This window comes from Lipophrys pholis (assembly GCF_963383615.2).
Source record: "Lipophrys pholis genome assembly, chromosome: 7".
Lineage (NCBI taxonomy): Eukaryota > Metazoa > Chordata > Actinopteri > Blenniiformes > Blenniidae > Lipophrys > Lipophrys pholis.
The window spans coordinates 7,482,137-7,625,122 of NC_137638.1; the positions used below are offsets into that span (position 1 = coordinate 7,482,137).

The following is a 142,986-nucleotide window of genomic DNA, read 5'->3' on the forward strand; positions in this document are numbered from 1 at the left end:
ATGATTACCCCTGCATATTTTGTGCTCATTTGGAGTATTGATCATGCAATTAATGCTATGTTTTGACACGTTGCAATTAACACCAAAAAACAGATCAGATTAGCATACGAGGTGAACGTGCGAGTTTTCCAAAAGTTTTAGTAACATACAGGCAGTTCGCAATTTGTCTTTTAAAATTGATATATAATCATCTCACGATGCGAAAGGAATGTATTATGGTGTCTCTCTGTATGAAGCTTGTAATGACCTGGGGAAGCCTGCAGGCTGTGTACCACCTCTCGTCCAGATAACACAATATGGATGACAAAGGAATCTAAGGCATCGTTTACACGCCAACATTTCAAGTGAAAACACACAGTTTTTGCGTTTCCGTTTCAGAAAAGTCTTTCAATTTATGCAGCAAGGTTTTGAAAACCCTCCTGTCCGTGGCGCTTGTGCAGAAACAGCAGAAACAATGAAAGTGATGTGGTGCTCGCGTTGGGCCACTAGTGGGTGCTGCTGTTTGTTTTTGTAATGAAACCACACATGCGTTGAGAGGACAAGACGCTATAAACAGAAGAGGAAGTTGGATTGCTTCGCCCCGAAGTTGTGTTTTCAGTATCTCCAAGCACCGCTGTCGTTAAACCGCACACCGAAAACACAGAGAAAGTTTTGCATTTTCACCTGAAAACGTTTATGTAATTGAGGCCTAAGTCAAAGGTATTCTAACCTTTATCACCAAAAGAGCCGTTTTTGTCACTTTCAACCCCAATGAAATTTGTCTGAAGATGCAAAACATGTTTAAACTTCTCATATCTCATGCCTCCTATCGACCACAGCACTTGCTCACTTCTCCAATTAGAATAATATTGATCATTTTCAGAGTAACAAGATGTGGGAAATGTCACTAATGGCATACGATTGGTGTCAGCGAGGCACCAGCTGCAGCGAGCTCTCCTGTGGCTTCATGGTCTTGATTGCCATTATTTTGAGGTGTGAAGTGTCTTAACTTTCTGTTTTGAGCAGCTCACTCATGCACTCGCAGTGCACAGCATTTTGATGTGAGTGACGTAAACAGCAATGGTGTGTCGCACTGAAATCATTTTGCAGCCACCTGCCAATATCTAAATTACACTAAATAGTAAGTGTGTCAAGATTTGTGTGTGTGTGTGTGTGTGTGTGTGTGTGTGTGTGTGTGTGTGTGTGTGTGTGTGTGTGTGTGTGTGTGTGTGTGTGTGTGTGTGTGTGTGTGTGTGTGTGTGTGTGTGTGTGTGTGTGTGTGTGTGTGTGTGTGTGTGAGAAAGAGAAAAAAGAACGGTTGGGAAAACAGATACAGAAATACAGAACAAGTCCTGAGCAAATACTAAACACGACTGAAGAAAGTGACAGTTTCCAAAGGCCGATAAATGGAGAGGTGGAGAGAGAAAGTAGAGCAGGATGAAAATGGAGAAAAAAAAGGTTAGGTGGGGAGAGAAAATATAAGATCAGGAAGGACAGGGACTGAAAAACGAAAAGGAAGTCGTGGAAAGAGAGAGAGAGAGAGAGAGAGAGAGAGAGAGAGAGAGAGAGAGAGAGAGAGAGAGAGAGAGAGAGAGAGAGAGAAAATGGATGGATGGAGTGAGAGAAATGAGAGACACAGGCAGCTGAGGTGGTGAACCGTTCATGTGGAACTCATCTCTCTCCATTGTTGACACTCTGTGACCTGAAACACACGCACACACACACACACACACACACACACACACACACACACACACACACACACACACACACACACACACACACACACACACACACACACACACACACACACTGTGCCTGGCGAACAGGTTGGCACCTACGTACAAATATTCAGCCAAAAATTGGAGACAGAACAGAAAAATAACCTCAACAACATTCAGTCCAACAATCGAAACAAAAGTCTGGTTTCAATAGTTTTTTCATGTTTTTTTTGTTTTTTTTTAAACAACAGGGTTGTACAATGTGGCTTTCCCATATTGAAACATGTAATTGACGCTTATGTCTGCTTTATTTTTCTGTCCATAAACAAGAACAGTGTCTTCGAATATACAGACACAGAGTAATTACAGTGATACTACACATTAAGGTGGGTCTATATCAAGCATTGATCTGTTTATTCTATTGATCTGTTTGCACTGGAAAGATAAATCATGCTCCTGAAAATAAATGCGTTTGTGATGTCTGGAGCTGTTTTCTATATTCTGAGCTTGGTCGCAATCTTTTTTTTTTTTAGGAGAATTTCACTTTATTGTCTGTATTGTCTGTAACATGTATTCTGAGTCGTGTTGTAGATGCAACGCTAAAGTGAAATATCAGTGAAGTTAGGGGCGGTCAGGAGTTACAGCTTTGAGTTCATACCACTACATTTAAATGTGTTTTTGACCACCATTCACCAGATTTCTAATGATTTCAGAACACAATGTGTGTAGATGTGCTTGTCGGCTTAAATCGGTGATACGACTGTCAAGGAAGTGAAAACTAAGACTTTACTGTAACACGAACCTTCTCTGCTTATGCAACTCACAGTTGAAGTTCACAGGGACATGGTTGTTGGGGAGTTCACTGATCATTTTTGCTCTGCATGCTCAGCAACTTTACGGAGTTTACAGTATCTCACAGTCCTTGTCACCAACATCTGACTTCCATCATGAGGGAGCACCATAGTTTGAGAAGTCAAACTCATATTAGGTCTTGTTTACGCACATGTTTGGTGTCACACGTTGACACCATTTCTGCTGACGTTAACATTTATTTTATTTTTTTTTTCAAAATGCTGCCTGGAAAACGTTAAACTTCTCTGAAATGAAAATGCATAAAAATGAAAACGATGTGTTTTCACTTGAAGTGTCTTCACATACAATGTCTCTCTTTTTTTTAAGACATCTCCTGATCTCATAGTCTCTCCTGATTCTCGCACTTTCTGATTTTCTGTTCACCTTTGTTTTGAGCATTGTTTCCATTCTGACTCTCATTTAAACACAAATAGCCCCAACTGGAAAAAAAACAAAAAACAGCAGTTATTTTGATTGAAAAGGTAATTTCTTGGGAATTTTTACACTTTAAGCATGTTTACATCACTATCAGTTACCGAAAGTAGTAGTATCATTGTTCTTTTTTTTTTACTATGTAACAGGAAATGCATAATTTCATCTTGATTAACTATTATTTGAAATGATGCAGTGAAAAAAAGAATATCTACTACTTAAATGGTGACGTAAAATGCATCTTCAAATGTAACTTGTGTTTGTGTGATTTCTCGTCATGTTGTTTGGTTTAAAATGGCATCTTAGTGGAAGTTAGACTCTCTCTCTCTCTCTCTTACACACACACACACACACACACACACACACACACACACACACACACACACACACACACACACACACACTTAGGTAAATCTCACACAGACAAGGCTTTTAAAGGTTCAAGAGTGTAGCAGCACTTATACAGATTACCTCTATCTCTGCACTATAAAAGATCTCTCTCTCTCTCTCTCTCTCTCTCTCTCTCTCTCTCTCTCTCTCTCTCTCTCTCTCTCTCTCTCACACACACACACACACACACACACACACACACACACACACACACACACACACACACAGTCTCTCTAACATTCAATTACCTCTATCTATTCACTATACAAGCCCACCCCCCCAAATACACACACACACACACACACACACACACACACACACACACACACACACACACACACACACACACACACACCCACACACACACAAACATTCATTCAATTACACTAAACTTGCTCTATCGATTTTCATTCAAAGTGGCATGCACACTCAGTTCAGTGTGTGTGTGTGTGTGTGTGTGTGTGTGTGCTGCAGATGTGGTTTGGAAGATGAATAGGCTGAAGGTGTGTGTCCTGTATTTCTAGCTCTGTAAGGACTTGTTTGGGTTTAACACCTTGTGAGTGCGCACATGTTCTCTGATCTTGGGTTTCTTAAAGGGCCAGAGGTCAGATTAAATGTAAAAACGATGGTTATTTTTAAAATGTCTCAATAGCACATCCATCCATCTATCCATCCATTTTCTTTCTTGGATGGAAGGATGGATACTTGGCACACACTCTCCGGTCCCTCTTCTTGAAAATGGGGTCCACCACCCTGGTCGGCCAATCGAAAGGTACTGTACCCGAGGTCCATGCGATACTCTAGAGGCGTGTCAACCAGAACAGCCCCACAATATCCAGGGCCTTCAGCAGTTCCGTATCTCATCCACTCCTGGGGCCTTGCCACCAAGGAGTTTTCTTACTACCCACTGACCTCCACCAGGGAAATGGACGAGGACAACCCAGAAGCCTCAGGCGTTACCTCCTGTAAGGGAAGCATGTCCCCCGTGTTGAGGAGCTTCTCAAAGTGTTCCCTTCCACCGCCGGAGGATATCCTCATTCGATGTTCACGTGCCATGAATTTGTGTGTATTGTAGTAATGTGTCCTGCTATCTTTGTGTTGTTGAAGTGTGTTATCCCCTTCAAAGATTCAAACAGCTCTCTGTAGAAACATTGTGGATGTCCATGACTAAACCCATCTTTAAAGCATTCTGAAAAAAAGTAACCTCATTGGGGCAAAAATATTGTACGTAAGTTCAGTTCATGTCAAAAAAAAGGCCGATCCATTCAAAACTGACCATGTCAGCACATTTACTTCAAGACTGAGGCATTTGATAAAAAAAAAAAAAAAAAACCTAAACACAGTAAGATTTTATCCCATTATTGTGATTGTCCATCTAATCGTGCATGTGCCGAAGAAATATTCACTACAGCGGTGGTGCGCACGGAGACGGAGTCGTAAAATTTTCGAAAAGTTTTTAGTGACTCCAACCACATTTGTCGTGTAAATGGACATCCAATACGCAAATAAATTGTTGGACTCAGTTTGAGTTTGTTTTATACTCTGGACCTTCAGGTGGGTTGATATCTGTTTGTATTTGTGTGGCCTTGAAGGCACAATGTAACTGAAAACTATATATTGGGAAAAATGCTTGTTTATTTCAGTTCCATCAAACACACACACACACACACACACACACACACACACACACACACACACACACACACACACACACACACACAGACTGCACTCAGGAAAGCGAAAAGCAATCAAGAAGTGATTCACACCTACACGTACACAAACATTCACACACGTCCACCCACGCATGCACACACTCCCGTACACACACATAATACATATATGAAATAATTAGACTGAGAAGCACACACAACAATAAATAATCAAAGAGTCATTCAAGCCCACGTATCCACACCCCCAAGCTGTACAATTATTTGGCTTATTTTTACAAACACACACACACACACACACACACACACACACACACACACACACACACACACACACACAAACACACACACACACACACGGCTATTGTAGCTTTCCATTAGGCCCTTCTGTCATGGAACCTTGTGGCACTATAGTGGCCCATCCTAATAGAAGCGAGTAAGTGGCAATGTGTCTTGGAGGGCTATTACAATTGTGTGTGTGTGTGTGTGTGTGTGTGTGTGTGTGTGTGTGTGTGTGTGTGTGTGTGTGTGTGTGTGTGTGTGTGTGTGTGGGTGTGTGTGTGTGTGTGTGTGTGTCACGGCTCTCTCATCGGGTCCTATTCAGCACCGTTTTGATTTCCCCACTGAAATCACCAGCTGTACCTGCTCTCACACACACACACACACACACACACACACACACACACACACACACACACACACACGCACACACACACAGTGTTTAATTGTAATGGTTGTTTTTGTGAGTCACATAACACAAGCTGTCTATTCCTCCATCACAGCTGAAACGAGGGGGAAAATATCCGTTGTCCGTGTGTGTGTGGGGGGTGGGGGGGGTAAAACAGTAACCTGCAATAGATTTTCATTTCTCTCTGTTGCCTCTATTTTCTTGCTGGTCATTTATTTCTGACTGTTCCAGCTCAACTTTTTCTTTTTTTCCTTGTCATTCTTTTGGTGATACTGTGTGTGTGTGTGTGTGTGTGTGTGTGTGTGTGTGTGTGTGTGTGTGTGTGTGTGTGTGTGTGTGTGTGTGTGTGTGTGTGTGTGTGTGTGTGTGTGTGTGTTTCACTTTCATTTTGTAACACTTCTTTGTAGGAATGAAATGATGGATCCCACAATGTTCTACACTTACTTTCAAATGGCCGTGATGTGTTTTTTTAGAGCTGAGGCTACAATCCAGCCAAGGTTGGGCTGCAAGTGAGGAAATTTGTACCGATGGGCTTTGGGAAAGCGCCAGGTCAATATGAGATTCCCACTGGTACTGCGGTAAAAAGTGCCACTGAAGAATAATACGTCATGGAAACTGGAACTCTGTTGCTTTTGAAACTCAGAGGACAAACAAGGATTTTGTTCGAAGCATGTCAAAATGTCAACTCGTATTTTACAGTTCTTCTGGTAATCAAGATGCAGTAAACTGAATGACACTTTCTTCTCTCAATGATTTAGTCATTTATGTTGCTTTAAGCGGGCAAAATCAGAGTAACATTTTTCACTGATTAACCACTGGAGTGGGACGGAAGCGTCATCACTAGTGACTGAAAGCAAAGTTGTCTCTCTCATTTGGACGGATATTTACACTGCATTTGTTTCAAGTCTGTTTACAGGCTATTTATAGCTAAAAAACTTTAGAAGTGTTAAAAGGAGATCCATTGACAAGACTGGGAGCCACTGTATGCCAACTTCTGTTAACATCAACGCTAAAGTGGTTTATTTGCTATTTAGCATATGTTATGTTTGTTGCTTGTTAAATGGTGGTGATTTAAACATGTTTGTTCAAGTCAGAACAATCCAACATCGACTAATATCAGAGCAGCATAGAGCTGTGAGCTCCAAGCTTGATGACCACAAGAACCATTTTCCCTTTTTACCAAGCTTCTCCTATTTAATCTTCATAATTTACATTTTTTTTTAAAAACCAACTAACTTTGAATCTGCATAATGTCGTTTTGCCATGTAAGCACAAACTGGGATTCATGTTGCATTCATAAAGTAAAAATAACAGTTTTATTTTCTTCTCCAGAAGAGTGGCTCTGGGGCTGCATGATGCAGACCCCTGGACCAGCAAAGACTAGTATCAGAGAAACATAGATCATGAGAACACTATGATTAATGCTGCTCAATGCAGGTTTTATTCAAAAAGAAAATGCTCGATTTTATTACCAGCAACCCCTGCCAGCAACACTTATCTCCATTTTATCACCATCCTGGCTTCATTCTCCTTTATTGCCTAAATGTGGAAGTTCTTTATAAGTTTTCCGCTCTGTTTACACAGCAACATTTCAAGTTTTTTGCCTTTTCGTTTCGGAAAAGTTTTGCGTTTACACGGCAACATTTTGAAAACAATGTCCATACGTGGAAATGGCAGAAATGCTGACGGGTGGAGAAGCTCATGGGAAAGGAGTCGGCAGCCGAGAGGCAGAAGAGCTGGCCCGTCGCTGTAGAAGGGGAGGGAGCCCTGACTGCTGGAAGAGCTGCTGTCCCAGTGGGGAGATACGCTGGGGCACCGTCCCATCCCCACGGTTGCTGATCCGGTGGCAAAGAGGCGAGCTGCAAGCTTGTGGTGGCCAATCCCGGCTCCTCTGAGGCAGGAGAGGACTGAGGCGGCCCCCGCCCACATCACCGGCCCTGTACTTCCTCCTCCTCGGGATCAGGAGCGACGGACGGCACGGCTCCGAGCACCATTGTCGTGTAAACAGACACCTGGAATGCAATGAAAGTTTTCTGTTTTCAATTAAAATACGTTGTCACGTAAACAGGCCTTAGTTGCTCAATCAGTTGTTTTTGAAAACTCCTACCTTGGGAGCCATTTTCAAATTGTTGTGTTTCCAGTGGTTTAGAACACCACTGTCGTGTAAACAGACATGAATCTCCCAAATTACAAAATGTAACCAAGCTTACACATTCCAAAGGGTCGACGTGTAAGAATTCAAAACACTGTTATGAAAAGTACTTTTTCAACCATATTGCTCTGAACTCCATTATTTCACATCCCCTGTCGGCCAGCACGACATCAGGAAATGATTTTTGACTTTTTTATTAGTGTTCGGTTTTTGAAAGGCTTACTTTATGTTGGGAAAACTTTTCTGAATCTAATGCCTGCATGCAGATTTTAATAAAACTTATGCCGGCTGATTTTGAAAGGACAACTGTGAGAAGTTGTGGAAATAGTAGAAAATTGTGAGAGTTGTGGGATGTTGCCCCCTACAAATCAGGTGGTGAGAATTTTCTGTGGTTTTTTTTATTAAATTTTTTTTAAAGAGAGTAATTGCTATAGCCTCACTTCAAGCAGGAAAAAAAAATGCTTGCTGTGCTTTTTAAAAGCAGTAATTTTTCAACTCTGGCTGATAAAATGGATCAATTTCCAGTCGAGCTAAGTGATGGCGAAATCCTGCTGTAAATCTGGTCAAAGTTAAAAAAAAAAACAACCCAAAAAAACTGTGGCCTGATCAAAAAAGAACACTCTGAATGAATGACCGGCAACATTTTCCGACATTCTGCACGACTCAGTATTGGAAACGACTTCATGTGGCCTTCGTTTAAAAAAACAAACAAAAAAAAAAACACTCTGTGCAGGAAAAGTTGAGCAGAAAAATTCTAACAACATCCATAAAAATACGACTAAAACAATCACTTCTAACTTCATTGGTTGCTCGCATAATGTGGTGCTCAGATACCTTTCGGTGTTCCCTTCAGGTGTTGATAAGAGGAGGAAAAGGCCAAACAAGCCCTTTAGTTTGTTTATTATGATCTGTGTTGAGTAAAACCTGACGGTGAGGTAGTCGGGCATTACACCTGGATCCTGTTTAATCCCCCGCAGTGTGTTCCTCCCCGAGTCATCATGTTGTTCTTCAGCTTTTGCCGTTATTACTTGACTTCCCAACAGATGGATCCAAAATGCAACAGGGGAGCCGAGGGAGACGGGGAGGCCGGGACGGGGCGGGGGGGGGGGGGGGGGGGGGGGGCACTGCAAAGGATTAAAGAGGGAAACGCTGAAGGGACCCAAGAGGAGAGGGAAGGACAGCAGAGCGTGGCTGCAGGAAACAGAGGCAGCAAGGCGACAAAAGGGCTCAGCTTTGTTTATAACACCCTCCAACTATTGTTAGTCCAGAGCTTCAGCCGCCTCCGGTGTGATTTGGCATGCAGCGGGGAGTCGCAGTGCAACCTGTGTGTGTGCGCGTATGCACGCACTCTGAGGTACATATAACTCCAGGCCAAGAGGAGCCAACGTGCTTTGTGCAATTTCCTTGTTTGTGTTTGTTGATGCAAATTGTGAATGCTGTGAGGTCTTGTGACTGAGGCTGTTTTTTGATTGGTTGAGGCGCGTAGTTCCTCTGGGATCAGTGAGGTCATTAAAAGTGAAGAAGGAAAATGTTTTTGGGACACACCGGCTTGAGCCTATCCAAGCCAACACTGGAAGAGAGACATTCGATGGAACACCAGGAAGCCTGGGTGAATGCGGTGTTGCAGTGAGTGCTCGGTGGTGGTCGGAGGGGCCGATGGCGCAGTTTGGCAGCCTCGCCTCCGTCAGCAGCTGTGGCTACCACCACCAAGCATGGAGTGAATGAAAAAGTGCTATATTGGACCCATGCATTATTCTTATTATATATATGATTACATGATGAAAGATTGGTGATGTATTCAATGAAAAGTATAATTATGTTTGAATATTGAAATTTCTCAATAAGTAACCTGCTTATCATTATTCATTGATTTTTCAGTTATTTTCTCTATTTATGTTTCTGTTTACAAAACCCATATTTAAACATCAGCTTCACTTAAGCAGTAATTATAAATCACGGAGCAGCAAAAACAGGCTATAAATACAACGTAACACCTCCTGAAGTTGATATGAAAGCTTTGTTGGCAAACATTTGGTTTGTTGCAACGTTAAATTATGGTGCCCTTTAATTTGCACATCCAGATCTGGACAGCAACAAACTGCAGCCCTGAGTAACAGTGTTACTTCACAGCTATTATGAGCTAATCTCTGTATAAAGCCACTGACAGATACTAACTCCTAAAGGAGCTGTAAGACAGGAAATTAAGAATTTCTTTTAAACTGGGAAGGACCGAAAATAAAAGATTGATTGCCTTTTTTTTCCCCCTTTGGACTGAAAACTCCACCCACATACACACACACACACACACACACACACACACACCCTGACCCCCTATTCACTTTGAATGCAGCCTGCTTTAAATCTAAAGGTGAAAATCAAGAGTGTGATGTTCCCTGAGAACTAAGAGATATGTGCTGTCACGAAGCACCTTCATTGACAATCACAGCGAGGGCAGAACACTTATGCGTGTGTGCGAGTGTGTGTGTGCGTGCGTGCGTGCGTGCACGCGTGTGTGTGTGTGTGTATGTGTGTGTGACCTTGTTGCACCTCACTGAGAATCATCAAAGTGACAGAAGGAAATTGAAAAAAAAACATACAAAAAGTAAATTCAAAAGACAGAAAATACAAAAAATTGTTTGTCTCCAATTGCAACATCACAGATTTATGATGACGATCACAAAATATGTAACCGAGGACGTTAAATTACACAAGGCTGAAAGGTAAAGTAATAATAGTTTTCCATTAGCATTTATTTCTTTGGACGCCACACTTTTACATCTATTTAAGGTTATAGACAGTGGAATAAGGGGAAGACAGTGCAGGATGCAGGGACAATCGCTTCATACACTGTAGATACATTAGAGAGACAGAAACAGCGTCAAACTATTACGGCGGCGTGGAGATTAGTGTTGTAGTCAAGACCACCAAACCCGACACCGAGTCAAGACAGGTCCAATAGAAACAAAACCAGTGTAGATTGGAATAAACAAGCTACGCGGTTTTCCATTCATCGGATGCAGATGCAGTTGATAGTTTCTCCACATGGTGTTCTGTACTTACTTCTGCGTGTCGATGTATCATCCGCCCGGGGCGCTGCCTCCCAAGAGGTTAGAGAAGTGGGATTTCAATTAGAGCTTCACAGGTTTGAGTCCCACAGCCTACAGGTTACCACTGATCCTGATATGATGGGTTAAATGCAGAGAGGATTCCCTAAGGTGATCAATAAAGTTTCAGGGTTTTGTTTGGGGGTTATTTTATACATCCAGTTGAGGATCATTTAACTGCAATCATTAGACAAAACCAAGGAAAACTCCGGGCTGTCTGGCACCGGAACCAATACCAGCCGACTGTCGATGAAAGACAGGGGACATCCCGAACAGATCACGAGTCTTTCATTGAGAAAATAAAAGAGAGAAACAGACGCTTCCATTGACCGCTGTAAATGTGTTGATTAGTGTAGAAGTGATATTACTGTGGTCACAGGGAAATGACGAAGCTCAGAAATTGTTCTGATGGAGTCTATAAATTGATTTTGGACCCAAAGAGAACAAAAATGGACGAGAAAAAGAAAAAGTCCTACTTTCGTAGCTTCGTGCCGCATGTTTGAGCTTCCTGGCTCACGGCTCCTGTCATGTTGTGTTTCTGCTTCACTGTGTGATTAAAAAGCAGCTCCCCTCCATTCTGTCCTCGGCGCACGTCTCAGATTTTAAACTAATGAACATCACCTTTGAATCGCAGTATTTTCACCCCCCATCGTTCTCTTCTTCTCTCAGAGCTTCTTCTGCTCCCGCGAATATCTTTTGCCCCTTCTCCTGTTCCTTTCATTCACGAGGTGGTTCAGAAGCAGCATAAACAAAGCTTTGATCACCACATAAAATCAGGAACAATCTGGGTTGTACTTTCTGTATTGCACTGCTGTTTTCAAACATTGTTTCCAATGTCTCTTTACCAACTATTTTCCATTGTCTGCCGTCGCTCCTTTCCTGATTGTTTGCTGGCCTTCATGTTTCTAACTTTTGTTTTCTTCTTGCTTACCTGCTTTGACCCAACCTTGGTTCGATCGCCCTGCGCGCTGGCAGACGTCAGAAGAGCCGGAGCTGACAGCTCTAAAATCGATGGGCCACCTCTCCGTGACAAAGATTTGGCATTGTCACTGTTTTGTTTCTGAACTGTCATACAACAAAGAGCAGGAGGCGCCAGGCGGGGTGGGTTGTACACACAGCAACCGGAGCAAGGAGAAATCCATGCAAAGGGAGGCAGTGATCAGCCAGAAGGAATATTTCTTCCTGTCATTGACACAACTGTGTGAATATAAACAATACCACAGCTATTGAACCTCTTTACATATATTCTCTGCTTTCAGCAGACTTGCAGTCATAATATATATTTAAATTTTTTTTGCTGTATTTTATTAATTTTAGCAGGATAAGAGCCACACGGTCGTAGACCTCAAGTATTGTTTTGATGTTAAGCCAGTTAACAGTTTAGGGATATTATAATCGTTAACCCTTTAAATGGCACTCACTAAAATCTGCACAAGTTAAAAACTTTATCCCAAAGTCAGGCTATCGGCCATAAAACTGTCTTGCAAGGGGCTCCAGTCCAGTCCGTCAAACCACCAAGGACATTGTAAACACTGATGTTTTTTTTTTTTCTTTTACCAAATTCCTGTGACGCTGCCATAAATTCTAGCTGCCTCTTTGTGGAAAATTCAAACTAGCATTAGTCTCAAAGCCAGGACTTTGTAAAAACATGCATAATGCAATGGCTATAAGAAAAGTTTTTATGACATTTCACTGTAATTTGCACCAGAAGGTTTCATCAAAATTGGCTTTATGTTGAGATTGTACTCATTTTCTGTAGTTATTGTCTGTTGTCTGGGAAAATATAGATCCTTTCATCAGAAAACATGCACACAGAAAGGAACTGGGTCGAACCCTCAACATTATAAATGAAGAACATTGTTTCCTAATTTCAGTGTTATGAGAGCCATGGCTCAATTTAGTTTGGTAAAAAAAACTTGTCAATTTCTTTTAGAGATATCATGAAGATTTTTGAACCATAATGAACCATATTTTATTCCATAATTCTGTCTCTATTCATTGTGTCAGGGCCGTACTTATTTCAGTTAAAAGAGACAAAGTGAAAGGTGTAAGAATTTGTAGTTTTCCGAAACTGATGGAAAAACTAGCAGGTATATTGTGTTAAAGTTAAAATGTAAATGTTCTCCTTATCTGAGTCACTCAGTGTGCAAATTCAACTAAACAACCATGTGATAATATTCTTCATAGTTATCATGACAATAAAGTTATAAAAATAAATACCCATGAACCTATAAGCGAATATAAATGAACCTAATGAGACCCAACAATAAAACATTCTTTTGTTGACCTTAGTTTATTGCCAGTTTATTGATTGATTTAATTTATGGAGTTAACATGATGAAAAAACTCATTTAAAATGATCCACAATCATAATTTTAAAGGCGAACCAGTTATATATTTGCACTATAATTAATTATGTGCAGCCAGTAACAAACAAATGAAAGCAACAGCAGTGTAATTGCTAATTATCATTATTGAGTGAGACCAAATTTACAAGCTACAATCCAGTAAATGTTTTTGTTATTGTTGTTGGGTTGTTTTTTTTTTTATTGTGGCAGAGCCTCTTTATTTTTCAGTCGCCATCACCGCCTTGCACTAATCTCCCGGCTCCAGTCTCTTACTTCTTACTTCTTACCACCCACACTCATGTCACAGCTTTTTCTCTCCGAACCCTTTTTTCTCACTCAGGAAGCAACTTCCTGTGTAGCTCACGCACACGTAGAGGCACGTGAACAACATGCCGGCAAACCCAACAGACTTCATGTGACTGACACTCAGCTTGGTGCTGTGAGAATTACTAACTAATCAGCTCAACACACACACACACACACACACACACACACACACACACACACACACACACACACACACACACACACACACACACACACACACACACACACACACATGCACACACATCACAATGTAATTGGTGATTGCATTTGGATACCTGCCCATCCTTCCACTGATTAGACACAAATAGCCGTTGACTACCACGTTTCCTAAAGTACCAAAAACACCAACACAGTCAAGAATCTCATTGCTTACCCACATACTGTTTCTACCTTGATGTGAAATCCCCTTCTTCTCTGTCTGCTAAAGGTCGGATTAAAGCGATGTTAATTCTCTGTAAGAGGAAAAAATATGTCTTGCAGTTCGCCTCCTCACAATTTTCCCTCAAACTTACTTGTTGTTGTTGTTTTCCACGGTGAGTGACTGCCACAGAGCCTCTGTAGTACATTCAAAGTGCTTCCTGATCCCGAGATCACCACAAACCATTGATAGATCGCGACAGAAAAAATGAAGAAAGAAAAAATAAAAAAAAAAATTTGTCAAAGGTGTGCTTGGGAGGAAAACAACTTTTTTATTGTTCTTGTTTTGGTAATTTTTTTTCCCAGACACAGGGTTTACACCGGGCGCTGCACAAGTCTGCCTAGTGCTTTTTGGCCTTTGGTGTAAAAAGATATGATTATGCTGATAATACAATAATGTAATAAAACAGTTATCATCCCAACAAGAGCAAGAAACAAACTGAGATAAAGAGCGATGTGGAGCAAAAGGGAGTGATGTCTCCTCCATTAAAATGCAAAGAGCTACCCGTTCCTTCGAGGGCACAAACAAGTGGGAGAGGCGAGGAGGAGGAGGAGGAGGAGGAGAAGGAGGAGGAGGAGGAGGAGGGAAATAAACGAAGAAAGGAGAAAATGAGAATGAGAGGAGAAGATGGGCTGGTCGCGTTGATCAAAGTGCGAATATTCACAGCACTCTCCTCTCCGAGATTAAATACTAATTACTCTCAACAGCTGCTCAGTGAGCTCGCTAAGACTCATTATCACAATGTACTACATGTGTACCACTTTAGAAATGCAGGGCTTCACTGCTAAACAAGGCGTCCGCCAAGGGGACAGCACTTTGCTGGATGTGAATATTCCTGCAGGAAAATTCTCAGTTATTACAATTACTTGGTAAAAGCCTTCATGAAAAACACAGGGTTTCATTACCAATACAATATAAGTTTTTCACCAGGGAGGTGACTATTTTGCAGTTATGAATGAGATTTAGATCAGTTTAGTGAAGGTACAGATCACACTGTTTGAGTTAGAATTCATCATAACACATTGTCAGATTTTTCTTATTTCTGTACTTAGTTAAGTATTCATTCTTTTGAAAAAAAAAAGATTACTTTTACACTTTATTTGAACTGAAATGTCAAGTTTTTTTTTATTATTATCATGATATTAATACAATTTATCAGCCAGTTTCAAGACATCCAAGTAAACGGGGAAAAGAAAAAAAATGGTTGAAAGCAATGGCAAATATTAAATAAGAACAATTAAAAATGTGCATTAACTCTAAGAATGTGTGTTTATTTGAGAGCCAGTTGTCGATGTTGTGAATGTCAGGCGAGAGATGAATCCAGAGGTGCGGAGCAACATGGGCTCCATGTTGGTTATATAGGGTGGAGGGACATTGGGGCTGATGGAGGAAGAGAGTCTGACTTAGTTTGCGGCTCGGAAGACAAAACCTAAGAAAGTGACAGAAGTCCAAGCAGAAGGTGACAAGAGAACGATGAACAAAGTAGTTATTTACATAAATGATAGTATGCTGACCGTGTGATGATATTGATGTGGATTTGGAATGAAGGAGTGATAACGACAAAGACACCGAGACTCTTAACCTGAACAGAGTCAGATTTATCAATTATCGATTATCGATTTTTATCGATTTAGTCAGAATTATCAATGAGAACGTTGCTGACGGGACCCTACGAATGATGAGAAGCTCAATTTCATCAATGTTCAGTCTGAGATATTTGGAGGAAAATCGGGAGTTCATTTACCCCTCGTAGTAACAGAAGTTGGGGTTGATTTCAGTGGAAACACAAAGCTTCAGAGAGCTTTCATATTGAGCACATGATACACATTGTACAGGTCACAAGTCCATCACAGGAAAAACAGAGAGAGAGAGAGAGAGAGAGAGAGAGAGAGAGAGAGAGAGAGAGCGAGACAACCATACACACTCATATTCACACCGAGGGGCAATTTAGGGTCACCAATTAACCTCACATGCATGTTTCTGGACTGTCGGAGGAAAACAGAGTATCCAGAGGAAACACACACACACACACACAAACACAAACACACACGGGGAGAACATGCAAACTTCACACAGAAAGGTCCGGCCAGTATTTGATCCCTGACCTTCGAAAAGGGGGGACAAGATGGTCAAAAAAAGTAGGGAGCTTCAATTGAATGATAAGATGCAAACAAAATCAGGGTATTCAATGTAAACCAATGACTGATAGTGTCTAGAGGAGGAGGGAGTGGGAAATGGTTTCAAAAGCTGCACTCAGGTTGAGGAGGATGAGTATGAAGAGGACTCCACACTCCGCTGCCATTAATGGGTATTTGGCTACGTTATGGGTTGTTTCTGTAATGGAGACAGAAGCCAGACTGAAGCTGAGTGAAGAGGGAGGTATTTGAGAGGTGACAATGAACCCGAGACGCCGCAGGTTTGGTTTTTTTTTTAAAGATTTTTGACAAAAAAAATAGTGTAGCTAATGATACGCCTGTCACTTCCACTTCCACTTTTATCGACTACACCATACACCGCACTATAGTTGATGGCTACGCTTAGTCCATAAAATTTATATTGTTCCATTTCTGGTGACAGTTCTGTGTATGACTTCATATTTTGTTCAGATCTCTCAGCATTAAGCAGACCAGTATAATCCCACCACTCGCTGTGACCTCCGCGCTACATCATATAATTTAATTAACAAGTGCATGGCAGGTAACAAAAACGTATTACAGTTGACATAAAAGGTGTCATTTTTTTGGCAGGACAGTTGGATTGGACGGGCGAACGCTGTAATGAATTCTGAATTATAAAAAATATGATCAGAACTTCAATTGCAAAGGAAAGTCGGAAAACAAATCTATTAGGAGTTGGATTGAGCAATGGTCATAACAACTTTGTGAGGTTAGACCATGTGTAATTGGGCGTAGCTGTGCGTGTGTCGCAAGAGGGGTGTGGTGATTCCTTAGTAAACTGGGAAGTGAATGATGAAATCCAGTCATTGTTGGCAATCATCAACAAACACCCACAGCCTTTCGGTGTGGTCGTTTTGTGCTTTGTGTGGCAACACAAATTGTACTTATGGCAAAAGGCCATTCGAATAACTTCCCTTTACCAGAAGTCGTCACTGTGTCCTAATGTTGCAGAATCCACATAATAACATATAAATAACACTAAAAAGGAGTGCGGCAGAAGTAGGAACTAGTCTTACAACTGGGTCAGCATATCAGCGATTGGACCACACTGCACACTTTTCACACAGGCTGGATCAGACACTGTGCAGATTAAATGGATGACTGCAGCTGAACTTGCACATTCAATGCTACAACAAAAGTAGGGGGGAAAGAACATATTGGAAAAAGCTCAGGAAGTTCCTCAGAAATTTTGTCCTTGTGTAGCGGAGACAGGGTGTTTATCTAAAACATGTTTCCTGACTCTTTCAGTTATTTATCCAAGTGAATTAGCTGCAGTTTATGTGCTGTTGTGGCCGTGACTGTGACAAGTATCCTGAGTGCATAATGGAAAAACAGCAAACAGTGTGTGTGTGTGTGTGTGTGTGTGTGTTTGTTGTCTGCGTGACTGGCAGTCGGGCAGCATGAGAGTTGACGGTTAATCAGTGCGTCACTTCCTAATGGGCTGAAATGTACACACAAATGTATGCACGCACACACACATAGAAGCACACACCCATGCACAGCAAGGAGCATAATTGCCTGTGATTGCATTTGGATACCCATCCACACTCACGCTGATTAGCAATGTGACGTTAACAGAAAGTAACTGCAGAGCGTACACGGGAGGGTGAGATGGGGAAAAGAAGCGAAGAAGACTTATTAGTTGGCACAGTTGTCTGTATATTGCTATTAATGAGAAATTTGGGGCAATTAAAGTGATTCTGAATCCTCTAAAGAACCAAGATATCTGTTCATGGTGAATCACCATGCTCCCTATCTGTGTTACAGCTTAAAGTAACAACCCTACTGCAATTTTGAAAAGCGGAATTTGCTTCTGGACACGTATGTCTACGGACAACTGAAAGGAAATCTGTCATTTCTGCTTAAATCTTTTATGACAAACTCTGGTACAAGCACTTGGGTCTGATAAAAGGGCCATGACATCTCTGAGGAGGGTGAGAATCAGGTAAGTGTATCTTGTTAGCTATGATGATCTGTCCACTTCTTTTATCAAAGTATTGAATCAATCTCATCTTGAAACGAAACAATGTTGAATAAATATAAAAATCAATCGAACCCATAAAAAAGAAACAGTTTGCTGACACAAGAGAATGGCCAAGGATCAAATATGTCTTTGAACCAATTCTGTCGAACCCAATAACTACAGAAACAGAAAATGAAGGGACAACTCACTGAGGATAGGATAGGCCTTGATATTGGAATTGCCATTGGTATTGGTATTTGTATTGAAAATTGATATTGATATTGATATTGATATTGATATTGATATTGATATTGATATTGATATTGATATTGATATATTTATTGGCATTGGTTTTAGTATTGGTATTTGTATTGAAAATTTATATTGGTATTGGTATTTGTTTTGATATTGGTATTGGAATTGCTATTGCTATTGGTATTGGTATCAGTCCCTCTGTTGCCAGGTGGAACTCAAAATCATTGTACACTCATCATTACCAGAGTATCAAGCCTGATGATGCTAGATGGTCTAATAGCATCCTACAGGTGCTCACAGTTTTGTCCATAATGGATTCACAGTCAGCTCACAGCTACATCATGCCAATGCGTCTGTGTCTAAACTGATTGAGCATCTCGCTTAGCTTATAATTCAGCCAATAAATCTAAGACAACGTAAACTTGGATCTCACATTCAGTAAACTAGGAACAGATGTCCTCTGAGTTAAAAAAAAAAAAAAAAACTTGTCTGGCAGACGTCAGCACACAACCACAGATTCATGAAATGGTAAAATGATCATAGAACAGTAATTTTATTTAGTTATTCTTGAGCGGGGTTACTGATCGTACATTGTACAGAAGGCCAAATCATTGCATTATTAAGAGAATTGATGGATAGCTCGCAACACTGGTTGGTGGTACTGAGCGTACTTATGCTGATATTATATATAGAAGTCAGTAGAACATTTATTTTTATCATTTCAATACAACAAGATCTCAGTGCTTGCTGTTTGAGTGTATCCATCTCAAAGTCACAGAGGGTTGCGGCATCTCTGCCACACATCACAGACCACAAGGAGACCACAAGCTGGATGCTAAATAATGTACAACATTTTAAAATTCAGTTCATTCAAAGGCAGAAGTCTGTAGTTTGGAAATGTTGTAGGATAAGCCCCCTCTCTGCAGAGAAAATTTAACCTTTCTCTGCCTTTGAGTAAATTGCCCCAACATGAGAGTGTGCCACCTTTGCAACGTGTACCACCAAGTGATACAAAGCTGTAGTTGCCTTCATATTGTCTGTGCTGAAAGTCTGAGTTGTTTTCCTTGACTCCTGCACTTTCAGCTTTTTCCCCAAATTTTTGTAATCTTCTTTGCAAATAGTTCAGTGTGGGCATCAATACCACTCGACGATAGATCAAGATCACTTATAAGGCTTTTCCTCCGATTAACGGCCCCTAAAGTGCTTTACACTGTCATATTGACACACACTCACACACCAGTGTGGCACTCAGGCCGTCTATCGGGAGCATTTTGGAGTTCAGTGTCTTGCTCAAGGATATTTCATATGCATCATATGGACAGATGGGAGATTGAACGCGCAACCTTGAGAGACGACCCACTCTGCCGACTGAGTCATGGCCGCCCAGGATTGTTAGAGCAACAACACATCATCAGTAGGTTAAAACTAAACTATCTCATGATGGTCTAAAGTCAGATCACGTTCCACAATTGTGGGTGAATAATCTACCTCTTGGTGAATTCTGCTTCACAGTCATAGGAAAAACCGAACGATGAAAAGCAACATTGCTATGAACACTTGGCCGCCACATGCCAGTTATCCCTGTGGTAACCTTTCTGACATCGACTGCTTCCCACCTACCTGAAAACTGAAAGAGTCGGGGGGATCGTTATGTCCTGCTTTGAGAGTCTGTATTCATATTGAAAATCAAGATCAATGAAAGGTTTTCCCTTCTTCTATGGCAGAATGAAAATCCAGTCATTGTCATGATTCAAATGTAGTCCTTTGCGTCAACTCAGTTATTTCTCTTGTTTTGAACACATAAATATTCTTTGCATAATCAAAACCATACCTGATGTATAGTCAGATGATTTTTGACATTTTCTTCTGGTTTGTGGGGGGGGGTTGTTTTTTTCTGAAGTTGTCTGGCAACCCCCAGGGAAGGCAAGTCCCACACGCTGAAAGCCACTGGCCCTCAAAAAACAAGTTTTACATTTTGAAGACCTGCAAAAGTTGCAAATCACTCTGAAATATGTAAAAAGTTGATTCATTTTCTTTTGAATTTGAATCGCTTTTGCTGCAGTCAATGTTCAGTAAGCGAGAACTTTTACTCACTTGTAGGACACAGCTGGCTAATATATCAGAACTTTCTCTCGATTTAACATCACCACACAAGCTGTCCACCTGCAGCTCCAGGTCAAAGCTTTGCACTGTTGAGCAGCATCACTGTGCCAATGTGAAACTCTCTTTGGACAATTGGGATTTCATTTTTACACCACGGACCCTCAACATAATGTTGACGACTGCACCAACAAAAGATCTTGCAGGCAATCGAGGTTCCATATTCACCAGAATTAAAATGCCAAGCAGGCCCTTGGAGGTTTATACTTCAATGCGAGAGGCATATTGCAATGCATCACGGCTGATTTACAGCAAATGATGATTAATAAGCAGATCCTGCAGATAGTATCTCCATGAAAAGATAAACAGGGTTTGTTTGTTTTTTTCTCCAGCACGGCCCTCCTCACTCGATCCCATGAAAAGACTGAGAGACGTCTCATTCTTCCCGTGTATGCAGATGGGAAAAGAGCGAGAGATTGAATGGATGAGAGGGAGGGATGGAGGGCAGGGAGGAAATAGAGGAACCGTGAGGCAGAGAGATGAGAGCGGGGAGGAGGGGAGGAAGGGGCAGGGTGGAGACGGGAGAAGAGGGAGAGAGAGAGCAGCAATAAAGAAGCGAGGAGAGGGAATGACAGCCTTAATGTGTCTGCCTGAGTGACAGCCATGCACGGGTATTGACAGTGTGATTAGGGAGCAGAGAAGATGGTGGTTAAATGGCTTGTTAACCGGAGCTCTAAATACTGGGAGCACGATGGAAGGGAACGTGGAAAAGGAAATGGAGAAGGAAAGGGAGGCTCCAAAATACTGACGGAAAGAGAGTTGAAGGTGTAAGAGCGAGAAAGTGAGTGAGAGGCTGCAAGATAAGTGAACGTAAAGGGGAAGGAAAAAAAGAAAAGCTTGATCTTTTATTGGCTGACACAGCAAGACAGGGCGAGAGCAGCAGAGCGAGAAAATCAGGGAAAGAAGCCGAAATGACAGACAGATATTCAGGTAAAAGAAACTCAAGAGGCTGGAGCAAATCAGGATACATCCAACCCAAATCCAAGTGGTGTCCAGCTCCAGTGTTTTCTCTGTGAAAAACTTGCATGTCATCCCTGTGCATGTTTCTCAGGGGCTTTGGAGAACACCTGTATTCGAAGTGAATTCATGACTCTCAAGCCAACATTTCAAGTTAAAACGCACCATTTTTACGTTTTCGTTTCTGAAAGGTTTTGTGTTTGCACACCAATGTTACGAAAATGATATTCGTTTACACAGAAACCACAGAAAAGATGAAAAAAAAGTTTCCATGTAAGGCCACTAGCGGGTGCCATTGATTGTGTTTCTGATGAAACCACACAGAGCAATACACTTTAAACACTAACAATGGTGAGTACACAAACACTCGTATAGACAGACGACTACGTTGGATCGCTATTACAGGTGACCCTCAAACTACCAAGTCCTAGGAGAATATCGACTGTGAGTCATACCACTCTGTTGTCCGCCATATTGTCAATCTTGTTACAGTTCATGTTTTGTCTCATGTTTTTTGTGAGATTCTGACTCTGTCTCTCGTTTCAGTCTCCTTGACTTCCCCGCCTTGTGTTTGATTGCTGTTCCCCGCCCTGACGTCTTTCACTAGTGTCTGAGCGTGTGATCGTCGTCAACTGGTGGCTTTGGTATATAATGGGATTTTTTTGTCTATTCCGGTTGTCGTTGAGCGTTTGTGTGGTTGTTTAGTTTTGCCCTCTCCGGCACCCGGCAACCCTAAGTTGGATAAAGTTAGAAAGAAGATGGATGACTGGTACTCACAGACATGGAAAAAAATAAAAATAAACTTTTCCTGGCTGCATTCACCATGACATCAACTTCCATTTGAGTCCCCTGACAATCACCACTTCACCAGCAGTAAATTAATACTCTATAGCAAAAGGTTTTTGAGTAACAGTAACTCAGTCAATCATTCTGTTCATATTCTACAGCAGTTTTGTCCACGCTGGCATCAAGGAGAGTTGGAGCCAATTGCAGCTAAAAGCTTTACTGCACTGGGCTTCTCTTCTCTCCTTTCTCGCTCTCTATACACTCCTGTTCATATGTCACCATCACCCTCTCTGTGCTTCCCTGCAGGATCTCTGACAGTTCATGATCTCCGCCTCCTGAACCCATCAAGTCCACAGCGACTGGATTATCTGGCTGTCTGACGATAATCTGTGGCTTTTTGCTCTCCGTCTCTGTGCTCTCAATCCCGTTCTTTCCATTACCTAACAACCTATTGAAACAGTGGGACGTTTCCACCTTTGAGTTTGGTTCTGCAAACGTTTCTGCCTGTTGAAAGGAAGTTTTCTCCCATGCCTGCCCGTGTGGACTAGTTGGTATTTTCTCTGTAAAACTGACTTGACATGGCCACAGACTGCATGCCCTGAGTAGCTCATTAGTTTAGCTGTATGCCGGTTCCACAAATGGTGAGAGACGAAAAAAGCAAAGCCTTATTACTTCTCTCATATTTACCTTTCATTTGATTTCTGGATCGTTGTGTTTTTTGTTGTTGTTGGTGCTTTCACATTTCAGTTTCACAGATATTCTATTCATCATCAAATAGAAGGCAGAAGGTTCACTTACCACACAACACCATCTTCAATCTTGAGCCAAGATAATGGATAATGTGAACCGATTAATTGAATAAATCAAAGCAACACCACACGTATGATCCTGTAATTTGTTTGACGAATCATTAAGAAAATCTGCACTTTGGCCAAGTGACTAATTCTCACTAATTCTCATTGATTGTTGGCCAACATTGAAGGAAAAACACTTCTGGAATAATTTTCGCAAGATTGGCGCAAGCTTTGCCGATGACATTTATAATTTTTCCTTCTATTTTTCATTGTTCACAGCATTTTGGACGAGACGTTGGCAGTCTACAGAGCTCGTTTTTATTCATTTTTGCAGCATTTCAAACTTGTTTTTGGCAAAGTGGAGTTTTTCTCGACCGGTTTCTGGCAGCGTGCTCGCTGTGATTGGGCAGTGTTGGACCAATGCTAATCGAAAGTGGCGGCGTGCCCGTTTTGGCAGCGCGTCACGTATCGACAGAGCAGCGGACACTTTCTCAACTCCAAATTCTTGCTGCAGGACATTTTCTGGCAGGGAGCATTAACTGTCTGAGCCAGACAGGCGCACACACACACACACACACACACACACACACACACACACACACACACACACACACACACACACACACACACACACAGAGTTGTGCATACACTTATAAATACAGACTAGTGTGAGAAGAGAGGACAAATGAGACGCAGGCATAGCAGGGGTGGGTGGTTTAGGTGTGAACATGTAAATGACAGGCGTATGGGCAATAATAACACAGCCAGCATGTCCTTCTGTTTTGCTCACACTTATGAATAAAAGATGGGCAAGGCTACTTTTTATGCCTGATGCAGATTGATTGAGTCAAATTACATGAGGGCTGATGTGCCTAATTTAGACCTTTTAATTCCTTCAGTCAGTCAGAGTGATAAACTTTCAGCAGCTCCTTCCATCCATTCTAACTACTGTTTCACTCACTGCTTCATTTGATTCTTTTTGATTGTGAGTGGTGAAAGTAACAAAGTAGTAGTTTTGGATAATTGCGTTTTTATAAGCATTTGTATCAAGTATAGATATGAACAGAATACAATTATTTTCAAAACCCCTTAAACTTGAAAAGTTGAAACTGAGAACTTCAACCATTTCATGGAAAATATAAGAATTTTGGAAATGTATGGGAGCAACACTCCCCAAAGCATTAATGTGACAGACATGTCAGTCACTCTGCACAAAATTGGGCCCCGTTTACACCACAACATTTTCAACTTGAAATACATAACTTTCGACTTCTATTCAATATGATAACAAAGCTCGGAGCCACTGAAAATGCGACTGTTTGAGAACAGCTCTCATGGTGGAACTTTTGGAAAAACGCTCTGCCTCCGTGAAAATGAGAGAAAGTAACTTTTTGCAAACGCTTCATACATACATACATACAGTACATACATACAGTACATACATACATACATACATACATACATACATACATACATACATACATACATACATACATACATACATACATACATACATACATACAAACCAATAAATAAATACACGCAGAGAAAAACACAACCTTACCCCAACTTTCGTTGGCGAAGGTAAAAAGCCACAACACACATACAAAAACCACAACAGAGAAACATCAAAGCCACAACACAAACACAAAAGTTGCAACACAAACACAACACAACAACCACAGCAGGAATACAAAAGCCAAAACACTAATACGAAAAAAGCCAGAGCAGAATTGATTGAGCAGCTTAAGTGAGCCTCGCCAGCCAAATCAGCAAAGTCGGGAAAGGAGCAGAGGAGAATAAAACCCTCTAACCATCACTCCTGATCATCTGATCGTAACTTTAACTGCAGCCTGATCCCTAAAGCCACATTTTAAATCTGTAAAGATTTTTAGTTTGTAGCTGGCTTCTGCATTTTGACCTCACTAGTCTGTGTGCTTCCGCCTATTGGGCCCCTTTTAGAGAGCAATGCAGGAACACACACACACCCACCCACCCACACACACACACACACACACACACACACACACACACACACACACACACACACACACACACACACACACACACACACACACACACACCACCCCCCTGCCAGGAATTCCATCTTTCTCACAGACCACTGTTGTGTGCAGAATCTCCTAAATCATTTTTTGCGCTTTGTTTCATTTAAAGCTAATGAAGTGGCTTAAACATGATCTTTCACGCCGAGGTGCTTCCTCTCGGAGGCACAGGCCAGACAAAACACGAAGATCTTTTCCAGATGACAAATCCATTTCGCAAGTATCTCTCTTTTCTTTCTGTGAGATTGTTTGCCGGTGTGCTGAGTTTTACAGGGGGAAACAGCAGAGTCTGTTGCCTGCGAAGAGTTTTTCCATGCAGCTTTCACAACATGTCTTTTACATGAAAAGCATCGTAAATGACTTTAACCATTCAGAGCAGTCTGTAACTGGACATTAAAAAATGTAAACGCTCGGGTGCAACAGAAGGTACCTTTAAGACATATTTCACCACTTTCTACAAACAGCAAAAGAAGCGCCTTTATTTCCCAGTTTTTGTTAATAAAATCTTTTAGTAAGTGTAAAACTGCTTTCATCATTAAACCGAATTCCCCTACAAGACAGTTATGTGGGCTATATAACACAGACCAAATGGCCACCAGCTCAAATTTCTGATCTGACAGATTTGAAATGTGACATGTATGTTACATCAGGTGTTAAATCTAAATGTATTCCTGATTTGAAAACTCTTGAGTCTGCTTTTCACGTGTTTGTCCCAGCTATCGTAACATCCCTCAACTTCACTGGATGATTCTTGTTGCATCCTAAACATCGAAACTATTCTTCTCACTCATGTAACAATCAAATTCATCAAACTATCAAATCACACGGAAAATCGATCAACCAAATTTTCATGGTTTGTTTGTTTTATATGCTGAAATTCAAAGATTGTTTCGTAAAACATTGTTATGATAATTTAATTATCCAAATTTTTTTTTTAATGTTTGTATTTGATGAAATGTGACTTGAATCACATTTGATGTTCAAAACATTTGACTCAGGTAAAGCGTTTTTCTCAGATGTCAGTGAGGTTCAAATCATATGTATTGTGTCAGTTCTTGTGCGTTGAAGGTATTTTTCCATTCATCCTCTAAACCTTCGAATACCAACTATAATGCAACATAATAAACAAAGATTAAGTGACTTACTCAATTCATAGGCTTAGTGTAAGAAAGATGCCATCACTTGACGCAAACGATTCAATATAATATTGGTATTTTCCTTTGCGTCCATGTTTTTAAACCTAAAGCATCAGTCAGGTTCTGATGGTTAAGTTTCCAAATGTGTTCATTTGCCTGATAAAGGGTTACCCAAGAGTAGATTTAATAGTCTGTACGGTCCTCTCTTGGGCTAATCCACATCCTAAATATCAGAACGAGTGAGAATAGAAGATTCCATCAGTAATGCAAACTGCTGCAAAAAGCTGACAGCTATCTGAACTGATTGTAATCCAAAGTCGTATAAATTATATTTGTTTGCATTTTCGCATCTCCAAATGCTGTGGAAAGTTTATCCTTGCCGAGTTTGTTTTGTGTTCCTACCCCATCTAGTTTTAAGCACACCAACATCAAACTTTAATCATTTTTCTGTCTGTGTATATGGTGCTTGACCAAATACTCCACTGAACAGATGGCGGAAGCTACCGCTGTGGTGAACATGTTCAACTTTGGGACAGATCTCCATCATTTTGAGAGTTTTACGGCATTTTGTGTGAAATTAAGCATCTGGTCAAATAGAATTCCAGCATTCAGAGCCCTGCAAAAAGGGGCCCTCAGCCTTTATAAATGCTTCTGACCAACTGTGGAACGGCTAATTAAATGAAATTATGATTCATGCAGCTTCATAATGTATTTCGAGTGTCTGGAAAAACATGCACAAGTGTTTACTTGACTGCAGAAGTCTGAACTGGATTTAACTGGAGCCACAGTCATGGATTTGCATTTAAATGTATCCACATTAGTCTATTTAAGTCACTGAACAGACTAAAAAGTTTCCCATTCTGTTGAATTAAGTGCATTTTTGACATCATATACATTCCTGTTATACTTATACTACAAACTCACCGCCTCAAAAGCTTAAGCCCACAGGTATGTAACTCTCCATAATGATCCTTTTTTTCTCATTTGTCTTCTTGGCCTTAAATGTGGGTTGGAACAAATTTTAAGGTGAAGTCTGGTCATTATACAACTTCATTGTTTAAATTTTTATTTCCTAAATTGAGAAAAGTACCAATCGTTCCAATCAAGGTTCTTTAAGAAGCTCTGATGGCCACACATTTGTGGTAATAGAAAACTTTCATTGGGTCTTGGGTGTCCACTTACTCAACAATGGTGCTCAGAGCCACTGAAAAAGCAACTTTTTGAAAATGGCTGCCAAGATGGAAACAGAAGAAAACGCAACTTTTCTGAAATGCTGCTTCTATACATGCACACTACAGTTGTGGTAAATAGGTCCTCTGCGCATTGAGTAGATGGACAATAACAACTATGGCGGCCTCCAGAGTTTCGTAACTCCCAGTCCATATTTTCCTGGGACCTGGTAGTTGTATAGTTAAAAGTCACCCGGAATCCATCAGAATGTCCTTGTATTCGCCGTTGTTAATGTTCATAACATATTGTTCTCTGTGCATGTGTACGTGGTTTCATTACAAAAATAAACAACAGCACTCACTCGTGGCCCAACATGAAAACTACGTCATTTTCAGCATTTCTTCTGTTTCCATCGAAACAGACAAAGTTTTCAAAACGCTGCTGTGTAAACACAAACATTTTTGGAAAAGAAAATGCAAAAAAAAACAACAACATGGATTTTGACTTGTTTCAAGTGTTGGCATGTAAATGGGACCTAAATGACCTATAATGGTGTTGCAGTTGAATGCCATTTCTGGAGCTTACAAAAAACAGAGAACGGAGAAAGTTGATGAAAAGTTTGTTTGAGTTTTCCCGGAGCACAACCTCCCTTTGTTTCTTACTGACAATGGTATATTGTGGCTAAGTGGCTTCATCCTTTTGTCCAGGTTAGTTTCTGTAGCTGCCACTCTTATTTTTAATTATACTTGAACTGAATTACAGACTCTACCTCTGGGATTTCATTTAATTCTGTGACACCTCTGGTTAGCTCAGTGACAGCAGGAGGCTGTGGCTTTAAACAGTGTATTCAATTTAGACTCGATATAAAATTTTGCGCAATAGGATGTTGCTGGAAAATCCAGACTGGCCTTAGCCTGGTTCACCAAACAAATAGCCTTTTCTCTCAATAAAGAAAGTTATATTTGTGTTTGGAAACCTGTCAAATGATGGATGGAGCTTCCCCAAAGATAAACGTTCACCTGCAAGGCCATTACACCTGATGTTCTCACATTGTGAGGGGCCAGATTTCTCAGAGTTACGAGTACCAGAGGATTTTACTGCTGATGCTTGTTCTCCTGGTATTTTAGGATCATACCAGCTGGTGGGGCAAATGCATGAATGTAGAAAAGACGATATTAAATGCACCCATTCATGTTCCCATGGCTTGATTATACTGTAGTTGTCAGGGACACAAACTGATCATTTGAAACAGGGGTGTCAAACTCACAGCTGCCACATGCCGCCAAATATCATCTTGAGTTGGCCGGACTGGTAAAATAGTGCCATAATAACTTTAAATTTAAACCCTTGAATTTAAAAAGTTTTTCTCGACTGCGGCGTTGAGTAGAAAGTTTTAAAGAAGTGTATGTTTTTGCAAAATGTTTTCCAATTAGTACCATAAAATGACTCCAACCTCCACATAAAGTCAATTTTACTGAAACCTTGCTGGTGCAAAATCCAGTGAAATGTCCAAAGAAAAAAATTGATAAATAGAACTCCCATAACTGCTGCATTTTGCATGTTTTTACAAACTCGCCTTGACAGCATGACTTTTGAATCTGCTTGCAACGAGGTAGCCAGCTTTAGTCTCGGTTTTGTGTTACGTCTGCTACTCTGAAAACCTGGACACTCACTGTGAGGTGGCAGAAGGAACCACTGCACCACCACTCCACTCAATACACAGCAAGGTTTTGGAGTATTTTCCTTTTTACTAATGGGTTATACAGTTTATTGGTAGAAGCAACTTGTCCTCCTTCTTCTTCATAAAGAAAGTCACATCAGATGATAATTTCAAATTTTAACTGCAAATGGGATTACATACATATATGAAATAATCCTTTACAATCGCCATGCTTGAAAATGTACATGAATGGGAGGCTTAGCTACAAAGGAACAAATGTAAATAAAATAAGTATTACGGAAGTAATGTCAGTGTCCTCAGAGGGAGCCACAGTGCGAGAGGCAAAAAGAAATTGTGTATATTTAGTATGACTCACACGACTTTTATATGCGCCTCCATAGTGTAGGATTGTGTAGGATAGGATCAGTTAAGATATGACGTTTCTAAAGTGAAACCCAAAATGCAGTACAAATTTGGGAGCCGTTTCCCAGAGACGAAGGAGGAGAGGCGGGGGGGGGGTAGACAGAGGAAAGCAGATGAAAGGGGAGATGAGGGGATGGTAGCGAGATGGAAAGAGGTTCAGGTAAAGCGTGGAGGGGAAAAAAAGATACTGGAGTTAGGAAATGAAAAAGACAAACAGTCAGAGGAGGAAAAAAAAAAAGTTAGAAAAGTGCTTTAAGGAGCTTATCGCTCATATGATAATCATCATTCAATTTGATTGGTTGGCAGATAGAAGGTCAAGAAGGCAGCTACTCATAATTGTGCCTCCCAGCTCGGCCGGGCTGAGTCGTTTCAGGTATCCGGTATCGTGTGCATCTACGTGTGATTGTGTGGTCCAGTGCTTCTGTCTTTGTGAGGACCAATTTGCTTTGTAGATCTTGAGACTGAGGATGTCGTTAGACACTAAGCACTTTCTGGAGTGTTGGTAAGATACAGGTTTTTTTTTTAGAAAACAGTAGTCGTAGTTTCAGGTGGAGATGTAAAAGGTTCAGGTAGGTTAGATCCTGCGTGCGTGCGTAATAAGAAGTCATTTACAAATTCTCGCGTAGCTTTAATTGACTTTATTCTGGATCAAATGTGGTACAAGTGTGTACAATGTGCCAATACAGTGCAAGGGATTTTGATTGAAGTCTTATTACTATTATTATTCCCACTTTTCCTGTACAAGAATATCTTTTTTATAAGAATTTTAGAGATGATCTTTGATTGAACACTACCGTTTTTCAAATCAGAAGTATACAATAAAGGTCTTTCTCTTACAGGTGTTTTAACACTAGGTTAAGGTAAAGACCGGTTACACCAGCGGTGTAGTTTTGTCAATGCTATCTGAGTGAGTTTAAAATTCTGTTTTAAAAGAAGTTGGATGCGAGAAATGAAAATTCAGTCTTGGTTTTATTGTTCAACATTTATTCACCACCTGAAAGAGAAATACAAGCAAAGAATCCCAGGAGTGTAAAACCTCATTTTCCATACTTGCTGGTTGTTTTTATTTTCAATTTGACTGGTTGCTTAATAACAGAATTTTATTTTAATTAACGGTGTCTTTTTTTGACATTTTCCTCCAGTAAGTCTGGAAAAACTGACTTTCTTTAAAGTAGTCAATTACCTCTAGTCACAATTAAAACTCTAAACTCCCAGTGCTCGTAATTTCAGTCTTTAATCCCGTTTGTGCTATGCACACTGTTAAGAAGCCAAAGAGAGAAAATCTTGTGATGAAAATCCAGAGAGAATGAAAGTCTCGGAGTGCTGTGGAAAAACTCAACCTCCACTTCAACAACTTCAACAACTGAACACAGAAGGGAAAGAGCAAAGTTGGTATTTTGTGTGTTTGTGTATGTTTGTGTAATTAGAAGCACACAATCTGACAAGAATGTAGAGACTGAACACCGATTCTCATCTTCTGCCAGGTTTGGATGGGTTTATTTTTATGTGTGAAAAGCTTTTTGACTGTTGCAAAAGCTTCGACTCTGTTCTCAAGTCTCCAACGACTCCAACGATTTATTTAAAGGACTTGGAGGAGAAAAATGTGTGTGTGTGTGTGTGTGTGTGTGTGTGTGTGTGTGTGTGTGTGTGTGTGTGTGTGTGTGTGTGTGTGTGTGTGTGTGTGTGTGTGTGTGTGTGTGTGTGTGTGTGTGTGTGTGTGTGTGTGTGAGAGAGGCGCAGGTGGTGGGTTACAGGCATGGGAAGCCTTCGGAGGTTTCAAATCACCCGAGAGCGAGAGAAGAACGTTTTTATCTCTGTTCTTTCTATTTATTTTTTTATTTTTTATTTTTATGTTGGAGCTGATTTTTCCCTCATACTTCATTTTCCATGTATGTTGTCTTTGTTTCTATTTTACATTTTCCATACATCTAAATGCCTCTCAGCTTCTCTCTGCACAACTTGTGTTCCTCTATCACCATCTAGTGGAGAGATCAAAAAGATGTTTTTGTTGGTTAAAAAGAGTAAGTTATTATTATTATTATTATTGTTTAATTTTTTTTTGCATTCTGGAATATTTTTATCTGTAAAACACCTTTAAACAAACATTTCATCCAAAAAAAAAAAGCTTGTGCAATAGTATTTCTAGTGAAATGTTGCATAATTAGCCTTCTAATGTTGGAAACGATGCTATTTACTTTGTTGCTGAAAATGAAATGAGACAGTCAATATCGCTATCATGCCTGTGCAGACACTGATTATCTGGACAATCTGTCAAAGTCCAGAGCAGCTGTCTGACCTGCTGGCCTAAATACTGATCACTGCAAGGAATAACAAGTATTTCCACACATATTCTGCTTTTGTGGACCGGCACACGAAAATGTTCAGACAACAGCTTTTACTTCCAGCACTTTCCACCTAAACTAATCAGTTATGTAGTTAATCTATTATTTGTCTGAATGGATTAGTTTCGCTGCATGCTGGTGTATATGTAAACAGACTGGTCTTGTGAAAGTGCAGGAATCATAACCCAGTTTGTTGGAGTGACATGTGGAGAAAAGCGGGTGGTCATGTGCAGTGTTGTGCAAGCAACAGCGGATTGGTACATTATGACAGTTTTTCCCTGAAAAGCAGTGGAGTTCTTTTGATAGCTACTGAAAAAAATAACTCCCTCCCATAAATCTGTCTCCTGGCCGTAATATTGTGGATTTAGTTGCATTACTATGGTGTTGCAGTGACAAATTGGGTGAGCTGTTGTCACTGCGTGCCTGGCTGATTCAATCATTTAGTTAAAGAAATCTGATGCTGTATAATCTGGATGTTGCGAGAAATCTACGATCAGCCAATGTCACATAATCATTCGTGACATGTTCGTCACGGTTTCATCAAGCATTGCGGTAGTATTTTATTCTCAGGTCGTGTCGTGTTTAGTTCTACATTTTTGTGGTTTTGAACTAGTCTCTCGTTTCTTTTCATGTGTTTCATTACTTCCTGATTGTGTCCAGCTTTACCTTGTTGAGCTCTCGCATGTATTAAAGCCTCGTCTCTGCCAGTTCGTCTCATCTAATTGTCACGCACGCTCGTTTTTCTCCGTCATTGCGTCTCATTCCAGCCTCATGTGTCTCTCGTGACACAGCTTGTTAGGAATTTGTGGTTTCAGCCATTGCTGTAGTTTTCTCATTAAGTCTTCATCCGATCCCTTTTGTACCCCTGCTCTCTGGATGGACGTTGAATTTTCAAAAATATCTCTCAAGCCTGTCTCATGAGTCGTGGATTTCAATTCCAAAGTGGCATCATGTCAGATGCTAGCAGGTCTTCAAAGAAACTGATTTATGAACCAATGACAACAAGGCCAGACCAATGAATAACTTAATTTTAGGTGTAATAGAAATTCATTTCAATCAGAAAACATGCTTAAAAACATTAATACAACAGTTGCTGAAAACCAGAGGAAGCCCACATATTTCAAATTAGGATTTATGGATTCCAACAGTCCCGAATGTTATTATCTTATAATGAGGTTAGGAAATCTGGCGTCCCACAACCCACCTCTCGCTTGGCATGGAGGTGCATTGTGGTTTAACTTCAGTAAGGACGAGTCTCATCCTACTACACTTTGAAAACGTCTGCTTTAGAATATCTCTAGTACGAAAAACATTCCTTCACCAGACAGAAAATAGTGTTTTCCTCTGGGTGAAATGCTTTTTCCAGCCCTGCAGGTATGACACAGATATAAAGCCATGAGGTTTTGGTCCTTCCAGCAGTAGTGATAAATATTTACATATAGACTTTAATGTATAGATAGCAATAGTACTTATTATTGAAAAAAAAAAAAGGGGGGGGGGGGGATTTTAGAAAACAACAATAACAATAACAAAAACGGGGCTCAACTAAATATTTAGTCTAACTAAACCATGGCACCTCCAACCAGCAAAGTTGCATTTACCAATAATGTATGTCCACAATTTTTTAATGTAAGATCTCAAGAATGATTAAAAATATAGATTTGAAATAATAGGCCAAGTTGAGAGGGGTCAAAGGTGAGGAAAGTCCTCCAAGACGACATCAGGCGATCAGTGACCACAAATGTTTGCCATGTGTGCCAACTTTAACTTGACTTTCATCAAGCCCTCTGATTCATACTGTGTGAACCCATTTTTTTATATATATAGAAGGACAGCCAGGAAAACATATTTGGAACACAGCTGTTCTGATAGTGGAGCCAACAAACAAGGCAAAACAGCAAAAGGAGACGGGAGCAATGCAACAAAACTGAAGCCCATTTAAAAAATGGAAGAAGTTAAAAAAAATGGTATATCAAAGTGATAAACAGATAAATGGCTCATCAACAGTCCACAGCTTGTATTTAACAACTTAAAAGATGTTTAAAAGTAAAATCATCAAATGTATAGCTATAATTATTATTTCTGCAAATATATAAGGTATAAGGTATCCATAAGAGGCTATACAATACTTAAGTAGGTGGTACTAGTCGAAGTAACATCCACCTCAATCAGCGGTGTCCAAAACGGTGCTGAACACGGCCAATTTTCACCAAAACCTCAGGCTTTGAACTGAAACAGCAAAGTTTTGTAGTGTTCACACGATACTAATGACGCCTGAAATTTTCCATCAGTAGCTCAAAAATCGCAGACGATCTTCTCGCATGTTGATATTCCAATTTTCCAACATTTTAAACAACAAAAACACTGTTAAAACGATATAAAATATAGCACCCACATGAAGTTGGTGCCTCACTATATTGTAGACTTGGGTCTCAACTCGAGGTGGAGTTTTAACACAGAAGCATTTTTCTAACTAAACCACCCCAATCGCGTTACGGCTTGTGACGAGGTGATTAAAGTTTGAAAAGCAAAGACGAATGTCTAAAGCACCTCTGTTTTCTCTTCGTCTCTCTCTCTCAGTTCCACCACTCGTCCCCCCTTCCTCCTCTGTACTCCTCCCATGCTTTCGTTTCCTCCTTCCTGCAGCGTCCCGCCTTGTTATTTGCCTGTCATTTTCCTCCGGACACCTCCTCTTCCAGCCGCAGGCAAACTACTTCCTCGGGGGTTAAGAGAGCAAAGACACCTGATTGCCCCCCAGGCCAGGACCTCCACTGCCTCTTTAGTCCAATCAAGTGTGTGTGCGTTTGTTTGTGGTCCAGGTGTTGCGGGTGTGTGCGTGCATGCATGTTTGTATATCAGGTACATGCTCAAAAGTTTGACCAAGCATCTTATAAACGCGTACCTTGCAGGACTGTAAAGTGGCATGTCTGTGTCTGTAAATCAGTCCATCTCTTCCCTCACGCAACAGCATCTTGCTTTTAAAATCAGAATGCAGAGAAAAACTGAGAACGTTTAGGCTCAACTACATCTATATATCTACTTAACTTCTTTGGTGCAAATAAAAGCAGAAGGAAAAATTGACAATCCTTATTTGATAAGTACAGATTTAAGAGTGTGATTTCTCTGGTGGGATTGGAGGGATATACTCATCGCCTATACACACACACCCCTCCCCCCTTCGGCGTCTTTATTTGTACCACTGGGGGAGTTGAATGTATTTCCCCTGCGGAGCGAGCAAAGCTCCACTGAACAAAAATACAAATGCACTACTTTTGTCTTTTGCTCCCACTTTTCATGAGCTGTAGTCAAAGACTTTTTCAAAAAGGCCCATTTCTCTCAAGTATTGTTCACAAATTAGTCTAAGCACTCCTTTGCAGAGATAATCCCTCCACCTCACAGTGCAACACATCTGCTTCACATAGAGTTGGTCAGCCTGTGGCCTGTGGAATGTTGGTCCGCTCCTCTTCCAATTTGCACAGTTTCAAACTTCCATTCGCCAGTTTTTTCAACACAAAAGATAAATTTAGCTCTAATTTTGTCCGATGCGTCTATAAAACCACAATCTATGGAACTCACTGTTTTGATCATTCATTCGGCTCTTCAGCTTGATGCACCGCTGTTTTTCGCCCGCTGCTCACTTTGCGAGTTTACCTTTGTGCGTATTGCTGACACTTTTAAGTATTTTGATTTATTTATGTATTTATTTATTTTTAAATACATAATACACTTCTAATGTAAATGCTTAAACCTAGTAATTTTGTGACATAAATGATTTGAATCCTTACTCACCTTTGTTTAAAACATAAATACAATTTAATACCCCTCAAAATCAATAACCCCCTGAATCTTTGCCCCCGCTGGTTTAGGGGACGTCCGCTTGGGATAATCTCTCCCTTATAAACTTTCTGCACAATTTTCATGGTCTCTAGTCCCAGTCACTTCACTTGACTTCAAGAAAACCATCAATACCAGTCTTTCCTCTGGGAAAACCTGTCACCTCATCAGAGCTGCTGATCTGCACATCAAGTGTTTCATACTTAATTACAAACGAATTCCATTGCATCACAGGTTTCCTTCTTAACTGCAGCTACTATTTATGACCTGCGACTGATTCTGAGTGTCCCTTGCCGAAAAACGATAATATTGGTTTGTCGTAAAATATCTCAACAACTATCGCACAGCTTACCCTATTTAGGCCCAGAGGACAAATTCATTGTCCACACTTTTTACAGTTCCTACTATCCTACTAACATTTGTGATTCTCAGACTTATCCTTAGTGCTGCCTTGAGCTTGACCTTTGGATATTTTAGTGAAATGTCTTAGTAGAGGGGTCTGCATTCTGCAACCTCCATGACAAAACTGTTTTTGTGACTTTCCACAAAATCTAATCTAATTGGAGCCACAAGAAAAACACATTTAACCTTTAAAACGAGGCTAATGCAGCTTATAAAGTTCCGTACATACAGTATATAGTTTTGATACAGCTGTATCTTATGTTGAATTTTTTGAAGTTTCAATTACAATTCAGGAAAGTAAACAATTCATTACATTTTCAGCTGTTTTGTACATGATTTTAGTGGTTTCAGTCTTCTTTATCAGCATTTTTCTTTCTCTTTTCTTTTTTTTTCTTTTTCACAATTTTGACCTTCATCCAATTCTGACCTTAATTGTTTCTAACTTTAATGTCATTATCCAGATATAAAATATTTAGCCCTTCATAGGGGACTGATTTGAGGGCATGAAAATTAAAATATCTCACTCTGAGGTGTTATTTAAAGATTGAAACAAGCATAAAAAGATATAATAATGATAAAAACACATTTTTTTTAAATAGATCCATACAATCTCAATTTGTTGGAGTGTGCAAAACTCACTGAAATCGAAACATTTTTCAATCGGTTATAAGATAGAAAAATATTTCTAATTGGGATTAATTTCTCACTGAATTTCACATCCTCACTGTTACTTAGTGCTACTGTCCTACAATAATTTATTATGAGTTAGAAAAAGTGCCCGAGCACATATTACCACATACTTTAAAATAATAATAATATCAAGCTCATAGAGAGGAAGTATTAAACATTAGAGGAAAAACGGCACACATAAACAACTTGTGACCCTCAGTAAGGATCTGTAACCCCCGGCTGTGAACCAGTGTTCAAGACAATAGTGTGCTTTCAACTTTGTGCCAACACTTAAACAATATGTGAAGGGTCATTTCCTCTCTCAACAAAACAATGTTACTGTGCAAAAGATAAGGCCAATAAGGTAATGGCTTTCCCATTTGTGCGGAGGATGGAAATATTTGTGTGTGGGACATGCCTGCAAGCAGAACTCATTTAGTCACACTTTTTCTCTATCTTTATCTGTCCATCCATCCATCTTTCCATCCATAAATATGTTCATTATATTTAGATAAAAGAGCAAAATGAGCAGGGACGGGAAGCACGGTGAAGTGGAGGGTTGTAGTAAATGAAAATTATGGCAGCAAAGCACAAGAGAAGAAGAACCTGGTGGCCTTTGAAGAAGTAGCCGCAGGGAAGTGTATGCATGTTTTCGAATAAAATGTTTAAAACATAAGCTGTGTAATCATCTCTGTGCCTGGAGAACCCCAGAGGAGGGTCTCCTGTTACATTATCAAATAAACAGTAACTCTTCTCTTCCAATTACAAGTCTTAGTTTCACAATGGAGTGGTTAGTTCACAATAAAAATCAAGCTCTCCAAGTACTGCCATTATGGCTGACCATAACATACAGTAATGGAGGCTTACCCCATTAGCTATGGACTTATTATGTACATATTACTTATACACTTATTTTGAATTTGAATTTCACTTTTTATGTTTTTTCCTTTGAAGTTATCTTCTATTTTGATAATTTTCTATATTTTCAAATACATTTGATGTAAAAGAAAATGTATTACTTGCTTCCACGTACCACCAGATGGAAATATAATAGTTGTTATATTTCAGACTGTCCATGAACGCAGCACGGCATGCTGGTAATAGTGGAGATGTTTCCGAGTGTCCCTGAACGCAGCACGGTGCAGTGGGAGAGGCTCCGTGTTGACTCACTGTTTCGGTTCACTGTGGCCGCCGCTCTCAAAGTAGATCGCAGATTGTTAAAGCTGATCCATTTGACAAAGAAGTGTCAATAATGTAGCTCTCCTGGTAGCCGCGTGTTCACGTCCAGGAAAGAAAGCCCGTGCGGCTCTCTCACGGCGTGTTTTTTTTATTATTATTTTTTTAGTTTTAAAGATTGAGCAGATAAACAGAGCTGAAGTTCCTCCGCGGCGCCGCGATGGGCAACGTCCAGCTGACCAGACGCAGCTCCTGCAGCCAGTGAGCCAGCTCGTCAGCTGACTGAGCGCTAGAATAATGAATATTCGTCGAGGCTTTTCCAACAAATCGCTTGTGTTTGCGCTTGAGAAGTGACGGAGCGAAGCGGCGAGCCGCGAGCCCGCAGCTCGTCCCCCCCACCCCGGCTGCAGCGCTGGCCTAGGCGGCTAGCGGGGAGCTAGCTAGCGGCACGGCTGGCTCGTCCGCCAAAGTAAGTATTTACACTCACCGCTATAACTCTTGACAGCTTTATTTAAGTGGATTATAAAGTGGGCACCAGTAAACTCTCACTTTGCATGCTTGCGGAAATGCTTTTTGCGCACTTTATGTACGAGGCACGTAGCGTGAAGTTGTGTGCGTGCGTGTGTTTGGGTGGGTGTGTGCGGCTGCTGGCGTGAAGTTAATCTACTGCCGCTAACAGCGACAGATCACGGCCTTGATGGGTTTGTGTTGCAGCAGAGGGTGAGGGTATTTGACAAGATGTCAGCCTGACAGCCTCGCTCTGCATGTGGGAGATCGCCACCGTGCAGATCGCGTTATAAATTAAAATGTTGCGTTTCTGTACTTACCTGTGACATAAAACAGTCCTGGAAGTGTGAAGTAGTTTGTTTTTTTTTTAAATCAAACATACCTGGCAACATAAACACAAACAAAGAAGAACCCAAATATGCGATCAAAAGCTCTCAATGGCAAATGCCAACATACTGTAGCGTGGTGATACATATGCACCATATCTTCTAGCACTTTATAGTTAATTAAATTAGAATAAAATGAATTATCTGTGTCTATTGCGTTTCCCGATTACATGAAAAAACGATTTAGTGTTTTCTTGTTTACATGGAAACGTATGAAAACAATGTGTCGACAACCATGTAGTTTTCATGTTGGGCCACAAGTTAGTGCTATTGGATGTTTTTGTAAGGAAACCACACACACACACATGAAAGCAGAGAAAAATACACCATAAACTTTAATGGCGCTTACACAAAGAATATGGACTCGGAGTGATGACACTGGAGGTAAACGTTGTTGTTATTGTCCATCTATTCACGCATGTGCAGAAGAACTTTTTACCAAAGCCCTGGTGTTTATGTGCAGTAGCAGCATTTCCCCTGTTTTCATGGAGACGGGATCGGAACATTTTTGAAAAGTACCACCTTGGGAGCTGTTTTAAGAAAAAGTGCATATACCAGAGGTTTCAAACATGCAGCCTGCCAGATTTTATAACTTTGCAAAGCTTAAAAAAATACAGAGAGGAATTTAAAGGTAATTTTCTGCAAAAGCAACTTTATCATTAATGATGCACTAAATGTTCCCGGTTTCTTCTTTGCACCAAAACAAAGGTAAAAATGTGGATTTGCTGTTACTTTATAGTTGTTGTTTTTTTAACAGCATTATTCTAATGACCCAACTCAATTGGGATCCAATGCTGCTGTAGGTGTCGGTCTTTCTGTAACGCTCAGCTCAACTAAAATATGTGAATAATGAGCACCACGGTGGAGTAAACATGTGGCCGACTGACTTAGAAAAAACACCAAACCCTAAGAACATATTTTGATGATCTAGTAAAAGGAACTTCTTGTTCAAAAAGTGCTGATCTGTCACTGTCTTCACTTCCTCATATTGGAGCAGGTGCTTCTCACTGTTTGTGTTGATCTGACTATTTTCACTGTCGCAGTTTAAACAAACTGCAGAAATCAGCAAAAAGGTCTCGTAGTCAACAGACTGTAGCATCGATGCATTGACAAACGTGACCACATTCACCTTTGTGTCCCAGAATTTCGATTGAAGGCGGGTGACACAAATCGTCCTGATTAAAAGAAATGAGCTACTCGTGTTGCTTTTACAGCACATTTTTTTTTGTCATTTGATGTCATAGAAGTAAAATGGTGTCGTGAGTATGATTGTAAACACTTTGGAAGTGTTTTTGAAAAGTTGTGATTACACTCAGATTTGGGTAGTAATATCCTAAAGATCAGGAAAGTAGTTCAAATCCCACTGCCAACAGATCACCGCTGCGGGTTATCAAGCACGGCCCTTAACCCTAAATCGTGACGGTTGCGTCAGAAAGGACATCCGTCCACATCTGGCCCGATTCCATCTTGAGTGGGCCGGACCGGTAAAATAGTCATAATAACCTGGAAATTTCACTACTCTTGAGAAATAAAAAAAAAATAAAAAAATCAATGTTTTCTCTGAAATGTTTACAATCTGTTTGGTGTTTTGATGGGCTGGATGCAACCTGTTTTGGCCCACGGGCTTTACATTTGACACCCCTGCTTTAATATCTAATCGGAGTCCCCTGGTTGAGAGTCAGTGCTCTCGATCAGGTGTTCTGAACCTTTTTAACCGATTTAAATACAGTATTAGCACTTTCATTTCAACTGATCTGAGTCTTGGTTTGATTTGTATTCAATAACTAAATCAAGTCCAACCTGGATTAACAGCTAAAAGCTTCTAAAATAAATGATACGATGCACTGTGATGATCTCAAAAACATTTCTTTATTTCATGTATGTAAACATGCACATACAACACTGAACAGGAGAGCAGTTATAACATCTCAACTTGCTACAAGAACAAATATAAAGGCTCAAGTAAATACCCCCCCCCCCCCCCCCCCCCCCACCACCAATTTTTTGGGGGAAATTGAAATACGGAAATATTTTTCATTCAAATACTGAAGAGAAAGTCGGATAAATAAAATGCTCTTAGTCCCGGGCGTTGGACATTAGTTACTTTGACTACTTGTCACTACCTTCCCTGGTTCACATTAACCCTGTACTGACTGCAGGGGTCTAGGATTAGTAGGTTGCATGTAGTGGGTCCGCGTGAAAACGGCTTTATGGTCACGGAGCCCTGGAGCTGATCCATGGGTGAAAGCAGGATGCGACCAGGACATCAGGACAAATGCAGAGAAGACGCTGGCATCCATATCTAAGAGCAGTTTTCTTCATGGCATTAACTGGATTTTTAAATGAATCTCATAAACTCTCCTCAATAAAGATTCAGAGGCTAATAACCTTTGTCCCCAGCTTAATTTAAAAAATAAAGAAATAAGTAATAATATGTCCACATTCTCTGGCAGCAGCTGAAACCTGAATAATCACAATATCACCTGCTGTTAAAAAACAAAAATCCCTTCACTGGGGAAGGAGGTGGCTGGTATGGAAACGAAGGCTTTTGCTAGAGGAGAACGCAGTCGCTCCTGCTTCGTATTTTCCCTCCACCAGTTGAGTGGACAGCTGTTAAGGGGGAAATGGATTTTTTGTACCATTGCTGTCACTCTCTTGCAATATTTGCAGATTGTCCATTATTTTTTAATTCGTGTCTCGCTTGCAAGGTGAATCCCTTGTATATACTGAAAGGACCCAAAATCTTGTTTTCAGGGTGCCAGTTTATAAATGGGAGATTCTGGTTAATTTACTTTTGTGCCATTAAAAGAAAGTTGGAGATGTGAAAATATTAGAATTAATATTTTCTACTCGTTGGTCATTCGAACTGAACTAATTTTGTCAACTTGTGTGCCTTTGCATTTATTAAAGCCGGGAAAAACTGTATGTTTTGAATGTCTGACACTCCGTTTAATATTTTTTCCCTTTGGGAACGTGTGAGTATGTGACAGGTGACACAGTCAGAAATCACTCATAGTGAGTTATTGTACTCTGGCAACTTGATTTTGAGATGGATGTAACTCTGCCCTTGAAGCAAAGCGAAGGGAACGGGAGGCTGACTGAATAGCAGCTAATTGAAAGAGAGGATTTAATTATACTGCTTAACTTCCGTCTCAGTGCAGTCTGGATATATGTTTGGAACGATGACGCTTTCAGTCTTCACTATTTCAACTTGAGTAAATAATGAGAGAAGAATATTTGATGTACAGTTGGGATTGAAAGAAAAATAGCAAAAAAAGAATCGTCTCATGTATGGGTTTGCATTGAAGTGGATGACTCTCACCAAGAGCTGCCCATTTCTGAATTGGATTTACAGAGTTTATAACCTTTCTTCCAGACAGTGCGTCCTCTGTGTGCAGCTTTATGTAATGGTCTTGATAACCGTTTATGCAACAGATCATACCATGTCTCCTCATCAGATTTTTACATTTATCACACTTTGCTGAGAAAGGGGACAAAGACAAGCCTCCCTTGTACTTCCTGCTGACGTTGTGCTTTGAACCGATTTAAAGGTGCGTGCTGTTGATGGCCTCCCTGCCAGCCATGGATGCTGTGACTGACACATGCCCTGCGGTCCACCAAAACGGGACCGCCCACCGGGAATCTCCGGACCCGAGGCAGATGGCAGCCGTGCTGAGGCTCCACTTTTACAACAGCAGCCAGGGAGCGGGCGACTGTGGCGGCCCGCTCAGCTACCCTCCTGGGGACTATGTGACGGAGGAGCTGTGCATAGATGCAGCCAAGGCTTGCAGTGAGTACCCAAGTCCCAGAAGTCTACACACACACACACACACACACACACACACACACACACACACACACACACACACACACACACACACACACACACACACACACACACACACACACACACACACACACACACACACACACACACACACACACACACACACACACTATCAAAAGGCCAAATTGAAGTCAGAACACCTGAAAGGAAACGTTTGCTTTTCAATCGTCTCCTTGCTTTGTTTCCAGTCTGTCTCACTTTCTTCATGACGTTTAAGGATGAGCAAAAATGTAGCTGTAATAACGAGATGAGACGAGAATAGACTTCACCGGCATGACTCTGATGACAAACCAAACACTCCAAGCCTTTGATTCTCTTGACCTTTTTTCATCTGTGTTGTTACTGGAAACAAATAGTCTGCATCCTGTCTGTGACAATATACATTCCTGAAAGCTCTAAATACTGAGGTCAAGCTCACCAATGTGTTTTTTTTTCTTTCTTTTTCTTTTTCTCCTCGCTGTAGGTATATCGCCTCTCTACGGCAGCCTCTTCGGCCTCTTCAGAGAGCGGGACCACTTGTGGTTTTCGCCCAACCACATCTTCCAGCTCGACGACTCGGCTTCTGAAGATCTGTTTTTCAGAATAAGGTAGCCTATGTCCATTTTCTTCACCATTTCTAACATCTGAAATAGCCACTGAATTTGCTTTCATCACTTTTTTATTTTTTTTAACCACAGATACTACTTTCCTGGCTGGTACAGTGGGGGAGCATCCAGGGCGTATAGATACGGGGTCACCAAGGGCTCAGAAAGTCCCGTACTTGATGACATTGTAATGTCATACCTGTTCTTTCAGGTAAGCGTGCCCTCCTCATCAACTCTGACAGTGCGACATAAAGTGTCCTTCATATGTGGGTGGTTTATATAATATTGAGGAACATGATATGACGCCATGCAGCGCAGCTCCTACAACAAGCGCTCTATTATCTGTTGGGTGGAGAATGTGTCGCTTTAAATGAAGGTTTTCCTGAAAGAAAAATGCATAAGTGACAAACTGTGCTGCTCCTGATTTTAATTTTTTCTCTGAAATGGCATCACATGCAAGCAAAAAGCAACAGCGACCCAGCTGGAGCGGATTGTCTTGAGGTTTTAAATGTAAACTTTAATGGGAATGTTTTCTTGAATAAATTCATCTGTTTGAGAGTTTGGGGCTGGTTCAAAACTGAGGGTGTAATTCAGCCTGCAGGACCACTTAACAATAATATGGGTAGTATTGGCATTCAACAGAAGTTAATTTTCCAGTCAAATTAGCTGTATATTACTGGACATAACATTATATTGTCGTTCCAGCCAAAATATCAGTGAAGCAGCATTGAAAGTCAATTACCTACAAGGTCCTGCTGAGTAGCATTAACATAAAGGCCGTACTGTTAGGATGGACTTGTGAAAATGGAAAACCCCAGTCTGGTCATTCGTTGCATTTTTGGATGCTAAACCCCATAAAATATGGGTGACAATTGTAGCATGTGATTTGTTTTATTTTTTATTATTATTTGATTTTGATATTTCACTGTTATTGTGCATCGTTGAATATAGGAAATATATTTAATTTAATGTATGATTGGGGTACATTCTTGCTTTAAAGATAAGAAAAACATCAGAAGTTGTTGGTAGTTAAAGGTTTTTAGGCTTTCACTTTTTTAATCCGGCACACTTCATTAAATTGTTTGTGGTCCCTGAACTAAAATGAGTTTGAAAACGCTAAGCATCAATACTGTCAATACTGAGGCCCTAATCACAATGACAAAGGAGCTCAGGGAAGTTTATATAAATACATTTGCACGCCATCACATTATAAATGTATGAAATATGTATTAAGCTAGAAGTTCAGTTTAGGTTTAAATCCATAATTGGTTCCAAAAATAAGGGAATCGGCTCAAAAAGTGTGCTTTTTTTTTTTCTTTTTTTAAGTTTTAAGGTAAACTTGTTCTGTACGATGGTTGAATTTATCAACTGATGAGTTCTACTCCAAAAAACAATGATGAGGGTTGATATTTCAAATTTTCGAGGAACTGGATTACAGATGCGGAGATTACAGAATTACCTAAAACAAAGTCACTGCAAATTAAAATGGTAGATTAAAAATGCTTGACCCAAACTAAAAATCCTTCATTTTTTTAGTTTCAGCCTGGTGTTGGGATTAATGCACTATTTCTGTTTAGTTTAGGTCATGCAAATAGTTGTGCTGTATTGTTTGTTTTTTTTCTTTTTGGTGATTTCATTAATATAGGAGTAATTCCGAGGAGTCTGCTAGTGATAGAAAAACATTTCCTGTGTTGGACATATTGTTTTCATTTGAGCAAATTATAATTCTGGTGGGAATAATACCCACCAAGAAGCCGGAAACCACAAAGATAGAAACCTTTTAAAGCAGAGACATGATGCATAAAGGGAACACACGCTGACTCATTCAGAACTTTAAAATCTACTAAAAGCTCATATACTTGAAGTTCAGATTAAAGTTGCTCTACCAGAATCCACACCGGAGAAATGAACATTTTTGACCCAGTTTTCGTTGTTGATGTACATCAGTACGTTGTCAATACCTTTCTGAAGGCACTTGGTCTTTACACTCATACAAACATGTATTGCCAGCGTTCAAATTTGTCGGAACAACCTCTGGTTTGTTGACGTCGTGGCGGTTGCGGAAACCCTCGCACATTGCCATGGCATTGTGTGCACAAGATCCCGTTTGTACACTGGAGCTCGCGAGATTTCAATTTGCAACTGGAAAAATGATCTACAATCTGGAAATTTGTGGAACTGAGTGGTAATGGTCTTATTTTCATGTATTATTCCCTGTGCAGAAGTGAGACCTTTTATGGGAAGTATGTTTTAAATATTTTTACTGGTAGAGTAACTTTAATAGAAAAAAAAAATGTATATCATGCTGCACGACTTGTTTGACCCCATGGACATCATGCTGACTCCCAATACCACCACTCTGATATTTCCCCCTCAGTGATCAATGCAATTAAGAGATTTCAGGGATTCAGAACTTTCAGTTTCCTATATTTGTTCTGTCAGGACAGTCAAATAACCGCAGTATAATATAAGAGAAATAAGTCACTCTCTGTGTAAACCTTGTAAAGTTACAAAAACACAGGTCTCAGGTGAGTTTACATTAATGAAACAAATTGTTTTCCATTGGTCTGATAGATTAGTTTTGATACAGTTTACGTCAGCAAATTGTTATGTTGTGTATTATATGTTAAGTTGTTGTCAAAGTGAAGCTAGACCGTGTACTGAACGACTATCCAGTCTTTTTGACTCTTTGGCGCCTCAGCGGGAAGCCCGCGGTGGCATGTAGGTCCTCCCAGGCAGCCCAGCCCAGTAATATGACTGCGGTTGAGTCCTGCCTCGACTGAAGGATAATCTGGTATTATGTCGGTGGAAATCTGCCTCGGTGTCCCGGAACGTGCCTAAAAGGGAGAAGGGTTGCCACGCCGCGGGGGGTCATTTGAGCACATTCTGAGTATGGAGCCTTTAAGCCATCACTCATGCTTGCTCGCATTCATTGTGATAAGATGTTGTTTTCAGCCGGTGAATTATACATTAAATTCCTTGCAGTCTAATTGGGAGTTGAGGCTGTTGTGTTGGAGAGTACACTGCTGCATGTAGAGATAAGATGCGGTGATCAAAGCATTTGGCCTGTGGTTGCTCCAGCTTCTGTGTTCTCCTCCTTTCTGCAGTGGAGGTATGACTTTGTGACCGGCTTGGTGAAGATCCCCAACTCCCATGAGACCCAGGAGGAGTGCCTTGGTATGGCTGTGCTCGACATGACGAGAACAGCCAAGGAGAGACAGATGTCGCCTCTGGACATCTACCACACTATAAGGTACTTGAGGAATTCATGGAAGTGAATCTGAGTGAGTAGGGGAATTGAATGTGTCTGGGTATTTCCCATCATCAGTATACGTAATAACCTTCTAGGGGTTTCCCTTTTTTGTAAAAGGCGTAAACCAATGTCTTTCGCACAAATGTTGAGTCAGCAGTCCTTTGATTGCAAGTTGTGTTCATGAGAAAATGAATTATTCAAAGTTGACGTGACATGGTTTCCTTTTCAAATTGCAAATTCAAACTAAAAACAAAGGACCCCCGAACGTGTTTTATGTTGAATCTAAAAAGTTCACTCTTCCAGTCTTCCGAAATATTGTTGTTGTTTTTTTTCATCTACTGACAATTCTGTGGTTTTCATTGTTTCAAATAAAACGGTTTAATCACTTGAACTATAATTTCAAAGCATTTGTTCTAAAAGTGTCCTTTTTGATGTAGCTACAAGTCCTTCCTGCCGAAGGACATAAGAGCTCAGATCCAAGACTGCAATTTCCTGACGCGCAAGCGGATCCGCTTCCGCTTCAAGCGCTTCATCGAGCAGTTCAGCCAGTGCCGGACCACGGTGCGCGACCTCAAGCTCAAGTACCTCATCAGCATGGAGTCTCTGGAGAAAGCCTTCTACACGGAGACATTCCTGGTCAAGGAGCCGTCCAGTGGGCAGCTCATCATCCTGGTGGCTGCGGACACCGGCATACAGTGGTGTCGGGAGAAGCGGAAAGACTCGGACCAGGTTGGTTCCGGTGACAACTGGCATTGCTGGCATTTGCAAAATTTAGCCTTCAAAAACGGACAGATTCAACAGATGGTTAGGTTTTTCATATTTTAATAACAGAAGTGTATAGACCTAAAAGGTTAATTGCAGAGACAGACACACCTCTGTGCTATTCAGAGTCCGTTTAGACGACGAGGATCTCAATTGAAAATGCAATAGTTCGGGGGCTTGTTAATACACAACGGTGCATGGACCCGCTGACTACGCAACTTTTTGAAAACTCTCCAGCTCCGTCGCTGTGTAGACGGGCACTTTCTGAAAACGCTCAGACGTCTTCGAGTTGACGGCAGAAACGTTGCTACTGTGCAGGCGTAGAACCCCTAACCCTAAACCGGCGCTTTGAGAACAACTATCATGGCCATGACGACATTGATGAAAAGGAGTTTGACACCCTTCGAGGCAATTTAGTTTGTGGACAGCGGGACTAAAAGCCCACCCTAGCGCAGGGAAATTGTGCAAACTCCATGCAGAAAGGCTCCCGATACAAGAAATTGACCTGGGGAGTTTCTCGCTATGAAGCAAGAGCGCTAACCACTACAAATGTCAGTTCCTCTGCCGGTCGTCAATAAAGAAAGTCGCTGACAGTCAGTTACTCTATTGAGCTGGATCCAATGAATGACTGGTTCATCCTGGATTGACCCCAGTCTCAACACTCCAGCTTTTCCCAAATTAGTATACAAAGAACTAATAGACACCACTGTCAAGTCAATTGAGTCCGTGTCCTGTTACCAAGGCAGCACACGGGCTAAAATAAGCGGTTGAAGGCATGGTTGATGGAGATAACACAAAAAACAAGAGAAATACAACCCTAAAGCATGTGCTGTGTTTCTTGCTTGTTAATTGCTACGAATGACTACTTCACCACACGTGTAACATCTCCTGGCAGCTATGGTCTGTTTCCGAGAGCCTTTATCAGCTCTGATCAGTGTTCACACAGATCTTCTGTTTTAGGGAATTGTTGTTACATAAAACCAAGAAGAAGAAAAATTAGACGAGTATACTTTTTCTTTTTTTGGTAATCTTTCGTTGTATTACCAGGAACTTCAGACTTTGTGCGACTTTCCCGACGTCACCGACATCAGCATCAAACAGGCCAGCAAGGAGGGCGCCGCAGAGAGCCGGGTGGTCACCATCAACAAGCAGGATGGCAAAACTCTGGTAATTTCACTCCGTGAAATAGTTTGCTTTCCCATCAAGCTTTTTGATGCGGGAATAAATCATGATAAACATGTAGTTTCCTGTTCATAGCGTCATGTCTCAATGAACCGTTTTGGATGTCTTTTGTTCTTTTTAATGTTTCAGGAGCTGGAGTTCCCCGACCTGAGCGAAGCCCTCTCATTTGTTTCGCTGATCGACGGCTACTACCGGCTAACCACAGACGCACACCACTACCTTTGTAAAGAAGTGGCCCCTCTTCGACTCGTCGAGTCCATATCCTGTCACTGCCACGGCCCCATCTCGTGAGTATTAGTGAAAAATCTGATTGGAATGATTTAATCAGACTTATTTTTAAAGCCTCTACAACTTTCAAGGTTTGGATGGAAGTTTATTCAAAAGTGGTGTAAATTTGTGCGTGTGATGGGGTTTTGGAATTGTGTGAACAGATCAAGCCTTGATTCTGAAGTTAATGTCGAGGTAATTAGTCCCTTTGCATTTGGGAAGTTGGAGGAATTTGCAGACAAAATTTAAATACTTCACTCACAGATTAACGATCAAACAACTGATGAATAGCTAGAGCACATCATATCAGGAGGATCACTGGGCTCGTCTGTGGTTCAAAAGAGTTGTGATTGTCATTTGTGTGTGTTTGTGCACTGAAGCCCAGTAGTATCCATTTAGTTCTGCTTCGAACACACATTTTGACATAACCAAACACTGTCAAAAGTTCCGTCATGCCCATGAATATTCAGACACAAATCTAAATACACATAAATCTCTTTGCTGCTGCAGATAACTTGAGGAACGTTGCCCTCATACTAGGAACCACCTGGAGAACATTGTGTTTTTAATGCTGGACCCAGCTTGTCAATTTAGTTTGGGGGGAATTTTTGCATCTCGGGTTAAAACAAAAAGTCCCTGGTGGAGGGTTTAGTAATAACCATTTTAGAGTTTGGTCTGAAGAGCTGAACATTTCTAATATATTTTTTCTTCATTCATTGTTTTTTGTGCTTTAATCAGAGGAGTTGAGCATTTTCTGCTCGAGCTTCTTTCCTTTCCAGCTTTGGCTCAGTTAATTTACAAAACACACAAGTTGGACCTCCTCCATGTTTACAGTCCATCAAGGATGTTGGTGTCGCTCACCTTTTTTTTGCCATTCCAGTAAAGTTACCAAACCTAGGAAGAAATTGTCTGATTGCATGTGCAGGATGCACAAGCTTCTTTTCTATTACCGCACTGCTTACCAGTTGTTTCTTGTGTATGGTGAATGTATTTGGTACATAAATGCCACACTAGTTTATTACAATCTGTGACAAAGAAAAATGAAATACAAATCCGACTTTGGACTGACGTATTTTAGCCTCCCTGAGCTTCTTTTCCTTCCTTCTCTAAGTTGCACAGCACTAGTTGTACATATTGCACTGTACGAGAAGAAAGTCCTAGATCACTTTGTAATATTTAAAAAATCCAGAAATGTTTCTCTGCTGCTTGCAGTTTGCATCGCGACATTGTATTTTGTTTTTCTCACTACTCTGCATGTTGTTGTTTGTTTTTTTTACTATTGCAGAATGGAGTTTGCCGTCTGCCAGCTCCAGAAGTGCGGGAACAAACGTGGGCTGTATATCCTGCGATGCAGCCCCAAAGACTTCAACAAGTATTTCCTGACGTTCCCTGTTGAGGTGTGTGTCACTCACCACTGGTGGTTTTGTTAAGCCAAAGTATTGGTTCAGCTTAGAATCAAAATGTTGAATTTTCTCTATGTTGGTCACATCTGATATAGGTGCATATACAGTGGATTATATCTTGTGTTCTCTGATTTGTCTTTGCCTCCGTGATGTTTTGCTTTTGATTCATGATGAAAATTATTATTTTTTATTTTTTTACCCCACTCACATTAAATGTGAGATTATATAACCATGCAATCAAATTTAAGAGGTTTTCATTTGATTTCTCGTCATTGATGCCATGAGAAAGAAAACAAGAGACTCTTATTTGGAGGGTTAGTTACCAACCTCAGCATTAGTGAGGCCGAACAGTGGAGGAAACATTGACTGTCACAAGAAAAAAAATTAAATTTTCTGGTGTTCATTGCCCTGTACAAATTAAATTTTGACACAGAAGGGAAATTTTTACTGTGAGGCCAGGTACCTCAGTTGAGACTGACAGGTTTAGTTTATCACAGGGGTGTCAAATTCCTTTTAGTTCAGAGGCCACAAACAGCCCAATTCAACCCAGTTTCACTACAGATTGTGTAATAACCACATTTGTCCTCAACCCAAAAACTGCTACTTCACCAAATTGCACAGAATGATTCTGAAAATGTGACATGGGTACGTTGTATCTGCCTATACTTTTCAGCCGGCAAGCTTTAGGTCACATGACTGCCGGGTTACTCCCGACATGAAGACCAAACACGGCGGATATCCATTCTATTTTCGGTGGAAGTTGCTATGTTTTGATAGCTTTTCTGTGTGACAAATGTACACTTTATTTTCATAGTATCTGTTCACTTTATGTATAGGATCTGAAAAGCAATCAAAGCGCCACAAGCCACAAGCTCTCTTAAAATATAGTAATTTCCACGTAAAATAAAAGGAATGTCCATGATGTTTTTGTCTTCATGCCACATTGTGTTCATGTCCACTACCCCTAGTTTAGCACACACTTCATTAGTATTCAAATAAATGCAAAGCAGAGGACTCTAAAAAAAAATTGTCTTTGTGTCCATTTTCGCAATCCCACATCAGAGAGAAATAAACTTGTTTTCTCCTTTTGCCTGAAGAGTTTCTCAAGTTTTCTATTTCATCCTTTGATTTTGAACATGCATAGCAAGATAAAAAGCCGAACAGCAGCTTGTGTTATCATTTTTCTTTTCTTGTATCTCTTTACTTTTTTTGATCATGCGTTGCTATTGTCACTAAAGCGACCTCTGGGCATTTTGTATTTGTCGTGCTCAATAGAACAGGCACCATTGATTGATGTCGAGATGGGAAACATAAACGGGATTTTTGTGTTTTGTTCTCTGCTAGGTGTATGACACGGTGGAATACAAGCACTGCCAGGTAACCCGGTCTGCCTGTGGAGAGTTCAACCTCAGTGGAACCAAAAGGAACTTCAGTAGCCTCCAGGAGCTACTCAGCTGCTACCAAAAGGAAACTGTGCGCTCAGACAGCATCATTTTCCAATTCAGCAAGTGCTGCCCTCCTAAATCCAAAGGTACGCCGAAAGCTGTGTGCGCTGCTGCACGATGTAAACCAGTTCTGTTGACATTCCTAACACTGGAAAATCTATTTATTGCCAATTCAGCAACGCGTTCGTCAGTTGTCTTGGATAATTCGAATTCAAATCAGATCAAAGCTCAAGAGTTAATAACAATTTAGACCAGTGGGTGTCAAACATAAGGCCTGTGGGCCAAACCACCGAACAAATTGTAAACATTTTAAGGAAATTTGTTGAGTAGTGGACACAACCCAACACTGAGACGTCAGGGATGCTGCATATGAAAGCAAGCAACCTTGCTGCTATAAAGCCACGCCGTGTTTGTGGAAATATGTGTAATGCAACAGCTATAGGATACGTTTTTTTATATATATATATTTCACTGTATTTTACATCAGAATCTTTCATTACAATTGTCTTTATATTGAGATTGTAATAATTTTTAGTACTAATTGTTTTAGCTTTTGTTAAAATAGACCTTTTTTATCACATCTACCCTGCGCCACAACAAAGAAAAAGTTTCATTTTAAAGGTTATTTTGGCACAATTTTACGAGTCCGGCTTCTCAAGAGGAAATTAGGCTGTATGTGGCCCCTGAACTAAAATGTGTTTGACACCCCTGCTGTAAACAATCATGTTTTTCGGTAATTGGAACACAATCACAATAAACAGTATAGCCAATGTGTTTTTCTAACATCAAGAGGCGAAGTATTAAACCATCAGGCATCAGCTGAGGAAGAGTTTAACATTTTTAGACTGGAGTTGTTTGTTTACTCAAAGTTTAAAGAGCCAAGTCACATATAAATTCAGACTGTTTAATTTGTCCCCTTCCTCACATATAAATGTACCTCTGTTTGAGAGTTGGTCATGATGTTTCCTCACTTTATGTTCTTTGGGTCGGAAATAACAAATGGGCTGTGTTAGAATCGAAAGTAGTAGTTCTCTGTGTTGTTTTGTTTGTACACTCTGAGCATTAACGGCACTTTTAAGAAATGTCTGCGTCACGTCAAGTTGAGGACTTGGCAGAAGTGGTGTTATGCGCATGCAAGTGTTTCTCAAATACAAAATGCACATTAAGCATTTGCAGTTCAGAGCAGGCAAAAAGAAATCTAAATGTGTTGAGCGATTTTTGGCTTTTTCTTCACATGGTTTTAGCTGCCCTGTCTGTAATTGAATTGGCTGGACCGATAACAAATCAAGAAACATTCTAATATAGAAAATCCTGAAATTACACATCAAAGTTTTCGTTTTGGCTGCATGACTCGCTATATAATTTGATTAAAGAATGCTATGAATGTGTTCTGTTGATCCCACTTACAAAAGCGTGATCATGGGAAAAGCAGGTCAATACTTTTGCAATAGCATCACTCGGCCCCTGACGTGCATTCATAACTCTGGGAAAGAAATTTTGAGGGGGGGGGGGGGGGGGGCACTTTGAATGGAAGAATTGATTGATGATCTGTCGTGTTTACTTTTGGTGTGTCTTTGAGTCATATTTCATAACACAGTAAAGAATTGACCCGAAGAACCAGTCAGAGCTGGACAATACAGAGTTTTATTTTTGGGGGTTTTTTTGTTTGTTTTTTCCCTCCATCACCCAAAACTCCAAACGACTACAAACTCGTCCATATAGTTATTATACCAGCAACAGAAAATCATTGGGATGTTGATCATTTGTGTGAGGCCTCTTCAATCTCCATTTAAGTTGACACTCACTTTTGTTTTTTGTTTTTTTTTTCCACATGGCTGATCGCGTTGTGATTTACATGGGACTTTTAAACAATAGCTGACCACTAATGGCCGCCATTCGCAGGCGAACTACATAACACCGTTAATGGTTGCTACATGTGTCAATCGCGTTTATGACTTGAGCTTCAATCAGAGATGACAAAACCATCAGAGAAATTAGAAAGACAAGAAACAAATAATGAGCAATGACTCTACAGGAGGAATGTGTTGATGTGGAGTTTCGTTCATTGTTTGAGATCTTTTCTGTGTCCCCTCCTCTTCCTGGTGCTGATCGATGACAGAAGTTTTATGAAATACATCACTGCTGTTCATACTGAGGTTACTCCGGAAAAAAACTAAAGCCATGTACCTGTTTTAGGATCACATAGAAAAGTGACCTGGATCCAGATCCTGAAAGATATTTGGGCCGTTTTTGCCTTCAATGTAAACAATTTAAGAAACTTTAAGACTTAAAGACACCATCAACTTTTCCAGTAATCTGTAACACAAAGGTCATGGTGACTCAAAGTTTTCACTTGCTTCTTGTAAATCGCCCCACACCGATTTTCACAAATTCTCTTGAACCACTTGCATCACCTGGTGAGAAATTCAAAAAAACAAAAAAACAACTACTATATGTTTCTTCATCAACAGAAAAGTCCTGCCTCCTGGTATGCAGAAGCAACAAAGGCTCCGGAGTGCCTCTCTCTCCATCCCTGCACCGACACGTTATCAGTCAAATGGTTTTCCACAAGATCCGGAAAGAAGATCTGGAATTTGTAAGTCATCAACCTCTCGTCATGACCGTGACAAGTCTCCATTTCCTTATTTTTTTAATTTCCTCTGTAACGTGTCGGGTCGTTGTTGTTCAGGTTTGCATGTGACGGTCTCTGCTGTATTGATCTTCTTGTCAGATGGAAAGTCTGGGTCAAGGGACATTCACAAAGATCTTCAAAGGGGTCCGCAAGGAGCTGGGAGACTACGGGCTGATGCACCAGACAGAGGTCGTCATGAAGGTGTTGGATCAGGAGCACAGGAACTACTCTGAGGTCAGTGGCTCCGGAGACCAGCGAACCATGAATTCGGGATTGTCTTTTGCCCCAGATTGTGTGTTATGTGGCAAAGTTTGCACACTTGGCTGAATCAATACTGATCTTCCTGCAATTGGCACACAAATTGTCCAAACTCTCACATGACGCTGAGCTGGACTTTCAGATGTCGTGGGAAAGGTCTGATAGATGAACCGGCAAAACCTCTGATTTGAATCCAACTTTTTTTTTATGTAAGATTTGTGCGAGGAACCAGCCTCCCATACTACATACGTGCGTCATTTCCAGTAAACCTTAAGGTGAAATCAAATTTTTACCTGCCAAGGACTCGTTCAACAAAAAAAAATGGAACTGACTGGTCGTGTACGACAAAGAAAGACGGTTTAAAGGACCTTCAATGTTTTTTTCTGCGTTCATGCATGAATGGTTGTATTGTATTCCAGTGTTCTGTATCAGAACATTAGTCAGTTAGTCAGTTATTGTCGTGTAAACGGATTTATGACACACAAATCTGCTACCAGTCGAGCTTTGGAAATACTTTATAGTATTTAGAAATATGAAATGCTGAGTTGGCATTAAAAAAAAATGTGCTGAGATCAAACGCACCAAACTAAGAATCAATGATGTTACTCTTGATCAAGTATAAATCCAAAAGCCCCTCCCTTTGCTTCCGCAACTGTCGATGTTGTATGATCTTAATGATAATTAGTAATAAATAGTAATAATGTCTTGGCATTTCCAAATAGCAGGTTATTTTTGTTTAATTGTTTTGATTTTTCCAATATTTTCCAGATATATCTGATTAATCTCAATGAACTCATTAGTACCATAGCCGTGTTGCCATAGTAACCATGTTTGTATCAGCCCCCCCCCTTACTGCACCGCTGAGACTGTGTTTTAGTTTTCCATTCATTTACTCACAACCCCCCCCCCCCACAAAATGTTTTTCAAAGGTGTGTGTGTGTGTGTGTGTGTGTGTGTGTGTGTGTGTGTGTGTGTGTGTGTGTGTGTGTGTGTGTGTGTGTGTGTGTGTGTGTGTGTGTGTGTGTGTGTGTGTGTGTGTGTGTGTGTGTGTGTGTGTGTGTGTGTGTGTGTGTGTGTGTGTGTGTGTGTGTGTGTGTGTGTGTGTGTGTGTGTGTGTGTGTGTGTGTGTGTGTGAATAAAGGGTTGTTTTTTTTTTTCTTCTTTGCAGTCTTTTTTTGAAGCCGCCAGCATGATGAGCCAGTTGTCCCACAAGCACCTGATCCTCAACTATGGCGTGTGTGTCTGCGGAGAAGAGAGTAAGTCTGCTGCCCTCCACTCTCAGGGACAAGTTATGTCCTCAAGCGCCACCAAACGTCCTAATTGTTTAAGAAGCAAGTGATTTTGATGCAGTGATGGCAAACGCACCTCTGTGTCTCACTGTAATCTTCACTATTAGCTTGCGGCCCAGAGCCGTGATCAAACCATTAGCGTGGTGGCCTATTCTTAGGAGGATTATAATACCCTGGCCCAGAAATGTTGCGTTCACCTTGCAGGACCTCTGCTGCTCTGCGCTGCCCTGTGCGCTTCTGCTCCGGCTGACCTGTATATCAGATGGTAACACGGTTGGCAAAGGACTTTCTGAGCCCATCTGTGCACTAAACTAAACTAATAATACCTTATTAATCCCCTTGGGGAATTTATTTATTTTTTTTAAACTTGTATAAAAATGACACAGCTTTAGTAATGTGCATGATGAGTTTACTGTTACAAAGGTGCTCCTCTTGATCACCTATAAAAGCTTTTTTTTTTTCCCCACATAGACTTGCTGTGTGATAAAACCGTTTGTGTCTTGTTTTGTTTTTTTCAATGTATCAGGGGATATTACAAAATGTATGCTATAACACTGATCATATGAATCTAATTAGAAGTTACAACAAAGGCAACAAACCAAAATGGAAATTGAACTTTACGGGATTAATTCAAATTATACACAGAGCAACAACAAACAAGTCTTTTCACTTTCAAGTGTTCATCCCTTCAGGACACGGCTTGAAAAACAAGCACACAACACAAACTATTTACTCTAGGTTGTTTGTTTTTCAAGCCAATTTATTTCATCCAACTATTTTTGTCAAACAAACGAGCAAATGATAATCTTATCGATTATTATCTTTAACTGCTTCTGGCAGAAAAGCTAGACTTTTGGAGAGCGTCTCGTGTTGCTGCATGCAGCTTTTTATAGAGCTCTTCTTTTAACTTCTCACAAAAAGCCAGAGACCAGAGGTGTCAAACATGAGGCCCGTGGGCCAAAACTGGCCAGCAAGGGGCTCGCACCCGGACTGACAAACCACCAAGACAAAAAATATTTCAAAGAGAACATTGATATTTTTAACAAATGTCTTAAGAGCGGCAACACGACACTGAGACCCGAGCTGCGATATGAAAGCTACCTTGTTGTTATCAAATTAGCGTCAAGGCTGCCAGGGTTTTCAAAGCAAGTTAAAAATAAGTCCTTCAGGCTCAGTCCCTAAAAACTAAATAAATAATGGCCCGACATATCCAAAAAAGAGTATAAAGAAGCAAAGCTTATTTACTCCTACCTCCTAAGTATCATAAAATATTCTGATTCTTACAGGATTTTCTCTGTAGCAGCAACATGCTTGTGTAATATTTCTTTTGATAGATTTATTAACACTCTGATAGAAGTGACGACAACACTGAACACATCTGCAGAAATCTGTGAGCAAGACTGACAGACTTTAAATTTGTGTTGTCGTTTCAGAATTTGAAGTGCTTGGTTTTCATGTACTCTAGTTCAAGCAGAAACACCTCAATGGTTTTCAGATTCAGAAGAAGAAATAATATAGCTTTCTTTGTGGCTCCAAAAAAGTCAGATCTCTGAAAATTAGAGATTTGTCATGTACCTGTCACACCGCTGATGTACAAAAGAGTAACTTAAGAATTGTTTAGGGAGCAGAGATCTATTTAAAGTTTATCTATCATCCATTCATCCAGTCCACTTTAGTAAATGCTTGTTGAGCTATTTGCCATGAGTGTGTGCAGAAGGTTCGAAAGCACCACAAGTTCATAAGGTCAAATGAACATCACAGAAGTTTTGGTTTTGTGCTTCTTATTTGAATTGATAAACGAAACTTTCTGGCCAAAAGAAATCAAAAAATAAACTATACAAGTTTGTTCCACCCCATTAAATATGTGGATTTTGTTAAGATCATTACAAAATGAGATTGTGGTGCTCGACGATGATTTAAATGATGATAATGGTTTGAAACAATGTTCTCTCAGTAAGTTTCAATGTGAAACAAATTTTTTTTTTCCCCCGCAGACATCATGGTTCAGGAATTTGTGAAGTTTGGCTCACTGGACACTTACCTGAAGAAGAACAAGAACGCCATAAACATCCTGTGGAAGCTGGAGGTGGCCAAGCAGCTGGCCTGGGCCATGAACTTCCTGGTACAAAATCTACATTAATGTCACATTTGTGATCTTGAACTGGTCCAAAGTGATGCAGATTTCCGTGACCTCAGTATGTTCGTGTGCCTGCAGGAGGAAAAGCATCTCGTTCACGGCAACGTGTGCGCTAAGAATGTTCTTCTGATCAGAGAGGAGGACCGCAGGGCCGGGAACCCCCCGTTTATAAAACTGAGCGACCCTGGGATCAGCATCATTGTCCTGCCTAAAGAAAGTGAGTTAATGTGTTTTGTTGAGTAGTGATAACCCTGTTCTGCCAGCGGGGGGCAGTAGATATCTATTCAATAAGCTTACTCTGAAAGCTTCATTGCTGTGGATTAATTTACTGGGACTAAAAACTTGAAATAAAAATCGTAGAAAGATCCTGATATGCAGAAAATACTTTGTTTATTTTGTGTATTTCTACATGTACAAAAGCAAAGTACTGAAGAAGGTCTTATAGTTCGTTTATTTTTAAAAATGTATTCTCGAGTCAGAAACAAAAGGGCGGGCATGACTTTAAATGGAAAAACTGTGATTTCTATTTAAGACTGTATTTCTGAGGACCTATTATAGATGTAATTTGTTGTATGATCTTTGTTGTCTGATTAGTCCTGATTGAGAGAATCCCTTGGGTCCCTCCCGAATGTATTGAGGACCCTACTAAGCTGACCCAGGCTGGGGACAAGTGGAGCTTTGGCACCACACTGTGGGAAATCTGCAGCGGTGGGGAGAAACCTTTAGCCACGCTGGACAACTCCAAGGTACGACTCAGCGGCGTGACCTGAAACCTATGTTCTAATAAGCATGAGCGAAGATGTCGACATATTTTTGGATTGAAAAGAGTGATCAAAGACATCCTCAGCTCTCTGTTTACCTTTTGGCACAACTGCATAAATCACCCACTTTGTGCCTCCCAGAAAACTCTGTTCTACGAGCATTACCACCAGCTGCCTGCTCCGAAGTGGACCGAGCTGGCCAACCTGATCACCAGCTGCATGGACTACGAGCCCACGTTCAGGCCCACGTTTCGCGCCGTCATCCGAGATCTCCACAGCTTGTTCACACCAGGTTGGTAGCAAAATTACCCTTAGCGCTGTCGTTGCCAGATCGGGAATCTAGGTCACACGGGCATGGAATGTCAAATTGCGTAAGCGTGTGGATCAGGGTGTTTCCACCAAACTGGCAGCGAGCAGCGAGCCCAGCCTTTTTTCTTTTTTATGAAGCGAGGGGTGATGAGTCGAGAAGGGTTAGGGAAGGGATCATGTTAAAGGGATTCCTCTCCATATTGGACCTGTTACATAACTGTAAAAGGTTGAAGGAGAGGGCAGTAAACAACCCCCCAAACAGATGCATATGTGTTAATGTGCTTGGAGATGAGAATAGAAATTACGAGATGTCTTTACCCTGGTTTGTAACCAGTGAAATAGTGTTGAAAAACAGTTTTTTCTCATCTGAAAACATCAAAACAAACTCATTTCATTCAGTCAATGTAGATTCACTTCACACAGTTCAGCTCATTCTGTCCTCTTGTGTTCTGCAGACTACGAGTTGATCGTGGACAGCGACATCCTGCCCAACAGGACGGCGGGCTCTGGCTGGACCACTGGTGGTTTTGAAAATCAGGAGCCAGCTCAGTTTGAGGAAAGACACCTCATATTTTTACAACAGCTGGGCAAGGTATGTGTGAGAGGACAACCAAAGCTTCGGCACTATCTGAAATACTTGGTGTTGTGTAACTTGTTCAGGTATTTATTCGCAGGTTAGCCACATGGGGGGATATACTTGTCATATCTTTTACATAAGAGTTCAAAACTTCTTGGGTTCTGTTGGCCTGGCGGTGAATAGTTGGGTTTGTGACCAAAGAGCCATGGTTCAAATATCACTTCCACCAGGTCATAAAGGATAAAGAGTTGATGTGGGCAGCAACAGCAAAGGCATACATTGAATTATAAGCGGTTTCTTTTCCATCAGGGAAACTTTGGCAGCGTGGAGATGTGTCGCTACGACCCGCTTCAGGACAACACGGGGGAGGTGGTGGCTGTGAAGAAGCTGCAGCACAGCACGGCCGAGCACATCCGCGACTTTGAGCGCGAGATCGAGATCCTGAAATCTCTCCAGCACGAGAACATCGTCAAGTACAAGGGCGTTTGCTACAGCGCAGGTACTTCACTCAAGCGTGCCACACGATTCTAAAGCCTCAAGTCTCAATGACTGCAACCTTTATTTAGTGAGTAAAATAATGGCACCTTTCAAGACACACTCCGATGATTAAAAAAAAACATAGCAGCTGTCCAGCATATAGACACTATTAAAAAAAGGAACCTGGCCTGCGACTGTTCTTGGCAGCTTTCCACACAATTCATGTCATAAAACTGAATACGTATTTATAAATGGACGCCTCATTGACTGGTTGTAGCGGCATGGCCGCCATATTGGATGAGGACCCACTTCTCCAGTACAAGAAGGTTTTTACGTGGTTAAATTATCATACCAGTGAATTTTCAAGCTCTGTCGTTCGTTACAAACAACAGACATGTAGATATGATCCAGGATTCTTTCATTTGTTAAGAAAAATGTTTTCCATACCTAAAATACTTGAATATAATGGTAACAGTGCTAGTGATGTTAGCTATTCACCGTCTATTCCTCATCCCCAGACTGTGTGTTTGAAAATTCAGGAAGTTATGATTAACTGCGGGTTTGTTTTGGGGTTTTTTTAGGGGGGGGGGGGTTGTACAATCATTGACAGAGAACTTTAAAACTCAATAACAGATCTATTTTGGTTGAAGTTAGTTATTAGTCTTAAAATAGTTAATAAGCTGAAACAATTAATCCGCTAATAAAAATGCAGCATCACGATTCTTCCTGCCGCCATATTCAGCAGAGCTGTTTGTTTCAGGTCGACGAAACCTGCGTCTCATCATGGAATATCTCCCGTTCGGGAGCCTGCGGGATTACCTCATGAAAAATAAGGAGCGGATCGACCACAAGAAGCTGGTGCACTACACCTCTCAGATCTGCAAGGTACCGCTCCCTCGCCTGTTTTAGTGGGATTTTAGATGCTGCATTTCAGGCTCAGTGATGGAAATATTGTATTTTGTCTTGCTCAGGGCATGGAGTACCTGTCCAGTAAGCGGTACATCCACAGAGACCTGGCCACACGGAACATCTTGGTCGAGAGCGAGCTGAGGGTGAAGATCGGAGACTTCGGCCTCACTAAAGTCCTGCCTCAGGACAAAGAGTACTACATGGTCAAGGAGCCCGGAGAAAGCCCCATTTTCTGGTATAAAATATACATGCTGCAATATTGAGCACAAATTTCCGCTTTCATTTGCAGAAGCAAAAAACAAAAAGTGGGATACAACAATGATTTTTTTCAAAATGCCAACTAACTTACCTTTAACCTTTTGAGGTTTGCATGCATAGTAACAAAAACGAAAGCCTGGAACAGGTGCTGAATTAGCAGAAAATCTTTCAGAGTAGTCACATAATTGAAATAATGCGGACGACTGAAGATTTGTGTCGTCCTCCAGTGAACCTGTAACCTCAAAAACAAACATAGTCTCTCATTATTTAGACTTTTTGGAATTCCAAGTGTCACTCCAGCCCTTTCTGTTGAGTCTGATGTGCGTTTCCAGCCCCTCTTGGCAGAAGCAGAGCAGACAGGCTCCCGGGTAACGAGCCATTTTTGTTTTGTTTTACAGGTATGCCCCTGAGTCACTGACGGAGAGCAAGTTCTCAGTGGCGTCCGACATCTGGAGCTTTGGAGTGGTGCTTTATGAGCTCTTCACACACAGTGATAAGAACTGCAGCCCTCCTGCAGTAAGTACAAAGACATGCTCGCGTGCAGCAGCTCATCTTGCATGGTAACTCATCAGTAAACGGACGAGAACGAGTAAAAGTCAATCGTCACCGCAAACCCTTGTTTGTTTCCATGATCGCCTCACACTCGATGAAAACCTGTTCTCGCAGTCATGACTGTCTGATCTTATCCACACCCAGGACTGGGTCACCGCTCTTATTTTGACGTTTTTTCCCTGAACACATGATCGTGACGTTTTGCGACTTTACATTCGGAGTCATGTTGATTACCTGCACGGTTTCCGCCCCGGGTGTTGCGGCGAACCCTCGTCATTCACTCTCCTCTTGTTCACCAGGTGTTTATGTCGATGATGGGGAACGATAAGCAGGGTCAGCTGATCGTCTATCACCTCATCGAGCTCCTCCGATCAGGCAGCAGGCTGCCTCTGCCTCTGGGCTGTCCCACTGAGGTACCCCACTCAACACTGCTGCTTTATTTCTGTTTCATCAACGAGTGGAGCCACGCGTTGGCCAAAAGAGAAGTTATTGGTTCCACAGGTGATGGCTATAGTAAAGTCCATCTAACGACACTTAAACCAGATATGACTTGTTCTGTTCTAAAATGCACTTTATTGAGAAATGGTCAATTTAGTTGATGAAATAAGGAATTCAGTTATTTTCATTAATTAATAGGAAAAAGAAAATTGTAACTTCGACAATAATTAATTCAAATAATGACTGTGGTCCTCACAATAATCAAGCAAGACAAGGTTCCTCATGTCGTAATAATTTCAATGAGATTCTGAACAAAACCCCCTTCAATAAATTCCACATTTATTTTGAGATGTTTTTTTTTTTTTGAACAATGTCTTTTTATTTTCAAATACAACCAATAAACAATATAATCGCAGAACTTTTACATCAATTTCTCAATAACCCCACCCCACCCACCCACAGTTACTGGACCATCTGCAAGCTTACTAAGCACATTTGTAAACATATTGACAACAAAAAGGAAAATTAAAAATAACAGGTACATAGTCACTTGGGTTATGTTTCAATATTGGCAGCTGCCATGTTTTCCACAAAAGAGATAAATGGCTGCCAGGTAATATAGAATTTTCTGGTGGACCCCCTAATGGTATATCTAATTTTTTCTAAATGAATATGGCGCATGACTTCCCTTATCCATTGGCCATATGTAGGAGGCCGGGCATCCTTCCATTTAAATAGAATAAGTCTCCTGGCGAGCAGGGTGCAAAAGGCCATCATATTTCTGAAGTGCCCAGGGAGAGGAGTGGCCCCCGGGGCCACACCAAACAGTGAGATCATTGGAGAGGGATCTACTGTTGTTCCACATATTATAGAGAGTGTCTCAAAAATAGACCGCCAAAAACTGTACATCTTTGGGCATAGCCAGAACATGTGTAGTAATGTGGCTGAAGCTTGTTTGCAACGGTCACATGTAGGATCAATATCTTTATTAAACCTAGTTAGTCTTTCTTTGGTCCAGTGAAGACGGTGGACTATTTTAAATTGAACCACAGCATGTCTAAGGCATATTGAGGAGGAGTAAATTCTTTGTATTATTTGTTGCCACTTTGCTTCTGGAATTTTTTCATTTAAATCTTTTTCCCATCTGTGTTGGAGAGAGTCCAGATTATCCACATTAGATGTATTTAGTAATATGTACATTCTACTTATTATTTGTTTTGTGTTGACTTTACATTTGAGAATTGCTTCCAGTAGAGTTTCAGGTGGACGTAATGGAAATTGAGCAAAGTTAGAGGCCACAAAATCTCTGGTTTGTAGGTACCTGAAGAAATGGGACTTGGGGAGATTAAATTTCTGTGATAGTTGTTCAAATGAAGCAAACCTGTTCTCAACGTAGAGGTTAGATAATGCTCTTATTCCTCTTCTTGACCAAATATCAAATGCCTCATCCATCATTGATGGGGCAAACAAATGGTTTCTTAATATTGGTGCTGAACATGAAAGGTCGATAAGGTCAAAAGACCGCCGAAACTGATACCAGATTTTGAGTGATTTTGAGATGTTTTGACGTTAAAACCTGGTGTCCAGACACTATGAATTGGTGGGACAAACAGATTAACAAACACCCTTTCTTTCTGCACAGAAATTAATACCTTTATTTCTTGCATGTTTTTTTTTTGTTTTTTTCTCCTCCTGGTAAACTTATAACCATCGTCCACTACGAGCTCAGATAGTTTAAGGTCTTTGCATCGTGGTCAGAACTGAACTTTTAATTTTAAAATACAGTTTCTGCCTACTGATGGGCAGTCAAGATGTCATTCACTGTTAAATTAAGGTATTTAAACTGAAAACTGTGGTCTGCCATGTTAAAAAAAAAAAAAAAAAAAAAAAAAAGGATGATCCACAACAAAATCATCATTGTTTGCACATTTTGGTGATCTGGTCTTTATAGAAGGTTTAAAAGTAATTTTATTTACTTTGCTTCTCTTTGAACCAGTGATTGTTATCATCAGAAATCGTTTTGGGAGAAATAAACCTTATACCAGAGATATAAATGGCTGTGTGAGAAAACTAATATTGCTGATACTTTAGAGGTGCAGCAATACTGAAATACATGAAAACTTGACTTTGTCATGATGCTCTCATGTCTTTGCTTTGGCTGCTCCTCTAACGCTGCACTGTTCCCCTCAGATACACGAGATCATGGAGGAGTGCTGGGACAAAGACCCCTGCCTGCGTCCCTCCTTCAAGGAGTTGGCGCTGCGCATCGACTTGTTCAGGGACAGCAAAGAGTTTTAGAATCACCCCAAGTGCCGCGCTGCTCCTCAGCCGAGACGCGCTCGGTGTGGCAAAAGGGACAGAGGCCAAAGAAAAGCTCCTCCTCCTTCTCCAGGGATCGACTGGGAGAGCAGATTATCTCCTCGCCATCTACTGCCAAGGTGCCTTTTAAGCAAGGCACCGACAACCCCTCCCATCAGACGGAAGCGGCGCAGGATGGGGCGATCGGACTGTTTTGAAGAAACCAGTGAATGTGCTGACTCAGCATTTTAAAGGAGGAGTTTGTAGTTACTGTGAGTAGACTGTTGCCAGGCCTGAAGCTACAGGTGTGTGTCTGTGTGTGTGTGTGTCTGTGTGTGTGTGTCTGTCTGTGTGTGTGTGCGTGTGTGTGTTGTGGTCCTACAAAGTGCTAGCGGGGCTAGCTCTTACGCCATCACCCAAAGAGAAATAGGCCGGGAGATCTGAGTGTTTTCTATTTGTGTATATACCTACGGTGTATTTGTGTACATATGTCCAGATTTTGTTTTTTATATATATATATATATATAATTTTATAAAAATGAAAATATAGTGAGCGCTACATTTCCGCCGCCAGCAGGATGCCGTTGTAAATGAAGTACATACAAAAGTGATTTTAGAAATGTTTTCTGTTTTCAATGTGAGAGGTGGTGTGAAGATTAAAGAACACTTTAATTCAGGATCTGCTGGACCCGTCTTTCTTTATTCACAGAATAAACTGCAAGCTAGGAAATGCAGGTCAAAACCGCTCTGAGGCACGCCGGCTGCCAGGAGCAAGAGTTGTACCAACAAGATCCGATTATGTAACTGCGGTAACAAGAGAGGAGTGTACGTGTCACATGATGGGCTTGGTAGTAACAGTCAGGACATGACTTTTTCAGTGGAGCCAAAACGGTAAACCGATCAACAGAGTAGTCCTAATATTCAATACGGGATCAGTGTTGTAAAGTATTCAAAGTCGCAGCTGAGATTCCTTTTATATTTACTGAACATTCCCAGAAAAAAATTATATATATTTTTAGATAAACTACACAATTTGTACTCAAATCAAATGACTTGCTCTCTTTGGTTTAAACTGACCTTCAAATAAAATCTCCAAGTAGGCTTTAATGAGAAGGATTACTTTGATCTCTTCACAGAGGAACATTTGGAATTGTACTTCTCCTAATGCACCAACATGCCAGACGTCAATAGAAGTGACACTTTATCTCATTCATTCTTCCTTTAATCCTCCAGATTATTTTCTTTCATCGTCCGCGACTTCAAATCTGAGCAATTAGTTGATCTTTTCTGACACTGGAATTTTCTCATCGACTCAAGCGAAGCACGAGTTTTCTGCATATGTGCGATAAATGTTGGGTCCACAAGGTTCATGCTAATAAATATTACATTATTGTTGTCAGTATTGTTTTAGTAACTAATTCCTGTTCTGAATCCATTACTGCTTACTGTCAGCATTTGCCTTAGCCAGAGCAGTTTTTACATGTTGTGTAGTTACTATTTCACCAAACTCCTGTTTACCGGGAAAAGAAGCACCTCAATAACACAGAACTCAGTTCACTAACATCAGTCTAAACTCGTGTCTGCAGCAGCAGCAGGTGATGCAGGTTTAGTTAAGTTTATACATTTATTTCATTCATGACCTGATAACATCCAGATTAGAGCAATCTAAATCTAAAGCCCACCTCGCACCAAGTGATAATGTTTTTCTCAATCTACGGCAGATTTTAGTTCAGGGGTCACATTCAGCCCAATTTAATCTTGTGAGTGGTCTGGGCATTTTAAACAAAAATTTTATTTTTAAATTTTTTCTTTATTGCGTATGCATGATGGAAATGTCTATATTCTCACACAACCAAACAATTACTACTGAAAATGGCAACGTAAAGACAATTGTATTGAAATCTTCTGGTACAAAATACAGTCAAATGTCCAAAAATATAAGGTAGCTATCTTTTATGCACAAAGCTCAGCTCAGTCTGAGAGTTGTATTTTCCGTAATCCCAGCTCACAAAACTCAATAATATTCTCATCTCACTATACTAATACTAATGTTAATACCCATTGCATATCCACCAGAAAAAGTGCAGCTTTACAGACAATTTTCAAGCCAAAATAGTTTCAAATGCAATTAAAATGACTTTGTTCTCATAAATACTAATGTATTCCCTTCTTTTAATTGGCAGCTGTCTGATCTGTAACGTTCATTAGTCAACATTCAGAACTTTATTAGCATAATAAAGTGAGATTTAATACGGAAGTGAACAGAAGTAACATTTTGTTTTTACCATTATAGTGACACGACATAATTAATTGTGTTAATGCTAAGATAAAGAGTTGTTTTGTTCTTTAATAGCTGATTTAGAATAAAAACTACAAACCCTGAGTGTGACGTGACGTAGAGAGTTTCCTGCTCCGTGGCGCTGCTGATTGGCTGGTTGTGTAGAGACGCTCCTCACGCGCAGCTTCCAGCTTTAAATATCAGCATCCCTGCCAGGAGTCGCTCACAGTTTCGGTTCCGTGTCGCTGCAGCGGTGGACACCGACAGTTCACCCACAGCCGGAGGACTCTTCTCCGGTGACGGTGCACGTCCTCCCGCCGCTTCTCTTCCCGACCGGAGGCCGCTCGGGGAGTCCGAGCGGCGGCTCCAGGACTCCGGGATCCGGGGCAGAAATGTGGAGGACACCGGGAACGGGACGTGAATAACGTGAGAAATTCAACTCTGGAATCTATTCAGTTGTTTATTCAAATGCATGCCTTGTGCGCTGCGGAGAGTTTTTCATGTATTTTTCGCTTTAAAATATTATTATCATTGTTGTTGGAGTTAGTGTTAAAATCACCGAATCCCACTCAAATGAACACCATTAAATATGTTAAGAAGTTACACACCTTCAAAGAGTGTTTTCATCCACTCAGTTCTGTGATAAAAACGGTCTTGTTGCTGTTTCTGTTTATTAAAAAGTCACAAACAGGAAGCAGGAGCGCCTCGAGAGAACTGGGGGCCCGGCTTTGGAGGGGGCCCCATCCCCTCTATTATTATAGAAAATAATAGAATTAAACTATGTAGCACATCTATTTCTACTACTTGACATAGAACTACAGTTTCACAATATAAATACATCTTAAAATCAGACTGTTGCTTATCTATATCATAAAATCTTGCAGCTTACATTGCTCCTTTAATTTTAAGTTAATAAGATTACAGTATAGACATATGCATATAGTGATTACAATGAGACAACAGGATTATGAAAGAAAAAGATTTGTTGACTATAAATCAAATTTGATTACATATATGACTAAACATAAACGAAATACACATACATCCAAAAAACCCAAATCTATTTCCGATAGTATGAATTATACCACATATATACGTGTGTGCTTTTGTGTGTGTGTGTGTACATCTACATATAAAGTGCACAGTCGTGTACATACGTAGACACACTTATATCTAGTTTAACATGTCTGAAAAGGGGGTATGAAGGAGTGAAACTTATTTAATCCTGCCCCTTCTCCAATATTTAACATTTACATTTTATAATCATCCTGATTCTTATGTTAAAAAAAAATATATCGATATAGTAAAATTTTGTAGTGTTTGTTTTTTTTTGTTTTTTTAAATGACTGACTCTAAAAAGTTCCATAAATGTAGAATAGGTCCATCAACATAACATTTCATTGTTTCACTGGTACATATGGCGCCACTAGAAAGCATTGTAATAATATAACATGATATATTTTCATTCACATTTTATTCTTCCTCCTATTTTTACCTCTCACTTTCAACTTCTTCGTTAAGCTTGCTAGTAAACATTGGAATTTCCAGTAGATCAGGGGTGTCAAACACATTTTCGTTCAGGGGTCCACAGACAGCTCAGTTTCATCTTGAGTGGGACGGACCAGTAAAATAGAGCCATAATAACCTTTAATTTTACTCTTTAAGGTTTTTCTTTTTTGTGGCGCAAAAGCATACATGAGGAAAATATCTATATTATCACAAAACCAAACAAGTACTACAGAAAATGACTCCAATCGCAACATAAAGCCAATTTTAAAGAAACTTTCTTATGTAAACTACAATGAAACGTCCAGAAAGCCTCTCCTGTAGCTGTTGCATTATGCATGTTTTTACAAACTCACCCTGGCAGCATGGCTTTGAGACTAGTGCTTGTTCACTACCAATAATCTCAGGATTGCTGTTCATTGTTGTGTCTTCTCCTCTTAATAAATTTGTTTAAAAAAAAAATAATCGCTGTTTTTGTTTAACCATTTGCTTGGTGGTTTGGACGCATTCGAGCCTCCTGCAGGCTGGTTCTGGCCCACAAGCCGACACTTGATTCTCATCATTATTGCTAATATTAGTTCATTAAATGTAAACAAACATCAGTTCCTACATTTGGAACAAATGACGTCACTCCACGCAGGTTAATCCTGACGGACACTGTGTTTTTGCTCCTCGCCCTGCTTGAGTGGCATGTTTGTGCCTTTGACGTCATGACGTCGGCGCCCTCTGTGGAAGTTAAACACGCCGATTCCTCGCGTGCTGGTTTAATTCAACTGGGGGATGTGATTGACGTGGGGCCCCCACCGCGTTGACAGCGGCGCTGATTAGCGTGACATGAATCATACATCACCGCGCGGTCCCGTGTGCCCTGCGGTGGAATGCAGAGGTCAAAATATTAAACAGAGAAGCCGTGCTGACGATATCATGGATTGCTCAATTTACTGGGTGAAAATCATCGGCTCGCTACAAAAAAGCTGCATTTTTTATAAAGTTTAGTTGATACTCCCACATTACCAGCTCAAGGTGGGAATTTCCCACTTGGTATCTCCGATGTGTACACTGTGTGATAGGTCTGACAGCTGCCCTGCACGTGTGTATTTCGCATGTTTTATGATCTCCACTGAACATTGGTAATTACTTGTAGGCGGAGAAAGTCCAGAGAGCGAGTGGCCCCTCTTCTCCGGGGACCTGACAGCCATGACGTCCAGGAAATCCCGCCCCCCCGATGGGGGCTACGGCTGGGTGGTGGTCATGTCGGCATTCATCATCATGGGCCTCACCACCGCCGTCCTCAAGAACTTTGGCCTCTTCTTCCTGGAGATCCAGAGCCACTTCGGGGTCCTCACCAGCACCACCTCCTGGGTCACTTCCACCACCATCGCCGTATTTCACCTCTTAGGTCAGGACCTTGAAGCACCAGATTTTATTTTATTATATTTTTTTTAACTCTGGGAAGGTTTTCATGTTGACGTTTCCTCGTCTCTGCAGCTCCAGCTGCCAGCGCGCTCACGCTGCGGTTCTCTCAGAGAGTGGTCATTATCATTGGGGGTCTGTTGACCTTCTTCGGCATGTTGCTGGCCTCTCTGGACCTCAGCCTCCCCTGGCTCTACTTCAGCCTGGGCATCCTGCAAGGTAGCGTTCATACTATGTATATTTTACGCTGCATCGTGGAAAGCTGCTCTTTTTTTACCCTCTATTCAGCTGCAACACCAAAAATAAACCTGCAGTTGTTCCATCTAAGTCATAGACAAACTCAGTGTTTTTGCCCCGTGTGTATGTCTGCGGTTCATCATCGGCAGTGAGCTCTGCCCCCGCTTTTATGTAAACATGCCCAGAAGTAGACTGGAAGAGCCTGGGTAAAGTTACTGAGTTGATAACCAGCATAGTAACACCTCCTATATGGATTGCAGATGTCTTAGTTAAGTGGATCTAACATCACAAGGGTAAAACACAACTTAAGAAGCATGCTTAGATTTAGTCCTGACACGTTAACCCGACAGGATGATGGGAAATAAGCTGATTCACAGTGGGGAAAAAAGAAGAGAATCGCTCCACTGGGGAGATTTCAACCTCCTTCCTATCAGATTGCCGTGTAATATTATATTTGTCGTCCCTCTTCAACACCCGATAGGGTAATAACTTTAAATACTTTACTGTATTACAGAGATTGAAAAACCAGAGCTCGACTGTTTCACTGTTGGTTTAAGTCTTCCACTACGCAGGGTCATAAAATATTTTTATTTTAAAATACTACAACCTATAATACCACACTGACTGGTTTGTTATCCTCTCACTGATAATAAAAACTGTCCAGGTGCTTAGAGAAAATGTTGCCTGTGTCATTCTCAGTGGTAAAAAAAAAAAAAAAGAGGAATCTGAAATATGAAATAATAATAATGGACACATTAGGAGTAGCAGTTTTTTGTTTTTTTTATTAAAAGTAAAGTTTTTAGGCCAAATTGTACAGTATTTTGACCAGTTTGTCCCTGACTTGAGGTATTTGCTGAGTAATGATTTAAAAGTGTCAGAGTTTTTTAGTGTCACACTTCTTTTTTAGAAGAGGGCAATCGAAATAAATATTTGATGGTTTGAAACGTTTGTCTTCCAGGAATGGGCTTCGCCTTCTCGTGGCTGCCGGCCAACAGCATGGTGAGCCACTACTTCATCCGATGGCGTCCCATCGCCATCAGCGTGGCCAGCGCCGGGGAGAGCGTCTTCGCCTTCTCGTTCAGCCCTTTCTTCCAGTGGCTCATCGAGACGTACGGCTGGCAGGGCGCCTTGCTCATCATCGCGGGCCTTCAGCTCAACATCTGCGTGTGCGGCGCGCTCATGAGACCCCTGCACACGCAGGAGACCAAAGACGGGCCTCTTGAAGGCGGCGCCGCCGCCGTGCCTTCACCAAGGAGGAAGACTATTTTCCAGTGCGCTCTCCTGAGAAAACCTGAACTCTGCCTCTACTTTGTGTTCGCCATCTTGTCGGCCGCGGGGATTTTCATCCCGCCGCTCTTCATAGTGCCGTTCTCCAACAGTCTGGGGATAGAGAAGTACTGGTCCGCCTCCATCCTGTCCGTCCTGGCGCTGGCCGACCTGGTGGGCCGGCTGACGTGCGGTTGGCTGGCCAACATGCAGCTGATGAGGAACCTGCAGCTGCTCACCATGGTGACCACCCTGTTCGGGGTGGTCCTCCTGCTGCTGCCCATCAGCCACAACTACTGGGTCATCGTGGTGTTCACCTCGCTCTACGGCTTCCTGTTCGGCTGCACCGTGGCCATTCACATCACCGCCATCGTGGACATCGTGACTCTGGAGGGGTTTGACAACGGACTGGGCCTCTTTATGTTGTTCAGGAGCGTCGGCGGCTTCGTGGGTCCACCTGCCGCAGGTGAGGAGGCCGCGTTTTCAATTCAATTCAATTTTATTTCTATGGCGCCAAATACAATGCAGTCATTTCAAGGCACCTTTACGGAGGAAATACCAACAATTCCACATGAGCAAGGAAAGGAGAAAAACTCACTTTAACAGGAAGAAGCCTGCAGAATATATAACCTAAGTAAACCTATAGCAGCTTCACTAGAAAATGGTCCAGGGTGAGACAGTTCCAGCCGCCAGACAGACGATGAAGGTTGAACAAATAAATGAGCGTTCAGGATTCCAAACACCAATACTAATTAAATTTTTTGTCACAGTCATGACTTTGACCTTCATAAGTCATAAAGCAATGAGCTACTATTTATAACCAATTCAGGAAAATTGTAGCAGCGTTACAATTTTAGCAACTCCTAATATAATAAATGTTCAAACTGTAATAATCAGCTGGTTGGGTTCTAAAATCACGAGGCGAGTTTGTTTATCCCTCTTCTAACATACAGAAACGATTCACAGTGCTTTACAAGGAAAAGAACAGAAATGTATTACGACAAAGCAAATAAGAAATCTATTTAAGAGGAGAATAAATCAAATAAAAGTGGTAAAGAAAAATCTATTTCCTTCTAGGAAAGCTATTAATGTAAGAAAGTCACTTGCTATTAAACAAACCTTAATAATTGTACTAATGCTCTGAAACTGTGTTTTTTCTTAATTCATATCGTTACAAAAATTATCACCCACAACCTTTTCCACACGTTTCCACAGAATGTTATTACATGATTAGGAACTAATGATGCTGATAATAATAATATGAGTTGAGTATGACTACATTCTGCACTAAGCACTTGTTACGTGCTCGTGAGTTTATTCCAGTTTTAACATCACTTCTATCACAATGACGTTATTGCACAATTTGCTATAAACACTACTGGATCTTTATTTTGTTGCATCGAAAACATAAATAAATAAAATAAAATACCGCAGAACTTTCATCTCTTTCCTCATTGAGCTGACTTGTAGTTTTCACGTTAGCCAAAGCACTTTCTTTTTTCTTATTTTTTCTACTATTCCACTGAACTTCTCGGGCCTCATTAATCCGTTTGATGACAACGTGCCAGAATTCAGCATTAATATAAAGCAGTGATGTGTTAGATTAAACATTAGCTTCCCTTCATATGAGGCTTCCTGCAGGTTTCACCTATTTGCCGCTGATTTCTTCAACTTGATTTTTCTCGCCATTATTGGCTTCATGACATCTAAAATGGTCCCATCTTCCCACGTTATTGGCCATCAGTTTTATAGAGGATCTTCCTCCAGTTCAGTGATAGAACTCCTAGTGAGTGAACCATTTTGTGCTCAGCAGAATAAAATGTTAATGTTCTGATGTGTTTGCGTTTCCCTCTGCAGGCTGGTTGGTGGACCACACCACCGACTACGGTTCTGCCTTCTACCTGTCAGGCCTCTGCCTGGTGTTTTCTGCCTTCTTCGTCGTGCTGGTCGACCGCCTCGTCCAGAGGAGAAAAGCCGCCGAGGCTCTGACCGAGCAGGCGGTCGACCAGGAAGAGCTCACGGGGGAAAAAATAACTGTTACATGACAACTTTACCAGACCTCCAGACATTAAGACGACTCTGGGTTATGGAAATATATATATATATATATATATATATATATATATTTAAATCTGATTTTAGAGAAGTGATCAGGAAAAGACGGCGCGTCTTTTTATTGAAAGGGACACTATGTTATAGTGGAGTCGTGCCTTAGTTAAACATTGTTGTTGTGGTATTACAAGGCTGTATAGTTCAGGGCAAGTTGGATCACCATGTGATTTAAGTAAATGTACAGGAAGCACTTCACAAAGCCATCTTTGAGATGTTTTCTGTCTCATTCAGCCTTAGATATAAGGTTATATTGATCAAAATTCAACTAAAATGTGACGTAACCTCAGCTTGGAGTAAATATAAAGAGTGGGCTATTTGGGTCATGTTTACAACATTCCACTTCACTCGTATTCTTTTCATTTTAAAGTATTGGTGGTAATAAAAGTAATAGACTTGCAGATTTGAATACGTTTTGAACAAACAAACTCTTCATCCACCTGTTTCCCACACCCTCTTCGTCCAAGGCGTAGTTCTCAGCCGCTGGAACAAATGGCACAGTAGATGCTGATGGGTGAATGTAAAAACCTGTAAAGACCAAATATGGTCAGACACGAGGTTCCTGGAAAGGACTCCCACTTCAGGCTCTTTTGGGAAACGGTGAGAAATGATTCATGGACAAGAGTACGTTCAGGAAGGAACCAGTTTAATCATCTTATCAGTGATTGCATTATCCTCCTCAGCGTCTGTCATCATCTGAATGAGTTGGGAAAGCTCCACCACATATGGCAGTTTGTGCTGAGAGAGCGAGCGCTAAGGAAGAATACTTTTTACAGGTTTACTTTTACATAAGGAAGTTCACTGACGTCATTATTTTTAAAGCGCCATGTAAAATATAGGTGTCACGGGATTTCATAGTATTATTAACGCTGCATTAAACACATTGACTATGAGGAAGCAGGCGTTACCGTTACATTACAACATATAACGCGGTTAAAGCTTCATTGCTTTCACCATTATCAGCAGGATGTGAGAATTAGTTTAAACTTTGGAAGATCTCCAACAGGGATGTCAAACTTAAAGCCTGTGGGCAAAAATTCGCCCCGTAAGAAGCTCCAGCTCGCCAAAACCACCGAGCAAACTGTGAAACGTTCAAACTAAACATTGGGTGTGTTTGTTTTCTTAATCTTTTTTTTATTTTTTTTTTAGGGTATAGGGTTAGGGTTAGGGTTAGTGGTTACAGCACAACACTGAGCCCTGACAAAGCTCACCGTCAGGGTGAGTTTGTAAAAAAAACAAAAAAAACAACATACTGCAACAGGCATAGGAGAAGTTTTTTGGACATTTCACTGTATTTTACACCAGAAGGTTCCATTAAAATTGACTTTATGTTGAGGTTGTAGTCATTTTAGTATAGTAATTGTGGGATTTTGTGAAAATATAGACATTTTCCATCACATACTCTGTGCCACGGCAAATAAAAACTTGAAATTGAAATGTTATTACGGCACTATTTTACCACTCGAGATGAGATTAGTCTGTGTGTGGGCCCTGAACTAAAACGTGTTTGGCTCCCCGGGTTTAGACGATCGACAGCATTTTACTTCCTCTCTTTGTTTGCAGCAGCAGGACCGTCCATTATGTAGGTCAGACTGCTCAAGTTGTGACCTTCTAGTATTCGTGGCTCCGTCAAGCATTCGTCACGTTCAGTCAAATCTGTTGAGCTTTTCCACACGTTTTCTAATCGACACACAGTCATAAGAAATGTTTGTTATAAAAGGTTTGAATAATAAACTGTTGCCTTGATGTTTTTTTTTTTGTTTTTTTTTTAAGTCTGGCTTGTCGTTTCCGTCATTTACATCTGCTGAAATTGGGCGTGTCTCTGGCTGAAACCGAGTCCACGTCTGAAGCCACTGACCCCGTGTTGTGGATATTTGTGCTACGAGCGCCACACATCGCTCAGATGTTTGGAGTGCAGTTACATAACCGACTCCTCCAACCAGCGCTGACTGGTTCCACGCAGCAGAAGCAGTCACACCCCAATAGTTCACATCTTACCTATCTATTGTGCAATTAAAACAAACAAAAACGTGTTTTTCTTGCTCGAATTTCATCTGAATGATTACATACGCTTTCAAAAGAGACGACTGGTTGGCTTTATATTCAAAACGGTGTCAAATGCTGCAATAACGTTAATAAACGTGACTAAAAAAAATGTATTACAAAAGTATGCAAAAGCATGGGAATTTCCCAGATTCCTGTATCGATTGGTCATGAAACTTAATCGGATTTACATCAAAGTCCCAAGTTTAGACAACCACAACGTGCCAAAAGACAAATAATTATGTTAATAACTAAATATTCTAATAATTAGACATGCACAGTTCAAAAGTGAACTCATGAGCTGATGACGCCATAAAAGGAACCATTAAAGCCACTTTGACAGATGCAAACACTCAAGTAGTATTCACAATTATTATTTAATCATGTGAAACACAACCGTTTTAAAATGTTATACAAATAAAGCTGACTTGACAAGAATCTGCTGGTTTGAACAATGCCTGCAAGCCTGAAATCTGCAAAGACTTTTGATAAAGCTGGAGACGTTCTAAATCAGGATTTCATGAAACAACATGACTGCATGCCAAAGAGCAACATGACAGCCAACAATGCTACTGGGGAAATGTTTTATGGCCTGATAAAACTGAGTTTTGGCGGGGGGGGGACGAACGCTCTAAAAGTGGCACTGAATCCCCGTGTTAAAAAGATCGTATGAGCACGGACCCACTGTATTAAACTAGGGAACTATATTTCAATAAGCTGTCCAGGTTTATGAATATTGTGAAACGTCTCTTAACATGAAAATAAATCTACAACAGAACGGGTTAAAAGCACCTAAAGTTTCCCCTTTTGGAGAAGCGGAGACCCAAGTTAATCAGCGATGCTCTGTGAGGAAGAACAGTCCAAAGTTCCTCCAGCAGCTACTGAAATGGTTAAACCCAAGGGTTCCTGTACTTTCCCCCACCAGCAATGTGCGTGTTTTAATAGAAATGTTTAAAGACATGTCCTCAAAACACCATATAATAATTGAGTAGCTCAATTATGATGTAATGTCTTTATGATTTATTACAACTTCCACTATCCAAAAAACATGCATACGAGGTAAATTGGCGATCTTGAATTTCTTCTTGGTTTGAAGGAGAGTCTGTGGGGTCATCTCCGTGTTTCGTAATGGGAGACCTGTCAAGGTGTGTTCTGATCTCACCCATAGTTAGCTGGGCTTGGCTCCAGCACCCCGCGGTATAGAAGATGGACGGAACAACAAGTTGGGCAAGAAAGTGCCGATGCAAAAATGACTTTATCAACACAGTCTTATCCAATCACATTAACACCTATGGTCAAATTGAAGTTAAGTAAAAAATACCCAGAGGAAACCCACACATGCAAAGGAACAACATGCAAACCCCACAGAGAAATAGTAGCTGGTTTTCTTGTGCAGTGAAATTATGTGACTTACAAAAATGCGATAAATTCAACTTTAAGCAAATGTGATGCACGTTTTCACCATTTTATGAATCATTTAAAAATTGACAAATCAAAATTGGAAATACTAGCGTTCAATCACTGAGGATAGTTTTTACCGACTCAATTGGCGGTTAATCATTAGATTATGTATTTTTACAGTAAAGGTGAATATAGACAAAAAAATTGGAATAAGTGATCTTCTGAATGTAAAACTAAACGTGTCCACTAGATGGCAGTGTTGTACATCTGTTGGGATGATTCCTATAGCGAACGTGAACAAAGTGAAAGACATGAACAAAGTTTAATACACAAGTGGAAAGTTAAGATTAGAAAATCCATTTAAAATTACCACCATCTTTATCTACTTGGTCAATGAAACATCACAACATCTTTAAACATTGAATACATAAAAAGAAAAAAACCAAACAAAAAACACTATACCAACTAGAACTTCTATAGTTTGTCATGATTTTGGAATGAAAAAAAGGGAAAGTCAACGAAACTATTTCACACATCAAAACAGAGGCACTGAGGTCTTGTTTTTCCTCTTTTTTTAAATCAGTAGTAGGAGTAAAGAAATTAATCGAGCTCAGCTCAACGTCCAGTTTCTCCAGAGGTGTTACAGTGTGACGCCTGTGGCGACGGGTGCGCTTGTTAACGTGGAAAGGTAGAAAAAAAAAAAAATAGGGGAAAAAAAGTCGCACCTTTGGTCCATTGGAAAAAGTTTGAGTTCATCCACTCCGATGAGGAGGGCACAGTGAGGCGAAGCCCCGTCCCAATGTCCACCTGGCAGACTTCTACTGGTCGGTGACGGCTCAGGAGTCTCCATCCTGCCCCCGTTAACACGACCTGACCCCCCCCACCAAGCAGCGGGAGTCTGAAGTGTGAGCAGAGTAGACACCGGGACCGAGCCGCACGGCGCGTCTACGACGACGCCCTGTTCTCCTCGTACGGGGACTCGTACACCTCCATGGGCGGGCAGGTGCACACCAGGTTCTGGTCGCCGTAGATGTCGTCGATCCTGGAGATGCTCGGCCAGAATTTGGTCTCGGGCTTTATGAACGGCTGTCAGAAGGAAAAAAAGAAAACGTGAGAAACAAAACACCTCATGTCAAAAAGAAAAACACCTAAATCAGCATTGAGAAGTCAATTTTGTCGACTTTATCAATATTAGTTTAGTTTTAGCAGTTTCTTTGTCTATAGGCTGTTGAGGACAGCAGTACATGTAATGACCCATAGACATTACTTTATGACTACAGAAAATGTTATATTTCTGTAGTCATAAAGTAATAACTTTTAGTCTACCACTCCATAAGGGAGATTTGAACATCTTGAACTGATTTCTCTTTTTGTAATTATGAGTAAATGTGTCATTAAAAGTACATTATGTCAAATACTGTCAAAGTACTTTGTAGTTAATCAAACTCTACTCAAAAATCGAGATGTGAACAATTTCTGGGATCCATAGCTATAAAAATCATAAGGCCAATAAAAAGTCGAGCATTCAACCAATAATGACTACTGGTTGTGAGATGCACATCTTGGTTCTGACCACTAGATGTCAGTGAAGTCTGTAAGATTAATGAAGTCCACGCTCACCAGGGGGAAAGCTGCATGCTCCCTGGAATAGGGTCTGTCCCAGGTGGAGGAGGTGATGCATGCCAGCGAGTGAGGAGCCATCTGCACACAAACACACGTGAGGACCTCGGGGGGTGCACGAGAAGTCTAAAGTCTTAAAGTAAAGCTGGGGGGGCATACCTTCAGCGGGTTGATGCGGGAGTCCATCCTGCCCTCTTCGATGTCTGCGATCTCCTGCCGGATGCCCAGCAGGGCGTCGCAGAAGCGGTCCATCTCGGCCTTGTCCTCCGACTCGGTGGGCTCGATCATGAGAGTGCCGGCCACGGGCCAGGACATGGTGGGAGCGTGGAAACCTGAGGGTCAAGAAACAAGAAAAAAAAAAAAAAAAAAAAAAAAAAAACTCACATCAGCCACAGCTTCCACTGGAAGCCAAACAAGAGGTTTGATTCAGCCCACCGTAATCCTGCAGCCTCTTGGCCACGTCGACCGCCTCGATGTTTGCCGTCTTCTTGAACGGCCGCACGTCCAGAATGAATTCGTGGGCAACGAAACCTGTTCAGAAGTAAAAGACAGTCACATCTTTTCGAAGGGGTTTCCGTCTTTATCGTTAACCACAGTGGGCGACTTTACCTTTCCTGCCTCTGAAGAGGATTTTATAGTGACCCTCCAGCCTCTTGGCCATGTAATTGGCGTTGAGGATGGCCACCTCTGTAGCGTGGAGCAGACCCTTCGAACCCATCATCTGCAATGTACAGGTCAGGCATCAGCAGGGATCCCCACGATATGGAGCGTTTTTACTAAAACCATTGAAGTTGGATCAATAAGGAGGGCCGAGCTGTATGCCGACCTCATGAATACATAAACCCATGCGATCGTTAGCCAGTAAAACAAACACTGAAGCCAGTACAATGGTGTGCAGGATGAACACAGTACAAAAACTGCTTCATTAGATTCTGAATTTCTCTGCAGGCTCACGTGGGTCAGTCAGTATTTCACCTACAAAGCAGCACGTTGCACAGGCCTACTCTGAACTTTGTTATCAAAAACTCTTATCCTCAAATGAAAGTTCAGTCTTTCCTCCCCGTTCCCTTCAGTAAACGATGATATTCGCTTTTAGAAAACCTGCACACGGCGTCCACTCAGCGCACACCCTCCTGATAAACCACAGACAAAAGACGAGCGTGACACTGATTAACCACTCGGAGTGACTGTGACCTTCCTCCTCAGCCAGTTTATCACAAATCCGCACTTCGGTGCACTCGAGTCTCGCATGAACTTCACATGACGAGCACGTGACCGACGTACAGAGTGTGACATGTGGAGCAGAGGAAGGCTTTGAGGCGCGATCAGAGCTGCAGTGAGTGTGACTGGGGGTCCACACAGACCTTGATGTAAGCCCAGGAGATGGGCAGGATGGCGCTGGAGCCCCAGGGAGCAGCGCTGATGGTGCCCAGGGAGCTGCTGGTGTTCACAGACTGCATGGACACCACCGGGTGGCTCGGCAGGAAGGGGGCGAGGTGGGCCTTCCTGTGGAGGATACAAGAGAGAACCTGCTGTCAAGTTCACATGAAAGCCAAACGACGAGTTCTAGACTAAAAGCGTCACATTCACGTTAATAGTTCCAGGATCAGGGGTTTGTTAAAAACTATCCCCAATAGTTTGATTAAACTGTTAAATCATTGAAATATGGACACAAAAAGTATTTTATTCCCCTAGAACATTAAAAACATTTGAAATCATGTCGACTGTCTCGTGTGGATCAAACTGACACTTCATGAGAGAGAATTAACTAGAAGCAATGCTTCTGGGTGATAAAACAGTTTCAGAGAGCTGTGGAACGGGTGAATTTAGTGTTGCCATTTTCCCCAATATGTGTTTTTTCACAGAGTATGATAAAATAATCAGAGAAAAAGCTGAAGATATATAGTCAAGCTGCTTTAAAGCGTTTTGGACCTTAGAAAACCAGGTTGTAGAATTCCAACAGCACCACTTCAAATGCACCGAGCTGTATGGACCAATCATTTCACAGTTTTTCCAGGTTTTCTATACTTTCTAACATCGAAACAATTATGGCATGACATTTGTGCTTTTTTAACTTTTGAACAATGCAAAATTCCAAGCACAAAAAGGAAAATTAGATTTGAGTACAACGAAATGGAACCAGTGTTGAGTAAACGTGAATCCCGATTGTCATCCTGGAAACCAGAATCCGTTCACCTCTGCGGGTTTTTGATGCAACCAGCTGCTGGATTGCTGATTAAATTGATGAATAATTGACACACACATCATAGATTCTCAGTTAAAATGAGTACATTGTGGAACGTTTCATAAAATCGTGAATTTTGAATGAAGTTTAAAAAGTCTGAGCTTTCCAACATTCAACAGCGAGTCAAACATTTCCTTTAATTTTTTCCAACTCTGAAAAGGAAAAGCTATTTTTGTATATCCTGGAAATGTTTTCTTGAGCAATGAAAATGACTAATATTAAGTTCCGAGTCATTCGAGAGTTAACTGTCCAACTGAACCGTGCAGGTGTACTCCCACACATACACAAGTAAAGTTAAACGTTGTTCCACTCAAAAGCCATCAAGACCCTTTTGAAACGCGCAGACACAGACACACACACACACACTGGGACTTACACTCCAATGGGGCCCATGCCGGGTCCTCCTCCGCCGTGAGGGATGCAGAAGGTTTTGTGCAGGTTCAGGTGAGACACGTCGGAGCCGTAGTCTCCAGGACGACACAAACCGACCTGCAGGATCCAGCAGTTCAGTCAGTTTGCATTTAGATTTATGGGGAGGGAAATTTCTGAAGCTTACTGGAACACCACAATGCCCAAAATCACCCTCCGGTGTCCATTTTCCCTTTTACTCATGAAACATAAGATATGACATGATAATTACTACAACTGTCATTAGGTCAAACTCCCTCTTTCACTTTGAGGCGACAGGGTCTGCGGGTCCATCAGGAAACAGGACAAGCTATCATCTGCATACCGCAGAGACCAAAGTTTCCCCATTTATAGCATGATAACACACCAATAAACCGTTATCTTATTAGCCTTCAGTTTTCCACATGCGCTTTCTGAGAGAAAACTCCAGATTCTTCTTTTTCTGCTGCCTCCTCTAATCTCACCTGCGCGTTCATGTTGGCCCCGTCCAGGTAAACCTGACCGCCGTTCTGGTGGATGAGGTCGCAGATATCCCCGACGTGCTCCTCGAACACGCCGAACGTGGAGGGGTAGGTGATCATCATGGCGGCCAGGCTGGCCTTGTGTTTGTCAACCTGCAAGGAGATCGGGGGGGGGGGGACATATCACAAGGAAATCCCACAAAGCTTTTAATGCAAAGTCGACTTTCAGTGTTTAACCCCACCAGAGCTTTGAGGTGTGGCAGATCGATGTTTCCGTCTTTGTCCACCTCCACCACCTGGACCTTCATGCCCGCCATCTGAGCACTGGCTGGGTTGGTGCCGTGCGCCGATTTGGGGATCAGACAAACCTGGAATGAACAAGGGAAACAAAAATCATCAGGTTGTGGCTGGAAGCAAAAGAGCAATACAAATATGTCAAATCTGCAGATAATACTTTGTCTCACTCAAAGTTCATTTAAAAAAAAAAAATAACGTTTTTTTTTAAAACACACACCTCTGACAGGAATGTGTAACTTGCACTCAGGCCACTAATTGATTTTATCCCTTATTAGGGATCGTCACACAAGACAAACTGAGGCTAACCTTGACATCAGACTGCCTGTAAAAACACCACCCCATGTTGTCCCATTTCACAACGTCTTAAAAGCCTCCAAATATGGCATCTTGAAAGCCGGCAGCCTATAGTGGGATGACAAATTTTTCAGCCCCTTTGTTTGCACAAACGGCAGTTTGGACCTTGACTGTTTCCAGGCCGCAGGCCACCAAGATGTTAAAACACAAGTTCCACACATAGGAGGGGAGAAAAATAATAATCTTGAGTCAGCTGGCCTTTAATCTGATCTTGTCAATCGGCACAGTGAAACGCCACTGCCAGCAGAGGAACCTGACCAGATGTCAGAGTGACATGTTGTAACCTGTGAACAATAAACCTGGCTGGCAGGACCCGACACTGATAGGGAGGAGACATTGTGTGGCCTGCACTCTGTTAACCTCTGCAGACAAATCATCCTCACATATAAGCAGGTAATACTGGCTCTGATGACTTTTTTTCTATACGAACTGCATTCATCTCAATGTCACACATCAAGTTTCGGTCACTTTAGCCTCTCCAGTTCATGTAGGTGAGAAAGAAATATACCCCAAGTGACGTTGATGCGGTTAAAGAAATAAAGTGTGTTTAGCTCAGTTAATAGAGAAAACCAATAATCGGAGCAGAGTCATTTCAATCTGTGGCAGCAGCTCAAATGGAGGGAAAACATCTCCCCCGTCTTCGCCACACTCTTTATACATTTCAGCTCGTTTCTGGAAGATTCCATCTTCTTCAACGATCATAAGTGACTGAAACCAACGCCAGCTTCAGTGTCAAGCATACAGTTTTGCGTCATAGCTGATGCCATTTGCATCATTTTACCTTATTAGTGCAAATCAGATTAATATTTCCTTCCATTCAGAAAACAACTTGACCAAAACAATGAAATAGAAATGCTGTTTCAACAGCTCGTTTTGCCATCATGCTGCATTCTCACGTCAGTTGGCTTAGAATTGTGGCACATTTTAACCCAAAGTGTCTATTACAAGGTTTAGCTTGCCATAGCGTCAAGCTTAGCAAAGCCAAAACACTCAGAAGATGGCGTGACTCTTATGTCACAGAATAGGCAGCTGCTTTAATTTCCCCTGAACTGCAACACTGCATATCAAGCATATACCGATTCAATCATTCAAATATGCGTTTAAGATCAAATCTCCTCATGACTTTTCTTCCCAGTACGGGGATACACTTACACTTCGTGAGCTCTCGCCCTTTGAGTTCAGGTAGGCTTTTATGGCAGCCAGACCGGCATATTCTCCCTGAGCACCACTGCAAAAAAAAAAAGAAAGAAAAAAAAGACAAACACCACGGTCATATATCACACACACACACACACACACCTTTATTTCACAGTCCGAAGTCCAACCTGCAGACACTACCAAAAGAGGAGGGAAGGATGGGATGAAAAGCCGAGCTGCACGATAACTCAGCGTAGCGTGATGTGTTACACCGCTGCTGATAAGAGGTGAAACTTAAAATCGAGTCTGTACCTTTGACTATTGAATACTGGCCGAGTCCAGAGTTCATCTCGTTTCTACTTTTGAACTCTGAGACAAAAGGCCCCTGCCTCTGAACGGCCTGCGGTAATTATCTCGAGCGCATTTCCTATGAATAAAAGCAATCAGAGGTGGAGTACTGATCAGGTCAGTGTGTCTTTTCACACCGATCTGGACATTTCAAGATGTTCCAAGGATTGTCATTGAAACGATTTAAAAGACATACGTTTTTCCTCGTCTATGAGAGTTTAATTGACCCTAGAATTGCATGTAGTTGTAATATGTGTGTTTGAGTGTCTCTGTGATGAACCCTAGTTGAGTTTGAAAATCCACTCGATCAACGTAACCAAAAGCTCCGGTGCTGTACAAGATACTTCTTCACTAGTCTGTGTGGATAAAATGCCATTCGTTACACGTGAAAGTACCAATATAGCAGTATTATTGTCCGCTGAACCCTAATGAGTGAGAACTGACAGCACAGCTGGAGGTAAATCAGTTTGTTGGACGAAGACGCTCTATAATCTGGATGTTGGTGCTTTTTAATCATACATTTTTTATTAGAACAAAAACCTTTACGATATTGTTTTTATATTTCTGTACCCCAGCCTCACTCCAGGACTATTGACCCACCACCAAAAACTGACATTAGCACTTTTGTTTTGTCCACACTGATGTTCTCGTCTCCTGCGTTATTAATCCTTACTGATGATAACTCCATGTACGAGACATCCTAAAAGTTCCTCATCCAAAGAGTTTTTGAGATATCATGGTGAGATTTCGACTGCTGGACTACAATCTTTGAAAGAAACCAATTTATGAACCAACGATTGGAGAGAACGACGACAGAATTGCAGAGATAATTGTATGATTGTCCCGTCAACATGTAGACGGGACAATCATGTAAGATGCCAATTTATCAAACACCGAATACAGGCTCATGTCAAGGTAACATTGGACATTTTTCCTAATGATGCACTCCAGTTAACAGGAGTTTGTGAAATGGTAACAAAGTTGAATGACAGACACTACCAATAAATCCCATATTTTATACCAAAAATGTTAAAATGCGTCGAGTGTCACCTAAGAAATTACGTTTATTGGACACAAGCCGGCGGTTGAGCTTTCTGGCCTCACCTGTTTGGCTGGAAGGAGATCTTATCATAGCCCGTCACCTCGCAGAGGTCCTTCTCCAGCTGCCTGAAGAGCTTCTGGTAACCTTCTGCCTGATCCAGAGGCACGAAGGGGTGGATGTTGGTAAACTCCCTCCAGGTGATGGGCTGGAGGCAGAGAGCACAGCCGTGAGAGGGAGCGAAGCAGCAGAAAAGAGGATTTGACAGGAGACAGCCAATGACCCACGTACTCACCATGAGCTCTGACGAACTGTTAAGCTTCATGGTACACGAGCCCTGTGGAGGAACACAACCAGTTCAATGCTGCACATGACGGGAACTTCAACATGTTGGCAATCTGCTTTGTGAGTCCAGGTGGGACTGACCAGCGGTATCATGCTGTGAACCAGGGAGATGTCCTTGTTCTCCAGGCGCTTCATGTAGCGAACAATGTTGGTCTCCGAGTGGTAACTGAGGGCAAAAAAAAAAAAAAAAAAACAGAAAGCAGTGAAGACCGGTTACTGTAACTCAAACACCAGTTCGTAGAAAGGCTGAGTCAGCACTTTGTTATAAGACAAAGAATAAACAGGGGAGGACTTGGACATTAGAAGCTCTGAGGCAAGATTATTTTATGATGCTAATAAAGATAAAATGTTCTTTTTTTTTTTTTTTGCCATTTTATAACCATGCAGAAGCTGATGCAAATGCAGAAAAATAAAGACGACCAGGATTCAAATATCCAAGGAATTCACAGCAGCATTAGCATGGGACAATTAAACAAATAAGATTTTAAGGGAAAAAAAAACAAATTCAGTTCATAACATGAAACAAAATTATTTAAGCGTTAAAGTTAATTATCTCAACCTTATCAAGATATCATATCTCTATAGAAAGTTTCCCCTCATTCAAACTCAAATCTGCATTATTAGATGAATTACACTTATACTCAGAATGACGACCACATCAAGACGCAAGCTGAAAAATAATCCTCGAGTTCAGTAGATTAATTTGACATCCTGTCACTGTGACATAGCAACAAAAAAATGCCAGTAAAGTAAGAGTTTTGTGTGCAGGCTTCCTCAATGTCCTTCCCATTTTCAGTGGAATTCCTCATGTCCTTTCCCTTTTTCCCCTCCTTTTTCTTTAGGTTAAATTTGTTTATTTGTCTTTGAGGAATCTTTTGGTGCGATGACTCAGCTGATTAAACAATTACAAGTTGTTGAAACTGTCACACTAAGAATCAGTGATGATAATGTGTAAACCATTATAAATTATAAAACCATTTCCCTGCAGAAAAGAATGAAACTCTTCAATCACAATGAAGAAAAAAATTCAAATTTTTTTGTAAATTAAGTCAGTTATTTATTTTTTTACTGGCCAGAAGCAATATCGGGAGAAATAATTGTAAATAAACCAACCTGTTGAACACCTGGTGCGTCAGGTACTTGCTCGTCCTCTTGAAAGGACTTCCCATGATGCCCTTCACCCGCTCGCCCATCTTTTCAGCCGTCAGCTCCTGTAGCCGTTAAAGTGAAGGATGCAGAAGGGCGTTTGTAATGATTTCATTTATAACAAAATGAGTGAAGAAATGAATATAAACGTCAACGTACAGCAGACGATTCACAGCCAAACACCCAGAGCAAGTCGTCCAGGTCCCTCTCAGTCACCATCTCGTCCAGAGAGACCCCCACCTGTTCAAAGAGCAGCAGAAAGGTTTAAACCATTCAGAGCTTACAACAAGCTGTGATTGGTGGGCTAGCAACAGATTTCTGTTGCTTTAAATCTCAAATAAAAGCTCAAACAAAGATTACACTGAACTCAAAATGCCTCCAATACCACGAGATATACGTCAAGATAAACATGGAAGAATGAGGTTTTCACAGCAGCCCGAGCTTCTTGGATTTGCATTAACCGCTCTTTAAACGGGCTCAACCAGCTCATTGAATTTTACAGTTTATGTGAATTCCCATAAGGAAAACGTCAAATTTTACAACCTGTTGATGACTTTCACTGCTAGTGTATACTAGTGGTGAAAAACTGTAGTTCAGATCCACTTCGTGCTGGTGCTGAAGTCCTTCAGATACGAGTTAAATGTGGATAAACAATTTGTCAAGCCCAGTCAATTCCAATTAAACTCAGAAGCTTCAATACAATCAGTTCTTACAATGGTCTGACAGTAGAAGCTAAAAGCAGTCTGGAGAGGGGGTTTAATACTATGCGTAAAAGCAGATTCCGTGGCACACATCCAGAGAAACTTGTAGCTGTTGAATACAGGTTGTACATCTGCCATTTCTACTGTCACATGGCATGTCAAGCTCATGCCATCTGTTCATTCAGTTTTGGTGAGTTACAAATTGTGTCCAACATAACCACAGAAAGAGCGGGTGTGGACTCCGGATTAGTTGCTGCCTTGAAGGCACAGTCAAATTGATCGAGCTAGGAATTGGAGTTCAGAAAGAGGCGACCCATCACAGTATATTGATGATTTTGTGCTTGAGACGAGCAAAATAGATGTTTTCGGATAGTGACACTTCAAATCAAACAATGAAAACATTTGAAATGTGGCCCCTTTAATCTTATTTGGTCTTTATGTATAATCTGCAACCATTTTTACATTCCTGGTTTCACACTAAAGCTTATTTCACAATTTAGTTTAATCTCAGTGACACTTTGGTTGAGAAGGAATAAGTTGAAGATAACATTTTGAAATATTTTTAAAGTCTATATGTACAAATTCAGTGATAAAAACTTAAAAATGTTTTGTTGAAAGGGCAGTGCTGGTGCTCACCACGCCCTCAGTGAAGACTCGCAGGTTGATCTCCCGCTGCTGGGCCCGTTCCAAGATGTCTTTAGCCGCAACGCTGCAGTTGATCTTCAGCGTGTCGAAGAACATGTCGCTGTGCAGCCGGTGTCCAGCTCGCTTCAGACCTGAACCGCAGGGCGAGGGGAGGAGACGAGGGTCAGGTCGGATCAGATTGAGAGGACACACACTGGTTTGAATCTTTGGATAATTTGTCAGTAAGTGGTGCCTTTGAACGCTTTAAGATGACATGACCCACTTTACCTTCAGCGAGGATGAGCGTAGCATTGTGTGTCCTCTCAGCGATGTGTTTGAGCCCCTGGGGTCCGTGATACAGCGTGTACATGGCAGCCATGTTGGCCAGCAGAGCCTAAGTCCAACAAAGAACAAGGCGAACCTTTAGTCTTCCTTCAGACGCTCTTCGGCTTCCTCCTGCACCGTCATCACATGAAACGCGAGCCTCACCTGTGCAGTGCAGATGTTGCTGGTTGCTTTATCCCTCCGGATGTGCTGCTCTCTGGTCTGCAGGGCCAGACGATACACCTCCTTACCAGCAGCATCTCTGAAATGGCCAAACATGCAGCTCTTCAAGAAAATGTGGCGGTTTAGTCGACTTGTGTCAGACGCGGGAAGCGGCGTCGCCCCTCACCGGGTCACTCCCACCATCCTGCCGGGCATCATGCGCACCAGTTTCTCCTTAACGGCGAAAAAGGCGGCGTGGGGACCGCCGTAGCAGAGGGGGACCCCGAACCTCTGGGAGCTGCCCAGCGCGATGTCGGCCCCGAACTCGCCAGGCGGGCGCAGCACGCAGAGGGCGAGCAGGTCGGTGGCACAGCAGGCCAAGGCCTGGGCGAGACGGGAGACAAGAGCAGGATCCATCAGCCGTTTTATCACAGGTGCTGCAGGTTTGTACAGATGAGTCAACGTGCCTGGAAAACCCACTCTGGAGGAAAGAATTGGCTCCGTTTACATTTAACAAATATTTGAGGGTAAACCGGATCAATCAAAAATGTGCAAAACAAAACCTATCCCTCGTAGCACAGGGGTGACGTGATCAAAGGAGCGAGGATGTTGTGGAGATACGTTTATTATAAATGTTAGTGTGCTTCTTGTGTAATTTTTCCTAATAATAGTTCAGCAAAAGAGTGTATAGAATAAACACGGGGTGAGATTAGTAAACAGGCATACTGGTTTGTAGTATCACATTACACCATCGAGAGACTTTACAAGTTATTTTTTGTGACTTGTAACGGAAGCTGCCTTTATAAAAAAGCACACCGAATGGTTATTTCCAGATTTTGTAGAGAAATAATTAATGTTTTCCCCAGGAAGGAAAATTGGACTCAAGACTCATGTACATACTCCTGGTTTTAGGATATTTATTTTGTTTTCAGCAGACACAACATTGTCTGAGAGCAAATGGCATTTAAAAAGACCCAATTCTTCAAAAAATATTCAAGTTTGTGACGCACAGTAAACTGCAGATTTATCGCAGCTTCACACAGGTTTTAAACTCTCACCCCTCCTTTGTGCGCGCGATCTACGAGCGCGGTGAAGTCCTCCACCCTGCCGTCGGTGTCCGGGTACTGAAAGAGTACGCCGCTCACGTCTTTCCCGCTGAAGTCCATCTCGTGAGGCAGCTTCAGCACAGTTTTGACTCCAATATAGCTGCAACACAGAGTTTGATTAATAGTCCGGCGACATTCAAATAATAAGCCCCGAACCTCAACAAACTCGAGCTGCTCGACACCAAATAAACCTATAATACAATCGAGTTTTGTGACATATACAAACACATAAGTATGTGAAGTTGATGTTTTTATGTGCAGTTCCAACCAGCAGTGCTTGATTTTGTGATACTGATAACTGTTGTACAGCATTACTGCAAACCCTTTTTGGTATTGGTACCAACTTGCGTCAAACAAGCAACCTATTTTCATACTCCAACTACAAATATAGTTTTTGGGGAAATTGCTGCATGTGTGGAACAAGAAGCAAAAGTAACAATTTATGTTCATAATCTACATTAATCTGAGGAATGATTTTAAAATAGAGTCTCCATTTATAGAATCCTGCTTATATCTTTCTGCCATTTGGTTAAATGTTGAGCATCAAACTTCCAAATCTGGGCAAAAGCACTGGTTTCTGTCATGTCTTTGGCCTTTGCCGTGAGACCAGTACTGTGAAAATACTGGAAAAACAATGTATGTTGTTGTACTTTATTACCAACTGTCAGATGGTATGAGGACATTCAAAGAGGTAACATGATTCAGCATGTCAATTATTCATCAATGTTATGCAGGCCATGGCATGTAAATAAGCAGTGACTCAAGTGTGGAAAGTGAAAACATGCAATGGTTTCAGAAAGATCAGGTATCATAAAGAAGTTATGAAACTGATTTAGATACTGAAAAGTTTTTAGGTTTTCACATATGTGTATATGATTTTAGGTCTTGAGCCCTCTTTGTTCCCCAAGGAAGTACCAGACTGAAACACTGTCCTGAGGTCAGGTGGGGTTTTTTGTTTTGGCTGATTTGACAAAGAGGAGTTTCATTTCTTAATGACGATGCATAGATTCCACATACTTGGCGCGGGTCTGCACCACAGCGATGGTCTGAGGGTGGCAGCGTGGGTCAATGTAGAAGGTTCTTCTTTTGTTCTGCCTGTGATGGGAAGTAAACAAGACGCGCGACGGAGATCAAGGTCATTCACAAAACACTCTGAGCAAACAGCAAGGGCAAGTCCGGGGTGAGCAGAGTGTGTGAGCACCTGTGGCAGAGCTGCATGGCCTCCGCGGCGGCCGTCCCCTCGTCCAGCAGCGAGGCGTTGGCCACAGGCATGCCGGTGATGTCACAGATCATGGTTTGGTAGTTGAGGAGGGACTCCAGACGACCCTGAGAGACCTCGGGCTGGTAAGGAGTGTACTGAGTCACCCTGTGGACAGAAGAGGATACAATGAACCAACAGAGTCTGGACGGAAGGACAAAAGGCACAAGGTGGTAGGAATGCGTCACTCCGGGTGTTTGGAGGGACAGGGGCAGCCGACTTGGACCAGGGTGAAAGAAAATCTTGTTCAGCAGTCAGTGGGAGAGATGCACATCATCAGTTCTCACACGAGTTTAATTCGAGTCACAAGCCCTCCACGAACAGCACGTTACTCTGCACCACAGCGTTTGAAGGAGACTTGTTTGGTGAAAACTAGAAACAACTCACCAGCCTGCATTCTCCAGCAGATTTCTCTGGATGGGCGGTGGCACGGAACAGTTGTAGTAGCCCATGCCAATGTAGGACCTCCACACTTTGTTCTTTGACGCGATCTTCTGCAGAGACTCCAGAATCTCATTCTCACCTGAAAAAAAAAAAAAAAAAAGAATTTTAAGAATTTACCTGTTGCGCAACATCAGTTGCGATACTGTGATCTTGTAACCACAGCAATAAAATCAAGCTGATGAAATTCACATTGCTGAATCACTCTTACAACAGAATACAACTGTCAAACATTACCCTTCATTACCCAAACAGATAAAACGCTATAAATCTACACATTGTGCACAATCTTAACTAATTTATTCATGTAATCTCAGACTTGAATTAACACCATCATCTGCATTTCTTCTGGGTTGTTGGTCTTTTTTTTCCCTTCTTCTCACAGATGTTTTCAAATACAGTCACCTTCCCAATAAAGGGTTATTTGGAATCATAGATTCAGCCTCGCATCAAGCATTCTCAGTCTTTGTTCAACATGGAGTCATGAAACAAACAAACCAACGATCTGTTGGGGAGCGATGCATCTCTCACGTGAGAGACTGACTGCATAACAGAATCAGGACGTTGAATGTGGAGTGCAGTCAGATGAGGTCAGGCAGGACAAATATAGCTGGAAACTGCACTGATGGTTCAACTTTACTTGATCTAATATTCTAAGGGATTTAATGTTCTAGCAGAAAACCTCGGGACACTACTGTAACTCAGCAGTTCAACTACGACCACAGGTGACATATTTTGGCAATTTAAATTACATGACATACTCGAGGCAGCTTTCTGAAGATTTATTAGTTGTAGCCTTAATTATAAAAAATTCAAACAAACTATTATTTGGGATGTTTTTATTGATTAAGAAGAATTTCCTACCAACTCATTTTGTAAAGGAGAAAAGAACTGCAACACATGTGTCCCTTATTTCTGGCCACGTCACAGTCAGCTCCTTCTTTCTCCAGCAGGAGAAACCCATAAAGTTTACTTCCTGATGTTATTTAGCCTCGTTCCCCACTGCTGTAAGGAGCCCTGCCAATGCGCGACCAGCCTCTGAGATTCCTCTGGCCTTCCTGGCTGCCTAGCAACATGGAGGAATGGACAATACGGCCCGTCTGAAGTGAGCACCCGGACTACTTCTGCTTTTTCTAGAAAAAGAAAGACACCTCCAGCCCTCTGCGTGGAAAAAGGGAATGTGGCCAATGCAGGAGTGGATATTCACAGCTTCCATTTGGGAGAAAAGGCAATAAATGAGATGTATTAAACTGAAAGTAAACCATGAAGCAGTTCATTTTAACAGCCACAAAATCAAAAATATAAATAAATCAGTGGATGATTAGCAGCTTTAAAGCGAGCTGGTGGTGAGAGTGTGAGCTCATTTCAGTGAGGAAGGACAGCTTTCCCATGGTCCCCCGAGTTCTACAGAGCAGCAACAACACACACACAAAAAAAGCCTGATTCAGAAGCATCCAGGAGGTCCATTGTTGAAGAGAGAATCCCTCGCTGGCTTTGCAAACCGAAGCCCTTCAAAGCTGAACAAGCAGAAACAGCGGCACTGCCTCCCGTTTGTTCCTTCAGCATGGCTTGTTGCTTTATGAAAGTGGGCAGAGTCGGAGGAGACGCATTACCCCAGAACAATCGCAAAAGGTCTATTAACGCCGCTATGCTCCTACAGTGAGATTTTGTACAGTATCGCCCACACGGGTCAAACTGTCTTACATGAACGACTCGAGACTATCTGGGCTTCAGATTAGGGAAGAATCGTGTCAGCACACTCTCGGAGGTGTTACGACACACCTCACGAAGAATCAATGGGGCAGCGTGGGTCCAAGATGGGCGGCAACTCTGTGTCAAAGTTTATCTTTTCCCCCAGCAGGATGATACGCCACCAAAGACTCAGTAATTCATCAAGCCACATGAAAACAATCTGCAACCAGTCATTCAAGTAGGAACAACTTGTCTGCAAACATGTCAAGGTTTTGTAACTCGCAACAAAATTGGACCAATAAAGTTATTTGCCTAAACCCATGAACCGGTTTCCTGTTGGGTGCAATGAAAAGGACCAACTAGAGGCTATTAGAAGTTGCCACTAGCGTTGTTCCTGTTCATGACCTCGCTGATCAACTATTGCTCCATTTATAAGTTTCCTTTTGTACAAAGTTAAGAAAAGCAAGTATTTGGATTGCACTAAACTTCAGTTTGCCAATTTGTAACTTGCAATGAGTTTAAGCATAATTCCCATGTTTCACAACAGCATATCAAGCAGTGGCCATCTCTTTGAACATCCCAAGTGAACATTATCACGTAAATATTATTTAGAGAACCTTTATCTTAATGTATATAGAAATATCTTTGAACCCTGAAAAATGCACAAGCACGAGCCTGATGGCAATTAAGCGTCACAGTTGGTTTGTCCAGCAGCATGGTACTGCAAACCAAATTAAAAAAAAATAAAATCATAAAGCAACAACACAGTGTGTAACTCACTGCAACTGATTCATTGGTTGTTTTTCTGCAAACGTGCATGCATCAGCTCCTGGCTTCGCAAAGCTGCAGCTTTTCTTTTATCTTGTAATCACCACCTGAGGTAACCGGGTTTCATTGGAGAAAACATCCATTTTCACCACCTCTTATTTGCAATAGAATGACCCTGCTGAAGATTCGCAAGAAATATAGACTGAAGTGCCCATTCGAATCATATTTCCCAGCATTTCCCTTTTCTTCTCAAATTCGCACATCTGCCTATTCGATACGTGAACATAGTGAGAATTGCAAGCGGGGGCAACTTTATTAGGCCCAATGAAGAAGATTAATGTGATCCAGTCACACATTATGTGGCAATACGCCTTTAAATTCATTATGTATTGGTTGTAGTTTGTCCAAAACATGAGAAACAGATGCAAATCAAGGGATGGTCTTGACCATAATGACCCCCCGACCTCCTCCCCCAAACAAACATGCAGGGAAGCAAGACGATGATCTACACAACACAATTTTGGTGTTATATTGTAGTTTCCCCCTTTAAAAACTACTGGCATCTTTCCTAGCTATGGTGCACACACCATACAACCTCATATGATTGAAATAAAGCATCCGTGGTTATCTGAAGCTGAATATTCTATTATGATCTTTGTGAAAGCACAATGTATTGGGGTCACAATATAGAGGATTCATTTGCATATGAAATAACGTTATTTCAGAGTTCACAAAGAAGCAGTAAAAAAACGCCATTAAACGACACTTTAGGCTCTTTTCTTATGTTAATGTGGCTCGTTTTCCTATTCCAATGTGCGCCTTGTGGGAAATTAAAGAAATAAAACGGGGGAATAAACCAACAGCATCCAGGCAAATGTAATGCAAAACATGCCAAAGTCACCTTATTAGGAAGCCCCTCGGCTGTGATGTAATGTGAACGCTGTAACCAGATTGAACTGGACTTGGGACTGGAGCTTCAAGGCGAAACTTTACACTCCAGTTGCCATCCTATGAGCATCGGCTTCCCAACAGGAGATTGGTGCCGCTCGCCGAGTTTCGCGAAAACAACTCCAAATATGTTCAAAGGAAGACTTAGACCGGGGAGAGCACAATAGAGGGGCAACCTACATTTCAGCCACTCGCTCGGCTTCATTTAACGCCCGCTGGATGAGAGGAAAAGGAAAAGACAGCTCATCGTGCAGAAAATAGCGAGAGATGGGCTCGATAAATGCGTTTATGAGTGATATTTAAGCGTTTTTACGCGCGATGCGCGCAGAGGATGGCGCAGTGTTTGAGCGTTACACGGATGCAGAAATGCTTCAATGTCACGCACATTTATTAATAAATTAAACCAAACTTACACACTGGATCATCCATTTTCATAATGTGCTGCATGCGGATGGAGGATGGAACTGTGCTTTCAATCAACTGGTCGATTGACTGTGCGGGATGGAGAAAAGAAAATGTGGTTTTATAATAAATTAAAGCAAAACTAGTGAGTGGTGTGATTAAACACGAGTGTCAGGGCTTTTACCTCCAGTCCAAGGACGTCCAGCATTTCTCTCTTCTCCCGTTCACCTGGCCCGATGTGCCTCTCTGCGAAATCATCGTGTCTGGGTAATATTCTCTCGATCTGTCTGGAGGAGACGGTCGCAGACGTGCTCAGAGCCCGAGCTGCAGCCGGCCAGCTGTGCGGGGCTCCGCTCCGAAGTTTCCACACCACGCGGCTCTTGTCCCGCAGATGCCCGCACGACGCGCCGCCGGGACTCAGGGACCTGGCAAAGAGGATCCCCCACGACTTGGCACAGCTCTGCATCTTTGAACTTCGGAGAATTGAAAAAAAATTTAATAAATCACACACAACAACCCCACTGAGGAAAGACGGACGAGCCCCTGGTGTGATGAAGCCTCCCCGATCCGCGCAGGAGACACAACTCCTCAAACTGCACCGGACTTTATACGTCCACGCCAATTGCACAACTGCAAGCCAATGAGCGCGCGGACGCACCGTGACGCAGCGACGATCCCCCGGTGAGGGCGGCTCCTCAACTTGTCCAAAAGACACCGACTCCGGAGGAGGTTCAGCAGCCTATCATCACCTCTTTGTTTTCACTTTTCTATTGGTGTTGTGAAGAAAAAAAGAAAGAAAAGATTAAAAAAAACTCCCCCAAAACCGCCTGATGCCGTTTATTATGATATCAAAGAAAAGGGCATCTTATTTGGTACAACTCAATTAAAAAAAGATGTGACAGAGGTTTGATGGATTGATTATCAAGATACATATATATAAAGATTCCATTAGCACACTCATGCCACAAATGTATACAAACAATAATCATTTCTGAAAATGAGTTGGAGGAAGCTGATCTGCGGCTGATCTTGTGCTTTGGACAATGGGGATTTGTTTACTTGAATGAAAGAGACAATCATCAACAGTCACAATTACATTGGTACTCAAACTACCAACATAAAATAGTATGTGATTGAACATCTTAAATTGAGTAGTTACTAACTGTAATGAAGAAAAAAAAATCAATATTGGGATATGTCTTCAGCCTGGTTAAAAACCGTGGCTTGCCAAATGCCTGTGACTCTCATGCACCTGTTTTACCGACGTTCAAACGCAAATCTGTAAATTAAAACCTAAAAAAAACATATAAGAACAGTGTTACACCCATTGTATTTATAGCATCATGCTGACGTCTCTGCTGTGCCAGACCACCTCTATAAATTGGCATTGTTTTACCTTTGTAGCCTGGCCTTGGTAGAAACATCCGAAGTGTGAGAGAACACAAAGAAAAGGCCATTATCAAGTTCAGAAGGCTTGTGAATGTGTATTTGTCACATTTTAGCCCTGTACTTGACTTGGTTGCCTCTTCAACTGAGGCTCAAATAATTCTCAGTAACTATCTGATAGATTGCTGGATTTTTCCAACTTGCTTGGTTGAGTATTTCATGATGAAATGACTTTCTTAATTGTGTGGAATGTAATGATGAATAATCTGTTCTGCACAGGATGCTGTTGTTAGTATTAATATTCTTGTAAGATGCACATTGTACAGTAATGGCAGAATTACCATATTTTGACCACCCCCCCTCACTTTTTTCACATTTTGTTATGTTACTGCTTCCTTTTAAAATAGACTGAATTATTTTTTTTCCCTTAACAATTATTCACACGACAGCAAATAATCTCATGACAAAAAAGCTTTTTGAAATGTTAGATTTTTTTTTAATAGAAAATAGATATTGAATTCATATATATAAGTATTCACAGTTTTTTTGCATGAAGGCTTTTTTACAAGCTTGATTATCATCTCAACATTAGATTGAGGGGTTCTGAAGCTGGGAGAGCTAAAACGTGCAGGACACAGGCTCTCGAGGCAGCAGGTGGTGGCAGCATCATGCTGTGGGTTTAAGCGTCAGAAACTGGGAGACAAGCCATTATAAGTCAAAGAAAAACTTGTCATTACCGGGTATTTTGTGTTGACGTTTGAGCATTTTTAAAATTCATTTTGGAATTAGGTTTATAGTGTGGAAAAAGTGAGGCACTGTGAAAACTTTCTGATGCACTCGATCTATAACCAAAGGTAAATTTAGATAGGCTTCTCAGTGGTGGTGAGGCGAGTGGACGGGGGTGATTGAATATTACAGTAAGAAGCAACGGGAGAGGCGTTCAAGGGCCAAGAGGAGCCAGTTGAGGTGGTTCCTGTTGGCCTTCACAGTCCCCCAGGTCTCTACTTCTTTGCTCTCCATACTGCCACCACGGTCCCGTGAGAAAAAAACATAAAGGAATGGTCAAAAAGAGAGTATAACGATTATATACATATGATGAAAACACTTTTCACAACTTTATGTTTTTGTGAAAATTAATGTAACACAGGGAAACAAAACAGGTGTAAGACCAGGGGTTAGGCATTTTGTGTTTAAACCAGCTGGTAATAGAAGAATTACTGTTGCAACAACACATCATCAGTATCTACAAGTAAGCAGAGACAAACAACCACGAGGTAGTAAATCAAGCTTTTAATATGAAGGCAAATAACACTGTTGATTCATTGCTGTTTGTGAGTTTTCCTCAGTGTCTTGTTTTGGCTCTCATTTTTGAGTGACACCACACTGACACATTAATTTTTTCAGCTCTGGCACAGTATATAATGTTGCAACCACTGTTTTTAACATGAGTGAGCCAGTACAAATGTGGGGGAGGAAGAATCAGCGTTCTTAATTTGTAAACATCAGGCAAGAGGGAAGTGACACGCTGCAGATCACACAGATACATGGGAAGAGCAACATCAGCTTTTTTTCTGTCAAATCATCACTTTCCAAAGTATCTTTTACCGCAAAAAACAACACAATATGAAATATTTGATATTGCGAAAACCGCCACTGTGATAAAGCAACTCACTTATTAACATGAATGCAATAAATGACTGATGTGAACGAGCCAGACCTGCTTACATGTGTCAGTTCCTCTTTATGAAGGCAGCTTCATAACAGGCTGATGATCAGAGTCACCACAGTCCGTACTTAGTTTAGATTAAACGCATTTTAGTGTTCTGTATTTTCACTTTGAGAATGAGGCCACACTGTGGTGTTGTGATTAGCACCATCAGTCATGGCATCCCTGAGTGGCGCTTGCGTGTTCTCCCGAGGAGAGCGTGGTTTTCCAGGACGATCTTGTGTGTATGTGGTTGTCTTGTCTTTCTCGGTTTGGCCTGCAATGGACCACTTGAAAAGTTTGTTTCTTATGGGATACTAATTCACCATACATGAGATTAACAATCCATCCCAGGTCAAACATAGTCAGTGTTTTCATCTATTGATATTGGCCAGCAGTGTCTGTTTAATGACAAATGTGAATTTCAATTAAGAACGAAAGACACTTCGAGTTGCTCCAACCATATCAGTATGGACCAACAAAGTGCTTCCCCCAACACACAGCACTGATAAACGAACACAAAGCAAACTACTGCTATCACTAATCTATAATAGGGTGAGCAGGAGTTTTGACTTTGTTGTTAACCACAGGAGGAACCTAATGTCTGATGGGTTTTTAAAAGGACCACCAGCACCAGATGTCCTCCTCTGTGAGCGCTCTGCTGCCAGGAGGTCAGACATGGCCTCTGTGAGCTATCTGTGGGAGCAACATCAGTTAGTACTGCATGTTTTTCACTTCCATTTGCATTTCTTTTTTATTTTCTTGCCAAGCGAGGGCAGCGATCCATGATGCTCAGGTGCACGTCATTACAACCGGGGTGTGAATGACCTGGACGGTTTTAAAACAAACTTTCTACCACTGTGTAGAAATGTGTGTTTTTATGGTTAAAAGTAATATTTTGTTTAACAAAATAGTATATTATCCAAAAAGTTGTTTGTCTGCCATTAACTTTCTACATTACAGTAATCTGATTACTTTGGCCTCCAATATGTGCACTGTACCTTTAAACTGACCTAACAACTCCCAGGATTCCTCACTTGTGGCAGAAGATATGAAATGAGCACAAAGTCAGTTTGCTTCCATTTCTTTCACATTATGAACAATTAATGAAATGAGGTTGTTTTTATGTTACTTGAACAGCACTAGTGAGAATAACCCAAATAGGAAAATAAGTTACAGACGTATTGATTTGCGTTGGTGTCCTCCCACAGTCCAAAAGCATTTGAGGCTAATTGTCTTTATAAATTGCTCATATGTGTGATCACGATATGTTCGCCTTCTGGCAGTTTGTCGATCAGTACATGGCGTCTGCTGCCCTTAAATATCTTACGCAAATAAAGCTGCCTTGCTTTACAATTTGATGAAAAGTTAAAGCAACTTCTCTTTCCCTGCTTCCAGGACTTGAGTCTTGGTAAAATAGGTTTAGAAGACTGGTGGAGATTAATATGAATAGATGACCAACACAAAGCCCAAAGCTGGTGAACAATTCATTGATCAGGTGCCTGATGAACAACATCGCCCCCTGGTGGTATAAAAATAACACACACTGCAGGTAATGTATGTTCATAAAGAGAGATTATATTACTTTATTTTAGAAACAATGTTTGAATGCATCATTGTTTAAGACAACAACCAAAAAGACGCGTTCAAAGTGTGCATCCAATTATCTGAATTCTTTAAAAAATATAACCCACATGGTATATTTATTCATATAGACTGTTTCTGATTTCTTCTTCATTTTGCAGCAAAACCTCCTTTCTCTTTTTCCACAAATTGCCCGTGACGATGCCTAAAAATAGCAACAGTCCAAGATTCCTGTTTGACACAAATTTCTTCCAGCAGTCGTCCGGTTTGTTGATGTCAAGTGTATAAATCTACAAGAGAGGAAAGAACATATTGTATAATATTACTTAAAGTATCTCTTTTAAATGTATACTTTTGTTTGAAGTGTTTTTGAAAATGAGGGGAAGATACGTGGCTGAAGTTTCAACTTGAGGAAACGCACCGTACATCGTTGGGTGATGTGTGTGTGTGTATGTGTACACAGATATGTCATGCTGTAATGTTTTGAAGTTGGTCAAATGTTACATTCATGTAAGATCTTCCTGTTTTAAAAAAAAAAAAATAATAAAAAAGTATCTAATTTATACCAATTTTCAAAGTGTGTGACTCCAGAAGAGGAGCTCCAGAAGTTTCAGGACAGGCACAGGAACAACTAATACATAAGGGTCACCAGCCTTTACCTGCTTTTTTTTTTTATTTATGTGAAGAATTGATGATTTAAAAAAATAAGTGTAAAACATATGATTTGATTTAAACACATGATTCTAAAACATTTGCGCATATTGAAAATACACTCAATAATTAAAATTATACTGACCAATTCAAATTATGAAGATTTAATGCAAAATTATAAGTGTAACAGGTATGACAGATGCACACGGAATTTAGGCATCTAACTAGCACAAGAGTTGTATTTTTTTTTGTTGCTTATGGAGCTGTAAATAATACACTACATTGCCAAAAGAATTTGCTCTGCTCTCCAAATCATTGAATTCAGGTGTTCCAATCACTTCCATGGCCACAGGCGTGTAAAACCAAGCAGCTCAGCATGCAGACTATTTCAACAAACAATAGTGAAAGAATGCGTCGCTCTCAGGAGCTCAGTAGATTGCAGCATGGCACAGTGATATGATGCCACCTGTGCAATTAGTCCAGATGGGAAGTTTCCTCACAATCAATCATTAGTTGTGCTATAACAAAGTGGAAGCGATTGGGAATAACAGCATCTCTGCCACGAAAAATGACAGCGGGTGCTGTGAGGAGCATAGAGCACAGAAGTCACCAACATTCTGCAGTCTCAACAGACCTCCAAACTTCATGTGATCTTCAGGTTATCTCCAGGACAGTGTGTAGATAAAGAAATGGAGGAGCCAGTTTGGTGTTGAAGAACTTGACGGGCTTAGACAGAGTCCTGATCTCAACCCAACCGAACACCTTTGGGATGAATAAGTGCCGACAACCGCGAGCCAGGCCTTCTCGTCCCACATCAGTGTCTGACCTCACTCAAGTTCATATGCGTGTGAAGGCAGGCGAGCGGATACCTTTGGCAATATTGTGTAGCTCATAATGTGCAAAACATTAGTGAGTACTAAAATCACATCAAATAATTTTACTTGATGCAAGACTATACATTTATTCCTCACCTGCTGCGCCACATGAGCAGCCACGGCGGTCAGGACTGTGTAGTACGGGAGTGTCTGTTCGGCGTTAATGCCCGCTACGACCAGTCCGGACATCATGGCCACAGTGAAACCACTCAGCCAAGGTTTGGTTTGGTCCTGGAGCCTCAGCGCAGTGGATTTGACTCCCACCTTTATGTCGTCCTCCTTATCCTAGTTCCAAATGAAAGAGCAGAGGAAAAAATATTATTTTCTGTTCAGTTCCACCTTCAGATACGCAAACAAAATCTGTGAAACATCGTCTCTACAATCTAACAAACAAAAATAAATTCAAACACTCTTAAGTTGTTTATATTTTAATATGCGTGTGTGTCTGTGTGTCCTCTCATCACATACTGGCTAAAACTGAACAGATCATATAGAATAGCATCGCAAATACAAGGGAAACAGTTTTTAACTATATTTTCATGAAACTGTGAAAATCACATATATTTTAGATGCCATCACTCAAACTTTAATGTTTCCATTTTTCTTAAGTGATATTTTTAGAAAAGAACCTGTGTTTCAGGAAATCCCATTTCACAGGAACTAAACACGGTTATTTCTGGTGTCACCTGATGGGCATATATTGTGTCGTATATCAGCGTCCACATCACGCCTGAGAAATACAGCGGAAGGCACACGGACCAATCGCAGGAGCCCTTAACAGCCGCCCAGCCCAGCAGAGCGCCCCAGTTAAACGTGAGCCCTAAAAGAGAGGGAACAAAAACACTAAAGAACCTTAACGTCACAGATGGTGTGAGACGCTACTTTCATACGGAGGACAGCACAGAATGAGCGGGTCGTACCCAAGACAAACTGCGGCCAGTAGGTGATCCTCTTCATCAGCGGGTAGGTGATGACGAGGGATAAGGAGGCAGCACCCAGAGCGATGCTGCGAGTCCAACAGAAGTGAGAATTACTAACCCAATGCCTTCTTTAAAAAAGGTGTAACATACAAAATGTTTGTCTTCCACTTTGTTTCTAACTGCAATACAATTCAGAAACATTTAATATTTCCTTTTTTGATTATTCTACATTAAGACTTATTTCATTATCATGACAATCAAAACCTTTCTTTGTCAGTTTTGATCATATACCACTGACAGTTTAGAAAAAATACTAAATAATTCTCACAACAAAAGTATACGTGATTATCATTAGTGTCATCAGCCGGCCCATCTGCATAATAGTTGAGAAGATTTAAACTTTGTTAGTGACTTTAAATCTAAGGAAATTCAGATATCAGAACTTGGGTTCACTACAATCTGAAGGAGGGTTGAAAATGTGGTTATAATGGAGGTCGATGGTACTGATGGACCTGTTAAGAGTAACTACAGAGTCATAATACAAAGATTACTAATGAAACATACATATTGAAGAGTGAAAAACACACTTTTTTTGTTTCCATATGAAAACATAAACAAAGATATCTCAATGAATGCACCTCACAACAACAGATATTAAGGGTTAACACTGCACATAAACAAACAGTAAGTGAAGTGACACTGGTCTCAAAAGGGATTAAAAAACAAACAAAAGCATTATAAACCACCTGAAGCTCCACACTTTATTCATTCCCTCACTGATGAATGTATTAATTAGTTGCATCTTGTATTGTTTTCTAGTCAAATTGTTTTGAATTAAAGCTCAAAAAAAGTAATCTACCTGTAATAGTTGAGGCACAAAAGAACTCCAAGAGCGAGAGACAGCTGCCCGCCCAGAAAGACAAGTGCCTGGAATCGAGAGATCTCTCCGGACGCGATGGGTCGGGACGCCGTCCTGGTTACCTGCGAGAAAACATCGTCCGTTTCAGCCAATCAGAGCCGAGAGCAACATCAGAATTCTGTCCTCGTTTTCCTGTCGTACAGTACAAAGCTGAATGTTTCTGACTCAGTGCGGACGAATGGATGCAATTTTGTGGGAGAAATATCGCCACAGTGAGATGAACGTCAGACTCGCAAACCTTTTTGTCAAAGTCTTTGTCCCACATGTCGTTGATAGTGCAGCCAGCCCCCCTCATCAGCAGGGCCCCCGTGCCGAACAGAGTGAGCATGCCCAGATCGGGCAGGCAGCCGGGGTCGCCCGCCAGAGCGATGCTCCACGTACAGGGGAGGTACAGCAGCCATGTTCCTGCAGCACAAGTCAAGGGGTCAAGTCAGAGGATTGCTATTAGGCAGAACACACAGCTGCACAATTCAGGAGAAACTGAGCAGGTTTTTTGTTAGGACACTAACCGTTAGGTAACATAATCCCGATACTTTACCTTTGGCTAATACTTACAGCATCCCTCTACTTCTTTTACAGCTTTTTTTTTTTTTAATCAAATCATTTATTGTGTTCAGTTTTTGTTTTTTGGACATTTTTTTGTAATATTCGGGTTGTGCTAAACTGGTTCAATACTACAGTTGGACTAATGTATTCAAAATATAGAGTGACAATATTCTACAAAAACTTGATCAGCATGAACTTGCATTAGTTTGCATTAGTTTAAAATAAAGACTTAGCAATAGCAAAACAATCCAGCTTCAGCTGTGTAAAGTCTGGATGAATAAGAATATGTGAGAAAAGCAGCTTTTAAATTCACAAGACCAGCCGAAAAACGTCCTGAAACTTCAAAAAAGAATCATTAAAAGGTTCAGCATTCGACTGAATGAAACCTAATCTCAATTTCTTCACTTCTACTTACTACAACTTCAGAGACCAACTGTGAGTAACACTACGGTGTTACTTTACACTTCTAAACCAATTATAATTTGCCTGATGATGAAACCTCAAACTCACATTACCAAGCATGGAATGGACCATTGAGGATTATCCGTGTGAATCAGTTGGCTTTCCTTACAGTCTGAATCAAACGAGTTAACTATGATCTGATTATTCAAAAAATTTGCATTCGTTCATGATACCACTTGGCAAAACAGACCAAGAACAAGTTTAAGTGTTAATAATGTGGGCACGATCCAGTGTGGACTTGTGTGATGGTCCAGTTGTGCAAAATACCTCATCTGTGATCAATGACCACACTGAATTCAGATACAATTGTCTGGAAATGTTTTTCATCTAACATGTTGACGTAACAGAGATATTTAGGAAAACAAATTCTACGTTACAGAGTCTGCCAAACAACTTCTGGTCAAAATGACACTTTTTTTCTTTTTGGGGGCGTCATTGCTGCCTCTTGGCCAGGTCGCCATTGTAAATGAGAACTGGTTCTCAAATGACCGACCTGGTAAAATAAAGGTGAAATAAATAAATGCATACATTTCAATGAATATACAAACCAATGGGTTTATCCAGCCTCATCAATCGGAGGTAAGGTTGGACGTGAACTGGTGCTGAGTTCACAATAGCAGCAGCTGATAAACTGAAAGGTCTTCGCCCACTGTGCACTCTGGCTGATGGCCGGATGCCACCGCGGTGGTGAAAAGTCCTGGCCTCTGAGCAGCCTTTAGTCCTCGTCCATGTCTTTTGAAGGCAGCAGTGTGACAGGCTGGACATGCAGGAGTAACCACCTCCATGATGAATCCTCCTCAAAGCGTCTGCAGTCAGCAGGCTGCTCAGCTTGGCTCGAAGCATTTTGCCTCTCTGAGGTCAGATGGGCACCTTTTTTTTTTTTTAACCATTCAATGAGTAGCTCCTGAACACACACAAAGAAGGAACACACGCTGGTGGACACAATAGCTTTTCCACAGAGGGACAGTGATTTGCTACAACAGCCTTTTTTTTTGTTTGTACACTGTATGAGCTGCACAAATACGGAGCTGAGTTAGAGTCCAACTATTTTAACTGTGTTATCATTAAAACAAATATACATATGTCACTATTCACCACTTGATCGTTCATAATATACCTAATATTAACCATTAATGTAAAATGCTGGCCAATCCTAGCTTCAGTTAGCTGTCTCATGTTGTCCTCATTATAACTGAATAAACCAGAACCAAAACCAACTTACAATGTGGGAAACAGCGACGAAATGTGGGTTTATAGGACGAAAGAAACGACATGCGGCTGTCAGGTCATTTATTTACATTCTTCCGTGTTGTGGTACGTCCTCTATTAACGCACGACGAGAAACATTCATTCCGGAACCAATGATGGACCACTTTGAAAGCCACTCTTTTTATTAATCGAATAATCTATTCAGAATATTCCAAAGATATTGCCATTTCTAGTTTAATTAACAATGAGATTTTAATTCATGTCATATAAAAAGAAGCACACATACATACATACATACATACATACATACATACATACATACACTAAATACATACACTAAATAAACTATATACACTCCTATCTAGTCATCCATCCATCTAATTCAACGTGTTTTTAAAACTGTAAAAATTATATATAATTATATATATATATATATATATATATATATATATATATATATATATATATATATATATATATATATATATATAAAATTACTTTTTAAAAAATTCTTTTTTTTAAAAGGGGAACAAATTACAGTTCAAAAGTTCGGTGTTATTTTAAAAAAGTAAATTGAAAATAATCATACTACTTCCGACTACATTCTCATCTCGACGAGTTAAAAAATAAATAAATAAATACATTTTTTATCTGAAATACAGAATGAAACAGTTTATTGTGAAGGGCCGGGCACTCCGGGTGGAAGTGCAGTGTGACTCTGGAGCGTGGACCCACACACATTTTTTTTTTTTTTGTGCGACCGGGCGGAAGGAGAAGCCGGACAGAGTGGTACTCGCGGGAAAAATGGCGGAAATGTGTGGCTTCTTCACGTTATCAACAACTCCTGGGATGTTTGTCGTGTGAGCCTTCGGGCTGAGTTTATCTGCACGCGTGAGTACACAACCTGCACCCGCGGAGCGTCGACCCGCGTTATATCTGCTCACTTTTTCCTCTTTAGCGTAATATGAGTTAGTTTACCGAGCTGACTGCAGGTCTCCTGTGTCCTGCTCGGAAAGTTCACCACCGAGGCGGAGTGCTCTCCTTTTTCTTTTCTCCGCCGTCTTCTTTCAGAAATTCCCTCGTTTCAAGTTATTTGAGATTTTCTACTAAGTTTGAACTTCTTGGGTAATGTAGTAACGTGTGCTTTTCCGTGATTTAGGTGCTGGACGGCTCTGATTTTTCCATGTAAACCTTGAGAGGAATGCAACATGCAAAACGGTACGTATCAATCATGACGGTCGCTTGCGAGCACACGTGACGTGATCAGATAGTATTTACTGCCATGTTTTACTTGCTCCAGCAGATTCAGTGCAACTTTCCAACTCCGGCCTCGTCAGTCCAAGCAGCAGTCCAGTGTCCCCTGCAAAGCCTTACCAGTGTAGCCACTGTCCCCTCATCCTCAAATCCAAGGTGTACCTTTTCGAGCACCTCAACAAGGTCCACGGCCTTAATGTGGACGCTGCTCTCAAAAATTCTGGTTTGAAATCCTGCAATTCCACCAGTCCTGGAAGTGATTTGAAATGCCAGCGCTGTGATTTTATAGCTGACAGTGCGGATGGTTTCAAGAATCACCTGAGCCAGTGTCGGAAGAGGTCGGAGGTTTCCGGGTTGATCACCTCGAGCGCCAGTGATGCAAAGCCAGACGCCAAAATAACATCAAACGAGCGCAAGGAACATGCAAACAATTCCTCAAAGTTCAAATCCCCGACCGCTTCGTCAAAGCATCTGAAAATATACACGAAGCCGACGCAAACCATCACAAAGTTCTTAGTGCCGACATCTAAATCCACCAGGAAGTCCACAAACGCTGACGACGCCCAAGGAACTCTGATACTGCAAGAGGCTTCCTCTAGCTCGACCCCAAACAGTAGCGGTGTGTGTCAGGTCAGTGCAAAGTCGATCGACATAAACACAGTTTCTCCTCACTGTTCTTTGCGATATGATGCGCTTTGGACTGCGACACTGAACAATCCAAAAACTGAGGAAAAATCCGAAGGAGAACTCCCAAACAGTGTCGGCAAGAGGACCAGTACTGACGGTTCACTATGTGGTGCTGGTAAAAAAGCAAAATTCCACACAGAGGATACAACTCTTCCACAGAAAGAAAATGCAAGTAATATCAAATCATGCAACAACTTTGACTTCGAACTTAGCGAAGATGAAAGTGAAAAGAAAAATCCCGCTAAGGTGGGCTCAATGGTTTATTTTTGTAAGCACTGTGACTACAGTGATTTGGGCGTCAGGGGCATGTCAAACCATTATAAGAGCAACCACCCTTACGTCCGATACAACGCCATCTACATTCAGGACTCCAGTGATGAGAGTGCTACGTTTCGCTGCCTGGAGTGTCCAGTGGATTTTATTAACACAGCCAAACTCAGAAGGCACTACAAGAAAGATCATCCAGATGCCCCAAATGTATTTACAAAGAAATTAAGCGAGCTTAATTTGGCTTTCAAATGTTTTCTCTGCCCGTTTACCACCACTGCTTTGAAGAATCTGAAAGAACATCATGATGAAGTGCACCCAAACCACAAAGTGGGCAATTCTTTGTTTTACTGCCGATATTCTGTGACGGGACGCCCGAAGGAGTCATGTCAGCTGAGTAAACATGAAAGAAAATCAGAAGATTCTTCTCCTGAGAACGGCTGCTTATCACATAAAAAAGTCAAAAGTACCACTTTACCTCAACCCACCTCCAAAGGCGCAGGCGTGACCTTGTTCAAATGCAACAACTGCGCCTTTAGTCACAAGTCAGTGGTCGTTATGCATGTTCACTATCAGAAAAGCCACCCGGAAGAGGCCTTGACTATTGATAAAATCAAACGATTGGCTCGTTTCACGGTGCACGCAACACAGCCGACGATGCCTGAAAAGTCTGCGAACTCCGAGACGGCATTAACAAAGTCTACAGCTTTGAAGAGTCCCTCAGATCCCTCAAAGAAAGGCAAAGCCGAGCCATTACCTCAAAGAGACATCAAGTTGTCTTTCAACACTTGTCAGAGTCGGTCAAAGTCCCCAAATGATGAAGTGGAGAAATCTCTGAAGAAAAAAGACAAGTCAAAGAATCCGTCCATCAAACAAGAAGTAGAAATTCCCCAAGATGAACACAATTATCCTTCCCACTCAACTGCTGACATTTTTTATTGTCGTTTCTGCAATTTTGAAAGTTCCAAATTGAAAAGTGTCGTTTGCCATCAAAATGCCAAACATTTTTTGGCAACAATTGCAAACTCGGACGAGATCTGTAGGTACAGTGCTGAGGTGCAGAAAAAGAAAGCTCTAAGTAAAGCCGAGACGTGCGAAACGATTCCGTCCCGTCGTTCTGAAGCTGATCAACAGGTGAAAACTGAAGGTGAAGCAAATGATGATACAGACGCTTCCCTGACTGGAGATCATGCTTATGCAGATCCTAGAAAACTGTTTTATTGCTCACAGTGCAACTATGCAAATCCTTTAGCAAAAGGAATCCAGTACCATCAAACCAGAGTGCACATGGGCAATTATGCCAACAAGGAAGACGTCATCGAATATACAGATTCTGTAATAAAGGAACTGGAGAGAACAAAATCTCAACCAAAGGAGCTCCCGTTTTCTACTCGTCTACCTCGTCCGCACGTCCACAAACGTGACAGGCATAAGTTCTTCTGCCACTTTTGCAACTACAGACATGGTGGTATTGCCCAAGTCTTGAGGCATTACCGAAAAGTACATCGAGAATACCAAGAGAAACGTACCACCATTGAAATGTACACATCTTTCGTTCTCAAACAGGCAGGGAAATCGCACGTTAAAGCAACAGTACACAAAGAAATCGACAAGAAATCTCTGGAGAAAGTCAAAATGGTGAAAGAAACAAAGCGCCCCAAGATCTCACCAGGTAGACGGAAACTGCTGAGGTCGTTGTTATGTTATAAATGTCCATACAGGACACAGTCTGTCTATCTTTTGAGGAGGCACTTGTCGCAAGTTCACGATAAAAAGCATCTGGCCTCAGAGATCTTGAAATATTGTTTTAAACAAGGCACATTACCGCCAGGCTTTCACTGCGAGTACTGCGTCTTCTCCCACAAAAGTGGAGCGACCGTCTTCAGGCACTACCGGGAGCGACACCCGGAAAAGAAGTTGAGCCTCAACTACGTGTTAACTCAGCTGCGCGTCGGTCCCCCAGCGTCGCCTCCTAAAAATAAGGCGCGAGAAGCGACGAGCACAGACACAAGCGACGGTGATGACGGTTCACCACCCGGACAAAGTGAAGCCAAGACGTATCCCTGCAGCGAATGTTCTTTCAAAGGGAGCTCCTTAGCAAGTGTCATACAACATTTTCGCACAGATCATCCTTGGACTGAAACACACAGCCAGGTTCGAGATGTCAGTGAAGCCCGCCCACCGTTTGATTCTTTTCAAGAGCCACTTGATTTCGAGAAATCAACTGATGAGGAGGATGATGATGATGACGAAGAATCCTCTCGGGAGTTCAAGTGCCCTTTTTGCCCCTCAGTGCTCAGCAGCCACCATGGCCTCAACACCCACTGCGGATTAAAGCACCAGAACGATGTGAACAATGCTGTCGAGTCGACAAAAAAAGTCAAGACACGCATGCGCCTGTACAAATGTCGACACTGTACCTACGTCAACACCGGCCACCAAGGAGCCCAAGCGCACAGCCAGAGGAAGCATCCCGAGCTGAACACCGAGCCAGAGAGTATTCACGTGGATATGAAACATGTGCAAAACTTGGAATGGCTGAAAAGACATCATAGTGGGATGTTGAAATTTAATGCGTACATGTGTACAACCTGCTCTCAACTCTGTAGAACTGTGAACAAACTGAACAGGCATCGAGTGTCCGACCATTCCGCAACCACTGTGGATACTGCACAGAGCAACCTCACAGCAGCCTCTAAGCCACCAATCAAATGTAAGATAATCCTGCCTAAAGTCCATGGTGCTCAGAAATTAAAAATTTCAAAGGCCTTTCTAAGTAAGAAAGGGCCTTCTGTGTTTAAGTGCCTGCACTGCCATCATGTTTGCGCCACCATAGTGAAACTTGGTCAACACGTGCGTCTTCAGCACAACAACAAATATACCATTTCAAAGGGGTCCTTGTACAGATGCATGCTCTGTTCCAAAAGATATTTCACGAGAAAGCATCTTGCTGGTCATTATGTCATGAAACATGGAAAGGACGCCTACTTGGCACACTTTGTTCCAGTCTACATGCAACCGAAGCTGGACGCGACATCTTCTCGCTCCCCATCAAGTCGGAGGCGCTCTGAATCCAGCACATCGGCAGAGGGGAGCAAAATCCAAATCTTCAGGTGTCCATTCTGTTCATATGTGCACACCAGCCCCCATGGAACTCTCACCCACTGCCAAATGAAGCATCCCAATTTCACAGTGAAGACAGATATTCTTCGAATAGACGAAATCCCACTGACTCGTCTCGTCAGTAGTAAGAAAGGAGCCAAAACTAAACAGGGAGGATACGTGTGTAAAACATGTTCACAAGTTTGTACATCAACAGGAAAATATAAAGTCCACTGCCAAAAAGGCTGCAAAAGAACTTCGAAGGATTTGGCCAAACGTGAATATGTGGCTTCTCACAGGTTTCAGAGCTCAACGTCTTTGGGCGGCGATAGAAAAGACGAAATGTCAGAAGTTGAAATTGACGCTGAACGAAATCCCCACTCGGTTGCTCGTGAAACCAACTCATCACAGTCTCCGCTAACGCAGTCAGAGTCAAAAATATACAAGTGCCACATGTGCAACTACAGTGGATTATACCGGAGATATCTGCAAGCTCACTACAAACAATTTCACAAACTGGATTCAGACGTCGTATTGAAGCTGCTGCAGAAGTATAACAAGCGGAAGTCCTTCGAGAGGCTGAAACCGCTTGAATCATCTGAGGAAAAATCTGAGCAAATCTCACACAATAAGTGTATAAAGTGTCCAGACTTGACGTTCGACTCAGAGGATCTGCTCCTTGAACACTACTGTACGTTTCATCGCCCAGAAATACAAATGGACTTTGTTGTGCTATCAACTGGAGAAAAGAAGAAATCAACGGGGCTTTACACGTGCAACCATTGCATTAAACAGTTAAATGGCATTAAAAAGCTCGGCGTTCACATGCATAGACACAGAGAAACGAAGAAAGAGGAGGCAAGGAAGCGGGCATCTCTCCAAGAGTCTACACTGGATCCCAACTCCACTGAGGTATGCTAATTGAGCCGGAACACAAATCTGACTTTCACTTCTTTGTTTTCTTTAAAAAAAAAATATGATAATTTCAACACCATTTCGGTTTAATTTTCAGCCTGACGTGATATATGAACGGCCCGCGTTGGAGTCTTTGGAGGAGTTCACACCAGGAAGCGCGACATCATCGGATTTGACCGGTTTGTCGACCAGTCCCGTCAAGTTTCTTCCCAAACTGGACGACGTGAAGCAGTCGGCGCCAGAGGGAAATGACAACAAACACAGCTGTAAGCAGTGCGGGCGCTCGTTCATGTCCCCGAAAGTTTTGCTCTCGCATGAGCGAAGTCATGCCACCATGGCAGCTATCAAGAACTTTGGCAGCAAGTTCACAACCGAACTAGACAGCAGGTGAGAAGCTTCGGTTTGTAATGCAAATGTTAACACTTGATGTGGAATCCTGCTCTGGAAGATAACCGGGGAGGGGGGAGGGGGGTGTCACCAGGGGTCTTCAACTTGTTAAATGAGGGCTATTTCAACGGGACCAAGGAATATAAAATGTGACTTTTTACCAATTTCCAGAATATATTTAAAACATTTATGGTCCTGTAGGCTTCCAGTGTTGAATTTCTGTGTTTACACTCTGCTCCATTTCACTGTTTTAGTCTTAGGATACAACACTTCTGAAGCCCATTTTATTCAACAACACCAAATACAACATTTCAAGGCACTAAAACAAAATTTGTTTTTGTTTTTAGCTCCTCTCATGCTTTTGATGCTCACCGGCTTCATATGGCATAAAGGACTTCTAGCCTATGCTGTTGTTTTATCATTCTGTTTCTCTCTCCTCTCCTCAGAGTTTCCAAATACATCATGTACAAGTCTGGCGTTACGAGACCATTTCAATGTAGCATCTGTTTATACCGAACAACTGTGCTGGGCCTGTGGTGGAGTCATTTTCAGAAAAAGCATCAAGGTGAGATTCATGGATGAATGTTATATTTCTGGTCATCATTCTACACATGGAAAATACAAATACTGTTCACTTTCACTGACCACGAAAATCATAGGCTGCAGCCAGTGGCTTATTTATTCCTGTCCTGTCACTTCTATGGAATAACCTAGAGTATGTACAACTTACAAACTGTGTAAAGCCTGATATCTGCAGAACTTGGCGTCTTCGGTGTGCTGCGCCTCTTTCACATGAAGTTTTCTTGTGTTTTTCTTCTATCGTCTTTATGCTTCTGAATGCCCAGATGTTGTGGATCTGACTAAAGCCATCCACGATGAGAATGTTGGTGAGGATGGCGTTGAGAGGATGGACATGGAGCCTCCAGATTTACTGAAGCAAACCGACAGCTGGACTGATCCTGGTGACAAACGTGCAGCAGCTGAAAGCAAGTGCTCCGTTCGCTGTAAACGTTCTCTGTTTAAAGACAAGCCACTTAAAACTGACTGACCGTGTCCATTTGACAGATTCGATGGACTCGGAGCCTCCGGACGTGAGGAGGCAGCTCAACCACTACAACTTCATGGCACAGAGGAACGCTGAAGCGCATGAGCAAGTGTGGAGGTTACGCAGGGACAGTCTGCTTCACTGTGAGATGTGCGATTTCAACACTGAACACCTGTCTAGTATCCGGCGGCACTACCTGAACCGCCACGGAAAGAAGATGCACCGGTGTAAACAGTGCCAGTTTTTTACCGAGTCAAGGTACGCTGCAGACATTTTCCCCAGCATGCCGGATTAACATTTGTTGCATCACAGCTTATTTGATAGCTTTTATATGTCCTGTTACAGCTATATCCTCTTATTTATGCCTGAATAATATGTTTCAGAGATTATTTGACTCTATAGAAACATCCCAAAATTCAAAAGCCATCATCCCTGTGTATAGTGAGCAAATATATGTAAAGATATCACATCTTGTGTCGTCGTGATAATGTGTCAATTCTCAGAAACACAATGAGTTTTTAACAACTTGCTGAATACATCCACATACTTCCATATTCTCTACCTTTCAAATATTTGCGAACTAATACTAAAAGCGCATTTGGGTTGGTTTTATGTTTCTCGGGCTTCTTCTCATGTAGAAATGCCTAACAATACTTCCAATACTGTGACTGATTGACCTTTATATTTGATGGACACTGGAGGGGGAAGAAAACTCTTCTCTGTTCCGATTCTACAAAAAAAAGATTTTTCAGTTTTCAACATATAGCCTTTTATATTACTTGCATTTCACAATATAGCAAATTGTTATTTGCGATGTATTTTGCACATGTATACAGCTGTACACAAAGCCTAAGCCTTTGTAGATAAAGGATGTCCAAATTTAGATATGAATAGTCATATTTACAGAGGTCATCTTTCATTTGGGATATTTTGTATATTTGTGGTAACACAGACTATCTCTAGATATTTGTCACAATTGGTATTTTGGTTTCCTCCTTCAGAAAAGTCCTAGAAATGCACATGTTGATGGGCCACTCCGCCTGTCAGTCGGTGCCGACTCATCAGAAGGACCTCTGCTGCCCTTTCTGCCTCTACCAGACCAAGAACAAGAACAACATGATCGATCACATCGACCTGCATCGCGGTACGTTTGTGTTCTCCGCGCTCCTCGTCACCACCATCTGCTGCATCCTGCTCATTCATCCTGCTCTCTCTTCCCGTCTCTTCTTCATTCTTTTTTTTGTTTTAGATAACCGTGTTGTGCCAATAGAGGTCCGCCGCCCGAAACTCTCCCGTTACCTTCGAGGCGTCGTCTTCCGCTGTCACAGGTGCACGTTCATGAGCAGCAGTGCGGAGAACCTGCGCCTGCACATGACCAGGCACGACGATGTCAGACCCTACAAGTGCCGGCTCTGTTTCTTCGACTGCACTCAGCTGAGCGACCTGGAGGCACACCTGAACGATAAGCATCAGGTGAGGATGTGGCTGTAGTCCCTCCAGTGCATCACTGGAATTCCTCCGTCTGAAGAACATTGCACTCGTTCTGTGTGGAATTTGGGCGTCTACCTTGGTTTAATCTGTTGTTTTTAGAGTTGCCGCTTCTTTTCTTTTGAAGATACTGGCCCATTTGAAGATATCACTATAGGAAAACAAATATACCATTCGATGGCATAATGCTGAAATAATTCTTTCATGTTTTGGCTCCGAATGCTGTTGTGGGATATGTGGGAAAGAGGAAGTTGTTGGAATACCAAGTTTGAACCTTTCCAACTTGAAGCACTCCAGAGTTCAGATTGCATTGCTGGCTGCATCAATATTATCTGCATTTCAACTGCAGAAACTTTTTAGGAAGGGAGAGCATTTTTCAATTACAGGATATGAATTCAGTTACAGGTTTGTTTGTTTTTTTACTTCCAAAAATAAAGAAACTATAGGTTTGTGGTCTGCAGTGCGGGCTATATCTGATTGTCCGACATCTCGCTATGTAGTATCTTTACCTAAGAGAATAATGTAGATTTTAACAAATGGAGTACTCGAGTGTTTGTGGTGTTGTGGGCCCCTGTCGCTGCTGGGGATCGTCTCCTTTCCATGTTTATCTCAATGAAACCATTCACAATCCCATAAAGCAAAATCATTATGAACACAAGTTGAACCTCCACATGAACAGACATGCCCCCCCCCCACCCCCCCTAATAGTCATTAGTGTATAAATCATTTATATTACAGGAATTGTGCTTTCAGCCAAACATGTTCAAGGATTCCATGAACAAGGAAATGTATTGATGTTTTACCAAAAGCTATGACGGTGAAGCACCTCTGGAAAGACTGTGCTTACGAGTTACTGACCTTGATGATGTGGCTGATGCACATTCCTGCACATTTGTGATGCAAGATTAAAGAATATCCACCCACGTACATGGAGGGGAATCAATGAAAATATTATCGTCAAATGTCTAACTCTTTGAAATATGAACCTGTAAAAGGAGTTAATTATTTGCCATAAAAAGTATAAAGTTATGATTGAAAAACTGTTGGAACAGAATCAACTTGGTGTATCAAGATATAAATCTCAGGTTTTCTCCCTCAGTGGTTTACTCCCTCTCTCTTTTGGACAGGTCATGAGGAATCATGAACTTGTGGGTCAGGTGCGTCTCGACCAGCTGGGGGTGAGGTCTGGTCAGACCCCCGACGTGGAGGAGGAACCTTTGGCGAACACGGAGCTCTGCAGCTATCGCAGTGAAGACGAGGACATGGAGGAGTTGTTGTTTACAGACTGCAGCGACGTTCAGCAAGCTGGGAACCAGAATCAAGGTCAGGAAGAAAACGGAGAAAGCCCCAACAAGAAGACTTTGTTGAACATTCATACTACTGAGCAAAACAAACATGAGCCAGAGCCACAACCTGGATTGAGGTCGGAAAGCGATGAGCAAGACCAAGCAGAACTCTGGGGCAATGAAGGCGGGGAAACGGAGGGGAGCTCCCCCACGTACTCCAACATCACCGATGAAGGAGAGAACACCGAGTCACAGAGAGCACTGAACATTGAGGCGAGCGTAGAGGACGACATCCTGCGCAACATCCTGGTGCTGGACGGCGGCGTCTGTAGGACCTTGAAGAAGACCGACCCAGATAGAACAGTTAAGACGGAGCCAGATACCTCCCCGAGTGGTGAACGGAGCAGCATCACTCAGGACCAGAGCTTAGCAAAAATCAGTCCGACACATTCAAATGATACCAAGGCTGAAAAGAGTTTCACCAGTGAAATTCAAACCCTCCCGCCCAGTATTTTGCCCAAGCAGCCGAGCTTGAGCCGTGAAGACGGTTCTCCGACTTGCCAGCTGGAACAGGAGCCGAGTGGGAGGAACAGCGACGACGCACCGGATACTTGCAGAGAGATGCCAGTGCTGGAGAATGAATACCTCAAGGGTAAGATGCACCTCCTGGATTCTAGCAAGCAAGAGAAGGACGGCGATCATCTGGTACAGGAAGAAGATGTCAACATGAGCAGTGAAGATGATGCAAAGTCCTGCAAGGAACAGGAGAGTCCCAGTGAGCTCACAGGTAACTATGAATCCCACAATGTTGGCTAACATTCTTTATTTGGCAGCGACAAAATCATCTAAAAACTGAGTCGTATTCCTTAAAACAGTGGTCGTTCGTTTGACCATTTAACCATGCACAAAAACAACTGACAGTCGAGCGCGGTAAAGAAGTACTGGCGGAATGTAGATTAATGGATTTAACTGCACAATTTCATAATAAAGCTTTCGTTGGGGACCTCTGCTTTGAAGCACGGCTGCTTCCGCTCCTCCATACAGTAATTTTCAACGAGGTACATCTGCCCAAACTCCCATCTGCTTATCCTGGAGAGAAAGAGTCGGTCTCCATATTCAGAAATCCCTTTATTGAAGTTATAGCAGCTGTTTGATGAATTTATCACAAAAATGTGTTAAACATCAGTACTTCACACACAAAAAAAAACCTTTTTACTTTGTACTCAATGGGTCTAGTTAGTCATAACTTGAGAAAGTTTGAATCGTTTTATTGTTCCTCTCTTCCCCCAGCGGACAAGAACAGCTACGCTTGTGAGCTCTGCGGGAGGAAGCTGGCGAGCAGCTCTGAACTGAAGCTGCACACCGTGCGTCATGGGATGTAAACGTTTCGGCTCTCGCCTGCGGACCTGCACCCCCAGGAGCTCCGACAGACCGTCCACTGTCTTTCAACTGTTAGCGATTATTGACCAAGTGTTCTTGTTTTTGTATATTTTGAACCTTTTGTAATGAAGTGTTTTTACTGTAGACATCTTGCATTCAGACTTTAAAGTGGTGTCTTTCAGGAAAGCAAGTTGTCACCGTGTGTAACTAAGATATTTCAGTTTGTTTTATTCTGACAGTAATGGATGTTCATGTATAAAGTTTATATGATTTCCCCCCCCCCTCCCCTTGCATTTTGTGACGATGTATTTTATATGAAATCTGTTGCTGTAAAACTATTCGTTACACTTTGACCTGTTTTATATATCTACTTAAACTGTTAAATATAAAGATGTGAACCAACCTCAACACCCATGGGAGTGGAAACAGACTGCTGCTTCAACAACTTGAGTATCATGCCATACCATTTACTTTGGTATTACAGTTCCATAGTGAAGCTTTTGTTATATTTTCAAGCCATGTTTTAAAAAAAAAAATTAATAAATATGATTAAACTAAGTTTTTTTTTTCCCTCTCAAAGCTTGATAAACGTTCATAAAGTGCAAGTCATTAAAACGCTGCATGTAAAACTCGTCTTAATAGCACAAAAATGCATTGGATGTTTACACTAAAAACTGAATCTTATATGCAGTATAGACGATGTATTCTGAATTTGTAGAAAAAATATTTTAAAATGGGGACATCAGTATCTTGAATGATGTTACATGTCCTCTCATAACCAATATTGGTCAATTTAGTCATTCTGGCTATTTCAAATCTCAAATTTAATGTAATAATTTGCACAGAATGTGATGGGATATTTGAGCCATTGTCATAATAGCATTTTGACAATGTAATAGGTTATTAGATTAAGCGGTAACATTTTAAAAAATATTTTAAAAACTAATAATTGCAGATATTGTAGTATTACAAATATGAATTTCATGGGAAAATTAGCCTAATAAGACCTTTAATGCAAACATTACAATACACCTATCATTGGTTTTGAAATATGTTTTATTGCTTGCTACACATAAAAACAAGTTTCATTAAACAGGTACCCTGGTTACATAGACCTGCAGGGTATTTCAATGTAAATGTAAAATTTCCATATGTCAAGGAAATGTGGAGACTGCTTTTATGTAGTTCTTATTTATTTGTAAAGCATTGTGAATTGCCTTGTGTTTGATTGGTGCTCTATAAATAAATTCCACTTGCCTTGCCTTGCCCTCATAATTACACGATGATGTACAGCAAAAATGACATTGAAACCCAGATACTTTTTTTTTTCCTTTTAGATCAAGGGCCACTTACAGCTCAATTCGAGCGTATTGGGGTTTGATCTGTTTAAAATAAATAAATAACCTTGAGAAATAAATGTTCCCTTTTGTTTCCATGTAGATTTTGAACTCTTGACCCTCTTTATATCTTTTTCTTTTTTCTTTTTTTTTTTAAACTAAAACAAGTGGTCCGTTTGAAAGAGAAATAAATACAGTTCAATCATGATGCCCTTACTATGGCGCCTACACACTACACAGCAAAAAGTATAGGAAATGACTTGATTTTGAGTGTTATTTGCTAAACATGCTGAAATACCTGCACTTCAATGTTTCTTATCAGACTAATGTGGGCAAAAGCTTGAGACTTGGCTTTTGATGGTAAAGCATCTTTGATAGTAAAGCCATGATGCAGGTAGTTTTTACCGCTGCGTCGCTGACCACAGTAAGATCTGTCAGCTCATTTCACAGGTCTCATTTTTGGGTCAATTCCAGTACTTTTACTAAAACTAAACTAAAATCCCATAAAGGAGATTGGTGGATTGTGCATTTAACTGCTTTTAATTTTAAATAGAAAATGATCATTTGAAGTAAGAGTGGCAGGGTTTATCAATTAATCTTCTGTCTGCTCCCTTTCATTCAGGATTTTATAAACTTTAGTTCTGTATTGTATTTGATAGGGTTTTTTTTTTTGTTATTTTTACAATGAAACTAACTTGATAAGATAAGATAAGATAATCATCATCATCATCAGAGGTTCATATTAATAGAACCAGGTGAAGTTTGAAAAACACGAGCAGCACCTGAACGCACCGTGGTGTGTTTGCGGTTATTGGTTACCGCACACTGTTGTCATCCAAATGTAAGAGGACACCGCTTCCTGGTGTGTGGACTCACTATAATGGTCAGATGAGGAGGTAGAAACCTTCCATACCTCGATGTGAGAGCAGCTCTCCGGGGAAACAGAGTGAGTACAATCCTTCACCTTGTCTCGGTTCTCGCTGTGTAAAGAGGAGATGCTGCCGGTGTTGTCACCGGGTCAGTGTCCGGTTACACTGACATCCACTCACAGGGAACACGTTGCTTCCTTAATTTGAGTATTTTTATTTGTATTTAATTACAAATAGTTTACTTTAGGAGTAATGCGAAGAGTGTAGGGAGCAGGATGTGTTGCTCTGAGCACCGAGAGGAATTATTTCCTTCTTCCTTGAACGTCGCATTTCTCTGCCTATTTCCTGATGACTTACTGTAAAAGAAGAAGTTAAGAAACACCCTGGCACACTATCATATTCATAAACATTTATCTTTGGAATAAGCAAACTTTTCACTCTAACTTTGAAAATGTGGCAACATCCACAAGTTCAATAGGTTAAAAAAAAAAGAAAAGTAAGTAATGTTGATCACGTTGTATAGCTACTGCCTAATGTGGGCTTGTTGAAAGATTTACAGTTATGAGGAAACACTTTTGAATGTTCACTCAACAATCTGTCAGCAAGATTTTAGCGGATGGCACCCTGCCTCACAGTCAGAGAATTCCTGGTTTGAATCCTGTTTGGGGACCTTCTGTGTGGAGTTTTCACTGTGCATCAGGGTCCAATAGTAATAATAATAATAATAATTATTATTATTATTATTATTATAATAAGTATTATTATAATTATTATTTTTATTAACTGACGACTTTGAATTACCTATCATCCCACAACTTTTGAGATTAATGGTTGACCGATAAACCAAAAAAGTTTGAGGTGTCTCAAAGAGACACACAACCACACACGCTCACATTCACATTTTGGGGCAATTTAGGATTAGGATTGGGATTAGGATTGAAAATGTATTGTCATTACACATGGACCAGTACAGAGTAATGAAAAGTCATTTGGCATCCCATTGTTATATACAGAAACGAGTGATTATATATCTATATTTGTATGTACAGAAAAGTGAACCCAGTCATGTTAATCAACAGCTAGAAGACAATACTACAAATGGCATGGTGAAATATACATATATACATCTTTTATATAGATAAATTTGAGAAGTATATAGACATGCAATCATGAAATGGGTGCGCATGTGTAGAGGTATGGTCAGTGGGAGGAGGAATTCAGATTGAGAACAATGGTGGAGTGGGGTCTGCAGGGGTTAAGGTTTAAAAGGAAGACAGCTCTGGTAAAAAGAAGTCTGCTGCTTTTGGTCCTGGGGCACCTGAAGTGCCTGCCTGAGGGCAAAGGGGTAAACAGCCCATGTGCCAGGTGTGAAGAGTCCTTAAGGATGCTGTGAGCATGAAGCAGACAGCATTATCTCTACTTCAGGGTCACCAATTAACCTCACGTTTTGGGACTGTGAGAGGAAACCAGAGTACAGGGAGGAAACACAGGTAGAACATGCAAACTACACTCAGAAAGGTCCCGGCCAGTACTTTAACCCTGAGGCGAACACTGTGAGGCGAGAGCGCTAACCACTGCCATGTGAGCATATTTATAACTCGTGGGAGACGCTCACCTTTCCCATGTGACTATTTTAAATTCATCAAAGTCAAGGGAGCTGAAGCTCTGCCCACTGTCTTTACTTATCTGACTCCTTCTTTAAATACAGCATCATTAACTGTAGAAACAAACCACACCATGCACAATCTTGTATGTGAATTCAAACCATTTGTTCCCAAACTTTTTGTGATGGAAAAAAAAATCACTTTACATTTTTGCTATGGTTTTATAGAGAAACAATAATGTGCCACAATAAATAACTATTCCATTCGTGCTAGTTAGCAGGGGAATAGAGACACAGTTTAAGTCCAGTTCATCCCAAATGATTAAAAAAACGTGAAGTATGTCAATATTCAATAAATAAGATACAATATGAGCTTCTGACAGTGCAGATCATTCTAGAAAATAATCCATGCTAATGACAGACTGGGATATTCTCTTGAAAAGTCCTGGAAGTGAGGCGACACTTATTCTCATGTTGTATTCGTCCAACAGAAATGGAAGTGTTGCCGAACTCAGGCGGAGGAATGTCAGTGGAAAACAAGCCTGCAGACGATGGAGGCGTCTTCTCATCGAAGGTCATCCGCATCGTGTTCGTCACACTGCTGCTCGACCTGCTGGGATTCACCCTCATTCTACCTCTGCTGCCTTCTATTCTGGACCATTATGCACAAACTGGGGTCAGTTCGGTTCAGTGCTTTGTTGCATTTTTACTTTGTGTCTGTGGACTTCTTGTTCATTTATTGAAAATATCAAGCGGATCTAGGAAAAGGCCTTCTGCTGTTGGATTCATTCAATATTTCACAAGGTGTACAAGCCTTTATTTTATTTTGTTATACATCTATAAAAACTGGATCCTCTTTTACTCACACTCAATAAAAAACTGAATTATATTAGTATTACATACCCTACTAGTGTTTTATCTGGGCACATTTAATCAAAGTGTTTTAAGCCATTATATTTTGAGATATCGTGCCTTTAATACTTCGGTAAGAACATGATTTAATACATAGGAAACATGAGAATTGGAGCAAAAATAGGTTCCTTCTGAAGACAACTAAAAAGAAAGTACAAAAATGTGGTATTTAATCATGCATTTGCCATTTTCCTGGCTGACCTTGAAAAGGTGGTCTTGAATTACATTTCTTTGAGGTGTCGATTGTAATGTGCTCTCACACAGTGAGAGTTTTGTGTAAAATCCTAACCAAGTCACGAGTGATCAGACTAATCGGATGAGGAGTCTGGAGAATCTTCGCTGCCGTGTTAAAGTGGCGCTTGGGTCTCTGCGCTGTGTTGTCCGACAGGATGCCGTGTACGAGTCTCTGCAGAGTGTTGTAGACTGGTTCAGGGAGGCGGTCGGGATTCCTTTGGAGAAGAAGTACAACAGCGTCCTGTTCGGAGGTATGTCGGATTGGTTTCGCCGCCCGTAGAGCTGAGCCAGAGCTGATTCCACGAATGGTTGATGTTCTGTTGCAGGCCTGATCGGGTCGCTGTTCTCCCTGCTCCAGTTCCTGTCATCGCCTGTGACGGGGGCTCTGTCGGACCGTCATGGCCGACGGCCTCTGCTGATTCTCACCACAGTAAGAAAAAAAAAAGCCAGTGTTCCACTTATACGAGATTATGTTTATTAAGGTGGTAATCCTAATCCCTGCTGATCTTTGAGTCACTGACTTTGTCACCATTCATTCCCCACGTCCTCACAGTGCTGATTCATTCAGATAAAAATGGACGCCTTATTTTTCAGTTGGGCCTGATGTCCTCCTACGCAGTCTGGGCTGTTTCCCGGAGCTTCAGCATGTTCCTTTTGTTCCGGGTAATTGGGGGCATTTGTAAGGGCAACGTCAGCCTCTGCACCGCCGTCGTGGCTGACCTGCCTTGCCCGAAGGCACGGAACCGAGGAATGGTAGGTACACGCATCCTGGCTCTCATTATGATCGGGATCAGCGTCACTGGAGCATCAGTAACGACGAGGATCTGATTCTCACAATTGTTTCTCATTCGAGCAGGCGATGATCGGCGTGGCCTTCTCCGTAGGCTTCACAGTCGGACCCCTGCTGGGAGCTTACTTTGCCATCAGCTACAGGACAGCAGGAAACGACTTCTACCACACCCCGGCGATGCTGGCCTTGGCTTTCAGCGCCGCCGATCTCCTCTTCATCTGGCTCGTGCTGCCAGAGACACTAACCAAAGACAGAACGGTTCGTTTGTGGAGGTGGTTGGTGTGAGACAAGCCCAGCTTCTTAGTTTAAATCAGGAGGCAGCAGCTTTTGTCAATTCTTTCAGAAATGAAACCCACACATTTCAGGGTAGAACTATCAAGGTCTTTTTTCTTTTCTTCTTTTACTTCTAATATGAGAATATTAGAATGGAGAAGGATTTAAACTTGGATTCTTATTTATTCTTCTGTTTTAACCTATTTCCACTTATCTGTTACACTGCATTTTAGGCACCTTATTTTATCTATCTATCTATCTATCTATCTATCTATCTATCTATCTATCTATCTATCTATCTCATTATGTGACATTTCTATCCAATCAAATCTGTTGAAGAGTCAAACAACAACCAGAATGACACATTTATAGCTTTAATGCTTCTGAATGGAGAAATAAAACCGACTGTTCTAGAGTACAGATCACACAATGAAAGTGCACTCTTTTTTTTTTAACAATCCACCACATAAACCTACAGCATGAGCAATCATCATGTTTCATCCTAGACTTCGTCTTCAAGCTGCGGGGACTCCCGGGACCTCCTCAGCCCGATATCTTTGTTCCAGTTTTCAGCCGTGACCAGGACCGAGGAGCCTCCTTCTGAAGAACGTAAGTATTGGACGCAATGGGTTGAGGCTTATTCGCAACTTTTGACCCATTTATCAAGCATGATTGAACCTTGGCACGCTAATAGGAATCTGTTTTTTCTCCTGCAGAAATGCAGAGGCTTCGCGTGTTGGGCCTGGTTTATTTCTGCTACCTCTTCCTGTTCTCCGGTCTGGAGTTCACACTAAGTTTTCTGACTCACCAGCGATTCCACTTCACCAGGTGGGAAGTCAAAGATAAAGCTCTGAGCTGGTTATCAGATGTAGTGAGAAAAGAGGAACAAAAACAACCTTTATGTTATTTTATTTTTTTAATCTCTCAACAGTATGCACCAAGGGAAGATGTTTTTCTTCATCGGTGTCATCATGGCTCTGATCCAGGGAGGATATGCTCGCCGGATCAAACCAGGGCACCACATCAGGGCTGTTCGTCTGGTGCGAGCATCACGGTTGGATTTAAGATAATCCCAAGTTATAGATGACTTGACCTCGCTGTAACTTTTCCCTGCTTCTTCCAGGCGATATTAATGTTGATCCCAGCATTCATCCTGATTGGATTGTCCGTGAACGTCACGATGCTTTATGTCGGCTTGGCACTGTACTCCTTTGGTGAGTCGCAATGTCTGGAAAGTAGCAACAATAACGAATCTTAATCAAATAAAATGCACTCCTGGAAATTAAATCAAATGAAAGTGGGGGGAAAAAAAGTTAAATATATATATATATTTTTTAAACATGAATGCAATGATATGCAGAAAGCCTTAGTTCAGAAAATATGATGCAACATAAGAATGTTTTTCAATTTTTTTTTTTTTTTACTTAAACTGAAACAGAAGTAAACGCCTCTTTGAAATAGATTTTACTTTGCAGTATCTGCTTAGACGTGTCAAAACAATTTCTACTGTATCAACAATGCAGCAGTTAAAAAAACCTTTAGAAACCTGAATAATCTGCTTCAGTAAGTGTTTCATGAGCCAGATGGAACAAGTGCTGCTGTCTCACGTCATCGACCCAAGACCAACAAAGTGAGGAGAAACTGTTTATGCTGCCAGTCGAGTTTTTATTGGGCTGAGAAGGTAAAATAAAAGGTCAAATAGTGATATGACAGGAAACAATGCCTGTATGGATAATTACAAATCATCATTTTGAACTCTGGGCAGCATGACTCTGCACAGTGAGGTACTTGCTGACTGGAGTTTGCATGTTCTCCCACTGCCCATTCAGGGCCGCAGTCCTTCACGCTTTGAGGCAGTAAACGCTGAGTGACTCTGGCCTGTCCCAGACAAAACATGAGCAATCGTGAGCATATCACTTGTTGTGGCTTACACTCGGCGTTCTCATCCCGTACAATGGGTTTTGTTCAAAGAAGGCTGTGAGAACCGTGCAGACTGAGATAGTTCTCCGTCTCATCAGCAGCAAGCGCAGCACAACGTAAACACTGCATCAACACAAAGGGGAACCGTCCCAAGCAGGTACAATGATGGACCACATTCACATTCTGCTCTGTTAACCTTTTATTTTGTGGTTGAGCAGGATGAGAGTGCAGTCAAACTTAATGACAAAGCCAAGTATCTACCTGAGTTTATACAATGGCAGTGTAGCAGGTAATGAAATGATGAGATTGCTAACATTTTATTTAAATTAATAAAGACATACAGTGGGTTGCACAAGCATCCAGACCCCTTGATCTTTTCCACAGTTTGTCACATTACAACCAGAAATTTAAATGCGTTTATGTGATAGACAAACACATGCTGCATAAATATGAAGTGGAAGGAAAATGGCGTGCAAACGTATTTATCGCCCTGAACACACCATCCCAGCTTGAGCTATTTTGTGAAGAAATACAGACAGAAATGTCCGTTTTTGCACGCCACACTTTTTGGTTTTGTGTTTGTAAAACCATTTTCCTTCCATTTCACAATTATGCGGCACGTTGCGTTGGTTGAATACATTTACACCTGTGGCTGTAATGTGACGAAAAGTGGAAAAGTCCAAGGGTTGTGGATACTTTTCCAAGCCACAGTAAAACCCTCCCAATCAGCCATTCATGGATGAAACATGGTTGATTTTCATCAGGATATGAGGTGATTTCAACAACATGAAGCATGCCAACACATAAACCTTCTTGTTTCCGCAGCGGCTGCAGTCGTGGTTCCCTGCCTGTCGACGCTCGTCTCTGACCACGGTGAGCCTGCTTTTTCACTCTCGCTGACGGTAGCACTCTTCATTACGACGCAACGCGCTCACTGAAGCGACTGTGGCTGTTCTTCCAGGCTCGGCCAGTCAGAAAGGCACCGTGATGGGGATCCTGCGTAGTTTGGGCGCCCTGGCCAGAGCTCTGGGACCTCTTGTGTCGTCCTCTGGTGAGATATTTCAAGATCATTTGCAGCTTTTTTTAAATTATTTCATTTCCCTCGTGTTTTACTCGTTGTGTTTTCGCTGCAGTTTACTGGATAGCCGGAGCGCAGGCCTGCTTCCTCATCACCGCGGCCTCCTTCATCGTACCCCTGGCTCTGTTGAGCACGGCCAGGCAGCTCAAAGTGGACTGAGCACCACGGAGGCTCACACACACTTTTTTTTTTTTTTTTTAAATGAATGTTTTTAATGTTTACATCTTCTGGGAAAGTTAGCACTGAGTTTTCACTCTGTCTCATTCAATAATAACGGGGGAGGCGTTTACGGTCTGCGCCGTTGGCCAAAAACAAAAATCCCGTGACGCAATAAGACGATCCCATAAATGAATGTTGTTTATGTGCACATGTGGACCGATTAAGACTGTAAACTACATGGGATTGGGACAATCTGAGGAAATGTATGCTGGTGGGTCAAGGATATAACTTGATATCGTCGTATTTTATCAATCACACTGATTTTGTATTTTTTTTAACATAGTATTTTATATTGTCACTCTCTTTGAAACATATTGTTGTATGTAGAGATATTTATCTCATCTAAAGTATTTAATAAATGGGACAAAAATGGCTTCAGTGTAATAGATTCCCTCTGTAGTCTAAGTATTGTGCTTTAGTATTGCTTTATGGTAATCACATCTGGATGGGAATTAAATTAAAAAGTACAAGAGATCCACATCACATATTGTGAAAGTTTTCACACAATATTGTAATAAATTATTTGACATTTTGCATAACTTTTAGAGCGATGACTTAATCAAGTTCATTAACAAGTAACCAACTTAAATTGTCAGGGAACATAGATACCCACCGAGTCTATTTTTAACTTCCTATGTTTGTACATAAATGATCTTAATTTTCCTTCTTGTCTTCTACTAGGCTTGTTCCTTTACTATTAGTGTCGTATCATTTAGCAGTATAAATCTATTATATTCTCCAAACTGAACTGTTTGGAAAAGCAGAAGTGTTATGCTTTTCAGACATTTCTCTAATTCGACAAATCCTATAAAAGTAGCATTTAGATCATAGATCAGCTAAACTTTCATGTATCCTGTCGCTGATATCAATGAACTAGTTAGTGTGAAGAAATGCAAGAATTCCAAATCAGGTAAATTTAACATTGTTTTAAATTGAATCACGTAGGCTCAGGGGTGACCTGTGAATGAATGTCTCCAACTCAGGTCGGCCTTTGGTCAGTTTTTTTTTTTTTTTTTAATACAAGTCCAGTTTTACTTTTCTGCTGTGACAGAGATTCATGCAGGACTCAGATTTCCTTTGCCCTGGATGTAGACTGTCAGGCTGGAGCACTTTTTTTGCTCTTCAGCATCGCCTTTGCTTTACAACATTCACAACACCCTGATCAGAACCGTCATATTACAAGAACCTGATATGACCTGGCTTGACAAAATTGAGCCTGTGCGTCTGAACTGAGGGCAAACAATCCACTCTCGAGATAAAAATCTATTTGTGTTAATCTAGCTTTATAAGAGTTGAAAACATTTCAAAGAAAACTGATTTTTTTTTAAACAAATTTCTTCACAGTTGTGTTGAAAAACCATTTTAAGAGTCGATCTCGAGAATGTAGCAGTACAAAGATTTAAGTTTTTCAGCGCGAGTTAAGCAAACGTAGGCAAACGTGAAAAACGTGAATAAATGAAGCTCTTAATCTGGTTCACACAGGCTCCAAAAACCGTATTTTATCATTCATGCTCTGGAACATTCACACTGAAGAAAGTCTTAAGCATCTTGTTTCAGTCCTGTAACATTCGTTTGAGGCATCAGCGACTTGAAAAAATAAAATAAAACAAACTCAAAAGCTTGTCCAACAAAGCATTTAACGGTTAAAAAAAAAAAAAAAAAGTAATACGTTTACAGGAAGCATGCATGCATTGTTCTGGAACTTTTCAAGAGTGTAACAATTATTTCAAAGAGAAATGAGTAACTGATTGAAAACCTCTGGTTTAGATCAACCAAAGTGTGGGAGGAGCTCGAAACATGAGAAACTGTCAGGAGATCTGTTACTTTAAAATTGTTGAGAGGATTTAGAAAGTCACCAACTCATAGCTGTGCGCTAATGAATTAGAATTTGTGTAAATATATTCACTTCTAATAGTGAGTGTTCTATTGGATATAGCTTTACTCTCCACTTGTGTATTTCTGTTAAAAGAAATCATGCTGGGAAAAGGCTTCTCTTGCAGCTGCTTTTCACTTTAAAAAACAAAACACTAATTTACTCAAAGCAGCTCGTAGTGAAACGACTTGCGTCTGTTCAACAGAACAGCTGTGAACTCTCGCCCTCCGCGGGCTCTCCTGTGTTGTCCATCTCTACGACTGGCGCCCCGGGCAACGCGCCCGTATGCAAGGCTACGTGCCGGGCCAGGCAGGACGCCACGTAGAAGCCCTTCCCGCAGATGACGCACTCGAAGGGCTTTTTGCTGCCGTGCCGCCTCATGTGGACGGACAGGTCGCCGCGGTACCTGTAGTCCTTCCCGCAGATCTTGCAGGAGTACGGCCGCTCGCCGGTGTGGATCCGCGTGTGGTTGTTCAGGCCGCACAGCTCGTAGAAGCTCTTGCCGCAGACGTTGCACTGGTAGGGCTTCTCGCCTGTGTGCCTCTTCATGTGCCGGTTCAGGATGGACGTGTCGGTGAAGCTGTTGCCGCACACTTTGCAGGAGTACGGCTTCTCGCCCGTGTGTGTTCTCTTGTGGACGTTCAGCGCAGATTTCTGACTGAACCTTTTATCGCAGATGTTGCACGAGTACTCCTTGAGGTCCGTGTGGATTCTCAGGTGTCGGAACAATCTGGACTTGAACCTGAAACCTTTCCCGCAAATCGGACATTTGATTGAATTCTGACCCGAGTGATCGCTGGAAGGAACCTGGAACTCTGGGAACGGGCTTCCTCTCTCAGTCGGGGTGTCGGTTACAGCGGAGTCGTTGGGTTGTGGCTGTGTAACAATGTCGTGTGCCAACATTTTCTGGGCCGCGCTTTCATCTGGAGTCGCGGTTTCATCCTCGCTGTGTTCGTCGTATGTGAAAGTCAGCATGAAGCAATCCCTCTCCTTCCTCAACGCAGACTGATCCCCCTGCGGCGAGATGCACAGATCATCCTCTTCCTCTTTAATCTGGGAGTCGTCTTGTTCCACACTGGAACTCCTCTCCTGGTCAGAGAACTGCTGTGGAATCACCCCCTCTTCCTCCTCCTCCTCCTCCCCCTCCTCTTCCTCGTCCTCCTTATAGACAGCTTGCTCTGGTTCATCTAGAGGAAACCATGACAGAGAAGAGGATGAACACAACCACATGTTAGGATGGCCAACTCAAGCGCTATGAAAGCAGAACCGCAGTAACAAACACTGGCGTTTCAGTTAGTGATTTTGCAGAGTATTAATGCACATCGCATGGAAACATATTGTGGTCGTGTGACAGATTGTGTAGCCGAGCTTCTAAGCGCCATCATCCAAATTACAGAGCATCTTCCTCACACCAACCGCCATAACGTCGGCGGTAATTAAAGAGTGAACCAGTCATCAGACTGACCCACACACGGCTCGTCTGAAGTATCACAACACAATTATACAGCTCACGCACAGTATGAAGAGAAGGTCAAACTGAGGGCAATACTTTGCCTTTATCCAGTAATTACTTTTATTTCACAGTTAAGTAACAGTACTACTTTTTCAAGGTACAAAAACTGATTCATACCACATGTATGTAACAGAGATAAAACCCATGTAAAGCCGGTTTTGTTCCATCAAAAAAATCTGACACAGCATCCAACCATCATCAGACATTTATCAAAAAGGCTCCAAAGAGCTTGGAAAGATCAACAGACGACGCCGTTGGTTTATATGAGAGCAGTTATTGTTTGACAGAAACAAACGCAACTCACTGCGCACAACGTTTCTCCATCATCTGATCAGCAGTGATGTTTTCACTCAATGAGCCGACAATAATGACATTAAAACCATCTGTAGTTTTATTTTCCCCTCAGGGAATTCATAACATGACGCGCGCACGCGCACACACACACACACACACACACACACACACACACACACACACACACACACACACACACACACACACACACACACACACACACACACACACACACACACACACACACACACACACACACACACACACACACACACACACACACACACACACACACACACACACACACACACACACACACACACACACACACACACGACCCGTCTGGACGTAACCATTGTCGGGATCCGTATGAATGATCCTACAAGGATCTTATACGTAGAATTCAGCTTCAATAGCCAGACGTTATTTGACATTTCCTTCCTTGTTTTGCAACCAACCGATCATTCTTTGTGAAACTCAAAGACCAGCCGAGGTTATCTTTCCTGAAATGGATGCAGCAAAACGTCCAGGTTTGTAATGAAAACATCAACAAAACTAATTGCGCTTCTCCCTTTTTCTTAATTTGATCAATTACATTTCACTTCAGCCATGCAGCAAACCAGGAGGTGCACAAAGAACAGAAAATACGCTCAAAAGAGCCACAGTTTAGCAGTTTGGAACAAAAGAGGCCTCTGTAGTCAGAACAAGTGGTTTGTACCAGCAGGCTGAGTGAGGTGGAACCAAGTGTTTGAACAAAGGATTAGCTGGGAGCCTTTCTTGATAACCTGTTTATTGAACAGCTTCACCATAGTACACCAGCTCCCTTCATACAAGCTGCTTTTATTATTATTTGAAACATGAAGCTTTGATTTAAAACTTTAAAATGTAAAATCTATTGAACACAGTCTAAAAAAAGGAATTGGAAAATGGGAATAAATATTTGTTGGAAGATTTGTTTGTGTAGAACATTTTTGATAAAATCATATTTAAGAGACACAACATGTTTCATATGTGGAAGATACATCATGTTTTGGTTTCTCAAACATACACTTGTATTTAAAATATGGTACTCAACCACATGACTGATTTATGAACTGCATATTAATCAGTTTTTTCTGTACTTTGAAACTCATCGAGGATAAATGCTCAGAAACAGTTCTGTTTTCTCAGCAGACCACATGATTCTGACATTTTTCATGCATGAATAACCTCCCAAAACAAACTACCACATCAGAAGTGTGTAATTCAATTAAAGCCATGATAAAGTCTTCAGAAAGTCTTGATTTGAGTCGGGGATCAGCCAAACTGAAGTCCACTCATAAACCAGTTATAAAGCCTGTTTCACTTGAGCAGAACACTTCAAACCGTTTGGAGTTTTGCATGAAACGTCTGCTGATATGAACTACGCCTCAGAAAGAAAAAACCAATAACCTCTGAGCTCAGCTACATTTACTCCAAATGTACACAGGAATCAATGGACCAAATTAAGATGTCTTTTCATAACTTCACGATACAAACGGAACAGACACTGTGTTCCTGGAAGGTCACCGCAGACAAAGCTGCTACTTCAGCAGAACCGCAAACCTGAAGAACAAGTAAGCACTACACACTGCTGAATCCACTGGAAACGGAGGAAGGAGGAGGTCAGAGGGCTGCTCAGGCCAGATGTCGAACAACAATCTGATCCGAAACGGTTCTTCCAAGATTCCTACTCAACGTCATGCAGCTTTTGAAAATACTTGGTCAGTATATCCCTGGGACCTGTGTCTTTTCTCTGATATCCTCCCAAAGACATGCTTCTGAGGTGAACTGTGGGTGGATGGATGGATGGATGGATAGATGGATGGATGGATGGACAGACACTTTCTTAGCCATTCTTGCATTATGTCAAGCTTAAAAGGAAGCACTGTTATTCCAATGTGCCTACACAATGATTAAGCACTGCATCCTCAATATACCAGTGTAAATGGGGTGATATTAACTACTTCCGGGCTGTCACGTGAGGGCGCACATCTCGGAAGTGGAACTTTCTTACTTGGAACCTTTCAAAAATTCCCTGCTGCGTGAACGAACCACACTAATAAATCAGCGTTTTTAAAGAATCCGAGGTAAACTGACAGTTTAATAGTTTATATCCAGCATGTATGAGTTTCAGCTGGCGGTTTAAAGAGTAAAGTCTATCCCTTCAGTCCCTCGTTGTACGTCGCGTCTCTATTCGTGCAGGTTTGACCATCAGCGGATCAAACATTAAGACGGAATATGTGTTTTTAGCGTTGTTTTTCTGTGCAGACAGAGTGAGTGTTTGACAGACCTGTCTCTGCTGGAGTTATTAGTGTCTCTGGAGTGTTTATCTGTGCTTTCTGCGCTCCGTGCAGCAGTGTTTGCTGCCGGCTGATCTCCTCTTCGTAGTGGATGACAGTCTCCTCAAACACCCGGAAGATCTCCTCCGCAGCAGCACTCAAACGCTCACTAATAAACTTTCTAAAACCATCAACCGAAGACATATTTGGTTTGAATTCAAGCTTTTATCGGCGTTTTCCTTCCCCCACCACTACGTAAGGCGCCTGCGCTCTGCGCTGTGTGTCACACTTTAATGATCCGACTGAGTACGTGAGCTTGTTTTTGATTCCGTTACAGATCACGTGTCAAAAATTTATCCCCCCCAAAATATCTTCTAATATCCTAATTTTCATGTGTTTTTAATATTTCTCACAGACAGGCTAAATTATTTCAATCTCTTGTTCATAATTCTGACAATTATGGACATTAAAATCAAAAACCTTCAGTGGCTTGGAAAAACTATTGAACTTTTCCACTTTTTGCCACATTACAAGTAAATGTATTCTATTGGGATTTTATAGGACAGACCTTCACAATGTGTCACATAATTGTGAAGTGGAAGGAAAATTATATGTTGTTTTTTTAACAACCGAACAGTGTGGCGTGGAGAATTATTAATTCGCCGAGTCAATCCTTTGTATAGTCACCTTTAGTCACAGCTGCAAGTGGTGTGGGGTATGCCTCGACCAGCTTTGCACATTTCCACTGAAATTTTTGCCCATTCCTATTTGTAAAAGGCTCATTTAGATTGGATTGAGAGCGCCTGTTAACAGCAGTTTTCGAGTCATGCCAGAGATTTTTGATTGAAACGGTTCCACTGTAGCTCTGGCTGTATGTTTAGGGTTGTTGTACTGCTGGAAGGTAAACCTGAATAAAAGTTCAAGGGGTATGAATACTTCTGCAAGTCACTGTTTTTCTTTGAAATATTTCATAAGATTAAAAATAGGATTTATGTACATACAAGTCAAATTTAAACTAGCTCTTTATTGCTTCAGTGTGAATCACTATTGTTTTTACACCCAATGAGGATGTGCTGTTAAAATAAAAATGGAAAGTCAGAAAAACTTAAAGTCATTTTATTTAATAACATATGTACATATACATTTAAACCATCACCGTAATACTCCTGTCATTGATTAAGGTTGTGGTTTTAATCTGAAAGACCAAGACCCAAATAAATTGTCTTTTTGAGAAAAAATTCTTTATGCCATGACCACCTAACATAACACCACACACAAACAGAAAACAAGAAACGGCACATGTCTTTTGGTGTTTCATCAGCATATGACAAAATAATACAATCTCATAAAATCTGGAATTGGGTTGAGCCTCCAATCAGCACTAAGTTAAGACCAAACACAATCATGCACTAGAATCCACTGCAGGGGCTCAGAAACACTTCCATAAACCATTGTCTATGCAAAACAGCTCTTTGTGCAATCCACAAGTAGAGGCCTAAGTCATATGTAAACACAATCTAAGACACTGTCATCTTCACTGAATCAAAGCTCATTTAAGATGGTCTGAAGCCTTTGGTATTCGGATGATTCAATATATGAAATCAGTTTTGGAAAGTATAGACATAATGTCCCCTGGACTAAATATAGAGGGAGCTTGTTCTTAGTGCGAAAGGTTTCACATAATCTGCCTGTGATGGTACGGTGTTGCAGTAGCTCTGTTGAGGCGAGGAGCTGAAACATCTGGAAGGATGACTATCTTATGTGATAGTCATATTATTCGAAACAGATATGAATTGTCCATTGTTCACGTCTCCATGTTTACACGGCATGTTGAATATTCCCACACACACTTTGTAAAAAGTCAGTTCCCCGCGTGTGTCTTCTTGTGATTAGCCAGGCCCGACGCCACGGTGAATGTCTTCCCACAGGTGTCACACTGGTACGGCTTGACGCCGGCGTGGTTTCTCACGTGAGCTAAGAAATTATTATGATACTGAAACATCTGGCCGCAGGCGTCGCACCGGTACGGCGTCTCGCCCGTGTGGCTTCTCATGTGAACTGACAAGTCACCCCGAGACCGGAAGTCCTTTCCACACGTTTCGCAGGAGAACGGCTTCTCACCCGTGTGGATCCTTATGTGGTACTTCCAGTCCGACAGGAAATGGAATCTCTTCCCGCAGGTGGTGCAGGGAAAAGGCTTCTCTTCTGTGTGTGTTCTCATGTGATTGTTCAAAATCGATTTCCGTATAAACCTCTTCTCGCAGGTGGGGCAGGCGTGTGGCCTTTCGTTTGTGTGTACTTTCATGTGCATGACCAAGTTCGCCTCACTTTTGAGACACTTCCCGCATGTGCTGCAGCGGTAGCGTTTCTCATCCGTGTGGCCACTTCGATGACTTTTCAGCGTTGCTGCCTGAGTGAAGCTTTTGCCGCAGATGTCACAGGCGTACGGCCTCTCACCCGTGTGGACTCTCAGGTGTGTGATCAGACGCGACTTAAACCTAAATACCTTCCCGCAGGTTTCACACGAAAAGTTCCTTTGACTTGTGTGAGTTTCACAAGGGATGCCGGGCTTGGTAGAGCTGAAAACAACCTCAATGTCACAATTGCTCCTTTTTCTGCCATCTTGGTTCTCGGTGAAATCAGAGTCGTCAGAGAAGTGCTGCTGATCTGTGTTTCCTTCAGCAACCTCTGACATGTTTATAGAGTCTTCCTCTTCAGGATTCAGGTACAGAGCTTGAGCTTCACAAGAGGCATCTTCATCATAAGTGACAGTTACCATATATGTGTCAGCCTCTTGCTTCAGTGCGAGCGGCCCTCTGTCCTCACTGATACACAGATTCTCCTCTTCCTCTTTGATATTTGGAGCTTCTCTGTCCTCTTGGTCCAAACTGGGGAGAATCTCTTTATTACAGCGCTGCTGCTCTTCGGCAGCCTCTTCTTCCTCCTCTTGACAGGCATGTTCTTCTGGGAGCCCTGCCGGGACAAGTTATACAAGTTGCCAAAGATCAAATTCAGACCATAAACATTACTTCTTAGCATTCAGAGTTGTCAGTTTGTTTGGATGGATGTGTCTGAAATAATGTGTCTGTTGGTATTCATAAGGCCACAATCTGTGCCACCAATACAAAGGACACCATTTCCAAAATGTCACTCAAATGAAGAGATGAAGAAGTTAACGTATCTAGTGATGACACTTAACAATAACAGCTGCCTCTCTGCAGTGATCGCTTCACACTTGGTAGGTATACATCCGACTTGGAGGCAGGGGTGGCTTAGAGTTTAGAGAAGCTCACAAGTTCCATCCTCTGCTGACAGGTAACTGCTGTAGGTCACTGACCAAGACCCTAAACAGATCCCACGGCCCCCAGCACGTGCGGTTAAGGTTTAACTATAAATAGAATGGGATAAATGCAGAGAAGTGATTTCCCCAAGTGGATCCAAAAAGTATGTTTTCCTTCTTTAATCGGAGACGTCAGGGGTTCATTGTGTGCAGCTAAATCAGGGTGAAACCAACTATCTAGGGACTTGTGACATCACTGTTGAGAGCAGCTCCACGCCGCACATTAAACTTTAAAAATATTGAGGAAACAAACATTGTAGTTGTTGTTGCTGGTACACTTTCATATATATATTGAGGCTGATGGTTATTGACTTCTGCCGCACCTGCAGTTTTGAAGACCGTCTTCAGTGGACATGCTTCATCCGTGAGCTGATGAGGTTATGATCGACTTTGTTTTTTTATTTACATTTGACAGAGTGTTTAATAAATATGATCTGCGTGGGACAATCTGACTAAACAGATTCACTTCTGAAGCAGCACGTTTCACATGACAGCTAAAGGAAACGATGTGATCTTCAACACGCAGCTCAGCGATCATTAATGTTGTCCAAACCTGTATCGAGTATCTTCCCTCCAGGTTTACCGTTGCTTTCCAGCAGCCGCCTCACCTCCTCTTCGTACTGGAGCACAGTTTCCTCAAACACTCGGAATATCTCCTCCGCAGCAGAACTCAGTCGCTCGCTAACGAACTCCCGAAAACCCTCCACGGAATTCATCCTTTGTCTATTAAAAGTTGAGCGTCCAGGGTGAAGAACCGTCTTATGTTTTGTTTGTTGAACCATGTGTATGCCGGTTTGTTTACTTCCGGCGGTTGTCACACTGTTGACTTCCGCCGGTAAAATAAAATTGAGTTTATTTTCGTTCCGCTTCCTGTTGTTGATATCCAGCAGCAAACCTTCGTCGCAAAACGAACTATTTGTTCATACGTTAATAAACTAAATCCCCCCGCAAAAATTCCACAGTAATAACACATATAGCAGAAGTTATGTAAGCGGGGTACTTCAGTGTTCAGGACCGACTTCTTTTACCTCCACGTTTAGGGAGATTACCTCTTACACCTGCGTGCTGGCGCCCCCTGCTGTTAGATTGTCGTCTACTGCAATAGAGTCAATTTTCTTCATTTTAGACAAATGACCAAGTCCCCCCCCCCCCCCCCCCCCCCCCCACCCCCCCAAAGCTTGATTATTGTTATTTAAAAGGACCCCGACTCAAGTGACCCTTGACCCTGGGTGGATATAGTGGTATAGAGGCTGTATGCATGGATGGATGAAAATGGGAAGTTTAAAAATAAAAAAATAACTAAGACAAAAACACAAAATTGTTGTTAATTTTATTTTAGCAGATCCTTGGTAGTCAAGCTTATTGTACTCATTCTTTTTTGTTCCTCCATTGTTGTATAGTGAATTCACTTTACACAGTACAACACCTATGATCAAGGATTTACAAAAGAGCGGATTCCAAAAAAATATATCTTTTACAATAATCTCATGACATCCCCACTCTCTCTGTGTCAAATACATTCTTTATCCTCACATGTAATGTTTCACAGTTTGGTCTCAAAGTACCACAGGCGTTGCTGAACCACTTTGTAGTTGAGAAATTGAAGGAATAATGGGACCAAAGGGGAACATGGAGGGGTGGACTTCCTGTACTGAAGAGAAGAAGCTAAAGCAGGACCGGTTTCACTTAGCTTAGTAATAATGAGTGGAAATAAAGGAATGAGTTAGCAAAATTTCAAATAAAAAATAACATGTTTCCATTCACCCCAAGAAAAATACAAAACAAAAGAGATCATTTGAATTTTTTTTTAAATATCAACAATAAATTTTTCATGTCGGCTGAATTATTTATTCTGCTTCCTGTACAAGTTAAGACGTTCGATATTCAAACCACTACTCAACTAATTTCAACAAGACATAAATTAACATCTTCTTATTGTTACTAGACACAATTTGAAATATATGCAGCATAGAAATCCTCAAAGTCACTGGATTATCAATGACACTTTCCTTATTCCTGGGATTTTCTTTCAATTAGATTAGAGCATCTGAGATCTTTCCTAAATTGGTTATATCTTAAATACCAAAAAAAAAAAAACATGATTTAATGTGCGATTGTCTCATCACACCATCAATTCTTCTGTTTTGCTATGACGTTTTTATTATTATTATCTTTTAATCCAAAAGAAAACAGTACATTTAGCAGCATTTTCTCAATAATTTGTTTCTCCAGTTTAAATAGGATCGATCATAATTATTTCTGTGGGCAACGCAGACAAAAACACGCAAGACCGTTAGTAGTGCAATTATGACTCCTCAGAGTGAGGATCTTTAATTTCCTAATCAAGTAATGAGATTAAACTCCAGTTCAGTTTAGTTCAGATGAATTTGAGATTTCGCTTTAGCTTCAGATGCAGCTGTTAAGTGAGGCTGGTGTCAAATTACAGGCATTAAGATGCTGTGTGTCGTCCCATTCAGGGCTTCTGAAAGAGTGGCTTTCCCAGAAGTGGTTTTGAAGGTATAGTGAACTAAATAGATGTGTCGTATTCAAGAAAAATATCTGAGCTTTATGTTTAACACTCTAGTTAAAGTATTTAAGAAAGTGAGAACTCAAATACATCAAAGAGACTAATAATGTGACAAATCTGTGACCCGAATCGCCCTTTGTGAAGCGGGTAAATATATAAAACATTTCTAACTAAACTATGTCCACATGATTCTTTTACTAGATAGTAGACAGGAAAAGGAAATGTGCTTTTTGTGTTATTTCAGAACATTATAATAATTGCAAATTGTATATTGAAAGAGTAATCTAATTACTGTGGACATCAAATATATTACATGAATTTAAGGTAAATTTCTTATGTGGACTTGGCTGCTTTTACAGCCAAAACAACGTTTTTGTTTTTTTTAAATAATATCAATTATGTTTTCATATTTACAAACTTTAAATTTCATGTGCAATTTCTCTCCAACAAACTGCTTTGAAAGGGTGACGCGGAGCTGGAGTGGTGATCAGTAAATGCAGTAAAAGGCCTTTACATGTAGTTAACTGCGTTTGTTTCCAGCATCGTTGGAAAAAGGTTTTTTTTTTTTAGGTAGATTTTTTTGGGGGATTAACGTCACAGCGAGACTCCAGTTCTGATAGACTGATGGTAAACGAGTCTTTTTAATTACAAAATTTTTTTATATAATGTAAACTGAAGCATGTTCGTAGAAGCAGAAAGACTGAGTGTCTACTGCTCAATGACTACTGGTGTGACTGCTTGAATATTTATGTACATTCACTGCTACACTTTTGCATCCTCGCAATATTGATCATCCGTCAATATCGTCTTTAATTACCTGCTTATTCATTTGGTCTTTCGGGTGTTAAAAATATATCAATCATGGTTGTTTGTTTTAAGCCTGAAATGTCAAAAGATCTTGGAGATACTGAGAAATTAATTTAATCAAAAATGCTTACATCCTTTTAAGTGAGTGTTCAAGTCCCACAGATTGACTTAAGAAATCAATGATCCAATGCAAATGATAGAAACATGATTAAAAATCTGATAACATTCTGGGTGGTTCGAGCACGAGCAGCAGCCTCACACAGCTCGTCTCTCTGAAAGCAGTCCATTCCTCTTTATTCTATGCTGGTGATCAATCAGCACAAAATGGCTCGTTTTATATGTATATATATATATATTTTTTTTGTTTGTTTGTTTTGTTTTTTTAGGCACAGAAGGCTTCTCCCCTGTCAACTCCTCTCGCCCTCGTCGCTGTTCTCAGTACATTCACTGTTCAAGTGCAGGGAGCTCAGCTGCTCCTCAAAGTTCAGAAACGCATGGTTGCAGCTCTTCTCCAACATTTTCTTCCAAACTTTTACTGAGAAAGAAACAACATGATTAAAAGAGCAAGAAAGACAAACGACTCGACTCTTCAACAGCACGCTGAGTCGACTGGAAAAGACGGACTTTAGGTTATTCAGTGGTGTTCCACCGCAGCGGGACAGTAACTCACTATATTCTGGTTCCTCTGGCAGTGTGCAGTCGTGATCAGGCTTCAGTTCTTCCGTGTTGATCCGCTGCTCATCGGCGTCAGCTTCCTGCTCCGCCTCTGCCTCCGCCTCCAGGCTCGACACCATCAGCTCGTAGGCTGTCCTGGCCTCGGATGACAGCTCGATCATCTTGTGATAGAAGTCCTGCCAGAAATACACTGAAATTAACGTAAATCCTCGTCTGTAATGCTGAATATGAAGCAGGCTATTCACTTTAGGCCTGTGTTGTTTGAAACAAGAAAAGAATAGATATTAAAACTGCATTTTGCAGAAATATCCTTCATTGAAGAGGAAGTTGTTCTCACACTATTGTCTTTAGTTCGATCCCCATTTAATCTTCTCAGCGTCGCCCGTGTTCGCCACCTACATCCACGCGTGTGTGAATGTGACCGACCACGTGAAGCACAACAACAACAACAACAAGGTGCTTGAAGGAGTGAGGTCTCTCTTACCTGAGCGCCATCGTAGTTGAAGATGCCCACCAGGCTGACGGGGACGGCCTTGTTGACGCAGCGGCCCAGAGCTTTCCTGGACAGAGCGAAGACGAAGGGCACGTCCTGCTCGCGACACGTGTCGATGATGGTGTGCAGAGCTTCATCCAGGCCGCCTGCCAGGGAGCAGAGCACACCGTCCAAACAAACGCAGGGTCGAGCGTTAGGGGTTATATTCATCATGACGCAAAATGATGCGTTATGACAAGAAATGCATCCGACATAAAATAGATAAATACAATCAACATTCTACCGGAATTTCTGTCTCATTATTTAAACAAACAGATGAAATGTTATGATGGGAAAGTGAAGGAGGTACGGATCACAGATATTGCAGATTGCTGTGTTCTTTTTGAATTCCACAATCTAATTTCATTATGGATTTTGTACATTGTAATTTTTTTTTTATAATGCTGCTATATTCATATTACAGTGGTAGTGTTTCCCAGTGCTGACCATTCAAGTCCACTTTAATAGTTTACACCCACCAGTGGTCAAAGTTGACATTAATATCTGTCCAGATTTAACATCTGTGATGCATTAAAGCAGAAATAAACCCATTTTACTTGAGGGGACACAAACAGCCCAATATCATCTTCAGTGGGCCGGACTGGTAAAATAGTGCCAGAATAACCTTTAAATTTAAAATTGAAAGTCTTCTTTGTTATGATGCAGCATGTATGTGATGAGAATGTCAATATTTTCACAAAACCAAACAATTACTACTGAAAAGTGTTACAACCTCAATATGAAGGCAATTTAAATGGAACCTTCTGGTACAAAATAGAGTGAACTGTCCTGAAAACGTCTCCTATAGCTGCTGAATTTTGAATCTTTTTACAAATTCACCCGGACAGTATGGCTTTAAGACGCATGCTAGTTTGACAGCTCTTAAGACAGAATCACCGATACCTCAGCTCGGGTCTGTGTTGTGTTGTGTCCACTACCCTTAAGAAATCTGCTAAAAAATAAATAAATAATAAAAAAAATAAAAAAAATGCAGGTCAGTTTTGGCCTACGGGTCGTATGTTTGATGTCCCTGCATTAAAACCATTTGGAATAAATTGTAGTAATGAAAAAGGGGAAATAAGAGGAATTATGACATGTCTATTTCAAAATCTCTCAAATAACATGTTCTATTGAAGCGTATTACTCCTTCACACTTGCAGAACACAGATGCATCGACAGTCTGACACCCAGATTGGAGGTCTTCTCAAAAACAATGCTTGTGTCTCCATAGAATCATGTCTCACGGTACCTTTGGACTGGATGCGTTCACAGTTGGGTGAGATGATGACGCACTTGACTTTCCTGAGTTTGAGGTGCTTGAGGACTTCTCGGAGGCCCATCACGATGCGCCTCTTCATGCGGGCCTTCATGGGATCCTTCTGGTACAAGCGGTCCTGGAAGCGGACCAGCTCCTTCAGCAGAGTGGTCACACACTCGTCCACGTCTTTGCTCAACATCTGGCTGCAATACCTGCACGAGAAGCAGAAGTGTCAACAGTGATTCGAACACAGAGAAGTTCTGTGTGTGTGTGTGTGTGTGTGTGTGTGTGTGTGTGTGTGTGTGTGCGTGCGTGCTCTCACTCTCTGAACTTTCTGCTGTGGATTTTACGCGCGTTAGCAGAGTGGGACTCGGTTGAGGTGACGACTTGCTGCTGTTCGCTCTCGTCTATTTGAGTCTCTTCATCAACGTCTTCTGTGATCTGGCCTGAGTCGTTCAAGTCTGCCTCATCTTCAAACTCCTCTGGAGGGCCGTCCACCTCATCTGAAGTTTGGAAAAAGAAAAAAGCAGAATTAAAATATTCTTTTTTTTTTCTGCTTGGAGATTATGATCACCCTGTAAGGAGATTGCTTGTTCCTACCGGTGGCGTTTTCTGCACACTGCTCTTCTTCCTCTGTGGCATCATTGGGAGGCTTGGTCTCCTCTTCAGGCAGCAATCCCCTCTCCTCCAGCAGACGCCGCTGTTTTCGCTCCTCTCTTTCTTTCAAAATAACCTAAAGATGAGACCGGATTAAAGACAGTGAGGAAAAAAGCAGGACGTTTCCTCTCAGTTAATTGAACTTTGATGAGGAGAACAGTTCAGTGGACTTGCCCTCTTGAGAGGAGTGGGCTTCTTGGCTTTGGGCACTTCTCTCTGCTTGCCTTTCTTTACCAGAGGGCTGGTGGAGTCCAGGGGATTATGAGCTATTTTATCCTGCTGCCAGGGAGTCTTCCTCGGAGCCGATTGTTGTTTCTGGACAACTGGAAGTCCTCCGCCCACTACACACAAGAAAAGGAGTTAAAGAGGAATTTTTGATTTCAATACCTTGTTTAACATTTTTTGTGTGAAAGATTGCAGGCAGACATTTCTGGTCATTCCGTTTGTGGAAGCCCGAGCTAGTAAGAAATCATCCATTTATGTTTTGAAGAAAAACCACAGAACTTACTTGACACTATCGATATGGAGAAGAGCGGACAAATATGTACAAATATAGGTATACTTTCTGAACCCCTCGTTAGCCTCTAATCAAAGGCCCTCTTTTGTAAATATGATCCTAAGTATTTATTCATGAAAAAAGAAGACTGGAAGACACTTAGAATACCTAACAATATTATAAACAATATTGGCAGTGAGGGTGACGTGCTATAGGAGGAGCAGGAAATTAACGAGAGCTGGAGTGAAACTAGCGGGGCTGAGCGAGGAACAGACCAAAGACACCGGGGACTGTATTAAAAACTATATGCAACAAGGATTTCTCTGAGAAGTTCAACAAAAAGTTGCACCAATAAGCATGTGTGTGGCTCCGATGAACATACAGACCATAACTGACCTGAGAGGATGAGTGGTTTGGAATCCTGCTTGGCTTTCTGAGACTGCTGCTTCTTCTCCAGGGCAGCCAGCATGTTTCCGATGTCGAGCTGGACAGGGACTTTGCTTTTCTTCCCAGAGACCTTTTCAGCTTTCTACAAGTCAAGTGACCAAGATGAAGACAATAAATCAACAGGCATCCAGGCTCATTGTGTTCAGCCTTGTTTTCTGGTAAAGAAAATCACAAACCTGCCCTTTTTTCGTCGTTTCTGTTGACTGACTCTTTGCTGCTGCGGATTTCTCAGTGTTCTGACCGCTGGTGGGGTGCTGACCTGATTCTCTTCGGATTCCCTTGAAAATGCAAAAGGACTGTCACATAAAT

At 41.4% G+C, this 142,986-nt stretch overlaps 9 protein-coding genes across 10 annotated transcripts in view; 4 read left to right on the forward strand and 5 right to left on the reverse strand.

Moving 5' to 3' along the window:
• Window positions 1–38,015: 38,015 nt before the first annotated feature.
• Window positions 38,016–64,714, forward strand: jak2b (Janus kinase 2b). 2 transcript variants are annotated; one of them, XM_080468075.1, is made up of 24 exons: window positions 38,016–38,514; window positions 42,490–42,728; window positions 43,249–43,372; window positions 43,463–43,580; window positions 46,477–46,622; window positions 47,060–47,351; window positions 48,432–48,551; window positions 48,696–48,853; window positions 50,119–50,230; window positions 51,581–51,767; window positions 54,153–54,277; window positions 54,413–54,547; window positions 55,740–55,827; window positions 57,855–57,982; window positions 58,076–58,214; window positions 58,592–58,743; window positions 58,900–59,050; window positions 59,523–59,659; window positions 59,954–60,143; window positions 60,882–61,006; window positions 61,093–61,265; window positions 61,687–61,804; window positions 62,140–62,253; window positions 64,469–64,714. In XM_080468075.1, the coding sequence occupies exons 2-24, from the start codon at window positions 42,503–42,505 to the stop codon at window positions 64,574–64,576; spliced, it is 3,366 nt and encodes a 1,121-aa protein (XP_080324201.1). In that variant the 5' UTR covers window positions 38,016–38,514; window positions 42,490–42,502; the 3' UTR covers window positions 64,577–64,714. The 2 variants fall into 2 exon arrangements, with proteins under 2 accessions (XP_080324201.1, XP_080324200.1); XM_080468074.1 differs by lacking the exon at window positions 64,469–64,714 and having other exon boundaries at window positions 62,140–64,139.
• Window positions 64,715–67,095: 2,381 nt separating this feature from the next.
• LOC308111675 (monocarboxylate transporter 13) lies at window positions 67,096–73,464 on the forward strand. The gene is made up of 5 exons (XM_080466660.1): window positions 67,096–67,280; window positions 69,505–69,759; window positions 69,849–69,992; window positions 70,969–71,742; window positions 73,134–73,464. The coding sequence occupies exons 2-5, from the start codon at window positions 69,558–69,560 to the stop codon at window positions 73,319–73,321; spliced, it is 1,308 nt and encodes a 435-aa protein (XP_080322786.1). The 5' UTR covers window positions 67,096–67,280; window positions 69,505–69,557; the 3' UTR covers window positions 73,322–73,464.
• Window positions 73,465–75,787: 2,323 nt separating this feature from the next.
• On the reverse strand, window positions 75,788–95,283 carry gldc (glycine dehydrogenase (decarboxylating)). Its single transcript, XM_080466659.1, has 25 exons — window positions 94,840–95,283; window positions 94,667–94,745; window positions 90,792–90,927; window positions 90,348–90,512; window positions 90,164–90,241; window positions 89,099–89,246; window positions 88,228–88,424; window positions 88,044–88,140; window positions 87,843–87,948; window positions 87,567–87,706; window positions 86,389–86,469; window positions 86,197–86,294; window positions 85,165–85,249; window positions 85,034–85,075; window positions 84,804–84,946; window positions 83,367–83,442; window positions 81,806–81,931; window positions 81,567–81,716; window positions 81,071–81,183; window positions 79,814–79,955; window positions 79,059–79,170; window positions 78,885–78,980; window positions 78,609–78,781; window positions 78,450–78,530; window positions 75,788–77,915 (listed from the first exon to the last, which is right to left on the reverse strand). Exons 1-25 carry the CDS (start codon window positions 95,119–95,121, stop codon window positions 77,775–77,777), a joined length of 3,087 nt encoding a protein of 1,028 aa, XP_080322785.1. The 5' UTR covers window positions 95,122–95,283; the 3' UTR covers window positions 75,788–77,774.
• A 2,034-nt stretch (window positions 95,284–97,317) lies between these two features.
• On the reverse strand, window positions 97,318–105,034 carry coq2 (coenzyme Q2 4-hydroxybenzoate polyprenyltransferase). The gene is made up of 8 exons (XM_080468302.1): window positions 104,926–105,034; window positions 104,252–104,607; window positions 102,934–103,100; window positions 102,636–102,757; window positions 101,777–101,862; window positions 101,543–101,676; window positions 100,953–101,141; window positions 97,318–99,620 (listed from the first exon to the last, which is right to left on the reverse strand). Exons 2-8 carry the CDS (start codon window positions 104,544–104,546, stop codon window positions 99,450–99,452), a joined length of 1,164 nt encoding a protein of 387 aa, XP_080324428.1. The 5' UTR covers window positions 104,547–104,607; window positions 104,926–105,034; the 3' UTR covers window positions 97,318–99,449.
• Window positions 105,035–105,691: 657 nt separating this feature from the next.
• Window positions 105,692–117,985, forward strand: LOC308111542 (zinc finger protein 462-like). The gene is made up of 11 exons (XM_080466496.1): window positions 105,692–105,803; window positions 106,072–106,130; window positions 106,213–111,134; window positions 111,235–111,524; window positions 111,971–112,089; window positions 112,370–112,510; window positions 112,590–112,827; window positions 113,571–113,713; window positions 113,819–114,042; window positions 115,185–116,130; window positions 116,634–117,985. Exons 2-11 carry the CDS (start codon window positions 106,121–106,123, stop codon window positions 116,723–116,725), a joined length of 7,125 nt encoding a protein of 2,374 aa, XP_080322622.1. The 5' UTR covers window positions 105,692–105,803; window positions 106,072–106,120; the 3' UTR covers window positions 116,726–117,985.
• Window positions 117,986–118,858: 873 nt separating this feature from the next.
• mfsd10 (major facilitator superfamily domain containing 10) lies at window positions 118,859–126,502 on the forward strand. Its single transcript, XM_080467165.1, has 13 exons — window positions 118,859–119,006; window positions 121,024–121,208; window positions 121,833–121,929; window positions 122,005–122,108; window positions 122,273–122,431; window positions 122,535–122,726; window positions 123,248–123,350; window positions 123,458–123,569; window positions 123,673–123,781; window positions 123,865–123,955; window positions 125,487–125,534; window positions 125,623–125,712; window positions 125,795–126,502. The coding sequence occupies exons 2-13, from the start codon at window positions 121,026–121,028 to the stop codon at window positions 125,896–125,898; spliced, it is 1,392 nt and encodes a 463-aa protein (XP_080323291.1). The 5' UTR covers window positions 118,859–119,006; window positions 121,024–121,025; the 3' UTR covers window positions 125,899–126,502.
• Window positions 125,953–132,238, reverse strand: LOC308112000 (uncharacterized protein). The gene is made up of 2 exons (XM_080467166.1): window positions 131,950–132,238; window positions 125,953–129,018 (listed from the first exon to the last, which is right to left on the reverse strand). The coding sequence occupies exons 1-2, from the start codon at window positions 132,140–132,142 to the stop codon at window positions 128,030–128,032; spliced, it is 1,182 nt and encodes a 393-aa protein (XP_080323292.1). The 5' UTR covers window positions 132,143–132,238; the 3' UTR covers window positions 125,953–128,029.
• An 800-nt stretch (window positions 132,239–133,038) lies between these two features.
• On the reverse strand, window positions 133,039–136,090 carry LOC308111829 (uncharacterized protein). Its single transcript, XM_080466878.1, has 2 exons — window positions 135,832–136,090; window positions 133,039–134,911 (listed from the first exon to the last, which is right to left on the reverse strand). Exons 1-2 carry the CDS (start codon window positions 136,058–136,060, stop codon window positions 133,800–133,802), a joined length of 1,341 nt encoding a protein of 446 aa, XP_080323004.1. The 5' UTR covers window positions 136,061–136,090; the 3' UTR covers window positions 133,039–133,799.
• Window positions 136,091–138,288: 2,198 nt separating this feature from the next.
• The window catches only part of LOC308112371 (selenocysteine insertion sequence-binding protein 2-like), an 8,582-nt gene continuing 3,884 nt past the window's right edge, over window positions 138,289–142,986 (reverse strand). Inside the window, exons 10-18 of the mRNA XM_080467858.1 lie at window positions 142,854–142,955; window positions 142,627–142,759; window positions 141,909–142,075; window positions 141,678–141,810; window positions 141,400–141,580; window positions 141,069–141,289; window positions 139,772–139,926; window positions 139,283–139,463; window positions 138,289–139,147 (exon numbers count right to left, since the gene is read on the reverse strand). Of these exons, the coding sequence (XP_080323984.1) occupies window positions 139,020–139,147; window positions 139,283–139,463; window positions 139,772–139,926; window positions 141,069–141,289; window positions 141,400–141,580; window positions 141,678–141,810; window positions 141,909–142,075; window positions 142,627–142,759; window positions 142,854–142,955 (1,401 nt within the window). The 3' untranslated portion in view covers window positions 138,289–139,019. The remainder of the gene's footprint in view (window positions 139,148–139,282; window positions 139,464–139,771; window positions 139,927–141,068; window positions 141,290–141,399; window positions 141,581–141,677; window positions 141,811–141,908; window positions 142,076–142,626; window positions 142,760–142,853; window positions 142,956–142,986) is intronic.

Coding starts and splice junctions, on each gene's coding strand:
- jak2b (XM_080468074.1), top strand. CDS start 42,503: ATGGCCTCCCTGCCAGCCATGGATGCTGTGACTGACACATGCCCTGCG. Junction 42,729..43,248: donor AGATGCAGCCAAGGCTTGCA/GTGAGTACCCAA, acceptor TCCTCGCTGTAG/GTATATCGCCTCTCTACGGC. Junction 54,278..54,412: donor GGAAAGAAGATCTGGAATTT/GTAAGTCATCAA, acceptor TCTTCTTGTCAG/ATGGAAAGTCTGGGTCAAGG.
- LOC308111675 (XM_080466660.1), top strand. CDS start 69,558: ATGACGTCCAGGAAATCCCGCCCCCCCGATGGGGGCTACGGCTGGGTG. Junction 69,760..69,848: donor CGCCGTATTTCACCTCTTAG/GTCAGGACCTTG, acceptor TCGTCTCTGCAG/CTCCAGCTGCCAGCGCGCTC. Junction 71,743..73,133: donor CGTGGGTCCACCTGCCGCAG/GTGAGGAGGCCG, acceptor TTCCCTCTGCAG/GCTGGTTGGTGGACCACACC.
- gldc (XM_080466659.1), bottom strand. CDS start 95,121: ATGCAGAGCTGTGCCAAGTCGTGGGGGATCCTCTTTGCCAGGTCCCTG. Junction 86,295..86,388: donor TTGGCTGTGAATCGTCTGCT/GTACGTTGACGT, acceptor TAACGGCTACAG/GAGCTGACGGCTGAAAAGAT. Junction 83,443..84,803: donor ATCTCCTTCCAGCCAAACAG/GTGAGGCCAGAA, acceptor TTTTTTTTGCAG/TGGTGCTCAGGGAGAATATG.
- coq2 (XM_080468302.1), bottom strand. CDS start 104,546: ATGCTTCGAGCCAAGCTGAGCAGCCTGCTGACTGCAGACGCTTTGAGG. Junction 103,101..104,251: donor GAGGCTGGATAAACCCATTG/GTTTGTATATTC, acceptor CTTGTGCTGCAG/GAACATGGCTGCTGTACCTC. Junction 101,677..101,776: donor CTGGCCGCAGTTTGTCTTGG/GTACGACCCGCT, acceptor CCTCTCTTTTAG/GGCTCACGTTTAACTGGGGC.
- LOC308111542 (XM_080466496.1), top strand. Junction 112,511..112,589: donor CAAACGTGCAGCAGCTGAAA/GCAAGTGCTCCG, acceptor TCCATTTGACAG/ATTCGATGGACTCGGAGCCT. Junction 113,714..113,818: donor TCACATCGACCTGCATCGCG/GTACGTTTGTGT, acceptor TTTTTGTTTTAG/ATAACCGTGTTGTGCCAATA.
- mfsd10 (XM_080467165.1), top strand. CDS start 121,026: ATGGAAGTGTTGCCGAACTCAGGCGGAGGAATGTCAGTGGAAAACAAG. Junction 122,432..122,534: donor AGGCACGGAACCGAGGAATG/GTAGGTACACGC, acceptor TCATTCGAGCAG/GCGATGATCGGCGTGGCCTT. Junction 125,713..125,794: donor ACCTCTTGTGTCGTCCTCTG/GTGAGATATTTC, acceptor TTTTCGCTGCAG/TTTACTGGATAGCCGGAGCG.
- LOC308112000 (XM_080467166.1), bottom strand. CDS start 132,142: ATGTCTTCGGTTGATGGTTTTAGAAAGTTTATTAGTGAGCGTTTGAGT. Junction 129,019..131,949: donor AATAACTCCAGCAGAGACAG/GTCTGTCAAACA, acceptor GGTTTCCTCTAG/ATGAACCAGAGCAAGCTGTC.
- LOC308111829 (XM_080466878.1), bottom strand. CDS start 136,060: ATGGTTCAACAAACAAAACATAAGACGGTTCTTCACCCTGGACGCTCA. Junction 134,912..135,831: donor AGGGAAGATACTCGATACAG/GTTTGGACAACA, acceptor TTGTCCCGGCAG/GGCTCCCAGAAGAACATGCC.